Genomic DNA, 137,784 nt, shown 5'->3' with positions numbered 1-137,784 from the left:
TACCTGAGGTGTGAGAAGTGTGTGCATGTGTAAACAAAGTGGCGGTTTTACCTGCTGTGGTCACTAACGTTATTAGACGAGGTGTCGCCTCTCCCAGATTGCAGAGCTGCGTTCCAGGCAGTGAGACGTGGCCCTCGTGTGAGTGTGAGAAGCTCTTGCCCAGACTGAGCACAAAACCAACAGAAAAAGGGCAGCGGAGCAGTTCTGCCTGGTAAAACCATCTTCCTGTGCGCAGGGGAAAATGCCTTTGATCTTGAGTGCCCTGGTGTCCTGCTGAAAGCACCGTGTGCGCTTCAGAAAGTGTAGCTACAGCCCGACCCACTGTTGGTGATGGCTCCTGAAATTGCAGAGGGGAAGACTCGGAGGAATCCTGAGGAAGGCTGAAGTGGTGAGGAGCTGTGTGGCATTCAGAGCAGCTTTCCAACAGGCCGGACTCCTTAACTGTGCTTTCCTGATGTGAAAATAGCAGTTAAATGTAGCCTTGCCTGGACTGCTTCCTACTGTCACTTCACTGGCTCTGTGTCTCTTGGTGTTACTGTCAGGAAAATAGAAAATGTTCCAGCTTTTTTCCATCTGCTGTAAGAGGTTTGAGGGCAGAATTTGGCTTATGTAAAACTCCTGATGACGGGAGAGCTGCTTGTGAAAGAAGAAACATGTGCTATACTTGCTTTTCTTCGATGTTGAGGATGACTTTCATTTAACTATTAAAAAATCAACACTAAAAAGCACTGGGTGCTTACCAGCCAGTGTCAGTGATAGAAACCTCAGCTGGAGGCTCCTGCTGATATTAATATTTAGAATAGGTCCTCCAATGCAGAATTGGACAGGAGTCTTTTCTGCTGACTACCCTGTTAATTATGGGGAGATTAAAGGCCAAAATTCACGTATAAAAGTGATCTAGTGGTGAGCACACAAACAGGTAACTAGGAAAATAAATTAATTGGCTGGACTACTTCATTCAAACTTCTTCCTACTGAGCCAGCTGCTTACAGAGCAGGTGAGTTAAAGTCTGGGATCTCTCCTGGGAGTTTGTAGCCTGCACAGGACAAGAAAATTGCGTTCATAGGCAAGTTTTAAAGCCCTGTACTTGTATAAATGTAAAAATCCTGTTTACAAGTGACTGCTTGCTATTTTGTCAAAAGGATTTTTGCGTATGTTGGGGAAACCATCAAAATTTGGTAGAGGAAAAGGCGCCGTGGCCCCTTCTTGCCCCTGTGGTTGCTTCTCAGCACTCTGGGCAGGCTGGAAGCAGCAAAAGGCCATGGCACCCCGAGATCCCCCTTTGGGTGCCGTTCTGTTAGATGTCATGTAATGACAACGCAGCGTGTGGCAAGGCCAGTAATGGGGTGTTCTTGTGCAAACAGAGGTCTCTCAGCTGGACATGCCAGGATTGGTCTGTGCCTTTTATCTGAGCAGGTCACTTACCAAAAGCTGCTTGCAAAAATGTACAGGAGATATTTTTGCTTCCCAGATTCCTGCGTGCTGTACTGAGCCAGAGGTTGGGGACGTCATCTGTTAGTGGGTGAGTCTTACCTGGGCTTGGTGACGGTTTCCCTTCCAAGCATGAAGAACTTGCTTAGAGGTTCTGGACTGTAGAATAAAAAAGACCCTAATCAGCAACTGAGTTACTTCATTAAAAAAAAAAAAAAAAACTAGGAAAAGCTATTAAAGGTGGGGGGCTGAATTTCAAATAAGAAGAATCAGGCAATTAGAGGTGAGGATGAACTGTCCTTTAAGTAAAATACAGTGAGTCAGGGCTGAGGTTGGGTTCTCTTGACTGCCAGACTCTACTGAGAGTCTTAATACAGTTTGAATGGTGATTAATGGAATGTTTCCACAAAATTAATATCTCCAGGGCTGCACCATTTCAGTGAAGAGCTCATTTTAACCTGGTCGGATAATGCACGGTAGTGTTTTATATCAGGCTTTGTAGGCTATAAATAGCAGTGGACCTTTATGCAACCCATTCCTTTTATTTACTTTTATCCCTCGTTCCTGTGTTCAGTTAAGTGCAATTCACTTTGTAAATATACACATCACTTGATTTTTGTGCATGGTTGATGTATTGTGGATATAAAGACTGCCAAATCAGCCCGTGTGTGCAAAGTTCTGTTCCAAATGAACTGTACAGTAAGGTGGGAACATCATTTCGGGGCCCGGGGGCCGCTCGCTCGGGGCTGCGCCGGGAGTTAATGAGGTTAATTACCCTCAGCACCCCCGCCCGCGGGAGCAGGTGCTCTGAGGGGCCTTCCCCTCGCTCCAGGACAGTCGTCGTTCTCTGGAGGGCTCCCGGTCCCTGCTCCTCCACGGGGGCCGGTCGGGTGTTCGCTGCCTCCGGCTCCGTGAACAACCGCCCGAGCCAGGCGGGCGTGAGGCGCCGGGACCTGAGGCCCGAGGCGGCTCCACCCTGCTGGGGGGAGCCCTTCCGGCTGCGGCCCGAGGGCAGGAGGCGCCGCCGGGTCACCGCGCGGGCCCGCTCGCTCCCTCCGGCCGCCCGAGGCCTCGGGCGCGGCCGCCGCCGGGCAGACCCTGAGGGGACGGGGCGGCGGGGCGGGGCCGCCGGGAGGGGGCGGGGCGGGGCCGCCTTGCCGGGCCGCTATTGGCCAGCGGCTGTTGCCAGCGGGGTCGCGTTGCGACGCCGGCCGCGTTCCGCGCAGCCTATTGGGTGGGCCGGCGCTGGCGTCAGCGCAGTGCGGCACGGCGATTGGCGGGCGGCCGCGGCTCCACGGCGAGGGCGGGCGGCCGCGGGGGGGCGGTGCCTGGCGCCGCAGGAGCCGGCGATGGGGCGGCGCGCGCCGCGCTGAGGGGCCGCGGGGACCGCAGGTACCGGGCGGGGCGGGCGGCACCGGCGGCACCGGGCCCGGCCCAGCGCCCCGCTCCCGGCTGGGGGGTCGCGGCCTGCCCGCCGCTGCTGGGGCCGGGTCGGGCCTCCCTCCGGCGCGGGGCTGCGGCGGCGGCGTCGTCCTGGGCAGGCCGAGGCGGCTGGGCCGCGCTCTGGCTTCCCGGGGGTGGGGGCCCGAGCCCCTGACAGCGCTCCCGGCCCCGCTGCCCCGCTCGGGCGGGCGGTCCCCGCCGCGGGGGTGTCCTCCGCGCCCCGCTGTCCGGCGGCGTCCGGCCGTGCCCGGGTAGCTGGAGCCGGGGCTCGGGCCGGCCGGGTCTCCGCAGCCGCTTCCCGGGCAGCGCGGCCTCTCCCGCAGCCGCCGCCGGGTCCGGGCGGCCCCGAGCCGGCTGCCCCCGAGCTCCGGGCGGCCTCCCGGAGCGGGGCGGGCACCGGGCCCTGCGCTGCCCCCGGCGGCTGCTGCGGGCGGAGCCGCGGCCGGTCCCGGCGGGCCGGGCAGCGCTGCCACCCGGCCCTGCCCGCAACAGCTGGGCTGCGAGCAGAAACTCAACCCCGGGGAAGAATGTTGTAGGCCTGGGGGTTTGGAGCAGCGATTTTTTTGTATCTGTTCGTCAGGCTTTATTGCCACGGGTATAAGTAGTCATTAGGAAAAGATTTCTTTGCAGATGGACTCTTCTACCTGTTTTTTTCTCCTCTTTTGAGTGTTACTGGCTTTTGTTCTACAGCGTATGTTTGACCTGCTGAGCACTGTGTAGCACGACAGGGAATGCACTGTCTTGGAGAGCTTGTTATGGAGGTTTCCCAAGAGAATGGGTTCAGTGTCACAGCAAAGCTGCAGCACTTGGTACAGTTGTGTGCTGCAGCACCAGCTGCTTCCACAGCTTAGAGTTTGTGATTGACTGTTCTTAAACTGGGGCCTATAAATCTCTCTATCTCGCTTCAACCAGTTTTCTTGAGACAACTTAACCGAGGCTAAAACTGCTCATTTGTGGGATTTGTCAGAGGGATGAGCCCGTGGCTCATGTGCAGGAAGATGATTGTGACTTTGGAGGTGCTTTTCTCACTGTCTCAAACATTTGCTCGTGTCATATGAAATGGGGAGACCAAGTTTAAAAACTGAAAAGCCGCGGGATGGCCTTTGAGTGAGACTTCTCGCCCATCTCTGCAATGCCTGCGCGGTCAGTACCCACGGAACGGTGCTCACCTCACCGTGGGGTGACGCATCTGCCGCGATGCTGGGAGTCCAGGCCCTCGTGTGACTTGTCATCTTGGAGGAAGCTGCACAGAGCTCGAATTTTACAGGCGGACAGGTGGGGCGTCCCTTAAGTTGATGCTGATGACGATGAACTGGAACGCCAGGGCATTTGGTCAGGCTGGTTTGTTTTCAGCACGCCGGCCCTGCAGTGTCTGCAGACGAGGCTGCCCTGCCCCAGTGTGTGGTGAAGATCTGTCAGTGGGGATGTGCCGCTCATCCCACCCTGTGCCCTTTATCTGCTCGTGCTCAGGGGGCTGTTTGTGTTCCCCTCTCAACCTTTTGAGAAAGGTTCTCCTGCCCCTCTACTCTGCCCTGGTGAGACCTCATCTGGAATATTGTGTCCAGTTCTGGGCCCCTCAGTTCTAGAAGGACAGGGAACTGCTGGAGAGAGTCCAGCGCAGCCACGAAGATGCTGAAGGGAGTGGAGCATCTCCCGTGTGAGGAAAGGCTGAAGAGCTGGGGCTCTTTAGCTTGGAGAAGAGGAGACTGAGAGGTGACCTCATTCATGGTGATCAATATGGAAAGGGGGAGTGCCAGGAGGATGGAGCCAGGCTCTTCTCGGTGACAGCCAGTGATAGGGCAAGGGGCAATGGGAGCAAACTGGAACACAGGAGGTTCCACTTAAATTTGAGAAGAAACTTCTTCATGATGAGGGTGCCAGAGCCTGGCCCAGGCTGCCCAGGGAGGTTGTGGAGTCTCCTTCTCTGCAGACATTCCAACCCGCCTGGACACCTTCCTGTGTAACCTCATCTGGGTGTTCCTGCTCCGGTGGGGGAATTGGGCTGCAAGATCTTTTGAGGTCCCTTCCAGTCCCTGATATTCTGTGATTCTGTGATTCCCTGTTGCCAGCCCTCATTTTTATTGGGACTTTCATTCTCTTGCTCTAGTCTTCCTCTAGCAAGCATCTATCTCCATGTCTTTCCCATCTTGCACAGTTTCTAGCACTTCCTTGAACCTTTTTCCAGGTTCTTGTGGAGGATGCCTGTGATGCTGCTGCGGTAGGTCAGCTCCGCTGGCCGCAGCCAGTCCCCTTGATCCACCCCACTCACGAGGACGTACGACCCTGCTCGGCTGCCAAGCTTGCACATGCACAGAGTAATCCTTTTAACAGCTGGATGTTAACCTTGTCTTTCCAAGGCTTAAGAATTGGAATGTTTTTTTGCATCTCCCAAGGATTATGGAGACAGCTGCGGGGGGGGTGTTTGGAGGTCTGGCAGAGCCCTGGTTTTCCAGGTGCATTTGAAGCTGCGATGGTTTGTCACCCACCGGAAACAGAGCCTTGAGGGGAAAGGAGCCGGGACTGGAAAAATCCCTTTGTAACCATGAACTTAATAACTCTGGTTGAGGATGCAAGGTCTAACTACCCCCAAGCGTGCGCTGTGGAGTGTCCGGGCAGCCTCTGTCCATCAGGAAGTCTGAACTCTGCCAGGAGTGGCCCAGGTGATGCAGGAAACAGCCAAGTGTGAGCTGAATGTGCGAGCTCGATGCGTGTGCCCCGGCCGTTAAACACCAGCTGTGAATCCTGGGCTGGCTGTGTGGGGTTGGCTCATCACCACGGCTGGCAGGCTGCAAGTGGAAACAGAAAGAAAGCGTTGGAATTAACGGCTTCTTGTTTCTGATGGGGTTGAGTGCCCTTTCTTTGCTGTGGAGTCGCTCTGAGGCGGCAGTGAGGTCACCCCGCGCTGGATGCCAAGGAGACAGTGCAGATGAGCAGTGTTACAAAAGTGCTAATTGTAAACGGCTTCCGACGGACTTCTGGTCTTTAGAGATGCTGGAAGAGGGGTTTACCCACTGCTGGCCCCGATCAGGCAAGGGCAGGACACGATGTTTCCCTGGGAGGAAGTTGGCATAGATTATTGAAACAGCATCACGAAAATCAACCCCAAACGCATCCAGCACAAGCCGGGGAAGTTGAGGTTGGATACGGGCTCTGAGATTCTGTGAGTCCTGAAGGACTGCGGCAGGTCCTCAGGATGTGACCTTGTAGTAGTTCTGCAGGCAGAGATAAAAGTAAAATGTGCATTTAGGGGCTTTTTTCACTATTGTTTAAAACTTCTTGGCTTTTTACACTAAAAATGGCAGAACCTTTTCTTAGAAGATGAAGAGAGGAATCGGGCGTCCTGAACTGTAAACTACAAGATGAGTTTATTTTTCCCCCACTTGACTTTGACTCAGTTTTGGATGTTTGGAGATTTCAGAGTTTCTTCCATTTTCTAAACTGTTGTGATTTCTTTTTTTCCCTTCCAGATTAAAGTTCATAACTGGTGTGTCCTTACTGTCCTCCAGTCTTATTTACTCCAGTTAACTTATGCTTCTGTGTGCTTTTAGCTCAAACCCTTCCCATGAGAGAGAAATGGTCTTCGTTTACTTACATTTGTCCCCTTGGAAGTACACGAACCACTTCTAATTTAGTAAGAAATACAGTCCCTATGATGTAAAAGACAAGCCATCCGAAAAATAAAGCTATGGATCACTTTTCTGTGAAGGAAATGAGCACAGCACCGAATCAGCCCGAAGGGCAGGCAAACGGTTTCCATGAAGTGCGTGTAATCTTTCTCTAGTGCTAAAATATGGATTAATCTGTGCTGAGGCACCGTTTGTGGCTTGTTGAGGCAGTTAACGTTGTGCACAGGAATAGCAGGTTCTCCCGGTCTGGTCTCATTCTCTTCCCGGCTCTAGCAGTGCCGTTTGCCGGGGAGATGCTGTCACGCTGGCTCTGCCATCGCTCTGCCGTGTTTGCCGTAGTTAGGTCAGCTCTAGCCCATCAGCATCGCAGCACCAGATGCAACTCTGCTGGGAGAGGTGGTTGCCCATGTGCTGGGTGTTTGGGAGGACACTTGGCTGTTTATCCTGCTATGTAAAAGCGGGAAAGTAGCTATGGGGCTTCTTACAGTTTTGGCCGCCTTTCCTGGTGGTGGGATATGTCTTGCTGTAGCTTTGATGGTTACAGGTTTTGAGAGCTCTAAGCACACATGGGAAAAATGCAGAATGGCAAAATCCTGAAGGCATGGACTGGAAAAGCATGTCGGAGAAGGGACTGGACCCTTTGTGTCCTCGAGGAAGAGGATACAGAGCTGGCCAAGATGGTTGATGGTACCTGGGGTGCATGAGGAGTGTGAGCAGCAGGTCAGGGAGGTTCATCCTCCCCCCCTGCTCTGCCCTGGGGAGGCCCCATCTGCAGAACTGGGTCCAGTTCTGGGCTCCCCAGTTTAAGAAGGACAAGAAATGACTGGAGGGAGTCGGGCAGAGAGTGACAAAGATGCTGAGGGGTCTGGAGCATCTTTGTGCTGAGGAGAGACTGAGAGAGCTGGGGCTGTTGAGCTGGAGAAGAGAAGCTGAGAGGGATCTGATCAATGGGATCAATATCTCAGGGTGGGTGTCAGAGGACGGACCAGACTCTGTTCAGTGGTGCCCAACGCCAGGGTGAGGGGCAGCGGGCACAGACTGAAACACAGGAGGGTCCATGTGAACAGGAGGAGAAACTTCTTTGCTGGGAGGTGCCAGAGCCTGGACCAGGCTGCCCAGAGCGGGTGTGGAGTCTCCTTCTCTGAGACATTCAAACCCGCCTGGCCCGACCTGTGTGATCTGCTCTGGTGACCCTGTGTGAGCAGCGCTGGGCTGGGGGATCTACAGAGGTCCTGCAACCCAACCAGCCTGGGGTGCTGTGAGGAACATGAACAGCTCGACGGGAGCTGGACTGACCGGCAGCTCTTCCTTCTGTCAGCCGTGCAAGTACATTCCCTACCCCAGACCTCCCTGGGACGAGCAGTGTTACAGTTTGAAATCTGATTTCTCCCCATTTTCAATCGAAGTAGGTATCTGTAAGTTTTCTTCCAGATTTTACATAGCAATTCTAACAAAACTTTTCAATTCCTGGTATAACAAGCTGATGATGTGTGGTTAACCTCAAGGGCAGGCGTGCTGCAACTGCTTTTGCAGTTTTAATCAGTTATCATAAAGTCAGTGATAGACTGAAGGAAACATTCTCCTGCTGTTCCCAAAAAGATGGAACGAGGGGGCAAGGAGCAGAAGTGGCTTGACAAATAGAAGTGCAAACAAATCCAACTTCGCTTCTAAAGCATTTCTCTGCAAATAGGGGAATGCAGGAAGCTCTCGTAGTCTCGGCTTTAACACCTATTTCTTTCTTTGAAGCTTTGAGAGCTTTAGTTGTGCTTCAGCCGAAAGCTCCTTTGGGTTTAGATTTGAGAGGGGTGGGAGGGAAAAGCTAAACTACAATTCTGGACTGTTTTCAGCTTTTATTTCCTTCCAGTTTTTCTTGTACTTCCCTGTAGACAAATTAGCTACGGCCTGTGTCTCCAGGACAACTAGAAGTGCAGCCAGAACAAAACATTGTCAGCTTATTTGGGAGAGAGAGGGACAGTGGGATTTTGCAGCGCTGATATAAATTGCGAAGTTGCACTTCTGGATTGAGGAGGGAATTTGCAGCGGTAAGGAGTGGGCAGAAGGGAGATGTTGGTGAAATCAGCTGGATCCGCTAATCCTCTGTTTTGGCAAACGGTGGAGGAAGAGGATGCTCTGGGTTGGTGCCACCTTTGGAGCTCGTTGGATGTCGCTGGGTGGGGGGGTCGAAGGCTGTGGTGGTGCCTCTGCTGGAAAGCTCTTGGAAAACTGAGTGTACTAAAGGGATCTGTACGGTGAAATAGCGAGGTTGAAAAATATAAATAGGCAAGTTAGATTCCAGATGGAATATCTGTTGGCAGACCCGCGCTGCCCGCTGTTGAGTGGGGCTGCCGGCAGGCGGGTTATTCCAGCTCCAGTTTGTCTCCAAGCAGAGCGTTATTATTTGTATAACAGAGTAAATGGTGCTTTATAAATCGAGGAGATTGCAAGTTCTTCTTGGCATAGGATTCCCGGTGCTGAAATAATATTTTGCATCCTTGTGACTCATGCCCTTTGACGGCCTGCCTGGTTCAACGTTGTGTGGGCGCTTCTGTGTTGATCTGCTGCATGCATTACTGCTCCACTAATTCCTTTTTTTAATGTATTACCCACAGCTGGACAATCCATTTATTCTGAATAAACTGAAACCGCCTGGCAAGTGGCTGCGTAGGACGGGGGAGCCCTCAAACTTTGGCATTGCTGGCCGTGCCGCCTCTCTTCAAAGGGGAGCTCTGAAGCGATTGGGCTCAGAAACAGCAATATTATTGCGTTGTTGCTGCTGTTATTAATATTTCGCTAGAGGACACGGGTGCAAAGAGCAATGAGGTGCATCAGGCCCAGTCAACATAGGTTTATGAAAGGCAGGTTCTGTTTGACTGACCTGATCTCCTTCTACGACAAGGTGACCCAACTAATAGATGAAGGAAAGGCTGTGGATGTTGTTTACTTAGACTTCAGTAAGGCCTTAGACACTGTCTCCCACAGCATTCTCCTGGAGAAGCTGCAGCTCGTGGCCTGGATGGTGTATCTGTGATGGGTAAAGAACTGGCTGGGGGGCTGGGCCCAAAGGGTTGTGGTGAACGGAGCCAAATCCAGTTGGTGGCCGGTCACACATGGTGTCCCCAGGGCTCAGTACTGGGGCCAGTTCTGTTTAATGTCTTTATCAATGATCTGGACGAGGGGATCGAGTGCACCCTCAGTGAGTTCGGAGATGCCACCAAGTTGGGTGGAGTGTTGATCTGCTGGAGGGCAGGAGGCTCTACAGAGGGATCTGGACCGGCTGGATCGATGGGCTGAGGCCAATTGTCTGAGGTTCAACAAGGCCAAGTGCCGGGTCCTGCACTTGGGTCGCAACAGCCCCATGAACGCTGCAGGCTGGGGAAGAGCGGCTGGAAAGTGCCTGGAGGAAAAGGACCTGGGGGTGTTGAACATGAGCCAGCGTGTGCCCAGGTGGCCAAAAAGGCCAACGGCATCCTGGCTTGTATCAGGAACAGCGTGGCCAGGAGGACCGGAGAAGCGATTGTGCCACTGCACTGGGCACTGGGGAGGCCAAACCTCCAACCCTGGGGGCAGTTTTGGGCCCCTCACGCCAAGAAAGGCCTTGGGGGGCTGGAGCGAGTTGAGAGAAGGGAACGGAGCTGGTGAGGGGCTGGAGCACAAGTGTGATGGGAGCGGCTGAGGGAGCTGGGGGTTCAGCTGGAGAACAGGAGCTCAGGGGAGACCTTCTGATCTCTGAACTGCCTGAAAGGAGCTTGGAGCCAGGGGGGGTCGGGCTCTGCTCCCCAGGAACAAGCGCCAGGACCAGAGGAAACGGCCTCAGGTTGCGCCAGGGGAGGTTGAGGTTGGATCAGGGGAACAATTTCTTCCCCAAAGGGCTGTGGGGCATTGGAACAGGCTGCCCAGGGCAGTGCTGGAGTCACCATCCCTGGAGGGGCTGGACAGACGGACATGAGGTTCTCAGGACATGGGGCAGTGCCGGGGGTGGGTTATGGTTGGACTTGATGATCGTGAGGGTCTTTTCCAACCAAAACGATTCTGTGATTCTACGGGAGTCCATGTGGCTCTGGTGTCTTCAGGGGAGCCGGGCAGGGATGTGCTCCCAGGTGATGGGATGGGGTTTTTTTTCCCCACTTCTCCAAGTGTTGCTTCACGGGCATGATAACCACTGCTCTTCACCCTGGTTCATGGTTTCGATAAAACTTCCACATCTTCCTAATGCATCTCTCTTTCCCTGCAGAAGGCGTGTGATAAAACACAGAGGGAGGTGGGCACAGGGTCTGTGTAGTTGCTTTATGGAGTTAATTGTGCTGCTGTTCACCTCCAAAATCTGGTGCCTTTTGAGCACTCAGAGGAGCAGCAGGTGTTTCTCATGACCCAGCTGTTTTTCAGTCATTTCTTTATAAAACTTATTATTAAAATGACTGATTTTTAGTTGGACGTACCCTCTGCAAAGAATTTTCTCCGAGTGTTGCAATTCATTTTTCCAGATGTTGGTCATTAAAGTGCAGCAAACTTTCATACGGTCTTGTGGCAGATAACGAGTCTCAGAAGATGTGAGATAACTGTTCATTTTGGCAGTCGGGCGGTACCGCAGGGCCTGGGCTTTCCCAAGTGCAGCAAGAACAAAATCGTCCTTTAGGCTTCTCATGTTCATCCTGGTCTTTTTCTCAGCATGTAAACTTGAACCTCTTGCTTCTTTTTGAATATTGAGTAACACGTTGTTACATATTAGGCGATGCTTTTCTAAAATAAAGTTTGATTGAAAAACAAAGGGGTGAACAACATGGTAAGAACCTCGAAATCCGGGGTAATGGGGGCCGCGCTGTGTCGCAGCTCTGCTGTGTTCACCCGAGGCCCATCCCCAGAGTTTTCTTTTAAAATTGGGGTTAGATCCTTACGGGAGTGCACTGAGAACCACAGGGTACGCGCCATGCGGGTTCCATCTGTGCCGGTGCTGTGGACGTGGTGATGAAGTGCAGAGCCTGATGGAATATGCTGAAAGTTTTGGAGAGGAGGGACGTGCGTGGATGCAGGTTTGGGGAAGATAGCAGTATCTTGATCACAAAGGCTCACTGCAATATTTTTTTACCAACAGGGAATAGAAGTCAGATCCTGGCAATGTGTCTGTTTGGGGGGAAAAAAGTTAATAAATCCCGTTCTGCGGAAGGCTGTCTCTTCATCTGTGTTTGGAAAACAAAGTCATGGGCCATCAAACCATCATCTAAATAATGAAGACTTTGGAGAACTTCTAGAATACGCCTAAATAGTGGCTTGGTAGAGAGAAGTTTTGATAATTTGTGGCCAGCAGGAGCCTGGTAAGCGAAGGCTGGTGTGACCATTTCCCTGCTGCTGAGCGGGGTTATTGCAGTAGTTGAGAGGCAGCCGAGCGGAGTCCCTGGCAGTGGCAGATCATGGACAAACGTGACGCAACCAGGAGTCCAAACAGGCCGTGTCCTAGAGGTGTCTGACCTCCTCCTGGGTGTCGCGTGGTTAAACTGTGAGGGTCTTACACACATTCTCCATCCGGACCTCGGGACGGGGCAGGTGAGCTCCGCGTGCTGCTGCGCTATCTCAGTCTGCGTGTTGTGCTGTCGAAGGTGTGGGAGGAGGTTGTTCCTGCTGTGAAGCTTTCATAGAAGGTTCACAAGTTCCCAGGATATTGTCCCTTGATTTTTTTTTTTTTTTTTTTTTTTAAATTTTTTCCCCCTTTGGGGTTTGCTTTGCTTTAACCCCGGGGCAGGTCCGTCCCATGACAGCTCTGCTCCCCTGGCACTGTCTGACCAGCCGGTTAATGCCGCAGGTTTTACAGCAGCTCCTTTAACTGCAAGGCAGGAAACTGAATTGCTGCCTGGGCAGTGAAATACTTTCCTGTGCGATACCTATCAAACCTTAAAAAGCTTTAAAAGCTGGTTTGTGGCATCAGGTTTTATATTGAGTGCTGGGTGTGTGGTATAAAACGCTGTGTCACTTTTCTCACTGGGCAGGGCTCCCCGCGCCCCGGTTTGTGGGACCGTTCGTTCAGGTGACACTGAGCACAGGGCTCGTGAGATTTCTGCCCAAGGCCCGCGCGATGCGGGAGGTGTCGCCGAATTCCCTCCTCTGCCCGCGGACGCGTCTCGTGAAGCCTTAGAGCTGCCCCCAGCTGAGGGATCACGTGTGGGCAGAGCCCTTGCTGGCTTTTTGGGTACTTTTCAGGTGTAACTTTTGAGAGTCAGACAGCTGATGCGCAAAATCGTGACCTTTTTTTAAAGAACAAAATAATGCTGCGGTCTTCAACCCTCAGCGGAGAGAGTGTGTTTAAAACAAAACTGAACAACAAAGGCCTGCAGCAGTTTGGGACCAGTGCTTTTGCTTTCCATTAAATCATTTATGTGACCTTTTAACAGTAGCAGGGGGCACTTCAGGCCACTCGTGTGGATCTTTAAAGGGCGGCAGCATCTCGGGGTGCGAGGGTCCGGAGGCCGGAGCTTGGATGTGGTGAAGGAAGCGACTCTTTGGACGTGTCTCCCTCAAGAAGTTTCTGTTCAGATTTGGGAAATCCAGTTTTTGTGGTGCAAAGGAAAGTATTGACGTTTGCAAATGCCCTTTAGTAGCTGAAAACCTTCAGTTCACTGGTGACGTTTGCAGGCTTGTATGTTTAGAAAATGCAGCGTCCGCATACCCAGATTAGCTAAAATGGATCTGGCTGGGTGGCCTTGCTCCTGGGTTAACGTCAGCTTGGGTGATCTGCACACAGTTACAAGCAAAACTAAAAATTAAAAAGAAGGTATTTATGTACGGATGGGTCGGTTATGTTGGCTCAACAAGTTGGCGTTCTCCTGGCGGCACCGCAGTGAGGTGCCAGGTCGGGGTTACGGCAATCGGGGCAACGAGTCGCTCAGCGAGAACGAACTGAGCTGGCAACCGTGCCGGGGGGTGGTTTTGTTGGTGGAGATGTTCCAGGAGAGCTAATCTGTACAGAAGCTGGTGAATATGAGCTGCACCCGGAGAAGGTGGAGCTGGTTCTAGTTCCAGTTTGCTCTGGATCCTGTCAAAACCTCAGAGTGTTTACACCGGCTGAGATATTCATCTGTAGAGAGGCCAGAGGAGCCACAACCTGCACCTCATAATTCCCCTTGATGGCGATCGCTTGGGCTGGGCCTTTCCTCTTGTCGTCTTTCTCATCTTGACTGCAGCTTTTCTCTTTGTGGCTTTGATCGAGGTTCATCTGCCCCGCTGTGGTTTCCCTGTCTGGGAGAAATAACTGATGGAGCTGCAGAGTCTAAATATGCAGAACAGAGCTGGGGGGACCTGTTGGCTCCTTGTCTTCTGTTTTCAAGCCCACGTTGCCCTTTAGATGATATGAACTGGGTCACGTATCTCCTTGCGATGCCTGAAGACTGACAAGGGGGATGTTTTCTGGGGTTTAAGCCGCGTGGTTTGCAGGATCCTGCACCGGGAGCAGCGCAGAAGCACCGACCGCTCCTCGAGGAACCGGCTCATCTGGCGGCACGTGTTGGGCTTTCGGAGTCCTGGTGCACAACTCGCTCTTCTGCGCCAACTTTCCACAAATAGGGTTTGTTTTTCTTCAGTTTGTGTAATCTCTGCAAACTCAGCCCTTTATATCCTGCATCTGCTCTGAAGCTGAGGATACAAAATGTTACTGAGACAAGAGACTTTTCTGATTTATTTGCTCATGCCTAACTGCACCTCGATAATAAACCTAATGTCTTAGAGATTATTTTTTTAAATAAGAACAAAGAATCGCCTCAGAAATGAACAGCTGCCTAGAAAAAAGAATACAGCACGTGGTTTAAACCAGCTGTTTGGGTCTTGATTCCGATTGTGAGGTTTTGGTGGTTTTGCCGTAATATTGGGTTGGGTTCGATGAGCTGCCGACAGTTGTGAGGAGGCTGCGTGGGGATGAGCCGGGTCTTTAGGGAAGGGCCCGGCTTGGCTGGACATTGTGGTTCATGTTCAGCTGGGTACGAACTGGAACCGGAGTGGTTGCAGATGTTGTCTTTGGATTTCAGTTACTTCCTCGCTAACCGTATCCATGAGAATCTTGCTGCTTTTCCTTTGTGTTTGCTGAATGGCATGAGTCAGATATTAAAGCAGCGACTTCAGGTTCCACCCTGGGATGGACCCCGGCGAGGAAACACCACGTAACTTGTACCAGAAAATGCGCGTTTCCTGGGGGGGCAGGGTTGGCGATTCCCCATCAGGTTGGAAGGGCAGGGTGGCGATTCCCCATCACCGACAAGGACACGGTGCTGCCTGGATCTGTGAGATGTGGAGCACAAAGAGCCTCAGTCTCAATCCTCCCAGGAAACAGCGAGTGAGCGCAGTTTGATTCCAACACGCAAAGTGGACCTTTTTCCTCTGGACTTAAAAATAAACAACATTTTGGCTGAACAAATGGAACTGACCTTTTTAATAAAAGCACATATCTTCTCATGCCTGGGTCAGCGAGAGGCTTTTAAAATTGAAAGACCTCCTTAACTTGCAAAACAGCTGACTTAAGTCATTCCAATAGCGTTTATCATCTGACTTTTTGCTCCTTAAAGCTGGCGAGTGTGTGGACTTTAAAAAAGGGAGAGCAATAAGAAAAGCGGCTCCAGCCCTTTGCACAGGTGAGAGAAAGGCTGAGTCAAGGCAATTGTTAAGTTCATTTTTAAGTTGATGGAAAGATTCCCATTTGTTTTGGTGGGGACTGACCTGCCCAGAAGCTCAAGCCCATTCCTGTTCAGATGCTGAGGGTTACAGATCGTTATCAGGAGCAGCTTTAATAATAAAGAGATCCGGACAGGTGAAGCCCTTGGCTGTTTAATTGTTGCTTAATTTCCAAGATGCGGAAGAATACTTGTGCTTACCCAAATCAAATGTTTTCAGGGCTTCAATCATGTTCTCCTGCTGGCTTTTTGTTTTTTTCCTCCGTAGTCTGGCCAAGCCTCCAACCAGGAACAAGCCCTTATTTTCTTTAGCTATTTCGGTTTGATTTAGACTTAGCTGAACCTGCCGAAACTGCAGTTTCATGGGAGTGTTTGACTCCTGTTGCACACAGAGATCTCAAAACGAAAAAAAGCATTTCCTTGGATGGGATGGCAAAGGTTGGTTCTCCTGCTTCTACCTCCAGGAGACAGAGACTGGAGATTTACCCCCCGCGCCCCTTAAATTAAACAAACCTAATTCTTTTCATATTTCTTCTTTGGTAAATTTGGGGGTTATTTTTGTTTGAGGCTTGTTTTTTGCTGTTGTGTATGTCAGGTTTTTTTGGTCTGGGTTTTTGTTGTGGTTTGGCTCCTGTCCTCCCCCGCCCCGACCTTTTATCCTGTTCATTGCTTTAATTTGAATTGCTTTTATGGATTTCTCTCTTGAAATCCAGGATGGGACACGGTTGCAGGTGCGCAGAGACGGCCGTGCCGCTGTACATCACACAGTCGTGTTTGCAGACATGGGGGTTTGGTCTTTACCAGCTTTACGGTGTTGTTGGCTCATGTTCAGCTTCCGACTCGTCGTAACCCCAGCTCGTTATTTCTGCGCAGCCGTCTCTTAGCGACTAAGCTAAAGGAGATTGGAGAAAACGGGATTTTTTGGAATTTGCAGAGCTTGCCTGGTTTTGGGATGGAGAGAACCCCAGGCAGGGAGGAACGCGGCTCATCCAGCTCCTGGTTTGTCATGTTGGACTTTTTCTCTTTATCTTTTCTCCGATTCTTGTGTTTGCTGCTTGTTCCTCGTGCTCTCTTTGCTGGGTAGATCGCAGAGGTGCCAAAACATGCCGCTGTGCTTTGCTGTTTGCACGTGGCTGTTGGAAAAATCCCGATTGGTCTGAACGGTTGAAAGGGAAAGGAGGAAAATAGTCCTGCTGCCCTTTCCGTGCGGCTCTGCGAGGATTTTCAATGCTTTTGGGTGGTTAAAACCTGCGCGTAACACATGGGATGTGTGTGCATTTCTGAAAAGAAATAAAAAATGGAAAATCAAAGATGGTCTAGGGGGAGTTTTTTGAGGCTTTAAAGGGCTCGGAAAGCGCTCGGGCGCAGTGGAGAGAAGGGCTGCCCTGAACTGAGCGGTTCAAGCTCAGTTTAAGTGGTTTAAGCGCCGTGTTCATGCAAAACTTGGCAACTTTGGCAGAGGGTATGAACAGAAGTTTTCAGGATGGCTCTAGCCCGGGTGACACGGGTCGCTGCGGCTTCTGGTCGCCTTCCCCACCTCTGCGTCAGCACGCTCGGCCTGAAACGCTTCATCAGGTTATAGGGTGCGTACCAGGAATTCTCTCTGGGAAAGGCAAATCTGCAATTCTGACGCTAAATTATGTAAGTAGGACACTTGGAGCCTTAATTTTATGGTAAGGCAGCCTCGCGAAGCCGAATAAAGGCAACAGAAGACGAGCAAACCCCGTGGTTGTTGGGGCCCTGTGGGCTGGAGGAGGGTGACGAGGGGGACCCTGCCGGGGGGTCGGGGGGACAGGGGGTTTGGGGAGCGGGCTCTCACCGGTGCCGTTCCCGCAGGTCTCCGTGCCGCCGGTGCCGGTCCCTGGGGCGGAGGGACCCGGAGCTGCCATGACGACGGGCGACTGCTGCCACCTCCCCGGCTCCCTGTGCGACTGCCCGGGCAGCGCCGCCCTCTCCAAGTCGGTGGAGGACTCGGACATGGGCCGCCCGCAGTACGTCACGCAGGTCACCGCCAAGGACGGCCGGCTCCTCTCCACCGTCATCAAGGCGCTGGGCGCCCAGAGGTGAGGCTGCTGCAGGGAAGGGGCTTGGAATGACCGTATTTGGGTTTTGTCCTCTTTTTTTGGTGGCTCTAGAGGGAGGCGTAAAAACCTTATTTGTGAACGAGTTTTCCAGGGCACTAATATTGAGTGCGAATCCTCATTAGCCGGATGCTTCCCAGGCCTGTGCTGTCTTTGCGGGAGCTCACGCCGCATGTGCTGGTGGGCTGGGACTCTTGTGGTCACCAAAACTCTTGGGCCAGCGGCTGCTCCGGTGTCACCCGGCACAGGCGGCTCTTGCCATGAGCTGCCTGGTCCTTGCCGAGCAGGACGGTGGGACGCTGCTCGTGGGGATGGGTTAAGGGCCGAAAGTGGAGCTCAAAATCCTGCTCCAGGATGGCTGTGGCGTAAAGACGTGACATGGATTTGCAGCCCCAAGGAGAGGAGAGTGTTTGTGTTGCAGGAACCGCACTGTCCAGCTATTGCTAGAGGGGACGTGTGGTGGCTTCTCTTGCTCAGACTCCTCGTGATGTGGCTTCTCAACGTGCGTTTGGAGCAGTTTCTAGAGCAGAGGACACTTGGCAGCGTTGTTCAGTCCAGCTAGCGAGACCGGTCACATTTTGTGTTCAATCCTGTCTGAACAGCTGTTATTTTTTTTTTTCAATGAATTTGGGCAAATGTTGATGAGGTGTGAAACTGATGACTGCAAATGTGGGGGAGGAAAGCTGGATGAGAACTGAGGCAAACGTAATTGCTACATCCAGCAAACCTGGAGCAGACCCATAAAAATGCGAGGGGAACCGAGTTTGCTGTCTGACAACAGACAGTCTGGGTGAGAAGTTGTGCGACTCCATAAAACTTGCAGAGGTTTAAAAATCAGCTGGGGAAACTGCCTGGGATTCCAGGTTAACAAAAACCCAAGAGGATTCCTCATGTGAGCATCTTCGTGGGACACCAGTTTGTTCACCGGTGGTGGGTTTCAGTCCCTCCCTTGTCACCAGCACTTGGCAAAGCGAAGCCGGGAGCAGCGTGACTGGACTGCAAAGCTGAATTAGTGATACGGTCTCTCCAGCCTGCAAAACTGTGTTTGAGGGTGGATCGTGTGGGAGTGTGACTGGGCACCCTCCCCCTTCCCACAGGAAGGAAGGAAAATGGGAGTGTGATAAGAATTTCTTTTTTTTTTTCCTCGCACTGTCAGCAATTTTTTTCCTTCTGGGTTGTTTATTGGTAGCCAAGGTTATGTTCATGCGCTGGAAACATGAAACTTCTCAAACAGGAAGAGAACGGATGAAATATCTTACAGATGCTTTTCTTAGGAAATAACAGATGTGTGAGAGCGCTGGAGGTTTAGGGTTTTTTTGGTCTGTCCCTGTCACTAAAGCTGCGAGCGGACTGGAATTTTGTTGTTCTGATACAGCACTGGGCTTTGAGGCAATAGGGTTATGGAATCATCAAACAATTCAGACTGGGAGTTGTGGAGGACGCCTGGTCCAGCCTCCTTTCAGAGCAAGGCCAAGTTCAAAGCTGAATCAGGCTGCTCAGAGCCTCGTCTGATGCAGTTTTTAGTATCTCTGAGGATGGAGTTTCCACCACCGCTGCAGGCTCCTGTTGCAGGGCTTCTCCTGGCTGAAGAAATCCCTGCAATAAAAGGCACACGAAAATGAGAGCTGAAGGCTCAGGGGTTCACCAGAGGTGTTTGGCAGGGAGAAGGGGGTGGTGCAGTGGGTGCACATTGCTTTGCATCCCAAATGGACTTTTAAATCATATTTAGGGCTGAAACCTGCTAAACACTGAAAGTGGAAGAGATCTCCTGTGGGGCACCAGGAGAGGGGTCTTGCTGCTGCGTTAGCGCCTGCTGTGCGCTCTCTTGCTGCCTCCCCTCTTCCCCTTACGTCCCACCAACATTTTTCCCAGTTTGCTCCTTTTTCTTGTGCTGTTTCCACATCTTGCTCTTGCTTTCTGTTTTCTCTGGTTGTGCAAACTGGCAGAAGTAGCGCTGCTGCTTTTGAACATTGCACATTGCTTGTTCTCACTGTTGTGTTGCAATCCCATCAATTTATTTTGCACTCAGGTGTGTTTTGTTTTTTTTTTTTAAAGTCAGAATAGCAGTGGAGTGTGGGAGCTGGGATCAGCGTGGCCTTTGTACTGTCAGCAATATGTGGAGGAAGGTGATAGCTGGTACAGCTCACCTGCATTTCAAGAAAGCATGCAATGGGGTCTTTGAAATAAAGATGTTGCTTTCTTACCCTCTCCTCTATCCTCAAATCTGGGTAACCGAGGATGTAAGAGAATGGTGGTTGTGTGAAGGAAATGGCTGGTTGGAGGTTCTCCTGCCCCTCTACTCTGCCCTGGTGAGGCTGCATCTGGAATATTGTGTCCAGTTCTGGGCCCTTCAATTCCAGCAGGACAGGGAACTGTTGAGAGAGTCCAGCGCAGCCACAAAGATGCTGAAGGGAGTGGAGCATCTCCCGTGTGAGGAAAGGCTGAGGAGCTGGGGCTCTTTATCTTGGAGAAGAGACTGAGGGGTGACTCATTCATGGGGATCAATATGGAAAGGGGGAGTGCCAGGAGGATGGAGCCAGGCTCTTCTGGGTGACAACCAGTGATAGGACAAGGGGCAATGGGTACAAACTGGAACACAGGAGGTTCCACTTAAATTTGAGAAGAAACTTCTTCATGGTGAGGGTGGCAGAGCCTGGCCCAGGCTGCCCAGGGAGGTTGTGGAGTCTCCTTCTCTGGAGACATTCAAAACCCGCCTGGACACCTTCCTGTGTAACCTCATCTGGGTGTTCCTGCTCCGGCGGGGGGGTTGCACTGGATGAGCTTTCGAGGTCCCTTCCAACCCCTGACATTCTGTGAAGGTGGGAAAGAAGTGAGATGCCAGCAAGGGGCATTTTATTCCTAAGTCATCTTGATGAGCAGCAAACACTGCAGAGATGTGCGGAATTGCTGGGAATAATTAACATTTGAGGTTCCCCAGGGAGCCCAAGATGTCCCCGTTATGGGGCTGGCAGATGTGGCACAGCCCTTCTAGGAAACCTGTGCCTTGCATGCCACCTGGGATGTCCTTGGACCTTACACGGCACTAGACACTTGAGTTTAGAGAACTGAACATCAGTGGAAATGGCTGCAAATTAAAATAATGATTGCAGTTCAGTGTGCAGTGATGCAGATGAAGAACAATAGTCTGGGATTTACAAATGTGTTGGAGGAAGGAGGTCTCAGGCATGTGGCAGCGACCAAAAGGCAAATAAGATGCTAAGATTTAGGAAAGGGTTGAAGAAGAGTCGCTGCAAACATCCCTGGTGTGCACACACCTCGACAAGCGTAGCTCTGGTCCCTCCGGCTCTAACAGGATGTTTTAGAAATGCAAGAGTCAGAGGGAGGGGTAGTGAAGGGGATCAGAAAGGTGGGTGTGATTCTGCCTAAGGCGGGACTGAATAGGCCAGGACCAAAGGCGACTGAGCAGGCTATGGGGGGTCTGTAAATCTGGAGGGATGTGGAAACATTGTCCTTTACGAGACAAGAATTAGGGGACAGCACACAAAACATCAAATGAGATGTTTCAAGTGAAAAGGATTTGGTTCTTTGTGCAGCCAGTGAAAGTCCACGCTACAGGAGGGCACCGGGTGTTCTGAGCTTACGTAGGTGCAAAAAAAATTACTGTAGTCTGTGGTGGAAATTTGTCACATGAATATCGACTGAGACACCTGAGCTAACGGTCGCTGGAGCAGGAGCCACAGTCAGCGGCACCAGTTAGAGGTGAAGGGAACATCTTGGGAACAAATGGGTGTTCGAGTGCGATCAGCAGTGGGGAAGGTTGCAGGTGTCTCTGAAGGCGTTTGATACTTCCCTTGATAAACATCTCTGGTTCTGTGAGGTCCCAAGAGAGCAGATCTTGAGCATCATCAAAGAGATTTGATTCCGTAGGTGAAACTTCCAGCCAAGGAGGGGCTGAGAAGTGGTGGTTGTGGAAGCGCCGAGGTGTTTGTGCAGCCAGCGTGGCCCAAGCGCTGCGTTGTCTCTGGGCGGTGCAGATGGGACGCTGAGTTCCTGCACTGCCGGGCAGGGGTTTGTGTGCCGAGAGCTTCGTCTGGCTGACTGCTCGCCCTGAAATGTTGTGTCCTTGGGGACCTGAGCTTCCAGGCTCACTGCAGCCACGTCTGTAGATATCGCTGCTCCTTACGCGGCTCCTGCTAAATCCAGGGAGCAGAGCAGGGATGGGGTGAGAGCGGGTCCGCGATCTGATAATCGTGACTACGACTGCAAACCTCCTGAGCGGCTCCGGGTGGCCGGGGACACGCCGCGCCTGGTGTGGATCATCCAGCTTTGCTTTGGGCTTCTGGATTTGCATTGATGCTTCGGGGCTGGTGGCAGCGTCCCTGCCCGCTGCGTGCGGAGCTGGACACCGGGACACGTGTGCCGCGGTCCCTTCTGTGGCCCTGAGCTGGCCAGGCTGACACGCCAGCTTCTCTTGGGCGAAGTGGTGCCCAGCAACGTGACTTCAGATTTTACTGACCTAAAACCTCCTGGGCACCTCCACGATCCCCCGACAGGGATTCTCTGCCACGCACCGGGGCTTGCTGGGGTCGGACCACGTTCTCCGCTGTGGCTGTATCGTTCTGCCTGCTCTGACCCTGATTTCGTTCTCTTTGTCTGCCTCTCTAGTGACGGTCCCATCTGTCGAATCTGTCACGAAGGTGGAAATGGGGAGGGACTGCTTTCCCCGTGTGACTGCACAGGAACACTGGGCACCGTGCACAAGAGCTGCCTGGAAAAATGGTTATCCTCCTCCAACACAAGTTACTGTGAGCTCTGCCACACAGAATTTGTTGTAGAGAGAAGACCGAGGCCTTTGACAGAGGTACCGCTTTCTTCCTTACTGTTTGACAAAAAATGACTGATTTGCCCTGCTGTCTTGCTGTCTCCTCCTCCTCGCAGGACCTGAGCACTCACAACAGTTTGTTTAGAGAGATCAAGTCTCTTATCAGACCACATGACGTAGTTGCAAAAATGCAGTAGCGATGTCTGGGGCATCTGACCCATGAACCTACCAGCAGTGGGCTGTAGGACTGTGGGAAACATTGCACTTGTCGATAGACTTTAATGAGCATTGAAATCAGAGGTCACCACATGACCGACTGATCTATGAAGCTCTCAGAGCTATTATTTTAGTTTTAATCTTATCTCTCTCTTGCATTAGTGCAGCTCTCTTGCATGTGACCTCTTTGTGTTCTGCTCTGAAAGTGAGACGTGACGATGGCTGATGCTGTTCATAAAAGACCCGTCTTTCCTTGACCGATACTGGTGTGTGCCTCGAAGCCTCTGGGCCTTGCTCCTTTGGGCTCCTTTGCTGCCCTGTGTTCCCCAGTGGAAGGAGGATGCAGGACGTGGCTCAGCTGGTCCTTCTGTTCCTCTTGGCGTTGACCGTAGGGACACCAGGTTCCTGATGGGTCCATCAGCCTGCCAGAGCTGGAAGGTACAATCCAGGCTCTGCTTGGTGGGTTGATTCTCTTTTGTTTTATCATTATGGTCTCTTCATTCCCCTGTTCAGGTGGTTTGCTGTGCTCACATTTCAGACTTCCTTTGGCCCCTGAATTTCACAGGAGCTGCCTGTAATGAAGCCCTTTACTTGTGGGGAACGAGGGCAGCTTGGACCAGGCCATCCACCAGGTTCCACTTAAATTTGAGAAGAAACTTCTTCTCAGTGAGGGTGACGGAACACTGGACCAGGCTGCCCAGGGGGGTTGTGGATTCTCCTTCTCTGCAGACATTCAAAACCCGCCTGGACGCCTTTCTGTGTAACCTCACCTGGGTGTTCCTGCCCTGCCAGGGGGGATTGGACTAGATGATCTTTCAAGGTCCCTTCCAATCCCTAACATTCTGTGATTCTGTGATCTTCTGACCTCAAGTGTTCATCCCCAAAGAGAAATAAGTAAATCAGTGAGTCACAGTACAAAAGGCTGTAATGGCTTGTTTTAGACGATGGTTTAATCTGTGTAAATACACGTGAGCTGTGTTGGCAGGTGAGCGGGCGATGCTGGTCTGGCCGCCGTTTCGGAGGGTGCTGCAGGACCAGGTAGGAGGGTGTTGCTGGCACACCTGAGGTCCAGTCTGCGCGGTCAGAGCCGGGTCCCGTGCGCTCAGAGCCGGGTCCTGCCCTGTGCCCGTTCAGACGCTGTTCACTGCCCGTGACACTGCAGGCAGGCTCTTCCCTGCCTCAGCTTGTCCTGGGTTGCACGTGGGTGTTCATTCAACACAACCTGCAACTGCAGGGGAGCATCAGTCTGCAGGTGGGGATTTACAGTCCACAATTTTGGGAGCCCCCCAGTCCTGCAGTGCCCAGCAATGAGCGCAGTGGGAAAGTGTCATTTGGAGCCGCCTCTGCAAATACTCCACTTCTTTGCACTGTGTCCCTGCAGGGTTTTTCATCGCTTGCTGTGTGTGGACTATGGCACAGAGCTCTGTTTTTTGTTTCAAAAGTTGCTTTTCTGGGAAGCAGGGGTTAATTCTGGTTTGTAACTGTGACTGCTCTTGTCTGCGCTCTCCTTCCCCTTGCTCTATCGGTTAGATTAAACCAAGTTACAACTGGAATGCTGAGTTTCTTTTCCCATCGCTGTTTCCATTCCCATCAATTCTAGAAGTTTCTTTCTTTCCCTTCCCACCTCCCTGTGGAAAGGACACCTGTCCCCCCGCTCCCCACGTCCCATCTCTGGGTGCCCAGTGAGCCTCGGAGGGGTAAAGAGCCCCCAACTGGGGGAGCATCCAAGCTCCAGTTTGCAAAATTGATATTCGGTTTTAATGGTTGTTTAATTTACAACTGTCAGTGACTTGACAGCCCCAAACAGGAGGAGGCTTTAGACTGCAGCGCTAAACCAAACCATATATTTAGCAAAGCGATTTATAAGAGCATTATGTCAGTGGTTCGTGCTGTCTGAATCTTATCGCTTTTCTCCCAGCTGCTACAACATAGAAAATGGCTCTTTGACCAAAACCTCTCAAATGGTTGTTTCAGCGGTTGAAAACCAGTGCTTTAAAACATTTGGGAAGAACTGTATCTTGGCTTCGCAAGCCCAGAACAGTGAGCTTGTGAGGGCTCATGCAGGCCAAAATCTCGAGTGCGCGTTTCAGATGTTTTAGCTTAAGAGCCAGTAAAGTACTCATGCCCAGAAACAAACATGTGAAGTGCGTTTAGCTGTAGTTCACAGATGCTGTAGCACCTCGTAACAAGTACAGGCTTAGAAAACGGCACACTTGAATAAAAGCTCCAAGATGGGGTATATTGGAGGAGTTTCTGCTGTGACACTGGTGTCCGTCCCTCCCGCGGGAAATGGAGCTCACGGGGCCGGCGCGATGGGGCGGCCGTGGATCCTCTGCGCCGCCTTGTTCGTGCTCCCAGGTGGATGAGTGAGCAGCCTGGGACAAGCAAGTTTTAATTCCTCGTGAAATCTGTGATGAGCGTCTCTGAACTGGTGCCTGTAAGGGTGTGGTGACCAACGGCCAAACCGTGAGGGCTGAGGGTGACGGGTGGCAGATTTAATGAGCCTCAAACGCAAGAGAAGTGCCGCTGTGTTTCCAGAGAGGAATAGACCCCTCAAGCTGTCAAAGGCTCTGGGGTGTGAATTATTTGTTACTCGTTGTGTCTGTGAGCCCAGCGAAGGGGTGATGTGCCCCGTTCTGGTGTCTCCTGTGTCTGCCAGGGGAGCAGATTGTGTGAAGTGCCGTTAGTGCCCTGGGAGTTTGGGAGGCCGGTCGGCACCCGATGCAAAGTCACCATTGAGCAGGTGAGTGGTCCCGGCGTGGAGCAGAGCCTGGCGCGCAGCTCGTCGGCATCGCACAGCCTGGAGCAGTTCCCTTGCCTGCAGTTCTGTGGCAGCAAGCTTTTCCCTGGCTCGAGGAGCAGCCTGGAGTCTGGTTTAATTAAAAAGCAGGTAACAACCTACTCTCGCGCTTCCCTGGGACCAGCAGCACTTCCCCCCCTGCAATGGAGAGCTGTGAGCTCGGTACCAGCTGCAGTCTGGCGAACACATCCTGGAGTTCGGGTTCTCATTTTCCTTGGGAGTTGTTACAACAGCTCTGGGTTTCTGCACTGCTGAAACCTGTGCTCATCAGGAGTGGTGACAACGAGCGTGCTTCGCCAGGTGACATTTGCTTGGGCTTTTTGCTCACTTAGAGGCCAACTTAGAGAACTTGGCCACTCTCAGCAGTGTGTCTGCCATTAGTAGAGCCTCTGCCCGCAGTGCAGAGCCCTTCTGAAAGAGCTGAGAGCCGTTTCGCCACCACCGGCACGTTCCATTAATACCCTCGGACTGTAGGCTGGTGTAATCTCGTCCCCACACCAGATTGGGCCGAAACTCTTCACTCTTTTGGGAAGTGTCGTCTCCAAGTTGTTCATGCGTTTCTGAGAAGAGGCTGCTTAGTCATTTAAAAATGACACGGTTCCCTCAGCCTTCTTATCTGAGAAATTCTCTGCTCCTTTGTTGCAGGGAGGGGTGGGGAGAGTTTTGAAACGCTGGGGGAAGTGATGCTCGTGTGTGAGTGCTGTGTTCAGTAGCTTCTGTTCACCAAGTAAAATTGGGAAGTCACAACAGAAATTAGTGGGAATAAATTGGATGGAGGCTAGGACTGGGAACGATGTGGGAGCGCGTTTTATGGCGTTGGTGAAAGGGTGTGCAAGGCCATCCAGGTGTCCTCACCACTCTCTTCTGCTGTCGTGTGGCCACCATGAGACCCACAGGAGGATGAGGTGACACCCTGCTGCTGTTTGTCCTCGCAGGAGGACACAACTTGCTCTTTCTGTTTGCTGCGTCCTGCCTTTCCAGCCTGGGGACGCTCCGAGCTGCTGTGGTGGCTGCAGGGGACACTGGTGGGCCATCAGCCGTGGAAAACTGTCTGCATCTCGGAGGAGCATTCGGGAGAGCGGCTGAGAGCCGACCGTGGGCTGGAGGAGCCGTCCAGGCCAGCGCTGAGGGGAAGCAACACGCTCAAGTCGAAATGGTTCTGCGGAAGCTGCAGGAAGTTCTTGGAAGTCAGGAAATACAGTTACAGTGCGGTCTCTGCGTGGTCACAGGCTGTGTTTTCCAGGATTGGTGATGAGTGAAAGGTGCCCACTGGTGAATATTGTTCGTCCTGGTGTGTTGGGTGACTCTGCGCACTTGTGTCCTGCTCACAGACAAAATTATTTGTTTCCCCGTGGGCTCCTCTGCTGTATTTCTGGCTGCGATATCTGAGCACTTACAAACAGTAATTTAATTTTGCAGCTTCCTTTAGGGAGAGAATTTTTTGATAGAATTAGATTTTTGTTTTCTTTAAGCAGCCATTTATTGAGGTTGTGGTCTGTTCAATGCAAAAATAGCAACAGCGTTCGTTGCCAGACGTGGCTGATCTCTGAACCGGGACTGGGGACTGTCTGAGCCCGGAGGCGGCTCCGGCAGCCACGGGCTGGCCCGGCATGCAGGGCAGACACCTCCTGCACGTCAGCCTGGTTCGGTTATTTTTTAACTAAGAAGTTGGTTGAAAGCTGAAAAAAAACCCAAACCAAACACAAAAGGCTTTTGTTAACTGTAAAGCTGTGAGATTGATGGGCTGAGCGTGTTTTTGGGGCATGTTTTGAAGCACAGCAGGTGAGGATGGGGAGTTGAGCTGCGGTCCCAGTGCCGGGAGGGTCTGTAGCTGAGGTGCAGGTGCTGGGAAAGGACAGAACGGCTTCTGCTCTGCTTTCTGAAAGGGTCTCCAGCACAGGAGGGTTGTGGGCTGGGGCTCTGGAGTGAGGAGTGTGTCCCCAGCAGGGAACGAGGTGGCCAAACCTTGGACGGGGATGGTTTTCCAGTCCTTGACTTTCCTACATCAGTTAATGTGCTTCTGTATGTGATCTGAATCCATGAGACACTAACCAGCATGGCTGGCATGCTCAAAACATGCAAAATACATTCCTATGTTACCTGGAAGACTTCAGCAGTAGGTATTTAGATGAAATGTTTGAACCCCAAGGTGCAGTGCACACAGCTTTCCTGGAACAGGCAGCGGCTTCTTTGTTCCAATAACGTTAAGCACAGAAAATGCACAGTTACTGCCCAGGATCCATCTTCATAGAATCACAACATGTCCTGAGCTGGAAGGACCCACCAGGATCATGGAGTCCAGCTCCTGTCCCTGCACAGGACACCCCACGGGTCACACCGTGTGTCTGAGGACGTTGTCCAGTCTCTTCTTCAACACTGTCAGGTTGGGGCCGTGACACCTCCCTGGGGAGCCTGTTCCAGTGTCCAGCACCTCTGGGTGAAGAACCTTTTCCTCATGTCCAACTGCCCCTCCGCTGGCACATCTTCCTGCCATTCCCTGGGTTCTGTCGTTGGAAACATCTGTATTTTTCCTGTCCAGATCATTGCAGAAGGAGCACAGGCCTGTGGAAATGACGCGCTGCTTCGCTCTGACCGACTCTTTCTCCCAGGCAATGGGGTGGTCACACAGTTCCCTGGCATGGTTGCGTTTATTTGCCTGAACTTTTCACACCTTAAATTCACCTCAGCCAAAGCTTGTTCTTTAGAGTCCTGTGGGGTGAAGGAAATGCCTCTTGTGATCAATTAATTCGTGCTTCCTTAGACTCCTGGGTTAGATGGGTCAGCTTGTCCGGAGGTCCTTGCCTTTTTCTGGCTCTGGGAGAACCGAGGTAAGTGCTGTTACAGGCACCTCATTGTATGAGTCTAAATATCCCCTGTTAGTGTTCTCCCTTCCATGTAAACACCTTTCTTTGCTCTACAGCTAAATCCATCACAAACCTCTTGCTCTCTTTGCTGAAGACGCTTTGTCCTCTAGGGTTTTGGGCAGAAGTGGATGGATCGAGACCTTTGGTACTGTGTTGGATGTGTCGTGTATTTCTGGAAGGCGTTAGGAAGGGTGACACTGTGGCTTCTGTCTGCAGCCACGGGCAGGTTCAGCCCCTCTGCTCGGCTCCTGCCCACGAACAAGGCGGGCACGCAGGTCGGTCCGTATTTCGTATACCCGAGCCCACTCCTGCCCGCTTGCCCTTTTTGCTTTCCCACCAAAAGTATCTCCACCACCGCCTTGTTTTGTGTATTTTGCTGTGGCCCTCACCTTCATTTCCCTTTTCAATTCATTAACCCCTTGTAAAGTGTTTTAACTTGGACCTGTTGTTAATTTTGTTCCCCCTGAGTGTTTCTGAAGAGAAATAGCACCTTAGAGACCCCCATTTCAGACCCTCTGCCCATGCTGCGACTCAGTTTCCCATCTCCTTTGGCCGGTTCTGTGCCGAGCAGCCGAGGTCTCTACGGGGAAAGGTCCCAGTCAGCTGTTTAATCCCAGGAAAATGTCAGCCCGTGGTAAAGAGGAAGGATGTATCTTTGTCCACACTTCATGTAAATCCCAGGGAGAGGAACCTCAGGGTTACAGGACTCGACTCAGGGTGGGTGTGAATTTCTGGTGCTGAGGCCAAGGCTCCGGCTTTGCTAAAATTACCAGGACATCGAAAGCCGACACATCCTGGTGGTAAAAGCTAATGAGTGTTATGCATGTCTTGTTCCTAATGCTTCTCTAAGCATTTAATACCTTCACTAAAGCAAAACTCACTCGAGACAACTCATCATTCCAAACCAGCTTTCTCAGGTGAATCGGTCACCACTGGAGCGGTTTGGCCACGCTGTTTGGTCCCTTATTTCTGTCCTTGCAAGCGGGTCTCATGATGGAGCCCCAAGAAAATTCTGCTTCCATGTCTTCAGTGCTGGTGCTTTTCTGCAGTATGCATGTTAACATTCTTTGTTTAAAAGTGACAGCTTTAATAGTGTCTGTGTGTCCCTATGCCTCTGCAAAACAGCTCTTTCCAAGGGCTGTATGCAGGACAGGACACTGCCAGGTTTTTGCTCCTATTGTTTTCATTGTCTTTTATTATGCAATTTTGATTAAAAGATGCTTATTTGTCACTGTCTGCTAATACTTTCTGTTCACTGAAACTGGATATTTTATCTAGGTCAATGGAATTTTTTTTTTTTGTCTCATAAGGAAAGTACAACTTTTAAACGTGACTGTCGCCTGCAGCAAAGCGTTTGAAATTCTCAGATGTTTGCTTGGCTGTTTGGGTCACGCTGGAGTACGGGACGCGTCCCGTGGGTCTGCCACGTGCAGTCCTTGCTCCGTCTCACCCATCTCCGGCACCTCCGTGCAAGTAAAGCGATGTTTGCAGGGAGCAATACCGATATTCTTATTATTCCTGCTTGTGTTATTAGGCAAAGAAATTTTGCCTCTGGATGCAGAGCCCGGTGCAGCGATCGCTGCCCCCTCTCCGGTTCAGAGAACTGAGATGTGACACCAACTCTCCCCACCCTTCCTCCAGCCTTATCTTCCTCGCTTTCCTCGAACTCCTCTGCTGCACTCACTGCACCGTTCTGTTTCTCATCTGTGCTCCTCCCCTCCCCAGCTCGTCTCTCTTCTTTCTCAGTGCAAGACTCCTCTTTCGAGTGAAAAACAAATCACTTTTGGCCCCAGCTGAGTCCAGTTCCTTTCTCTCTTTGCATTTGCTCTTCTCAGATCTCAGCCTAGATCATCTTGGTATTTCTCTGTGCAGTCCCTGGCCCTGCTCTGCAAACCTGGAATGGCCTCTTTGGGGCCGAAACTGGAAATACTCCCTCCCTGCGCTCTTGGCACTTCCCAGCACTGGTCTCTTCCCTACACGTCCATCTTCACCGCTTCGTGCAGCCGTTTCTGCGCCCTGAGGATCTAGAGCATCTTGTACCAGTGGGGTTTCTCTGGGGTGCAGCTGCTGCTGATGCCGTTATCTCATATTTGCAGCATTTCCCGTGGTAACACCAACCACAGAGGCACCTGCTGCTGTGCAGGAGAATGTCCTGGTGACCTGCAGGGCTGCCTGGGTCAGTTCCTCTCCTGTCCCCCATTTCTAGCGCTCTTGCAGCTCTTGTTCTCCTCGGATCAGCCCGGTGCCCTGTGCGTCCCCATGGCTGGAGCTGGGCTGGGCACATCGGGAAGGTTCTTGTGCCCCTGCCAGGTGAGATTCAGGGCCACAAAGCTGGTGAAAGGGGTTGGAGGGGAAGCCGTACGAGGAGCAGCTGAAGTCCCTGGGTTTGTTCAGCCTGGAGGAGACTGAGGGCAGAGCTCATGGGGCTGCAGCTTCAGCAGGGGAGCAGGAGGGGCAGGGCTGAGCTCTTCTCTCTGGGACAGTGACAGAACCCAGGGAATGGCAGAAGATGTGCCAGGGGAGGGTCAGTTGGACATGAGGAAAAGGTTCTTCACCCAGAGGTGCTGGACACTGGAACAGGCTCCCAGGGAGGTGTCACAGCCCCAACCTGACAGTGTTCAAGAAGAGACTGGACAACGTCCTCAGACACACGGTGTGACCTGTGGGGTGTCCTGTGCAGGGACAGGAGTTGGACTCCACGATCCTGGTGGGTCCTTCCAACTCAGGACATTCTGTGATTCTACGATTCAGGTTGTTGAGGTTTGTGGAACATGACAGGCAGTTGCACAGTGGGGAAAGGAGGATGAGGAGGGGCAGCTTTGCTCTTTGGCGTTTAACTGTCTGCTTGCAGGGTGAGGGCTGTTTCTGGATCTTGGCTCCCCAAACTCTGGGTGCTCTGTTGGAAAACATCCCCCCCCCACCTTGGTAATAGAAACGGGACCATCCTGCTGGGGCTGCCCCTGGGGCTCAGTGGCCTGCAAGGAGGTTTGGGTGGCTGCCCAGAGAAGGGATGTGATGGTTCCTCTTCTGAAGCTGCGTTTTTTGATTCGACACATTCCTCGGGGCAGGGACAGTGCTGATCGTGCTGCCGTGAATCCAGGTCATGTTTTCCTTCCTGGCTGACATAGCCAGGCCCCAGTCAACAGCAAATGGAAAATCTACAGGCGCCTGAGCAGCCACAGGGTAACGATTTGGTGGCCAGAAAGGACACGGGATGTTTTGTAACTCGGCTGGCTTTGCACAGCTGAAAACTCCTGTTGTTACTGTGCCTTGCGTCACACCATAGCTGTGAAACACATGGGAACGCTGTGACAGGGTCAGAGACTGGCAGGTCACACTGGTCCTGAACGGGGCTCACCAGAGAGAATGGTCGGGTGGGAGAGACTGAGCACGTGCTGGCCAGAGATGCTGGTGCCACCGGTGCCGGTACCGCACGGTGCTGGTCCCGCTTGGCACGGGGCTGCTGCTGGCCGCACGTGAACGCTGTGTGCGGTGTGGTTCATGAAACAGGCTGGTAGCTCACAGCCACGTGCATTTTGCAACACAAGGTAGGGGAGCTGCAAAAAAATCAATGAAAGCTTATTCTAAAACACCCATTGGAGGACTGGGCAGAGAAGAACCTGATGAAGTTCTACAAGGGCAAGTGTAGGGTCCTGCAGCTGGGGAGGAACAACCCCAGGCACCAGTACCGGTTGGGGTTGAGCTGCTGGAAAGCAGCTCTGCAGAGGAGGACGTGGGAGTTCTGGGGGACAACAGGGTGACCATGAGCCACCAATGTGCCCTGTGGCCAAGAGGCCAATGGGACCTGGGGGGCATTAGGAAAAGTGTGAGCAGCAGGTCAGGGAGGTTCATCCTCCCCCCCTGCTCTGCCCTGGGGAGGCCCCATCTGCAGAACTGGGTCCAGTTCTGGGCTTCCCAGTTTAAGAAGGACAAGGAATGACTGGAGGGAGTCGGGCAGAGAGTGACAAAGATGCTGAGGGGTCTGGAGCATCTTTGTGCTGAGGAGAGACTGAGAGAGCTGGGGCTGTTGAGCTGGAGAAGAGAAGCTGAGAGGGATCTGATCAATGGGATCAATATCTCAGGGGGGGTGTCAGAGGACGGACCAGACTCTGTTCAGTGGTGCCCAGCGCCGGGGCGAGGGGCAACGGGCACAGACTGAAACACAGGAGGGTCCATGTGAACAGGAGGAGAAACTTCTTTGCTGGGAGGTGCCAGAGCCTGGCGCAGGCTGCCCAGAGCGGGTGTGGAGTCTCCTCCTCTGAGACATTCAAACCCGCCTGGCCCGACCTGTGTGATCTGCTCTGGTGACCCTGCGTGAGCAGCGCTGGGCTGGGGGATCTACAGAGGTCCCTTCAACCCCAACCAGGCTGGGATGCTGTGATTTGTAACCCCCCAGCAGGACCGCACGGTGCCGAGCGCTGCTGGGACTGTCCCTCATTGGTCCCTTCCCCTTGGTCCAAGCAGCAGAATACAGCCCAGCGCCGAGATGTGGAGCAGCAGGTGCTGGGATGGACCGTCTGGAGACTCCTCTGTTGTACTCAGAGCTCTGCTCTTGTCTTCCAGAGGAGCTGATGATGTCCTGGTGTCTTTTTCTGCACATCCTCCTCCTGCTTTCCATCACATGGGGCTCACCCTGGTTTCATGGGCCCTGCAACACCCAAAAATCAGATTCTCATCATCCCATAGCCCTGCCATGGGTCTCAGAAATGAGCTCCCTTCCTCAACCCCGCTGATCCCAGTAAAAAGAACATCTGGGAAAGCCTCAGGATCGTGCTGGAGGACAGAGAAATATGGCCGTACCCAGAAAAAGTTCTTGTTGCACAAGCAGAGGTTGTTCCCAGCAGGGCAGGCAGTGAGCAGCCAGTTCTGCCCCTTCCCTTTAGTCTCGCACACAAATACAGCATGGAAGCAATTGCTTTGGACTTGGCCTGGAAGAAGACCAAGCTGTGCTTTTGTTGCTTTCCCATGTTTACTTGCTAATTTTCCCTACAAAAATTGTTTAATCTGACTGTCCACTTTCTTGGATTGTTTGCAAGGTGAAGTTTAAGTCCCAGATGCACTAATGTGCTGCTGCGCCAGAAACCCTGTGCCCTTAGGGTGCCTTATTGTATCCTTTTTTTACTGTGTCAGTGCCTATTGGCAAAATAAATCAACTACTTCAAAATGAAATTAATTTGCTTCCTGCCTCTACATGTTTGGCTCCCATTTTAGTGAGGAAGAAGGAGTTTCAAAGGTCACAAGGAATATAAATAGAATAAGATGCAGTAAAATACCTATCTGCCTTCAGCCCCCCAGATTTTTATTTTCCGATGGTCGCAAGTGACCCAAGATGTTTTCATATAGGGGATGGGGGGCTCTGGGCTTGCTGCCGGAGGGATGTTGGTCCAGTGGGGTCGTACGGCATTCCCGGGGGGCTGTGCAGCCGGGGCGGCCTGTGCTGGTGGCACTGGGAAAGCCGGGGCTTCGAGCGACGCAGCTGCCGATTCGCTGTTTGTAGGAGCAGCTTGACCGCGCCGATGTGTCGCCGTCCGCCCTTGCTCCCTCTCGGGGCTGCTCAAACTGTGTGTGGTCCTTATCTTCCCCACGCAGCTCATCACTAATCTCCTCTGCGGAGCCGCACAAGGGCTGACTTGCAGGTCTGCCTCCCTTCTCCCAGCTCCTCCTGTCCAAACCACACTTGGGACTGCTCTGGTTTCCTTTTGGCTGTCTGGCCATCACAGTGTGTTCAGAATGGCTTCAAAAATGCTTCTCACTTGTCCTCTGTTATTGCAGGAGCTTTACTCAGTCCCCAGATCTGTCTGTGCTCTTCAGTTCCCATCTTGCTCTCTGGCTTCGCTTGTTCTTGTGCTCTCTGGACCTCTCAGGTGCTTCAGGTCACATCTCTCAAATATTTTGCCCATCGGCCCTCCCAGCTGAAATTCCTGGCCAGGCTCTTACCCGTTGCTGCAGCATCGTCTCCTCCGTGCTGGGCCAGCTCCGTGTCCCACCGCGGTGTCTGCAGAGCTGCTCCCGTGGCTCTGACCGCTCCAGCCACGTTGCTGTTCATCGCTTGGATTTGCCATCTCCCCCTTCTCTTTCCCATTTCAACAACACTTGTCTGCACTCCTCATCATGTCCTCACCCCTCTGCTGTACATCCCTGGCGTTACATTCTCTCTGTAGTTAAATCTGCACCAACTTGTGTGCGCCCTTCCACGCTCCCCTTCTGGGCCAACGCTTTCTGCTTGACTTTCTGGCCAGCGGCATCCTCAGGTTACCTGTGCTCTGTTTTGACCGGCGTGGTCTCAATAATTTTCTCCATACCTGCCACCACCCCTTCTGTATTGCTATTTAAACTGTGGCTTCCCCTCCAGGGAAGCAGCTTTGTTTGCAGAGTCCCCAGACGGGTCCCTTTTTGTGCTGCCTGTTCCCCGTGCTCCCAGTCTGGCCATAGGACGTGCCCGCCTGGCCCTGGCTGCCTTGGGGACATTCCCTCCCCTGTGCCAACTGTGCCTTTTTAATCATGTTCTCCAACCTTTTGAGGAAAAAAAAAAAATCCTAAATGAGACCAGTCATCCTCGTACAGGAAAGAAGGAAGAATCCATCAGCTCAAAATATAGAACTCCCATTAAAAATGTGCTGTAAGAGCTCTGGGTATTGGTAGGAACCACAGCCACTTGCTATTCTAAAAAAGGAAAGGAAAGGCTGAAAATAGCATAATCCCAGGAAAACTAGAACAATTGCTGTTGTCAAAGTCAAGTATCTAAAATGAACCCACACTGGAAGCAAGTCGGAACTCCTAAAATGAGTGAATGTTTGGAGACGGCCGGTTGAGGGAAACCTGCATGCAGCGAGTTGGGTTTGGAGCTGTGGGAGGGAAGCGCTTGCAAAGGGTTTACACAGAGCACGGTGCAGCCACCGCCGCTGCGGTGGAGGCAGGAAAGCAAACCTGAAGCTGGGGAGGAGCACGGCAGAGCGGGCTCTGTCCTGGCCCTGGCAGGTCCGCGCTGACCGTGCCGTGGCCGGTGGATGGTCACCCGCGGCGGGAAGGACTTTGGGACATTGCAGTCAGGAGGGGGCAGTTCCCAGCACCTGTGTCTGTGATTGTGCCTCATCCCTTCGTGGTCACTTGTGATCCACTGAGATCTGGGGGAAAGCAGCGGGGGATCTTCCTCTGTGTCCCTGCTCACTTTCTTCTTTCTCTTTGGAAATCGTCCAAGTCTTTCTCCGTGAGAAAGGTGCAGATTCGGGCACAGGTTGTTCTGTAAAAGAAAATGGGTTTGTGTTACTGTCCTCTGCCAGGGCCACCAAACACGGGGATCCCTTGGCAGCTCTCCTGCTTTGTCTGCTCAGGTGCAAAACTTTCTGCTAGTTACTCTCTTTCCTTTTTGATTTCCTTTTTTTTCTTTTTCTCTCCAGTCTTGGTTTCTTAGTTGCTGAAGCGATATGTTTTCTCCTCTCTGCCATCATCTCAGTGAACGCACAGGGTGTGTGGGTGTTGCGTTCCCCACCGATGGCCCAGGTTGGGTGCCGGGCTCGCTCCAGCCCCCAGGGCTCAGTACCGGGGCCAGTTCTGTTTAATGTCTTTATCAATGATCTGGACGAGGGGATCGAGTGCACTCTCAGTGAGTTCGGAGATGCCACCAAGTTGGGTGGAGTGTTGATCTGCTGGAGGGCAGGAGGCTCTACAGAGGGATCTGGACCGGCTGGATCGATGGGCTGGGGCCAATTGTCTGAGGTTCAACAAGGCCAAGTGCCGGGTCCTGCACTTGGGGCGCAACAGCCCCATGAACGCTGCAGGCTGGGGAAGAGCGGCTGGAAAGTGCCTGGAGGAAAAGGACCTGGGGGTGTTGAACATGAGCCAGCGTGTGCCCAGGTGGCCAAAAAGGCCAACGGCATCCTGGCTTGTATCAGGAACAGCGTGGCCAGGAGGACCGGAGAAGCGATTGTGCCACTGTACTGGGCACTGGTGAGGCCAAACCTTGAATATTGTGTTCAGTTTTGGGCCCCTCATCATAAGAAGGACATTGAGGGACTAGAGAGAGTGAAGAGGAGGGAACGGAGCTGGTGAGGGGCTGGAGCACAAGTGTGATGGGAGCGGCTGAGGGAGCTGGGGGTTCAGCTGGAGAACAGGAGCTGAGGGGAGACCTTCTGATCTCTGACCTGCCTGAAAGGAGCTTGGAGCCAGGGGGGGTCGGGCTCTGCTCCCCAGGAACAAGCGCCAGGACCAGAGGAAACGGCCTCAGGTTGCGCCAGGGGAGGTTGAGGTTGGATCTGGGGAACAATTTCTTCCCCGAAGGACTGTGGGGCATTGGAACAGGCTGCCCAGGGCAGTGCTGGAGTCACCACCCTGGAGGGGTTTAAAAGGCATTTAGACAAGGTTCTCGGGGACATGGGTTATTGGTAGAGTTAGGTTATGGTTGGACTCGATGATCCTGTCTCTTCCAACTGGAATGATTCTATGATTCTATTCTATGATTCTATGAAGCACCAGACCCTTGAGAGTGCTCCCTCTGCAGAGCTGTCCTGTGCAGTCTCTCAGGTGCACCAGGGCTTCTCAGATTCGATTTAAATCAGGAGTAAAATTCTAAAATGCCACAATTCTCCAAAAGGAACCAGAGGGCTGGATTTGGGACAGCTGCCGACCCGATGCTCTGGTTTCCCGCAGCCCTTGCACCAGCTGCAGAGTCCTGGGTCTGTTTCTGTTGAAGCTCAATCCAAGACCTGTCAGATCTCTACTAAGCCAGGCTTTACTGAACTGACGGCTGCTGCCTGCTCCTCGCTACTCCGGTGAAGAGCCCAGGCAGCTCCTGTGTTTCCTACTGCCTTCCCCTGCACATATTCCTCAGTTGTCTCTTCCCTTGCCCTCGTCGATTGTTAAAAATATACTTGACATGCTCTAGCTCTGCTTTTGTGATGGTTTATGTGAGTTAAATGTATGCACCAGGTACATACAGACTGCAGAGAGCGCACGAGAGCTTCCCAGCACCGCAGTCCCGTTTTGCCTGCGCGCTGTGTGCTCCGTGTGCCTCTGACTGATGTTATTTCTCCCTCCCTTCCTTCCCGCAGTGGCTGAAGGATCCCGGTCCCCGCAATGAGAAGAGGACCCTTTTCTGCGACATGGTGTGTTTCCTGTTCATCACCCCTCTGGCGGCGATCTCAGGCTGGCTGTGCCTGCGCGGAGCCCAGGATCACCTGCAGTTCAACAGCCGGCTGGAGGCCATCGGACTCATAGCACTAACTATAGCACTTTTCACAATCTACGTCCTTTGGACGCTGGTAAGTGTCTGCTGGCGAGGGCCCCGTTTCTGTTCAAAAGGGAGATCGAAGTCCTGGCTCGCACCGCTTCCCTGCAGCCAGGGAAGGTTCAGATTGGATCTTGGGAACAATTTCTTCATGGAAAGGGTTGTGAAGCACTGGAACAGGCTGCCAAGGGCAGTGGTGGAGTCACAATCCCTGGAGGTGTTTAAAAGACGTGTAGATGAGGCTCTTAGGGACATGGTTTAGAGCTAGATTTATGTTATGGTTGGACTCGGTGATCTTAAGGGTCTCTTCCAACCAAAATGATTCTATGATTCTGACTCCCATTGTGAGAAAACCTTGGGCTCTTTCTCTTGACCATCCATTTAATGATGTTCAAATGGGAGCTGCTAAAGGTGTTGCTGAGAATGAGAAACCACTTCTGATCATCTGCTTTCCAGACCGACATGGGAGCTGTGTTCCCCAGGGTGTCGTGTACCCGACAGACGTCCCCGAGCATGCCTGGTGCTGGGGACAGGCAGTGGCCCGGCTGTTGTTCCTGCTCCTCTGTTCAAGAAGAAACACAAACTTGGTACCTGGGTCATTTAGGGAAAAAACCAAACAACTCTGGAAGATGTTTGACCTGTCAATAATCTGCCATTATGTCCCTCCCTACTTTGTGCTGCTCAGTGCAGGTGTAGACTGGCCATTGGGGTTCTCTGTGGCCCACAATTAGACCAGTTCCTACACAATATTTTTCAGACGTCAGTAGCACAGAAGGGTGGGTGCAAGGAACGCTCCGGCCCTGGGGAGACCTCTGACTTTTCTCTCATACTGAACTTTGGGATGGAAGCCTTGGTTCCAGCCTGCCCTGGCCCGCGGCTGTGGGGCCGGGGGGCTCTGGGGAGCAGTGGGAACGCGCACTGGGTGTTGAATAGATCCATGCTGGGAGAGATCTTCTGCAGATGCCTCGCTCTGCGTCTTTTTGGACATGCTGAATTAGGCAGCCAGGAGCTTGCAGCATGGGGCGAGTCCAGAAGAGCCGGAAAGCAAATGTGGATTTGCTGTGTAGCACATCTGGAGCACATCTGGGAGCCTCAGGAGTAGCTCCCTGCCCGTCCGCTCCCCAAGCCCACGAGGCTCCCAGGCCAGGGGCCTCCCTCTGTTTCCTCGTCGGTTCTTTGGGGTTCTGTTGCCAAGAGGGACCCATGTCCTGGTGCATCCAGCACAGCAGGGCCACCCGGGCAGAGAGGGGATTGTCCCACTCTGCTCTGCGCTGGGGCAGCCTCACCTGGAGCATTCACTGTGTGCAGGGCTGGGGACACACAGTAAAAGGAGATAAAGCTGCTGGAGAGTGTCCAGAGGAGGGACACGAAGTTGGTGAAGGGGTTGTGGGGGAAGCCGTGTGAGGAGCGGCTGAAGTCCCTGGGTTTGTTCAGCTGGAGCAGAGGAGACTGAGGGCAGAGCTCATGGGGCTGCAGCTTCAGCAGGGGAGCAGGAGGGGCAGGGCTGAGCTCTTCTCTCTGGGACAGTGACAGAACCCAGGGAATGGCAGAAGATGTGCCAGGGGAGGGGCAGCTGGACATGACGAAAAGGTTCTTCACCCAGAGGTGCTGGACACTGGAACAGGCTCCCCAGGGAGGTGTCACGGCCTCAACCTGAGAGTGTTCAAGAAGAGACGGGACAACGTCCTCAGACACACGGTGTGACCCATGGGGTGTCCTGTGCAGGGACAGGAGTTGGACTCCATGATCCTGGTGGGTCCTTCCAGCTCAGGACATTCTATGTTACTAGGTGGGTTTCTTGGTCTGGATTTTCATTTTGGCTTTTCTCTTCAAATCCCTATGTGTGCTCATGTCCTGTCTTTACCCTTTTCCTGCTGCTTGCTGGGAAGCACCATTTTGGAAAGGGAAGGAGAGCACTTGCTGGAGGAGAAAGAGTGAGACCCCCAAAAGCTGGCAGTTCAGAAATGCCACAGCCCATTTCTCTGCCATCTCGTACTCCAGTTTCTCGGAGCAGCAGCATTCCCTGGGGTTTTAGGACATTCCTTGTAAAGACTGAAATGCCAGGGGGGTGAATTGGTGCTGCAGCCTTTGCTCTGGGGGTGCCAGATCGGTGCTGCTGCCAAAACATGCAGCGATCGCAGCGCACAGGGAGCTGTTGAGGAAGGTCCCGCTGCTGCCGGTACGTGCTGTGTAAGCTTCATTGCTGTAGAAAGCCAAGCTAAAACTGGAAACTTTAAGAGGAAATGATTCCATTGTCTCTGCCTTGGAGGAGCTGGAAATGTAGAGGAAACAGAAAAATGTTTTGGCTTTTGTTTTTTTGGGGTTTTTTTTGATGAAATAACAAGTCCTGGCTAAAATGACTGTAGTTCTGCTGTGCTTCGTGTTTCCTTGAACAGAGAAATACGTTAAGCGAAGCCCCTTTGTCCACATTTTCTGTATTCGGCTGAAACTCTTGGGTGCTGCCGCGGGCCGCGCAGCACGAAGGGCGGGCAGGTGGGTGGCGGGGGCCGCAATCAGGGCGAGGATTGCGAGAGAGGCCGCGGCCAAGGCTGCGACTCCTTCCCGTGGAGCACGAGCTTTATTCAAGGTTTGCACCATGAGCTCCCATTCTCTGGAGACTGCGAGATGTATTTGCTTCTTATCAGCCAACAACCTTATTCCTACAGTTGTCCCTCTACAAAAGGAAAAAGGGGAGTGCACAGATCAATAAGCTGGATCACGTCGATGCCGTGGCATGGCTCTGTTTCTCGTAGCAGATGTCTGAGACCCAGCCAAAAGTAATAGGAATACTGGCTTTTCCTTGTCAGATGTACTTCTGGTACTTGCTGCTTGCCAGCTGAATGTTTCCTGTACTTGGTTTTGATGAGTGGCTGGCTGGACTTAATATTGCATTGTCTTCCTCACAATTTCTAAGAAAATAAGTAGGAGGGAAATACATGCTGGTTTCATTCCTTCCTCAAGAAATTCTAGAAAAGTTTAATTTCAGAGCACAGGAATTGGCAGGAGCTGTGAGAAAATCTGTAGCAGTGGTAACGGTTGCGAAAGGACACAGCGAGGAGCCCAGCCCGGTGGGGAGTCACAGCTCAAAGCTCAGCCTTGCAGGGCCAGCTCGGGTCCCCTCCAGCCTTTGCGTGCTCTCCTGTCCCCTTTGGGTGGACAACCCTCCCAGGCCACAGCGTTGTCACAAAAAATGAGTCCAACCCATGTCCTGTTGTTGCAGCCCAAGGAGAGGAGGCTCTTGCAAAGGGTGAAGATCCACCAGGATCTGGGAGGTGGGCGGAGGCTGGTTGGGTTCAGGTCCTGCCAAGATCCCCTCGTGTGGCCCAGACAAGGTGCTCGATGAAGGGCCGACTTGTGGTTCCTCCTCGGCACATCTCACCAGCCTGGTACCAAGCCCAACTGGGAAACTCTGTCCTGGTGCTGCCCAGAAAGCCCCTGTGCCGCACTCAGCCTGGCTTTACCAGGAGCTAATTGATTCCTCGTCAAAGGCTTGGGACGTGGAGTGCCCCAGGCTGTTTTGGGGTCGGTGCTGCCTCCCTTGGGGTGCTGGTGGGTTCAGAGGGCGGGGGGTGGCCCTGGCACCACTGGTGGGGTCCGGTAACCAGACCCCTGCGTTATCTCCCGCCAGGTTTCGTTCCGCTACCACTGCCAGCTGTACTCGGAGTGGCGAAGGACCAACCAAAAAGTCCGCTTGATGATCCCAGCCTCGCGGAACCCTCACCCTGTGCCCCACTCCCTCCTCTCCGCCAAGCTGATGAAGAAGACGGCGGATGAAACCACCGTGTGAGCCGGGCGGCAGCTCCGGGGGGCTGGCGGGAGCAGAGGGGTCGGTGTCCCCGCGCGCAGGAGCCGCGGAGGCACTGGGGAGCATCATCCCACCCACGGGACCTTGCGGTCAGCACGTACTTTATACTGCGGCAAACAGACAGATAATCAACGTCTGCTGTGCGAAACGGCCCAAAAGAGCCAGATGGCAGAATGTGCCAGTCTGCAGGGATGCTTTCCTATAACTAAATACCATATGTGGAAAATATCTCCCTCTATATATATATATATATATCTCTATATATAATATTATTTTTTAATGGCCATGCATATTGTGTTCCAGTCCTTTTGTGTTGATGTTCTAAGCTTCAGTATAGAAGCTGGCAGCCTGATCTCATTCAGAGGTTAAATCTATGCCTTTTCTCCAAATGAGCATATAAAGAACACTTTTCATTGACCGTTCCTTCTCCTTTGCACTAAATTGGTTTTGATAATACTGCAGCAGCCTTTCCCGTTACTCTTTGGTCTCTTTCGTGGTGTTTCTGTCCTTTCTAGAAAGTTGTGTGTTTTTAATAATTATTATAATCCCAGAAGGAGTAAAATGACATAATACTGAATGGAGACATTTTGTTTTGTAAAGTACTGTAATTTTGAGAATTTCAAAATAAGTTTCAAAATGAGAAGATCTTTTCCTGTGCAGACATGATCTCACAAAACGCTTTCCTTGCAGATCCTGGCTCATCCCCAGGACTCGGGTGCACTCAGCTCTTGGTGTGTCTGGCACAGGTAGATGGAGGATCTGAGGGTGGGAGGTGATGGCTCCAGCTAACTAAACCCACCATTGCCTTTTGCTTTTGAAAGATTCAGAAAGGAGCTTTCCTGACCCCAAAAGGTGGGAGCTGGAGTCTCTGTTTGCTCACGTCCTTTCCCCATCGTGAGGCTGGACCTCTCGTGTTCTCAGTGACACACGTGCTGGATGGGACAGGCTGTGTTCCGCAGGTGTTCTGCGCTGTCTCCACACGCTTTATTTGCACATTCCTTGGCAGCAGCCAGAGCTGCTGTGATGTGGTTCATCCCCACAAGCGCTGCCTCTTACATGTCCTCTAGCAAAACACCCCAGGTTTGCTGGTTCCCAGAGAACAGGCTCTGGGTCCCTCTCCTGCGGGGCCAGTGTTCATCCTCCTCCTTCATCCACCTGCGTTTCCAGCACATCCAGCTAATGAAGCCCAGTTTTGGGGCGCCCACTCTGCCAAGGGTCTTTAGTGTGGAGCGTCTCTCCCTGAGTTTGGCTTCAGTCCTCGCTTCCCCACTGCCTCCCGACCCGCCAGGCGATGCCGGTGCCTGGTGTGGGTGGTGAGGACGGGGCGCTGGCGCTGCCGTGCGTGGTGCTCCAGGTGTGCACGGTGCACCAGGTGTGCGCGGTGCTCCAGGTGTGCGTGGTGCTCCAGGTGTGCGTGGTCCTCCGTCAGTGTGGTGCTCCAGGTGTGCGCGGTGCTCCAGGTGTGCGGTGCACCAGGTATGTGCAGTGCCCAGGTGTGCGTGGTGCTCCAGGTGTGCGTGGTCCTCCGTGAGTGTGGTGCTCCAGGTGTGCACGGTGCACCAGGTGTGCACGGTGCACCAGGTGTGCGCGGTGCTCCCTCCAGGTGTGCGTGGTGCTCCGTGAGTGTGGTGCTCCAGGTGTGCGCGGTGCTCCAGGTGTGCGGTGCTCCAGGTGCGCGGTGCTCCAGGTATGTGCAGTGCCCAGGTGTGCACGGTGCTCCAGGTGTGCACGGTGCTCCGTGAGTGTGGTGCTCCAGGTGTGTGCGGTGCTCCAGGTGTGTGGTGCTCCAGGTGTGCACAGTGCTCCAGGTGTGCGGTGCTCTGTGTGCACGGTGCTCCAGGTGTGCGGTGCTCCAGGTGTGCACAGTGCTCCAGGTGTGCGGTTCTCCAGGTGTGTGCGGTGCTCCAGGTGTGTGCGGTGCTCCGTGTGTGCGGTGCTCCAGGTGTGCGGTGCTCCAGGTGTGCACGGTGCTCCAGGTGTGCGGTGCTCTGTGTGCACGGTGCTCCAGGTGTGCGGTGCTCCAGGTGTGCGGTGCTCCAGGTGTGCACAGTGCTTCAGGTGTGCGGTGCTCTGTGTGCACGGTGCTCCAGGTGTGCGGTGCTCCAGGTGTGCACAGTGCTCCAGGTGTGCGGTGCTCCAGGTGTGCGGTGCTCTGTGTGTGCGGTGCTCCAGGTGTGCACGGTGCTCCAGGTGTGCGGTGCTCTGTGTGTGCGGTGCTCCAGGTGTGCACGGTGCTCCAGGTGTGCGGTGCTCCGTGTGTGCGGCTGCTCGGCCCCAGCTCGGCTCTTCCTCCTGCCCTGGGGAGGGGACGGGCTCCAAGGTGCCCGTGTCCTTGCAGTGGTGGTCACACTCTGTCCCTCTGCTCCTTTGCATCAGTGTGATGCCCTGCTAGATTGAGACCTCTAATTGCTTGAATTCAAAGCACCACATGCTGTTCCGTCTTCTCTCTAGCTGCAGAGCAGGATGTTTTCCCTTACGTGTCCCCTGTTCCCTGACCCTGGAGTCGGTGATGGCACGAGCAGCAGTGCTGTCTCTCTCAGTAGCCTTCGCCCCAGCCCTGAGCCGGGGCCGTGGCTGCTCTGTCCCGGGGTTCTTGTGCAGCTCAGTGACATCCCAGCCTCTCCCTGCCCGGCTCTGGGCTGCTCCGAGCTGCTCTGTTCTGAGCATGAGGGTCTCGTTTGATGATGGGGTGAATGTTTCCTGCCACGGCCAGGCCGTGCGTCTCTGCTCCCCTCACTCTGTCGGCCTCCCTGCCCGCCTCTCCCCTTCTGCCACGTTCCCGTGGGCACCTTCCCTTTTTCCCGTCACACAGGGGTGGCTCAGCCCCCGCTGCTCCTGGAGGTTTGTAGCGTAGAGGCCTCTTCATGGTCCTTGCACAGCAGCAGGATCCTCCTTCCCACGGTGCAGGGAGCTCCCCGGGCGCTGCCCCCCTGCTCTGTGCCTTGTCCTGGGTCCCCTCCCTCCAGCCGCGCCCCAGCAAACCCCGTGTCGCCAGGACATTCCCAGTGAAGAAAAAATTGGGGCTTTAGTTTAACCTTCCCAGCCCTGGCTGCCTCCCAGGAGCTCGGTCTTGCGACGTGTCTGGTTCTGGCGGGTGACGCAGGATTTGCACCCCCACACCACATCCCCCTAGTACAGACTTAACAGAGCCAGTGTTTCAGTTCAGAAACCCACTGTTGATCTGAATATGCAACTGTGAAAGCCAGAAGTCCCTGGCTGGGGCGGCTGGGGCCCGGCCCTGTGCTGCTGCGCGGCCGCGGCTTCGCTCTCAGCTTCGTTGTCCTGATCGTAGTTGCCAATAAATCGGAGTTGTTGCATGTGCCCCTGCAAAACCCAATAGTGGCTCTTTGGGTCTTCTCCTCCTTCCTGAGGAGATGTTCAGCTCATGGATGTGGGAAATCAGTGTCTGACCCGCCACATTCCAGTGTCATGGCGGGGGGAAACGGGCTGTGCAATTATGTAAATAAAAGTGAAACAAACTTTGAGCTGTTGTGTTGTTGCTGGAGGAGAGGGGAGGGTCTGGAGAGCCCAGGTGTCCCCTGACAGTGAGTCCCATGTGCTGCCTCCCCGGGGTGCTGGGGCAGCTTTCCTGGCCCGCCCCGGGACACCTGGCCGGAGGTCTCAGACTTGACCAAAGCTGGGCAAAACCCAGGGCTTTCTGTGATTTATGGGCAGGTTTTTATTGTCCACACACAGAAACCTCCCTGGTGTGGGCCAAGCAAGGAGGTGACATTTGGGAGCCCTTTTGGCCTCTCCAGAGGGTGGTGTGGGGCTGCACGGAGTGATCCCCAGTGAACTGGATCTTGGGAACAATTTCTTCACGGAAAGGGTTGCGAAGCACTGGAACAGGCTGCCCAGGGCAGTGGTGGAGTCACCATCCCTGGAGGGGTTTAAAAGATGTATAGATGAGGATCTTAGGGATATGGGTTAGGCCCAGGGCTGCGTCTGGCACCTCGGGGACCCAGGCAGCCATCGGTCCCTCTTCCAAGGTGGGATGAGGAGCCCCAACTCCTCCCGCAGTCCCAGGCCTGGCTGCGGGGTGGGCGTCAAACCTGGACTGCAAAGCCTGCTTAGAAAGGCTGCGCCACGTTTAAAGAGGGGGTTGGAAATTGTTCAGCTGCCTATTAAAAGTGCCACTCAAGACGTTGCAAAAACAATGTTTGGGCCTGTTTCCAAGGCCCCGGACAAGGCCTTAGCCTTGGTCAAGACCTTGGACGAGACCCATGTTTCCTGGACAAGCTGGAAAAGCTGGCAGATCAAGAGGGCTCTGGGCTTGTTTATACTGTAAGAAAAAAAGTTTTAAAAGAGAGAGAACCATGTTCCTGGGGAGAAGGCTTGCCCCAGTCCTTTAAAATAAAACAGGCTGCAACACAGCAATCTGCCCAGGATGAGGAGAGGCAGCAGCAGCCAGAACAGTGTAAAACAGCCCAGAAAAAGAGGGCTCCCTGTTAGAAAAAGAGACACATTTTTAAGGTGTGCAGCTTTTTCCTGGGAACGGGGAGGATCGTGGAGGTCTGATCAACACCCTGCTCTGCCAGGACAGGCCCCACCGTGGTGACACGGGGCCGTGGGCTTTGTGTCCAGCCACCGACCCGGGACACATCGGCCACCAGCCCTTTGCTTGGTCGCAGCTGTGACGTGTCCACGTGGGCTCTGGGTACGGGACAGGGTCCTGGCGCAGGGTGTCCCCCTGGAACAGGGCCCTCAGAGGAGCCACGTGAGTCCGGCCTCGCTGTTCAAGCACCTCAGCATTCAATGAAGATTTCCTACCTGCAGCGACACCGGAATGCAGAGACACTTCTTGCACCAGAAGAGCCTGAATGTAAACTCTTGGGAGTCTTCACGGTGCAATCCTACATGAAGGTTAACTGCTGGAGAGAGTCCAGCACAGGGCCACAAAGGTGATTAAGGGAGTGGAGCATCTCCCGTGTGAGGAAAGGCTGAGGGAGCTGGGTCACTTTAGCTTGGAGAAGAGGAGACTGAGGGGTGACCTCATCAATGTTTATAAATATATAAAGGGTGGGTGTCAGGAGGATGGAGCCAGGCTCTTCTGGGTGACAACCAACAGTAAGACAAGGGGTAATGGGTTCAAGCTGGAACACAAGAGGTTCCACTTAAATTTGAGAAGAAACTTCTTCTCAGTCAGGGTGACGGAACACTGGCCCAGGCTGCCCAGGGAGGTTGTGGAGTCGTCTCCTCTGGAGACATTCCAACCCACCTGGACACCTTCCTGTGTAACCTCATCTAGGTGTTCCTGCTCCGGCGGGGGGATTGGACTAGATGATCTTTCGAGGTCCCTTCCAATCCCTGACATTCTGTGATTCTGTGATTCTGTGGTTGTATTTCTCACCAAAAAGCTGCAATTATGCAACTCGGCTGTCAAAGAGTTGATTTTTTAAAAAAACTGGGGCGGGGGTGGGCACAACAGAAAGAGCCATTAAACCTTTTCTCATCCTCCAAAACACCAAATTCCAGTTAGAGGATCCAAGGCACCGATGTGTTGAGAGCAGCTGCCGCTCTTCCCCCCACAACTTTTTTGCCGCTTTAGCAGGCAGTCAGCTTTTTACTTTTTTTTCTTCTCTTCTTTTAATTCCTGCAACTATAAACTTTATATGCAATTTCAATTAGCTGAGCAATAGTTACATCCCTCAGCTCCTACCTTTCGTAATTTCTTACAGATGTCAATAAACAGCATATTAAGCATCAATCCCTTACATTCATTTTAGATCCAAAGCAGTCTATCCACAGAACAACACTAACTGCAATACAGCTAACCCAGAATTTCACATTCAAATCACTTCCCCCCACTAATTTACTCTCGTGTAAAGATGCATCTTAAGGGGGAGCAAGGTGGTACTTCAGTAACGGAACCGGTTCTCATTTTATAATTATCTCCCCAAACAAAATTCTTTTGGTACCAAATATAAATATGCAAACTAAAATACTGAGCTCAGACACGCCAACCAAATACCAAGGTCAAATATGCAAACAGATCACAATTACAATTAATCAAAACGATATCTCAATGTTAGCGTTGCACCTTTGGACAGCTTACTGCTCAGCCAGTCAGAGGTACCCCTGGGTCTCCTTGACAAAACAGGTCAGTGCGCGCTGGAGCCCAATTGGCACCTACCCCCCCGCCGCCTTCAGCAAGCTGGACTGGGCAAGGCTTTTATTAGTGTCTCATCTGGGGTATTACAACGGTGATCCCAAAACGGGATTTATTACCTGGTGTGCACAGAAAAGCTAAATTTAATATGCCGAGATGAGACACAGCCTACCACACACAAAACCTTACATGCACACAGTTAAGAGCTAAATTGCTTATCATACAGATGGTTGGACTCTACAGATTATTACAATAGACATGGAATGCCTGGACACTTATAAAATAACACACGTAATTGCCAAACTACGTATTAATTCAACAGGCACCTCTCTTTCGCTTCGTCCGTCTCCAGCTGGTCTCCTCGCGGAGGACGCAGAACCGCGGATCGGGACTCCACGCTTGCTTCGCAGTCAGACTGCGTCTCAAGCACTCATTCACACAAAGCACGGTACCGGGCACAAAAACTTCTTAGTCATACAACATGTAACTGTCACCATAAGTATTCCAATTACAGTTACAGCAATGTACACTTCAATTCCCATGGGTTAAGATGTTATAAAGTTACAATCGCCGTGGGGACTCGAACCCCCGACAATTGTAGTGGGACTTGAACCCACAACTGGAGACTCTGTTTACCCTTCTCCTGCTTCCATAGAGTCATTAGAGGGTCCATCCTGGCTCCCGAAACTGGGACACAACAGAAGTCTCAGGGTTACTCGATCTACCACCAAGATCGCTAGCAGCCGACCCCCTTTTGGTCAAGTCGGTAACCCCCTTAGGTACCCGTTTACACCAAACCAAACACCAATATGGGGAATCTGGCCACGCGTGGATGTCTCCTACGAGTTACTGGCCCACCGTATTACAGTAAAAACATACCTGATCCACTTAATGCAAATGGTCGCTGTCTGCCCCTGTGGTGACCAGCTGGAGCAGAGCGGAGCCCCTCCGAAACAAAAGGTTCGGGACACATCTAGGAGGTCCGTTTCTCTCAGGCGGTCCACACAGCCAGGCAGAGTTCGTCCCATCTGGGTCGCCAAAAATGACGTGCGGAAACAACTTCACAACCTATGAAGTCATAAAACTTTACAACTTGCAAGGTTATAAAGCAGGCATGTTTTATTCGACGTCGGGCGCGTGAAGGATCACTCCTTTAATCTTGCACGCGCCTTCTAACAATAGGAGGTGTGCTTATATAGAGCAAGGTGTTACATATTCATAGTAAACCCAGGTATGGCTATACATATTCATAACCTTTCCCCAAGAAGGCGGTTCTTATTAAAATGAGTCCCAGGAAATCATTTCCATAGTCCCCTCCTTGACCCCTCCCTGTTGTGCCTGTGCAGTGTCACCTGGTGGTCTTGAGGAGGGGTCTTTGGATGAAGGCTCCTTCAGCTTCATCACTGTGAACTTTTTACCTTTGGTTTGGTATGCTGAATTGACTTAAACCTAAACTGCCAAGTCAGTTGAAACTAGATTGATGCCCTCCTTTCTGCTGTAAATCTTCGTTGTCTCGTCTCCTGGTGCCCTCCTTTCTGCCGTAAATCTTCGTTGTCTCATCTCCTCCAGGTTACATCTGGGTTCTGTAAAACTTCTTATCTTTGCATTCAATGAGGCTCTGTGTCTTAACATAGTACACAAAACTCTAGGCCCTTGCTACGTGGTTAACCCTTTAATTGTTAGTTCCCTGTAACATTTGGAACTGGGAGATTGAATGGTTGTGTCCAGCACCCCAGGAATCACAGCCATGCTCCACACCAGAAAGTGGAAGCTGTGGATGCTTTTAATTGCTGCCTGTCCCTATCCATGGTCCCACCCCCTTGAGAGGATGGTTTTTGCTTGTAAAGGACAAAGCCAAGGTGGAGAGGCAGAAGATTGTGCCTGAATTTAAGCAGCTGCGAGAGTACCTGGAGCAACAAGAGTGCCTTCTGCTGGCTCGGCTGGGAGAGCTAGAGAAGCAGAATGAAACAAGATTGAAACAAAATGCTGCAAAATTCTCCAAGAAGAGTATTTATCTGGATGGGCTGATCCAGGAGAAGGAGCGTGAGCTGTCAGGGCACGAGTCCCTGCAGGTGAGGTCTGCTGGAAACAGCACGTGAGGCACCAGTAAATCAGAAACACATGACGGGTTAATCCTACGTGGATTGTCTTGCTTATTAATTTGACCTTGCTGGCGTGCCCATTCACTGTGTAAAAGGAATGTGAGGAATGCATTTTCAGGGTAAGTAGCACTGAGCTGCTTCTCTCTTTCTCCCATCTAGGATGCTGGTGATGTTTCGAGCAGGTACGTGCTGCTTTTTCTTCCTTACATCACACGAGGTGACCAGGGGCATCAGGGCCGCCACTCATAATAGAAATTGGCAATTAGAGCATCAGTACAGAGTAGTGACCTAGGCAATGAGGCCTGCTGTCTCTGTTCTTATTGATTAAAAAAATATAGAATGGACTTTCTGGAGAATATTGTTTCAGCTGGTAAGTGTCCTCTAGGAACTGTCTGTAACAGGAGACAAAGTTAAAGGAGGAATAGAAATGTTGTGACTTGTACAACTCCAGGTGTGAAAGGGCAAAGCTCCAGCAAAAGGAGTGGATGAGCCACAAGGTGAAGAAGGAGCCGGGGGTCTGCTCAGAAAAGGCTTCCGCGCTACGGGAGACGGCAAGAAAACCCCAAGGTACAAAGAAGGGATCTTGCAGGAGAACAGAGGAGCATCCTGGGGGTGGGAAGAAGAGGGAAGGCAATGTGTTGTAGAGGAGAGGTAAAGCTGAATATCGAGTGTAGCGTGACCTGCCCTGGGGACACACTGGAGAGATGTCACAGCTAAAGTGGGAGAGGTTCCCTTTGCTTTTCTTTTCCTCCAAAGAATAGACAATGTTTGTGTTGATTTGCATCATCAGCTATGGAGCCCACTAACCCGTTGCTGTGCATGTGACCCTGTTTGCATACCCTTTGTGCCTGGCATCGTGCAGAGTAATTTAAGATGGCAAGGACCGGTGGAGGTCATCTAGTCCAGACCTCTGCTCAAAGGCGGTACAACTGGGTGGGATTGTTCTGTGTTTTCTCCAGTTGAATTCTGAATGTCTCTGAAGATGAAGATCTCGCAGCTCCTCAAACCATCTTGATGACCCTGGAGAAGAGAAGGCTCCAGGGAGACCTGATTGTGGCCTTTCTATACTCCCTCCCAAGGAGGGAGATTCAGGCTGGACACGAGGAAGAAATTCTTGGCCCTGAGGGTGGTGAGAGCCTGGCCCAGGTTACCAGAGAGGTGGTGGATGAAGCATCCCTGGAGACATCCCAGGCCAGGCTGGACGGGGCTCTGAGCAACCTGAGCTGGTGCAGATGTCCCTGCTCATGGCAGGGGGTTGGACTAGATGAGCATTGAAGATCCTTCCAACCCAAACCGTTCTGTGATTCTATTTCCCTCTAGATGTGCTGCAGTATGTCAATGTCCGTCTTGTACTAGGTGACCCCAAATTATTTTTTGCTCCTGCTGCTTTAGGTTTCTTCATTCCTGCTTCATGTGGAGAAGCGGGCAAGCACAGGAAGGAGTGTATGTGCTGGGCAGGGAAGGGTGCAGTAGAGGGAAGGGTTATGTTTGGACTCAATGATCTTAAGGGTCTCTTCCAAGCAAAATGATTCTATGATCTCTGCCCACCAGCTCCCTGGAGCTGGTCTCCACAAAGCACCTCCCCATGTTGGTGGTGTCATCCAGATGTCAGAGGTGACCTCTGGGCTTCATCTGTCTTTCAGGTGCTTTGACATCTGCCACAGGGGAGGGAGTGGAGGAATCCCAGGGACCGTACACAAAAGGTGAGTTCTGCTGGGGAGCCTCATCCAGCTAACCCTGGCTGTAAGGGGTGCAACACGTGTGTTGGGGGACAGTGAATCTTCACTTGCCTTGCCTCAGGGCGCAGAGCTGCTCCCCATTTTGAGCTGGACACCTTCTGGAAGAGAAGTATTCCAAGTTTTCCTCCCACACCAGGACCAAAAGAGGGTCAGCATGGGAAAATTCTTCCCAGGGCTGATCTCTCCCCCTCATTCTTTGACCCGTCCTCTCTTGCAGTGACCATGACTCTGGATCCGACACAGCTCAATCCCGGCTCATCTTGTCAGCAGATCATAGAAGTGTGAGGCAGGGAACGACGCAGCAGAGCCAGCCGGACAACCCGGAGCGCTTTGACCCCTGGCCGTGCGTGCTGGGCTGCGGGGAATTCGACTCGGGGAGACCGTGCTGGGAGGTGGAGGTTTGCTGCGGGTCACGCTGGGCTGTGGGGGTGGCCCTGGGGTCGGTGAAGAGGAAGGGCCCGATTGACATGAGCCCGGCAGGGGGGATCTGGGCGGTGGGGCGGTACAAGGAGAAGTTCCAGGCTCTCACTACCCCAGCACCCACCCCCATCCTCCCCAGCAGAGCCCCCCAGAGGGTGCGGGTCTGTCTGGACCATGCAGAGGGACAGGTGATGTTTGTCAATGTGGACAGCGGGGCTGTGATTTTCACTTTCCTGCGAGCCACGTTTGCAGGGCAGCGAATCCGGCCCTGGTTCTGGGTGGGTCGGGGGTCCCTCCTCAAACTGTGTCCTAGGACCTGAGGAGGAGCCTCCCCGTCCTCCTGCATCCCTGTCTGGCCAGTCCTTGGGGACTCCTGTAGCTGACAAATCTTCTGCCATCTCCATCCACAAACCCTCTGCCGTGAGCCTCTGAGGCTGTTCAACTCTCACCTGCCTGCAGAGAGCAGGAATTGCCTCGCTGGGAGCTGAGATCCATGGGCTTCACCAGCCTTGGTTGAACTATGGTGGAAGAGGCCCAGAGGAGGGCTCTGGGTGAAGAATGGCCGTTTCTGGGGACATCCTTAATTTACAGAAGCCATGAGGGGGATCGAGGGGCATAGCAGCAGCACTGGAGTGCCCAGTGATGGTATTTTCACTCAAGGAACCAGGTGGATGGGTGCGGAGGATGGAACCTGGCCATGTTCTGTAGGCCCGAAGGCTGGGCAGCCTCCATGTCTGGTCCCTGAGGTTGGCCTGATTTGATTCTTGTGTTAGCTCAGGAAAACACAAGTAAATGTTCATCTTTTTGGGAGGTGCTACCAGGATTTACATCTCTAAACAGTTTTGTGGGTGGAATTGTAATCACTGCCTTTTAAAAAATTAGTGTACCAAATAATTCTTCAATGTTTGACTATTCAATTTGTTTCCCTGGTTGTGATGAGACTTTTGGAGAGAAAATTTAGAGGTTTAGATCTTCTCCAGCCAAAGAACTACTACCAGGAATTTGCTGAAGTTTAGGAAGAGACTGTAGGAATTGTGGCTTGAGACTTGCTGATTTGCAGAACTGACGGGATTTGTGCCATCGCATGTTAGAAGCGAAAAATATGAATAACCAAAGTTTTATAAATAACCAATAAATAAGTGAAGTTCAAATGCTGTTCAAACAAATGTGAAGATAAATGCCACCCCACAAGACCTTGCTGGCAGATAAGGATTTTGAACACGTTGGCTCCATCTCTGTCCAGACATGTACCCGCTGCCTTCGTGTTCCAGTTGTGGGGTCTCACCATCCTTCCGCTGTGCTCATGGAAATGCAGAGCCGCAGCCCCGACACGGGTAAGGTCTCCCTCCTGCTGCATGGGCACAACGTTGGCTTTGGCAGCAGTAGCTGAGGACATGCTGGCACCAAGATGTGGGTGGCCATTTGGAGACCTCTTAGAATTTCAGAATGGTTTGGGTTGGAAGGGACCTTAAAAATCATCGAGGCCAACCCCTGCCATGGGCAGGGACATCTTCCAGTAGACCAGGTTGCTCAAAGCCCCGTCCAACCTGGCCTTGAACACTGCCAGGGATGGGGCATCCACAGCTTCTCTGGGCAGCCTGTGCCAGGGCCTCACCACCCTCACAGGGAAGAAGGAACCTTGTCCATTCCTAATGGGATTTTCCCCTCCTCGGTGCTCTGCCAGGAGCATGAGTTGCTCCTGCTTTAGGGAATGTCTCCTCGGACGGTCCCCTGGGTTGCTTTGCTGGATTGCTGGTCCCACAGCCGTGCAGATGCCAGGTGCAACAGGATGTCACCTGTCCCCGTACAGTGCCGGAGAGGTTGGTGAGCCCATCGCCTTGTGCCGGGGCAGGGGATCTGTTCCTGACCCAGTGCTGCAACTCTGTCCAGCTACTAGAGTAGATCAGGCAGACCAACGCTGTTGCCTGTGCCCAGCTGCCACCACAAAGGTGACAACTGAAGTGACACCAACAGGTTCCAACCAGCAACATGGCTGGAGAAGAAGAAATCTAGGCTGGACCCAGACAAGGTTCCCCTTTAGCTACATTCCCCTTTTCTTCTCCCAAGAGCAGGAATTAGCAGGAGAGGACAAAGCAAGGTCCCTGGGGGTGGGGACCGCCTCATCTTTTCCAGGTCTGGCATGTCCTTTGAATGTCATTTCCTCAAAATGCCAGTTGTCCAGAGCAGATCCACGGCTGGAAGCCATGTCCTGTGGGGAGCAGCTGGGCACTTTGGGTTTGTTTCCTTTGGAGCAAAGGAGGCTGAGGAGCGACCTCATGGCTCAGCTGCTTCCTGAGGACAGAATGTTGAGAGAGAGGCGCTGAGCTCTGCTTCTGGATCCGGGACAGGACCTTGGGAATGGTGCAAAGCTGCACACGAGAGGGTTCAGACTGGACATTAGAAACCATTTCTTTACCAAGAGGGTGGTCGAGCACTGGAACAGGCTTCCTTGAGAGGTGGTTGATGTCCCAAGGCTGTCAGTGTTTAAGAGGGATTTGGATTAAGAACAAACTTTAACCTTTGTTCCCCCTGTAGTGGTCAGTCAACTGGATTAGGTGATCATTGTAGATCCCTTCCAACTGGACGAGTCTAGTCTAGTCTATGTGAGGAAGAGGAGAGCTTGATGGGGGGAGATCAGAGAATGGAAGATCTGTGGGAATCGCCTCATCTGTGAGATGATCTATGAGGTCATCTATGGGCTTCAGACACTTCTCAGTCTTTTCCTTACCTTCCCTGGCTGTTCCTATGGCTTTTACCAGTGCTCTGCTGTAAGAAATGTGCTCGATGCTCATGTCGGTGAGAACTGGAAATAAGGCAAGGAGAGGCTGTATGTGTGGAGAAGATATGCGTTATCATGAGCTCCAGCTATGTTTGGGTGGTTTTAACCTAATCATTAAGCTTAATTGAAAAAAAAGCCAGGGACGCTACTCCAGCACCTTTTAAGGAGTTTGAACTTGCTGTATTTTTATAGAGCAGCTCTGCGGTGCCCTGGCACTCGATGCCACTTCTCTGCCCTGAGGCCACCTGGCACCAAGCTCCTCCATGTGCCAAATCTCTGTGCTCCCCATTGTCTCTGCAGTCTTGGCTGTGGGGGGAGGGGATGAAGGAGGCTCTTTGGTGGTGTCCATGGGGCACTGGGGGAGCTGGGGAGGACCCGGGCAACTATAGACCGGTCAGCCTCACCTCCATCCCTGGGAAAGTGATGGAACACCTTATCCTTGGTGCCATCTTAAGACATATCAAGGATAAGAGGGTCATCAGGGACAGTCAACATGGCTTCACCAAGGGGAAGTCGTGTTTGACCAACCTCATAGCCTTTTATGAAGACGTAACAAGGTGGATTGACGATGGCAGAGCAGTGGATGTGGTCTACCTTGACTTCAGCAAAGCATTTGACACCGTCTCCCACAGCATCCTCACGGCAAAACTGAGGAAGAGTGGACTGGATGATCGGGTAGTGAGGTGGACTGCAAACTGGCTGAAGGAGAGAAGCCAGAGAGTCGTGGTCAATGGGGCAGAGTCTGGTTGGAGGCCTGTATCTAGTGGAGTGCCTCAAGGGTCAGTTCTGGGACCAATACTGTTCAATATATTCATCAATGACTTGGATGAGGGAATTGAGTGTACTATCAGCAAGTTTGCTGATGACACCAAGCTGGGAGGAGTGGCTGACACGCCAGAGGGCTGTGCTGCCATCCAGCGAGACCTGGACAGGCTAGAGAGTTGGGCGGGGAAAAATTTAATGAAATATAACAAGAGGAAATGTAGAGTCTTGCATCTGGGCAGGAACAACCCCAGGTTCCAGTACAGGTTGGGGAATGACCTATTAGAGAGCAGTGTAGGGGAAAGAGACCTGGGGGTCCTGGTGGACAGCAGGATGACCATGAGCCAGCACTGTGCCCTTGTGGCCAAGAAGGCCAATGGCATCCTGGGGTGTATTAGAAGGGGGGTGGTTAGTAGGTCCAGAGAGGTTCTCCTTCCCCTCTACTCTGCCCTGGTGAGACCTCATCTGGAATATTGTGTCCAGTTCTGGGCCCCTCAGTTCAAGAAGGACAGGGAACTGCTGGAGAGAGTCCAGCGCAGGGCCACAAAGATGATTAAGGGAGTGGAGCATCTCCCTTATGAGGAAAGGCTGAGGGAGCTGGGTCTCTTTAGCTTGGAGAAGAGGAGACTGAGGGGTGACCTCATTAATGTTTATAAATATATAAAGGGTGGGTGTCACGAGGATGGAGCTAGGCTCTTCTCGGTGACAACCAACAGTAAGACAAGGGGTAATGGGTCCAAGCTGGAACACAAGAGGTTCCACTTAAATGTGAGAAGAAACTTCTTCTCAGTGAGGGTGACAGAACACTGGAACAGGCTGCCCAGGGGGGTTGTGGATTCTCCTTCTCTGGAGACATTCAAAACCCGCCTGGACGCCTTCCTGTGTAACCTCACCTAAGTTTTCCTGCTCTGGCAGGGGGATTGGACTAGATGATCTTTTGAGGTCCCTTCCAATCCCTAACATTCTGTGATTCTGTGATTCTGTGATTCGTCTAGTTGCATGTGGGTGATAAGAGCCTGCGGCTCTGCAGTGTGCACAGAGCCCTCCTGGGCCAGCGGCACCATGTGCACCTCCAGCCCGGTGGGATGTCACCTGGGGACTCCAGCCCCAGAGCACTGGCCATGCTCTGGGTGTCCAGGTTGCATACGGTGATGAGGGAAGATATCCAGCTCCTTTCAGCTGCTGCTTGCCCAGATTTGTCAGGCTGCCAGTGGGTTTCAGGGTGGTGTTTGCAGGGCATGTGTTGCCTCGATTGCTTAACGGTTGAATGGGGGACAGCAGGTGCTGGGCTTTGCATCCCCTCCCCAGTCCGCTATCCATTCCTGCCCAGGCTGGGGCAACAGCAGGATGAGGCTGTGATATGATAAGCAGCTGCACTAGCTGCCTGTGAGAGTTGCCAGAAGAGCATTTCCAGAGCAAAAGCATTGCCAAAAAGCTCCAGATCACCCAGTGACTTTCATTTCTGAGCAGAGGCAGCTCAGAAGAAAACAAGTGATAGCCTGGGATGCAGAGTGACGTTTGGGTTTGGTTTTCAGACAGCAGAATGCGCAGCTCAGATGGGGCGAATCCCGGACACTCCAGTGACTGCCGAGGAGCTCCTGCCCCGTGAGAGATCTCGGTTCCTCCAGGTACGTGGCACCTCTTGCAAAGCTGCAGATTGAAATCGCTTTCTGCCATCTGCCAACATTGGTTGTGGTTTTCACTATTTGTTAACAAAGCTGGGACTAAGTCAGTGAGTGATAAGAGAGTTCGGGGGTTCAGAGCAGGGCCAGGTCCCATCCTGGCTGGGTGTTGAATTAATGTTCTGGTTATTTTGCTTTCCCTGGTCTGAGACATCATTGCGGTGGCAGGGGATGTGCGACTGAGTCCTGAATTTGTCCCAGATAAGATTGTGTGGCAACAGCTCCGTGTGCATTGGGTCTGGGTTTCTCCTTCTCATGCTGCACCTTTCCATTTCTTTCTCAAGGCTGGATAAGAAAAGCAAGTGCTCCGTATTAAAACAACTGCCACTTTGTCAGGGAATTAGAGGAGATGTTGCAGCTTGTCCTTTGTTTCCCCATGGGAAATTCCTGCAAATTTTTATACCAGTCAGATACTTTTTGTGTAAACCACCGAGCAAAGTCAGGCTGATGATGGAAAATTGGATTCAACCTTTGGCATCTGATGCTCTTCCCTAGCCATTATAAAAAGGGGCTGCAAGCAGTAAGAAAGCCCCTTAAAAGTGAGTTCTGCCTTTTATTCTATTCCCTTGTTTCTCCTCCCTTTCAGCCCTTCCCTCTCTTTCCGTGTCTCCAGGTTGTGCTCCAGGGAAGATGATGCTCTCCAGTTTCCTCCGGTGCTTGGCTCTGCTGGCTTTTATCGCTTATGGTTTAGTTTTCCAAGTTCACGAGCTGCACTCAGGTAGGCGTCCCTCTGGTTTTTGCTGATCCCTGGGGCGTTGCTTCCAGCCTCAGTATCTTCCCGGCTCCCGATGCAGCTTCTCCCCATGAAGGGCTGAGCACAGTGCAGGCTCAGGGCCTTGGCCATGAATTTTGCCCATGTCTGAGAGCACCAGCATCGCCCTGGATCCTCACTGAGCTCTGGGGGACATCAGATGGTGCCAATGAGTTGATTGTAATTGGTTGCCATTTCCCTCCCTGCTCTCCCTGTTGCCAGCATGGTCCCAGTGTGTCAAAGGATGCAGCACAAGAGTTGTCTTTCCTTTTTTTTTCTTCAACCAGAAACCACATTTTCTGTGAGTTGAGCGGCCAGCTTATTAATAAGACATTTCTTTTTAAATTTCCAATGATGTTTAGAGCACATAAGACATTTTTATTTTCTGTTGTAATAGGTGCAAATAGCTGAGGATATTTGAGGGTTTTTTTGTACCAAAGTTGTCTGCTTTCTCCAACCACTCACCCAAAACCACAGAATCAGAGAATGTCAGGGATTGGAAGGGACCTCAAAAGCTCATCCAGTCCAAACCCACTGCTGGAGCAGGAACACCCAGATGAGGTTACACAGGAAGGTGTCCAGGCGGGTTGGAATGTCTGCAGAGAAGGAGACTCCACAACCTCCCTGGGCAGCCTGGGCCAGGCTCTGGCATCCTCACCAAGAAGAAGTTTCTTCATCACACTAAAGTGGGAACTCCTATGTTCTAGTTTGCACACATTGCTCCTTATTTTTTCATTGGTTGTCACCGAGAAGAGCCTGGCTCCATCCTCCTGATACTCACCCTTTCCCTATCTATGAACATTAATGAGGTCACCCCTCAGTCTCCTCTTCTCCAAGCTAAAGAGCCCCAGCTCCTCAGCCTTTCCTCGTAAGGCAGATGCTCCTCTCCCTTCAGCATCTTCATGGCTCTGTGCTGGACACCTTCAAGTCACTTCTTTCATTCTTTCTTCTGCTTTTTCCCCACCCTGAGCACCACAGGCAGCACTTGACCCTTAAGAACAAACTGTCTTTTGGAGATTCGAAGAACTTTGGTGGTAGCGCAGGTCAGGGAAGCATGTGCTGCACAGCCGGGGTCCCTCTCCCAGTCCCCTAAATGGCTCATCCCCCAGCACAGTGATGCTCCAACACAATGACACAGCACATGGCACACGAACCATCTGGAGCAGCATCCACTGGTTTTCCAAGCTCAGTCGCCACAGCAAACTCACGGTTATTTCTTCTTCCTTTGGGGTTTTCTCCCAGCTCCGCTCAAAGTGATGGGACCCCCTGGCCCCGTCACCGTGGCCATGGGCGAGGACGCGGTGCTGCCCTGCCGCTTCTCCCCCGTGCAGAGCACGCAAGACATGGAGGTGACCTGGTTTCGGGAGCAGCTCTCGCCCTTTGTGCATCGCTACAAGGTGGGCCAGGACCAGAACGGGAATCAGATGCTGCAATATCAAGGGCGCACGGAGCTGTGGAAGGACGGACTCGCCGAGGGCAGCGTGAACTTGAGAATTTTCGACGTCCAACTGTCTGACAGAGGGAATTACACCTGCTTTGTTCTCAATGGCTCGGAGTATGACGAGGCTGTGGTGGAGCTGAAGGTGACAGGTCTGTAGTCCGTGTTCCTTGTGCCTCTGATTTACTTGCTCGTAGTCAGCCTTCTTCTTCCCTGTCCTCCCCAGCAGCAATTTCAGGTGGATGCTTAGGAAATAGATTTTTATTAAGTCACATGGTTGAAAATACCAAGAATGTCTCATAGAAGTAAAATTGCTTACCAAGAAACCGTAAACAGCTTGTGAGATGCACAACCCACTTCAGAGGTGTTCTTAATATTATTTTCTTCATATAAGTGGATGTAAGAAACAATTTGGCATTGAGTAATGTAGTCAGAAAGTCTTGGTTTGTGATATTATAATTTAAAACCCAGGCCTGTTGAGTTCGAGTTATGTGAAAAATACTGCAATAATCATCAAATCATGGAATCAGAGAATCATAGAATCATAGAATCATATGATTTCTAAGTGACCATCAGGATCATTGGGCCCAACCATAATGTAACTCTAGCACTAAACCATGTCCCTAATCATACAATCTTTGAATAGTTTGGGTTGGAAGGGCCCTTCTCAGCTCCCCCAGTGCCCCCCCTGCCATGAGCAGGGACATCTGCACCAGCTTAGGTTGCTCAGAGCCCCATCCAGCCTGGCCCGGGATGTCCTATTGAAACAGGCCCTGCTCAAAAGTCTGTCCCCATCTTTCTTGTCATCCCCTTTTAAGCATGGAAAGGCCGCAATAAGGTCTCCCTGGAGCTTCTCTTCTCCAGCTCAACACCCCAACTCTCTGAGCCTGTCCTCCCAGCAGAGCTGTTCCAGCCTCGGATCATTTCTGGGGCTCCTCTGGCCCCTCTCCAGCAGGTCCATGCCCTGTTGAAATGAAATGTCCTGACCCCAGCTGACACTTGTCTTAAACCAAACCCCGGGACTTGTCTGTGTCCAAGTCCATCCCTTGTCAGGCAGAGGGGCAGCCAGGCCACCCCGTTCCCGCAGGATCACTGGGGTGTCTGTGTCCCCGCAGCCAGCGGCTCTGCCCCGCTCGTCGCGCTGGAGCGGTACCAGGACGGGGGGATCCGGGTGTCCTGCCGCTCGGCCGGCTGGTACCCGCGGCCCCGGGTGCTGTGGGGAGATCCCCACGGGCAGCATCTCCCATCCCTCTCGGAAAGTGTCACCCAGGACCAGAGCAGCCTCTTTGCGGTGGAAAGCAGCATCATCCTCACCAGGGGCATGAAGCAGAACTTCTCCTGCTGGGTCCAACACATCCTGGATGGCCAAGAACACGGATCAGCGTTTTACATCTCAGGTGAGGGGGGTGCGGGGGTATTGCCCCATTATCGCTGCCCATGGAATTGTACTTGAGGTGTGACATTCGCAGAAAATCTTGGGCGCATTTGTCAGGCTGCGTGTTTGCTGCATCCAGTGTTTTCTGCATCCTGCAGCTTGCTTTTTCTCAAAGGAGAAGAAAGCACGGTTTTACTAGAAATAATTCGGCTAGAAATCCATTTTTGCTTTAAAAAATCCCCCACAGTGTACGCAGACAAAAAATCATCAATCACAGACAAGTGCAAAATTGTCCAAATAGAAGGGTTTTTTAAATTTCATATTTTGTCACTTTGTGGAGTACAATCAGGAGGCGATTTTCACCCTTGATGCGATTCAGACCTGGAATGAGCTTGTAAAACACACAAATATTCTATTTCCCCTTGCTGCTTGTGGAGTGACCCAACCCCTTTGGGGATTTTATTTTTCAGATCCCTTCTTCCATAATGCACATCCTTGGATAATCGCCCTGGGCATGGTCCTGGTTGTTGTGGTCGCTGTCCTTATTATCGCTGTTTATCTATTTAGAATTAAAGGTACTGTCCTGGTGTGGTGTTTTGGGGCGGGAGATTGGTCCTGTTTGGCCACCTCTGGTTTTGGTGGACAGGTGAGTTTGGGAAACGCCAAGATAGTCCTGGAGTCTTGTCTCGGTGTCTGGGACACACGTGTGGTGCCAGGGAGCTTAAAGATCCAGAGATTTACTTTCTGGCAAGAAAAGAAAGGTTGTTCTTCCAACAAAAAGTAACACAGAAGGATGTGGATATTCAAGCAGCATGAGCGAAAATCTGCCCCCACCAAGAATGGATTCTGCCCACAGAAATGGAGCAATGATTTGGCAGACCCTGCAAAAAATCCCAAAACCTTGCACTTTTGGGGGTCTGACAGGGCTCCTCCCTTTCCGAAAGACAAATAATACAGAGGAATAAAGGACACTGAAATCCTCTGTTTCTTAGCAGAGGAAGCTGCGTAGGTGGGTCATGAGGCACCGCAGCATTGCAAGACCCCCGGTGGCTGTAACTCCTGCTGTGACTTGACCAGTGCTCTTTGGAAGGGGTGATGTTCTCAATTATTTACATTTCTTTCTTTCATTCATAGGAAAGCATGAGGAACAAATAGGTAAGCTTTACTTTTTATTTCCTAGAAACTGGAGAATTCCTTCAAATGGGAGAATTCATGGAGATATGCGGGAGGGAAATGGTTTGGCTAGCAGCTATAGAAAAATGTGAAATCAGTTTAGGAAATGGTGTCGTAACTGTAAGGAAAATCACTGCCAAACCCAAGAAAGCACAAACAGATGTTGTACCAACAGTGAATTTTGCTTTTCAAAGGGCTCTCAAGGGTCTTCCAAAGCTGGTAGAAGCTTTGGGGTAGCACATTTCATTTTGCAAGGGCCTCAGCTGTGTCTCAGCACCAAGGAAACCCAGGGGCAGGATGGTTCTGTAGCACTGAAGGGGAAGTTTAACCCCGTGCTCCTCCCTGGTCCATGCAAACCTGCCCCTTCACCGCTGCCCTGGAGCTGCAGCCCTGGCTGGACTCTGCCCGAGGCGGCTCTGGGGAGGGTGGCCAAGAGCTCCAAAAGTCTTGAGCAGAAAGATCTTGGGGAGCTCCTGGGCTGCAGCTTTTCCATCATGAGTGATTTCAGCCTCCTCCCCACCCCAACAAGTGTGTCGGTGAAAAAGGAATGGGCTTTGGTGGTGATGCTCTGTTCTGGTTTTGTTTTTCAGCGATGCGAGAGGCAGCACTGCGTAAGTCCCGCTCCCTGTCTTCCCGGTGAAATCCTCTGTGAAAACTTTCAGACTTTGTTCTTCATCCTCTCATTCTGTTCAAATGTTCTTCTTTCAGTAGATACTTTACTTCCCCCTCCCTGACACCCTAATCATGTGAAAATTTACTCCGAAAAGTCATTAGGATGTTTTCTCTGAGTGGCTGTCAATGCTTTTTAACATGCTCATTTATTTTAAGAAGTGAAATAGTATGGAAAACATATTGAGTTTTTTAATTTAGGGAGAGATTACAGAAACCTAGGCTGTTGAGAATTCTCTTCTAAAAACTTAGATTGTTTGCTTACCAAGAAATTTAAAAAAAAAAAAATGAAGAGCACATATTTGTTTGGTTACAGCTCATAGAATTGCCAAGAAAGCTCTTTGGCTATTAAAAGTGAGCTCTTGCTAGATTGCTACCAATACAGGTTGATGTGGAACATCAATACAGGCCCAGCCCACTCAGGAATCAGGAGCATCCTTGCAACCAGAGTGTCAATCAGCACATCTGCCCCCTTTCTCACAGCCTCTGCTCACCTGTGTGGTGGGATCCTGGGGAAGGGGCTGTGTCAAATAGTAACTTGTGTTTCTCTTTGTTGCTCAGGGGACCGTGATGCAGAAATCGGTGAGTTTCCTGTTCCTTACAAAGGATTTTTCACAGAGTCTGTACAGGGGGGTGGGTTTCTGTTTTTCCTTTTCACTGTTAAAGTGCAAAGTCAACCAAAAAGTGGTTGGCAGGAAAAGGAGAAAAAAAAAGAGAGAGTGAATTTGACAATTCAAGGTGATTGAGGATGGTGTGTGGGATTAGGGATGGGTGATCACCACGGTGGCAAGGGCAGGGCGAGTGCCCTGTGCACCCTCACTGCTGGCACCAGGATTTGGTGGAAATGCTGAGTAACAGGTCCCCTTGTAGGTGAGGGACCTCCCAGACAACTTTTCCTGCCCCAGATCTGAGCAGCTCAACCTGCACCAGCACCTGCTGAGCTCCAGGCTGGTGGTGGGAGAGGGTTTTGCATTGCCAAGCGTTGGCAGAACTCCCTCCTGCCCGTGCAGGCAGTTACAGGTGAGGTTATATCCCAATCAATATTCCTCAACCCACTTGTGCTGATTTATCTTCTTTTTCAGAGAAGCAAGCTGAAGAACTTGGTGAGTACCATTCTCCTTCCTACATGGGACACGTTTGCATTGGGCCCTTTTCTCACCTGGGTTTTGCACGTATGTCCTGGTTTAGGTTTTCCTTTTGGGGAAGGAACAGGTAGCAAATACCAAAATCATTTCAGAAACAGTACTTTCCTCTGTTCTCTATGTGTTTTTAAGATATTGCCTGTGATCCTTCCATACTAAGGAGAAAATTCTTTTACTTTTCAAAGGAACTACAAACAGACCATAAATATATGTCTGAGTCATGACAGGCAGAATGATTATATTTGTAAGAAATGGAGGGAGTCCTCTCATGTAGCTATGCACTGAAGTTTTGAAGCTACGTGCTGTGAGATGACTTTCAAAACAGCAACAGTTCTGAAAATTGACAACTGCACTAGTCTATCATTATTTTGAGCTAAGCCAGTACAAGTGGGTTCAAATTACCTCTCAACTGTGATTTTCTTTTTCTTTTTTTTCTTTTTTTTTTTTTTAAAGCATGGAGAAGATATGCAGTGCCTATAGAAGAAGGTAATTAAAGTTTGGTCTTTTGGGGTGCTGAGTGATCTTCCCTGCTTTAATCTCCCTTCCTGGTAGTTCCTCTGCCGCAGCGATGCTGGTGGGACCAGGGATGCTTCTGCCAGGCCTCACTGTCCAGGAGGGCGTGTAACACTCAGACCTCTTGTTTGTTTGGTGCACGTCCCAGTTTCAGGCCCATCTGGAGAGTCCTGGTCCTCAGTGCGCGGTGCTGGCCACGCTTTAGACATGGGGGCTTCTTCAGTCTGGAGTTCTGCGTGTCACCTCTTCCCTTTTTGCTCAATGTCAACTCTCTGCTTCATTTCCTGTTGGAAAAGGATCTGTGGGTGTTGATCAACATCTGGCTGAATATGAAGCAGCAGTGTGCCCAGGTGGCCAAAAAGGCCACCAGCACTAGTGTGGCCAGCAGGACGAGGGCAGTGATCGTTTTGCTGTACTCGATGCTGGCGATGCCAAACATTGAATCCTGTGTTCAGTTTTGGGCCCCTCACTGTAGGAAAGACCTTGAGGTACTAGAGAGAGTGCAGAGGAGGGTGACAAGGCTGGTGAACGGGCTGGAGCACAAGTGTGATGGGAGCAGCTGAGGGAGCTGGGGGTTCAACTGGAGAACAGGAGCTGAGGGGAGACCTTCTGATCTCTGAACTGCCTGAAAGGAGCTTGGAGCCAGGGGGGGTCGGGCTCTGCTCCCCAGGAACAAGCGCCAGGACCAGAGGAAACGGCCTCAGGTTGCACCAGGGGAGGTTGAGGTTGGATCTTGGGAACAATTTCTTCCTGGAAAGGGTTGTCGGGCATTGGAACAGGCTGCCCAGGGCAGTGCTGGAGTCACCATCCCTGGAGGTCTATAAAACACATTTAGATGAGGTTCTTAGGGACACGGTTTAGTGCTAGAGTTAGGTTGTGGTTGGACTTAATGATCATGAGGGTCTCTTCCAACCGGAATGACTCTATGGTTTTCTGCTCCTTGCACTAACATTGTCACCTTGTGCAGCTTCCCATGCCACAGTCTGCCAGCTATCGTTCGCACTTTCTCTTCCATGTGCAACCCCTCCAAAGCTCTTTCCTGGGGTGAGCTCTGCCCTGATGTGTTGACTCCATCTCTCCTGCAGTGAAGGTGGTTCTGGATTCAGACACAGCCCACCGTGGCCTTGTCCTGTCTGATGACTGCAAAAGTGTGAGAAGAGGAGAGAAGCCGCAGGACATCCCTGACATCCCTGAGAGATTTGACTTATGCCGCTGTGTGTTGGGTCGTGAAGGCTTCACCTCAGGGAGATGTTACTGGGAGGTGGAGGTGGAGGACAGAGGAGGATGGACTGTGGGGGTGTGTAGAGAAGATGTGAAAAGGAAGGGCGAGATTGTGTTTAAACCAGAGGAGGGTTTCTGGGCCGTGGGGCCGGGGGTAGGGCACTTCCAAACTCTCACGTCCCCTGATAGCACTTTCCTTTCTGAAATACAAGCTTCCAAGCGGATCCGGGTCTCTCTGGATTATGAAGAGGGGCGGGTGTCATTTTTCAGTGTTGATGAGAACATTCCCATCTTCACATTTCAACTGACATCATTTGAGGGGAAAACAGTCTACCCTTGGTTCTGGGTGGGTTGTGGGACACGGCTCAAAGTGTGGCCTTGATGAAGGGGAGGGAGCAAGAGAAGGTTTTCTAGGGGACCTTGGCAGTTCAGACTCAACGTGGGATTTCTGTTGGAAGGAACTGGTAGAGGTTTCTGTTGCAGCCCCTTCCCCAGCATGGCTACCCTCAAAGTGGCCTGAGGTGTCTTTGAACCTCGCTCAGCTGAATTGTGTAGGATGTCCAAGGGTGGAGATCTCGTTACCTCCCTGGACTCTCTGTCTGGTGCTGCACCTCTCTCAGGGGGAAGAATTAGCCCTTTGCATTTGAACAGAGGTTCCGCAGCTGCAATTCATGACCGTCGCCTTTCATCCCCGCTCTCTACCAGTTGAACAACACTCTCACTGAAGACACTCCTGCAGCAGGGATCGCTTTCTAAATGTACAGAATAAAGTGACTTCAGTGGGATTTGTCTGTGTGTCAGCACCAAATGTCTGTGTCCAAGGTGTTGCCTCCACCTCCTTTTAGCCTGTGAGGAGTGCCAGGGAATTTTGAGAAAATGGTTAGCCACATGCTACAGGAGATAATGAAGGCACATATGTCAGTGGGTCGGTCCATGGCTGTGTGTGTCTCCTGCAGAAGCGCAGGTGACGAGCTCACCTGTGACCTGGAGACAGCTAACAGTGGGAAGTGGATCCCCCCTTACAACTCTGAGTAGCCTGGAGCAGACTCAGAATGTCCTATGTGGGTTGAAATGAAGCTGGAGAACCCCAAATTTCTCATGGAGAAAGGCATCTCGTCAGCATGGGGGTGGCCCCTGCTTCCAGGGCACTGAAGAGACGCTTGTTAGACATTCGTCTCTTTAAAGAAGGTGTGTGGGAAGGTGAAGATACAGACTGTGCTTTCTGCACTGGAGAAGGCGCACTGTGCTCCTCAGGCCAGGGGCCACGTGGTTGCATGTTTCCATGACCCTTGGACACCATCACCTCATGATCCTCTTCCTCTTTTGGAGACAAGATAGATGAGAACAGACAGGGGCTGTTGTAACAGGACAAGGGGTGATGCTTTTAAACTAAAGGAGGGAGATTCAGGCTGAACATGAGGAAGAAATTGTTGCCCCTGAGGGCGGTGAGAGCCTGGCCCAGGTTGGCCAGAGAGGTGGTGGATGAACCATCCCTGGAGACATCCCAGGCCAGGCTGGACGGGGCTCTGAGCAACCTGAGCTGGTGCAGATGTCCCTGCTCATGGCAGGGGGGGCACTGGGGGAGCTGGGAAGGTCCCTTCAACACAAGCTATTCACAAGAAATTCTATGATTTCCTCTCCCCTGCCCAGAGGTGGGAAACCCCCTCGTCCTGGACTGCCCCAGCCTCAGTGCTGCCCTGATCCTGCCCCTGCTCCTCATCCAGGAGCTGCCATGCCATCCCTGGCCAAGGAGACCCCGGTGTCCTGGAGGAGGATCCACCTGAGTGGGTGGGCGCACGTCTGCTCTGCAGACACTTGGACCTGAGCTTGGGTGGCTCTAGTGCTGCATGATTAAAACAGGCAAATCTGGGCACAAACAAGTGCAGACCGCAATGGATGTTGCCCCAAGACCTGTGACCCCAAATTCTTGTTTGTTTCTTTGGACAGTGGTTGGAACAAAGGATGTGTTTTTGGTGTTGGTGGTGGGTCTACAGATAAGCACAAGGAGTTCAGCTGGGGGGGTCACAGCCACCAAGTCTCAACCCCATCGCAAGCCCAGGCTGGGACAAGCCCCAGGTGTTGGGACCTTAAATAGCTGTTCTACAGCAGAAGCAGGATGCATATGCCTCCTCAACAGAGGACAGTTCCACCACCTCTTCCCTTCTGAAAACACCTCTTCCACTCATCTCCCCCACCTCATTGGCCAGGGTCTCCCTCTCTTCTCTCTCCATTCTGGATACCACTGTGTTTGCTGAAAATCCACAGGAGGGGAGGCGGGATTCCCTGCTGAAAGTGGAAATTGCAAGACTCAGAGGCTGCCTGAAGATGATTAAAAAGCAGAAGGAATGATGGCAGAGTCACAGTGTTCAGGCACTTTTCAGACAGCCAGCACTCACCTGTGGGCTGACTGCAGGAAAGGAGGTTTTGGATGGTCTGGAGGTCTCCAGTCTGCTCTCCACTGCCCTCAGCTCATCAGCTCCTGGCTGGACTGGGCTTGCAGAGCATTTCCAGCTTGTTTGAGGGAGCAGATCAAAGCCCAGAGGGGCTGGATGGTCTGGAGAGCACAGCTGGATTCCAGCACCTTCTCCTCTCTGGGACACCACACCATGGGAGCTTCCACCTCCCCTCGTCCTGGTGACTCCCTCCCACACCCTGAAGCTGTCGCGGGTGTGTGACCTCATCTGACACTTGAGTTTGGGAGCTCCCTCCCAACGTTCCTGCAGTGCCCCCATCCTGTTTGCATCAGGGGATCTGCCACATCTCCCCACTTCGTCCAGCTGCCGGTGGGTGATAAGAGCCTGCGGCACCGCTGGGTGCCCAGAGCCCTCCTGGGCCAGCAGCACCATGTGCACCTCCAGCCCGGTGGGATGTCACCTGGGGACTCCAGCCCCAGAGCACTGGCCATGCTCTGGGTGTCCAGGCTGCATACGGTGATGAGGGAAGATGTCTGGCTCCTTTAGCTGCTGCTTGCCCAGATTTGTCAGGCTGCCCGTGGATTTCAGGGTGGTGTTTGCAGGGCATGTGTTGCCTCGATTGCTTAACGGTTGAATGGGGGACAGCAGGTGCTGGGCTTTGCATCCCCTCCCCAGTCCGCTGTCCATCGCTCCCCAGGCTGGGGCAGCCGCCGGACGAGGCTGTGATGTGATAAGCAGCTGCACCGGCTGCCTGTGGGCGTTGCCAGAAGAGCATTTCCAGAGCAAAAGCATTGCCAAAAAACTGCAGATCACCCAGTGACTTTCATTTCTGAGCAGAGGCAGCTCAGAAGAAAACAAGTGATAGCCTGGGATGCAGAGTGACATTTTCGTTTGGTTTTCGGACAGCGGAAGACGCAGCTCAGACGGGGTGAACCCCGGACACTCCGGTGACTGCCGAGCAGCTCCTGCCCCGTGAGAGATCTCGGTTCCTCCAGGTATGTGGCACCTCTTGCAAAGCTGCAGGTTGAAATCGCTTTCTGCTGTCTGCCAAACTTCGTCATGGTTTTCACCACTTTATAACAAAGCTGGGACTAAGTCAGTGGGTGATAAGAGGGTTCAGAGCAGGGCCAGGTCCTCTCCTGGCTGGGTGTTGAATTAATGTTCTGGTTATTTTGCTTTCCCTGGTCTGAGACATCATTGCGGTGGCAGAGGATGTGCGACTGAGTCCTGAATTTGTCCCAGATAAGATTGTGTGGCAACAGCTCAGCGCATTGGGTCTAGGTTTCTCCTTCTCATGCTGCACCTTTCCATTTCTTTCTCAAGGCTGGATAAGAAAAGCAAGTGCTCCGTATTAAAACAATTGCCACTTTGTCAGGGAATTAGAGGAGATGTTGCAGCTTGTCCTTTGTTTCCTCATGGGAAATTCCTGCAACTTTTATTACCAGTCAGATACTTTGTATGTAAAGCACCAAGCAAAGTCAGGCTGATGGTGGAAAATTGGATTCAACCTTTCTCTGAGCATCTGAGGCTCTTCCCTAGCCATTATAAAAAGGGGCTGCAAGCAGTAAGAAAGCCCCTTAAAAGTGAGTTCTGCCTTTTATTCTATTCCCTTGTTTCTCCTCCCTTTCAGCCCTTCCCTCTGTTTCCGTGTCTCCAGGTTGTGCTCCAGGGAAGATGATGCTCTCCAGTTTCCTCCGGTGCTTGGCTCTGCCGGCTTTTATCACTTATGGTTTAGTTTTCCAAGTTCACGAGCTGCACTCAGGTAGGCATCCCTCTGGTTTTTGCTGATCCCTGGGGCGTTGCTTCCAGCCTCAGTATCTTCCCGGCTCCCGATGCAGCTTCTCCCCACGAAGGGCTGAGCACAGTGCAGGCTCAGGGCCTTGGCCATGAATCTTGCCCATGTCTGAGAGCACCAGCATCGCCCTGGATCCTCACTGAGCTCTGGGGGACATTAGATGGTGCCAATGAGTTGACTGTAATTTGCTGCCATTTCCCTCCCCACTCTCCCTGTTTCCAGCATGTGTGTCATTTCCCAGTGTGTCAAAAGTTGCAGCACAAGAGTTTTTTTTGCTTTTGTTTTTCTGTGAGTTGAGTGGCCAGCTTATTAATAAGATATTTCTTTTTAAATTTCCTACGATGTTTAGAGCACATGAGACATTTTTATTTTCTGTTGTAATAGGTGCAAATAGCTGAGGATTTTTGAGGGTTTTTTTGCACCCCAGTTGTCTATTTTTTCTCCAACCACTCACCCAAAACCACGGAATGTCAGGGACTGGAAGGGACCTTGAAAGCTCATCCAGTCCAAACCCACTGTTGGAGCAGGAACACCCAGATGAGGTTACACAGGAAGGTGTCCAGGCGGGTTGGAATGTCTACAGAGAAGGAGACTCCACAACCTCCCTGGGCAGCCTGGGCCAGGCTCTGGCACCCTCACCGGGAAGAAGTTTCTCCTCATATTTAAATGGAACCTCCTGTGTTCCAGTTTGCTCCCATTGCCCCTTGTTTTTTCATTGGTTGTCACCGAGAAGAGCCTGGCTCCATCCTCCTGACGCTCACCCTTTCCCTATTTGTGAACATTAATGAGGTCACCCCTCAGTCTCCTCTTCTCCAAGCTAAAGAGCCCCATCTCCCTCAGCCTTTCCTTGTAAGGCAGATGCTCCACTCCATCATCTTCATGGCTCTGTGCTGGACACCTTCAAGTCACTTCTTTCCTTCTTTATCCTGCTTTCTCCACACCCTCAGCAGCACAGGCAGCACTTGACCCTTGAGAGCAAACTCTTTTAGGGATCTGAAGAACTTTGGTGGTAGCGCAGGACAGGGAAGCATGTGCTGCACAGCCGGGGTCCCTCTCCCAGCTCCCATAATGGCTCATCCCCCAGCACGGTGACGCTCCAGCACAATGACATGGCACATGGCACAGGAACCATCTGCAGCAGTAGTCGCTGGTTTTCCGAGCTCGGTCGCCACAGCAAACTCACAGTTATTTCTTCTTCCTTTGGGGTTTTCTCCCAGCTCCGCTCAAAGTGATGGGACCCCCCGGCCCCGTCACCGTGGCCATGGGCGAGGACGTGGTGCTGCCCTGCCGCTTCTCCCCCGTGCAGAGCACACAAGACATGGAGGTGACCTGGTTTCGGCAGCAGCTCTCGCCCTTTGTGCATCACTACAAGGGGGGCCAGGACCAGTACCGGGACCAGATGCTGCAATATGAAGGGCGCACGGAGCTGTGGAAGGACGGACTCGCCAAGGGCAGCGTGAACTTGAACATTTTTCGTGTCCAACTGTCTGACAGAGGGAATTACACTTGTCTTGTTCTCAATGGCTCGGACTATGACGAGGCTGTGGTGGAGCTGAAGGTGACAGGTCTGTACTCCATGTCCCAGGTGCCTCTGATTTACTTTCTCGTAGTCAGCCTTCTTCTTCCCTGTCCTCCCCAGCAGCAATTACAGGTGGTTGCTTTGGAAATAGGGTTTTGTTAAGTCCCACAGTTGAAAATATCATGAATGTTTCAGAAATGTACAATTGCCCACCAAGCAACCGCAAACAGCTCACAAGATATGCTACCCACTTCAGAGGTGTTCTTGAAATAGTTTTCTTCATATATCTGCACCAGCTCAGGTTGCTCAGAGCCCCGTCCAGCCTGGCCTGGGATGTCTCCAGGGATGGTTCAGCCACCACCTCTCTGGCCAACCTGGGCCAGGCTCTCACCACCCTCAGGGGCAACAATTTCTTCCTCATGTCCAGCCTGAATCTCCCTCCTTTAGTTTAAAACCATCACCCCTTGTCCTATCGCAACAGGCCTTGCTCAAAAGTCCATCCCCATCTTTCTTATTGGCCCATTTTGAGCACGTAAAGGCCACAATAAGGTCTCCCCGGAGCTTCTCTTCTCCAGCTCAACACCCCAACTCTCTCAGCCTGTCCTCCCAGCAGAGCTGTTCCAGACTCGGATCATTTCTGGGGCTCCTCTGGCCCCTCTCCAGCAGGTCCATGCCCTGTTGAAATGAAATGTCCTGACCCCAGCTGACACTTGTCTTAAACCAAACCCCGGGATTTGTCTGTTTCCAAGTCCATCCCTTGTCAGGCAGAGGGGCAGCCAGGCCACCCCGTTCCCGCAGGATCACTGGGGTGTCTGTGTCCCCGCAGCCAGTGGCTCTGCCCCGCTTGTCGCGCTGGAGCGGTACCAGGACGGGGGGATCCGGGTGTCCTGCCGCTCGGCCGGCTGGTACCCGCGGCCCCGGGTGCTGTGGCGAGATCCCCATGGGCAGCATCTCCCATCCCTCTCGGAAAGCGTCACCCAGGACCAGAGCAGCCTCTTTGCAGTGGAAAGCAGCATCATCCTCACCAGGGGCACGAAGCAGAACTTCTCCTGCTGGGTCCGACACATCCTGGACAGCCAAGAACGTGGATCAGCGTTTTACATCTCAGGTGAGGTGGAGACGGGGGTGTCACCCCATTATCGCTGCCCACGTGGTGGCGCTGGGGACACAACACTCACAGAAAATTTGTGGTGCATTTGTCAGGCTGCGTGTTCGGTGCATCCAGTGTTTTCTGCACCGTGCAGCTATCTTTTTCTCAACGGAAATGAAAGCATGATTTAACTAGAAATAATTTGGCTAGAAATTTTTGCTTTAAAATATCCCCCACAGTATATGCAGAGAAAACATCGTGTAGCATAGAAAAGTGCGAAATTGCCGAAACAGGTTTTTTTTTCTTTGATTTTTTGTCACTTTCTGGAGTACAGTCAGGATGTGATTTTCACCCCTGATGGGATTCAGACCTGCGATGAGCTTGTATAACACAGAAATAATCCATTTCCCATTGCTGCTTGCGGAGTGACCCAACCCCTTTGGGGGTTTTATTTTTCAGATCCCTTTTTCCATAATGCCCATCCTTGGATAACTGCCCTGGGCGTGTTCCTGGTTGTTCTGGTCGTTCTCCTTATTATCACTGTTTATCTATTTAGAATTAAAGGTACTGTCCTGGCGCGGTGTTTGGGGTGGGAGATTGGTCCTGTTTGGCCACCTCTGGTTTTGGTGGACAGGTGGGTTTGGGAAACTCCAGGATAGTCCTGGAGTTTTGTCTCGGTGTCTGGGACACACGTGTGGTGCCAGGGGGCTTAAAGATCCAGGGATTTACTTTCTGGCAAGAAAAGAAAGGTTGTTTTTCCAACAAAAAGGTAGCAAAGAAGGACATGGATATTAAAGCAGCGTGAGCCACACTTTCATATGGCCCTGAAAGGGTGGATCCTTCTCACAGAAATGGAGCGATAACTTGCCTGGTCCTGCAAAAAAATCCCCAAAAACTTGCACTATTGAGGGCCTGGCATGTCTTCCTCCCTTTCTGAAAGACAAATAATACAGTGGAATAAAGGACACTGAAATCCTCTACTTCTTGCCAAACCGAGCTGAGCCAGTGGGTTGCACAGGCACCGCAGCACTGCCAGACCTCCGGTGGCTTTAACTCCTGCTGTGGTTTGACCAGGGCTCTTTGGAAGGGATGATGTTCTCAATTATTTACATTGTTTTCTTTCCTTCATAGGAAAGCGTGAGGAACAAATAGGTAAGGTTTACTTTTTATTTCCTAGAAACTGGATAATTCCTTCAAATGGGAGAATTCATGGAGATGTGCGGGAGGGAAATGGTTTGGCTAGCAGCTATAGAAAATTGTTAAATCAGTTTAGGAAATGGTGTTGTAATTGTAAGGAAAATCATTGCCAAACCCAAGAAAGCACAAACAGATGTTGTACCAACAGTGAATTTTGCTTTTCAAAGGGCTCTCAAGGTTCTTCCCAAAGCTGGTAGAAGCTTTGGGGTAGCACATTTCATTTTGCAAGGGCCTCAGCTGTGTCTCAGCACCAAGGAAACCCAGGGGCAGGATGGTTCTGTAGCACTGAACGAGAAGTTTAACCCCGTGCTCCTCCCTGGTCCATGCAAACCTGCCCCGTCACCGCTGCCCTGGAGCTGCAGCCCTGGCTGGACTCTGCCCGAGGCGGCTCTGGGGAGGGTGGCCAAGAGCTCCAAAAGTCTTGAGCAGAAAGATCTTGGGGAGCTCCTGGGCTGCAGCTTTTCCATCATGAGCGATTTCAGCCTCCTCCCCACCCCAACAAGTGTATCAGTGAAAAAGGAATGGGCTTTGGTGGTGATGCTCTGTTCTGGTTTTGTTTTTCAGCGATGCGAGAGGCAGCACTGCGTAAGTCCCACTCCCCGTCTTCCCGGTGAAATCCTCTGTGAAAACTTTCAGACTTTGTTATTCATCCTCTCATTCTGTCTAAATGTTACTTTACTTCTCTCTCCCTGACACCCTGATCATGTGAAAATTTACTCTGAAAGTCATTGGAATTTTTTTCTCTGAGTTGTTGTGAATAGGTTTTAACATGCTCATAGTGAAATAGTATGGAAAACATATTGAGTTTTTTATTTTAGGGAGAGATTATGGAAACGTAGGCTGTTGAGAATTTTCTTCTAAAAGTATAGACTGTTTGCTTACCAAGAAATTAAGAAAACAAAGAAATGAAGACAGCATATTTGTTTGGTTGCAGCTCATAGAATTGCCAAGAAAACTTTCAGACTTTGTTATTCAACCTCTCATTCTGCCCAAATGTTATTCTTTTGGCAGACACTTTACTTCCCCCTCCGCTGACCCCCTAATCATGTGAAAATTTACCCTGAAAAGTCATTAGGGATTTTTCCCTGAGTGACTGTCAATGCTTTTAACATTCACATCTTTTTAACTTAGTGAAATAGAACTGAAAACATGATTGGTTTTTAAGGATTTACAGAAACCTAGACTGATGAGAATTCTCTTTTAAAAACTTAGATTGTTTGCTTACCAAGAAATTTAAAAGAAAAAGAAGAGTGTGTATTTGTTTGGTTGCAGCTCATAGAATTGCCAAGAAAGCTCTTTGGCTATTAAAAGTGAGCTCTTGCTAAATTGCTACCAATACAGGTTGATGGGGAACATCAATACAGGCCCAGCCCACTCAGGAATCAGGAGCATCCTTGCAACCAGAGTGTCAATCAGCACATCTGCCCCCTTTATCACAGCCTGTGCTCACCTGTGTGTGGTGGGATCCTGGGGAAGGGGCTGTGTCAAATAGTAACTTGTGTTTCTCTTTGTTGCTCAGGGGACCGTGATGCAGAAATCGGTGAGTTTCCTGTTCCTTACAAAGGATTTTTCACAGAGTCTGTACAGGGGGGTGGGTTTCTGTTTTTCCTTTTCACTGTTAAAGTGCAAAGTCAACCAAAAAGTGGTTGGTGGGAAAAGGAGAAAAAAAGGGAGTGAATTTGACAATTCAAGGTGATTGAGGATGGTGTGTGGGGTTAGGGATGGGTGACCGCCATGGTGGCACGGGCAGGGCGAGTGCCCTGTGCACCCTCACTGCTGGCACCAGGATTTGGTGGAAATGCTGAGTAACAGGTCCCCTTGTAGGTGAGGGACCTCCCAGAGACCTTTTCCTGCCCCAGATCTGAGCAGCTCAACCTGCACCAGCACCTTCTGAGCTCCAGGCTGGTGGTGGGAGAGGGTTTTGCATTGCCAAGCGTTGGCAGAACTCCCCTCCTGCCCGTGCAGGCAGTTACGAGTGAGGCTATATCCCAATCAATATCCCTCAACCCACTTGTGCTGATTTGTCTTCTTTTTCAGAGAAGCAAGCTGAAGAACTTGGTGAGTACCATTCTCCTTCCTACATGGGACACGTTTGCATTGGGCCATTTTCTCACCTGGGTTTTGCATCTATGTCCTGGTTTAGGTTTTCCTTTTGGGGAAGGAACAGGTAGCAAATACCAAACTCATTTCAGAAACAGTACTTTCCTCTGTTCTCTATGTGTTTTTAAGATATTGCCTGTGATCCTTCCATACTAAGAAGAAAATTCTTTTACTTTTCAAAGAAAGTACAAACAGACCATAAATAGTAAGGACAGCTTTGAAGCTGTGTGCTGTGACATGACTTTCACAAATACATCGACAATTCCGAAAATGTGCAACTGCACTGGTGTATAATTATTTTGAGCTAATCCAGTACAAGTGTGTTCAGATTACCTCTCAACTGTGTTTTTTTTTTTTCCTTTTTGTTTAAAGCATGGAGAAGATATGCAGTACCTATAGAAGAAGGTAAATAAAGTTTGGTCTTTTGGGGTGCTGAATCATCTTCCCTGCTTTAATCTCCCTTCCTGGTAGTTCCTCTGCCACAGCGATGCTGGTGGGACCAGGGATGCTTCTGCCAGGCCTCACTGTCCAGGAGGGCGCGTAACACTCAGACCTCTTGTTTGTTTGGTGCATGTCCCAGTCTCAGGACAGTCTGGAGAGTCCTGGTCCTCAGTGCGCAGTGCTGGCCACACTTTAGACATGGGGGCTTCTTCAGTCTGAGGAGCTGGGTCACTTTAGCTTGGAGAAGAGACTGAGGTGTGACCTCATTCATGGTTATCAATATGTAAAGGGTGAGTGTCAGGAGGATGGAGCCAGGCTCTTCTCGGTGACTATCAGCGACAGGACAAGGAGCAATGGGTATAAACGGGAACACAGGAGGTTCCACTTAAATTTGAGAAGAAACTTCTTCCCGGTGAGGGTGCCAGAGCCTGGCCCAGGCTGCCCAGGGAGGTTGTGGAGTCTCCTTCTCTGCAGACATTCCAAACCGCCCGGACACCTTCCTGTGTAACCTCATCTGGGTGTTCCTGCTCCGGCGGGGGGTTGGACTGGATGAGCTTCCGAGGTCCCTTCCAACCCCTGACATTCTGTGATTCTGTGTGATTCAGTGTGGAGTTCTGCTTGTCTCCTCTTCCCGCTGTGCTCAATGTCATCTTTCCTCTTTTATTTCTGCTCCTTGCACTAACATTGTCACCTTGTGCAGCTTCCCATGCCACAGTCTGCCAGCTATCGTTCGCACTTTCTCTTCCATGTGCAACCCCTCCAAAGCTCTTTCCTGGCGTGAGCTCTGCCCTGATGTGTTGACTCCATCTCTCCTGCAGTGAAGGTGGTTCTGGATTCAGACACAGCCCACAGCGGCCTTGTCCTGTCTGATGACTGCAAAAGTGTGAGAAGAGAAGAGAAGCCGCAGGACATCCCTGACATCCCCAAGAGATTTGACTTATGGCGCTGTGTGTTGGGTTGTGAAGGCTTCACCTCAGGGAGATGTTACTGGGAGGTGGAGGTGGAGGACAGAGGAGGATGGACTGTGGGGGTGTGTAGAGAAGATGTGAAAAGGAAGGGCGAGATTGTGGTTAAACCAGAGGAGGGTTTCTGGGCAGTGGGGCAGTGGGTAGGGTGCTTCCAAGCTCTCACGTCCCCTGATAGCACTTTCCTTTCTGAAATACAAGCTCCCAAGCGGATCCGGGTCTCTCTGGATTATGAAGAGGGGCGGGTGTCATTTTTCAGTGTTGATGGGAACATTCCCATCTTCGCCTTTCCACTGACATCATTTGAGGGGAAAACAGTCTACCCTTGGTTCTGGCTGGGGTCTGGGACACGGCTCAAAGTGTGGCCTTGATGAAGGGGAGGGAGCAAGAGAAGGTTTTCTAGGGGACCTCGGCAGTTCAGACTCACAGCAGGATTTAGGTTGGAAGGAGCTGGTGGAGGTTTCTGTTGCATCCACCTCCTGCCTGCATGGCTACCCTCAAAGTGGCCTGAGGTGTCTTTGAACCTCGTTCAGCTGAATTGTGTAGGACGTCCAAGAGTGGAGATCTCGTTACCTCTCTGGACCTCTGGCTGGTGCTGCACCTCTCTCAAGGGGAAGAATTAGCCCTTTGTGCTTGAACAGAGTTTCCCCAGTTGCAACTCATGACTGTCGCCTTTCATCCCCGCTCTCTACCAGTTGAACAACACTCTCACTGAAGACATTCCTGCAGCAGGGATCGCTTTCTAAATGTACAGAATAAAGTGACTTCAGTGGGATTTGTCTGTGTGTCAGCACCAAATGTCTGTGTCCAAGGTGTTGCCTCCACCTCCTTTTAGTCTGTGAGGAGTGTCATAAGAAAATGGCTCACTGCATTCTACAGGAGACAATGAAGGCACGTATGTCAGTGGGTCGGTCCATGGCTGTGCGTGTCCCCAGCACAAGTTCAGGTGAGGAGCTCACCTGTGATCTGGAGACACCTAACACTGGGAAGTGAATCCCCCCTTACAACTCTGAGTAGCCTGAAGCAGACTCAGAATGTCCTTTGTGTGTTGGAGAAACCCAAATTTCTCATGGAGAAAGGTGCACCGTGCTCCTCAGGCCAGGGGCCACATCGTTGCATGTTTCTATGACCGTCAGATACCATGATCCTCTTCCTATTTTGGATATAAGATGAGGGCAGGGCCTGTTGTGACAGGTCAAGGGGTGATAGCTTTAACAAAAGGAGGGGGATTCAGGCTGGACATGAGGAAGAAATTTTGTCCCCTGAGGGTGGTGAGAGCCTGGCCCAGGTTGGCCAGAGAGGTGGTGGCTGAACCATCCCTGGAGACATCCCAGGCCAGGCTGGACGGGGCTCTGAGCAACGTGAGCTGGTGCAGATGTCCCTGCTCATGGCAGGGGTGGCACTGAGGGAGCTGGGAAGGGCCCTTCCAACCCAAACTGTTCTATGATTCTATGATTTCCTCTCCCCTGCCCAGAGGTGGGAAACCCCCTCGTCCTGGACTGCCCCAGCCTCAGTGCTGCCCTGATCCTGCCCCTGCTCCTCATCCAGGAGCTGCCATGCGATCCCTGGCCAAGGAGACCCCGGTGTCCTGGAGGAGGATCCACCTGAGTGGGTGGGCGCATGTCTGCTCTGCAGACACCTGGACCTGAGCTTGGGTGGCTCTAGTGCTGCATGACTAAAACAGGCAAATCTGGGCACAAACAAGTGTGGACTGCAACGGATGTTACCCCAACACCTGTGACCCCAAATTCCTGTTTCTCAACGGCAGTGGGAGCGAAGGATGGATCATCGGTGTTGGTGGTAAATCTACAGAAGTACAAGGAGTTCAGCTGGGGGGGTCACAGCCACCAAGTCTCAACCCCATTACAAGCCCAGGCTGGGACAAGCCCCAGGTGTTGGGACCTTAAATAGCTGTTCTACAGCAGAAGCAGGATGCTTATGGCTCCTCAACAGAGGACAGTTCCACCACCTCTTCCCTTCTGAAAACTCACCTCTTCTACTCATCTCCCCCACCTCATTGGCCAGGGTCTCCGTCTCTTCTCTCTCCATCCTCTGTGTTAGCTGAGAATCCACAGGAGGGGAGGTGGGATTCCCTGCTGAAAGTGGAAATTGCAAGACTCAGAGGCTGCCTGAAGATGATAAAAAAGCAGAAGGAATGATGGCAGAGTCACAGTGTTCAGGCACTTTTCAGACAGCCAGCACTCACCTGCGGGCTGACTGCAGGAAAGGAGGTTTTGGATGGTCTAGAGACCAGTCCCAGCACCTTCTCCTCTCTGGGATACCACACCATGGGAGCTTCCACCTCCCCTCCTCCTGGCGACTCCCTTCCACACCCTGAAGCTGCCACGGGTGTGTGACCTCCTCTGACACTTGAGTTTGGGAGCTCCCTCCCAATGTTCCTGCAGTACCCCCGTCCTGTTTGCATCATGGGATCTGTCACATCTCCCCGCTTCGTCCAGCTGCAGATGGGTGATAAGAGCCTGCGGCACCGCTGGCTGCTCAGAGCCCTCCTGGGCCAGCGGCATCATGTGCACCTCCAGCCCGGTGGGATGTCACCTGGGGACTCCAGCCCCAGAGCACTGGCCATGCTCTGGGTGTCCAGGTTGCATACGGTGATGAGGGAAGATGTCCAGCTCCTTTCAGCTGCTGCTTGTCCAGATTTGTCAGGCTGCCAGTGGGTTTCAGGCTGATGTTTGCAGGTCATGTGTTGCCTAAATCGCTTAACTGCTGAGTGGGGGACAGCAGGTGCTGGGCTTTGCATCCCACCTCTCTCTTCTCCAGGTAGCTTCTCCTGTGCCCAGGGGTGATGACCTCACCTGTGATCATAGGGAGCTTGGCAGGTGGCACCCGCTCTGCTCTGTCACTTCACTCTGAAAGCCACTGCATGGAGCACAAAATGAATTGGAGTGCAACGGAACCTGCTGCCAGGTGGTTCTGCTGCCTGACGCTGGTGACAGGAGTCTGGGAGTGCAGGACTGGTTTAGTGCTAGAATTAGGTTATGGCTGGAATCGATCTTAAGCCTATCTTTCCAGCCAAAACGATTTTATGATTCTATGACAGGAGACAGACCGGCTCGACAGGAACTGTTCAGTCAGGGACCACCGCATTTGGTGGCATCGCATGGCACGGTGGGGGCTGCTGAACATCCTGTTTGCAGGGTCAACCGGTGACAAAGTTAAACATGTACCCCCTTTTCCCCTAGTCACAGCGTGCAGCTGCACCCACATGTGGGAACCCCCCACCCAATGGCACCAGCAGCCGCATCCCCTGGTCCTGCGGGACTGGCAGAGGCAGGAGGTCACTAGTTCCAGCACACGTGGAACACTCTGGCTTCACATGCACGTTTGCAGATGCCTCAAGCAGTGCCACGGCCCCTATGTCCGCCTGGTACCCCTGCCCGGAACCTGGGCCCTCTGACCCCAGCATGGGTCCCCAACTCCCAGACGGTCCAGCCTGATGCTCGCTGCAAAACCAAAATGTTCACACCCCTATCCACAGGCACCCCACACCCATGGACACCCCTGACCCTCTCCTGCCTGGCCCTGAGGACTCCGACTCTCCAGCCAGCCAAGTGCACTGAACAGCTCTGTTTCACCCGTGACCAGGCCCTTTTATACCCCTTTTTACCCGTCCCCCACCTTGTCCTCCCTGATTCCCTACCCCTGCACATGCCTTTAGCTCTTCTCATACTTCCACTGAGCCCCCAGTATCTGGGACTCCCAGCTTTGCATCCTGATTATTGCAAAAGCCAGGCTGGCCCTCCCTGAAGTGCTGCCCACAGGTTTGTGAGAGCCCAGTGATTAGCATGAGTGATGAGGTTGGTTTATTATCCTTATCTCTGCTACTAGTTGTTGGCCAAATCTGTGTCTCTGAATGCTTCACTTATTGCCTCCCTCTTCCTTGTTGTCCCTTTTAGCAAGGTCCCTGGCCAGGTCCCTTTACCCCAGCAGATGCTCTCACCTCCTGCCTGCCCCACGCTCCCGGCTGGGGACAGGAGGGTGCTGGACCCCCAAGGGCTGAGAACCTGGGGGAGCTGCCTTGGTGACACATCCAGGGCCGCAGCTTTCCCTCATCAAACCATCTGCTATGGCCTCGCCTCTTGGCCAGGGAGAGGGAATTGCATTTAATAAAGCTGGACTTCGATCCCACACCCGCTCTGTCTCTGGGTGCAAATCTCGGTTCCGTCACCTCCCTCAGTCCTGAGTTACCTCCCTCAATTTCAGCTCCGTCACCTCCTTCCCACTGCTGACAGTGGGCTTCTCCCAGGGATGTGAAAACTGCTGCCGATATCCATCCCCTCACCAGTCCAATATCCAGCCCCTCCCCAGTCCAATATCCAGCCCCTCCCCAGTCCAATATCCAGCCCCTCCCCAGCCCATGGAGCCACGGGAGGAGGCTGCCGTACCAGCCGCAGCTGCACCGGGTCCCTGTAGCAGGGACATGCAGGTGGACACTGCCAGAAGAGCTCTTCCAGAGCAAAAGCATTGCCAAAAACCCTTCACATCACTCAGCGACTTTCATTTTTGAGCGGAGGCAGCTCAGAAGGAAATGAGTGAGAGACTGGACATAGTCTTTGTTTAGTTTTTGTTTAGTTTTTAACAGGGAAATGCACAGCTCAGACGGGGTGAATCCCGGACACTCCGGTGACAGCCGAGCAGCTTCTGCCCCGTGAGAGATCTCGGTTCCTCCAGGTACGCGGCATCCCTGGCAAAGCTGCAAATTGAAATTGCTTTCTGCCATCTGCCAAACTTCGTCGTGGTTTTCACCACTCATTAAGAAAGCCGGGACTAAGTCAGTGGGTGATAAGAGGGTTCGGGGGGTTCAGAGCAGGGCCAGGTCCCATCCTGGCTGGGTGTTGAATTAATGTTCTGGTTATTTTGCTTTCCCTGGTCTGAGACGTCATTTCAGTGGCAGGGGATGTGCTACCGAGTCCTGAATTTGTCCGAGAGGACGATTTTGTGGCCACAGCTCCACCTGCATTGGGTCTGGGTTTCTCCTCATCCTCCACAATCCCATCTCTTTCTCAAGGCTGGATAAGAAAAGCAAGGGCTCATATTAAAACAACTGCCACTTTGTCAGGGAGTTAGAGGAGATGTTGCAGCTTGTCCTTTGTTTCCCCATGGGAAATTCCTGCAACTTTTTATACCAGTCAGATACTTTGTATGTAAAGCACCAAGCAAAGTCAGGCTGATGATGGAAAATTGAATTCAACCTTCGGCATCTGAGGCTCTTCCCTAGCCATTATAAAAAGGGGCTGCAAGCAGTAAGAAACCCCTTTAAAAGTGAATTCTGCCTTTTATTCTATTCCCTTGTTTCTCCTCCCTTTCAGCCCTTCCATCTCTTTCCACGTCTCCTGGTTGTGCTCCAGCGAGGAAGATGCTCTCCAGTTTCCTCCAGTGCTTGGCTCTGCCAGCTTTTATCACTTATGGTTTAGTTTTCCAAGTTCACGAGCTGCACTCAGGTAGGCGTCCCTCTGGTTTTTGCTGATCCCTGGGATGTTGCTTCCAATCTTAATGTCTTCCTGGATAACGACGCACAGGAAAAGGCCTTGAACAAAATCTGGTTTAAAAAATATTCTGGGCTCTTTTTCTGTTAGATTGCTGACCTGAAGCCTCCCTGGCAAAAGGCTGCAACACAACAGTTGTCTTGAAAGTTGATTTCCTTTTGTTTTTCTTCAGCAGAAAACACTTTCTCTGCGAGTTGAGTGGCCAGTTTATTAATAAACCTTTTCTTTTTAAATTTCCAAAGATGCTCAGAGCACCTGAAACATTTTAAATTTCTGTTGTACTAGGTGCAAATACCTGAGGATATTGGAATTTCTTTGTACTGAAGTTCTCTCCTTTCTCCAACCACCCACCTAGAAACCTTCCAGTCACTTCTGTCCTTCTTGATCCTGCTTTCTCCCCACCCTCAGCAGCACAGGCAGCACTTGACCCTTAAGAAGAAATAGTCTTTTAGGGATCTGAAGAACTTTGGTGGTAGCGCGGGACAGGGAAGCATGTGCTGCACAGCTGGGGTCCCTCTCTCAGTTCCCCCAATGGCTTGTCCCCCAGCACAGTGACGGTCAAACACAATGACATGGCACATGGCACATGAACTGTCTGGAGCAGCAGCCGCTGGTTTTCCAAGCTCAGTCACCACCGCAAACTCACAGTTATTTCTTCTTCCTTTGGGGTTTTCTCCCAGCTCCGCTCAAAGTGATGGGACCCCCCGGCCCCGTCACCGTGGCCATGGGTGAGGACGCGGTGCTGCCCTGCCGCTTCTCCCCCATGCAGAGCACGCAAGACATGGAGGTGACCTGGTTTCGGCAGCAGCTCTTGCCCTTTGTGCATCACTACAAGGGGGGCCAGGACTGGTACTCGGACCAGATGCTGCAATATCAAGGGCGCACGGAGCTGTGGAAGGACGGACTCGCCGAGGGCAGTGTGAACTTGAGAATTTTCGACGTCCAACTGTCTGACAGAGGGAATTACACTTGCTCTGTTTTCGATGGCTCAGACTATGACGAGGCTGTGGTGGAGCTGAAGGTGACAGGTCTGTAGTCCGTGTCCCTGGTGCCTCTAATTTACTTTCTTGTAGCCAGCTGTCTTCTTCCTAGTCCTCCTCAGCAGAAATTTCAGGTGGTTGCTTAGGAAATATGGTTTAATTAAGTCCCATGTTTGAAAATACCAAGAATGTCTCGTAGAGGTAAAATTTCTTAACAAGTGGCCATCAAGAACTTGAGAGATACTCTGCCCACTTCAGAGTTGTTCTTGAGATAGTTTTCTTCATATAAATGGAAGTAAGAAAAAATTTGGCATTGAGTAATATAGTAAGAATGTCCTGGTTCGTGCTTTTTTATATTACTATCCAGACCTGTAGATTATTTTGATGCAGTAGCAGCCTCTAGAGCAGATCTTTGAGTTATGTGAAAAAGACTGCAAGTATCACAGAATCATAGAGGGTTTTGTGTTGGAAGGGATCTCCACAGCTCCCCCAGTGCCCCCCTGCCATGAGCAGGGACATCTGCACCAGCTCAGGTTGCTCAGAGCCCCGTCCAGCCTGGTCTGGGATGTGTCCAGGGATGGTTCAGCCACCACCTCTCTGGCCAACCTGGGCCAGGCTCTCACCACCCTCAGGGGCAACAATTTCTTCCTCATGTCCAGACTGAATGTCCTTCCTTTAGTTTAAAACCATCACCCCTTGTCCTATGGCAACAGGCCCTGCTCAAAAGTCTATCCCCGTCTTTCTTATTGGCCCCTTTTAAGTAGGGAAAAGCCACCCCAAGGTCTCCCTGGAGCTTCTCTTCTCCAGCTCAACACCCCAACTCTCTCAGCCTGTCCTCCCAGCAGAGCTGTTCCAGACTCGGATCATTTCTGGGGCTTCTCTGGCCCCTCTCCAGCTGGTCCATGCCCTGTTGAAATGAAATGTCCTGACCCCAGCTGACACTTGTCTTAAACCAAACCCTGGGATTGTCTGTGTCCAAGTGCATCCCTTGTCAGGCAGAGGGGCAGCCAGGCCACCCCGTTCCCGCAGGATCACTGGGGTGTCTGTGTCCCCGCAGCCAGCGGCTCTGCCCCGCTCGTCGCGCTGGAGCGGTACCAGGACGGGGGGATCCGGGTGTCCTGCCGCTCGGCTGGCTGGTACCCGCGGCCCCGGGTGCTGTGGCGAGATCCCCATGGGCAGCATCTCCCATCCCTCTCGGAAAGCGTCACCCAGGACCAGAGCAGCCTCTTTGCGGTGGAAAGCAGCATCATCCTCACCAGGGGCATGAAGCAGAACTTCTCCTGCTGGGTCCAACACATCCTGGATGGCCAAGAACGCGGATCAGCGTTTTACATCTCAGGTGAGGGGGGTGTGGGGGTATTGCCCCATTATTGCTGCTCATGGGCCTGCACTTGGGACATGACACTGGCAGAAATTCTCCGTTGCATTTGACAGGCTGTGTGTTTGGTGCATCTCGTGTTTTCTGCACCGTGTAGCTTGCTTTTTCTCAAAGGAGAAGAAAGCATGATTTAACTAGAAAATATTTAGCTAGAAATTTATTCTTGCTTTAATAAATCCCCCACAGGGTATGCAGACAAAACATCGTCAATCACAGACAAGTGTGAAATTGCCAAAATAGGTTTTTTTTTTAAAGTTTTATTTTTTGTTAATTTGTCGAATTTGTCGAGTACACTCAAGCGGTGACTTTCACCTTTGATGAGGTTCAGACCTGGGATGAGCTTGTATAACACAGAAATAATCCATTTCCCATTGCTGCTTGCAGATTGACCAAACCCCTTTGGGGATTTTACTTTTCAGATCCCTTCTTCCATAATGCACATCCTTGGATAATTGCCCTGAGCATGGTCTTGGTTGTTCTGGTCACTCTCCTTATTATCGCTGTTTATCTATTTAAAATTAAAGGTACTGTCCTGGTGCGGTGTTTGGGGAGGGAGATTGGTCCTGTTTGGCCACCTCGTGGGTTTGGGAAATGTTGGGGTGGTTCTTGAGCCTTGTCTCAGTGTCTTGGACACACATGTGGTGCCAGGGAGCTTAAAGATCCTGGGATTTACTTTCTGGCAAGAAAAGAAAGGTTGTTTTTCCAACAAAAACATATCAAAGAAGGATGTGGACATTAAAGCAGCATCAGCTAGACTTTCCTCCGGCCTGGCCAATGTAGGATTCTTCTCACAGAAATGGAGCGATGATTTGCCAGGTCCTGCAAAAAAACCCACAAAACCTTGCACCTTTGGGGCCTGGCAGGGCTCCTCCCTTTCTGAAAGACAAATAATACAGAGGAATAAGGGGAATGGAAATCCTCTATTTCTTACCAAAGGGAGCTGGGCCGGTGGGTCGCACAGGCACCGCAGCACTGCCAGACACCCGGTGGCTGTAACTCCTGCTGTGGTGTGACCAGGGCTCTTTGGAAGGGATGATGTTCTCAATTATTTACATTTCTTTCTTTCCTTCATAGGAAAGCGTGAGGAACAAATAGGTAAGGTTTACATTTGTTTTCCCAGAACCTGGGGAATTCCCTGAAAGGGGAGAATTCATGTGGATGTGGGGGAGGTAAATGGTTTAGCTAGTGGCTATAGAAAATTGTTAACTCTGTCTATGAAACGTTGAAAAGGTGGTAATTGTAAGGCAAATCACTGCCAAACCCAAGAAAGCACAAACAGATGTTGTACCAACAGTGAATTTTGCTTTTCAAAGGGCTCTCAAGGGTCTTCCCAAAGCTGGGAGAAGCTTTGGGGTAGCACATTTCATTTTGCAAGGGTCTCAGCTGTGTCTCAGCACCAAGGAAACCCAGGGGCAGGATGGTTCTGTAGCACTGAAGGGGAAGTTTAACCCCGTGCTCCTCCCTGGTCCATGCAAACCTGCCCCGTCACCGCTGCCCTGGAGCTGCAGCCCTGGCTGGACTCTGCCCGAGGCGGCTCTGGGGAGGGTGGCCAAGAGCTCCAAAAGTCTTGAGCAGAAAGATCTTGGGGAGCTCCTGGGCTGCAGCTTTTCCATCATGAGCGATTTCAGCCTCCTCCCCACCCCAACAAGTGTATCAGTGAAAAAGGAATGGGCTTTGGTGGTGATGCTCTGTTCTGGTTTTGTTTTTCAGCGATGCGAGAGGCAGCACTGCGTAAGTCCCACTCCCCGTCTTCCCGGTGAAATCCTCTGTGAAAACTTTCAGACTTTGTTATTCATCCTCTCATTCTGTCCAAATGTTCTTCTTTCAGTAGATACCTTACTTCTCCCTCCCTGACACCCTAATCATGTGAAAATTTACTCTGAAAAGTCATCAGGATTTTTTCTCTGAGTGGCTGTCAACGCTTTTTAACATGCTCATTTATTTTAAGTAGTGAAATAGTATGGAAAACTTATTGTGTTCTTTAATTTAGGGAGAGATTACAGAAACCTTGGCTGTTGAGAATTCTCTTCTAAAAGCTTAGATTGTTTGCTTACCAAGAAATTTAAAAAAAAATAAAATGAAGAGAGCATATTTGTTTGGTTGCAGCTCATAGAATTGCCAAGAAAGCTCTTTGGCTATGAAAAGTGAGCTCTTGCTAAATTGCTACCAATACAGGTTGATGGGGAACATCAATACAGGCCCAGCCCACTCAGGAATCAGGAGCATCCTTGCAACCAGAGTGTCAATCAGCACATCTGCCCCCTTTATCACAGCCTCTGCTCACCTGTGTGTGGTGGGATCCTGGGGAAGGGGCTGTGTCAGATAGTAACCTGTGCTTCTCTTTGTTGCTCAGGAGACCGTGATGCAGAAATCGGTGAGTTTCCTGTTCCTTACAAAGGATTTTTCACAGAGTCTGTGTAGAGTGGTGTTGTTTTGTTTTTCCTTTTCACTGTTAAAGTGCAAAGTCAACCAAAAAGTGTTTGGGAGGTGGAGGGAAAAGGAGAGAGTGAATCTGAGTTCAGACAATTAATGGTGATTGAGGATGGTTTTGCCAAGCGTTGGCAGACCCCCCCTCCTGCCCGTGCAGGCAGTTACAGGTGAGGTTATATCCCAATCAATACCCCACAACCCATTTGTGCTGATTTATCTTCTTTTTCAGAGAAGCAAGCTGAAGAACTTGGTGAGTACCATTCTCCTTCCTACACAGGACACATTTCCATTGAGCCCTTTTCTCACCTGGGTTTTGCACCTACGTCCTGGTTTTGGTTTTCCTTTTGGGAAAGGAAAAGGTAGCAAATACCAAAGTCATTTCAGAAACATGATTTTCCTTTGTTCTCTATGTGTTTTTAAGATATTCCCTGTGATCCTTCTATCCTAAGAAGAAACTTGTTCCACTTTTCAAAGAAAGTACCAACAGACCATAAATAGTCAGGACAGTTTTGAAGCTGTGTGCTGTGACATGACTTTCACAAATATATCTACAATTCTGAAAATGTGCAACTGCACTGGCATATCATTGTTTTGAGCTAATCCAGTATAAGCGTGTTCAGATTACCTCTCAACTGTGATTTTTTTTCTTTTTTTTTTTTTTTTTTGAAAGCATGGAGAAGATAGGCAGTGCCTATAGAAGAATGTAATTAAAGTTGGGTCTTTTGGGGTGCTGAATCATCTTCCCTGCTTTAATCTCCCTTCCTGGTAGTTCCTCTGCCGCAGCGATGCTGGTGGGACCAGGGATGCTTCTGCCAGGCCTCACTGTCCAGGAGGGCGTGTAACACTCAGACCTCTTGTTTGTTTGGTGCATGTCCCAGTTTCAGGCCCATCTGGAGAGTCCTGGTCCTCAGTGCGCAGTGCTGGCCACACTTCAGACATGGGGGCTTCTTCAGTCTGAGGAGCTGGGTCACTTTAGCTTGGACAAGAGGAGACTGAGGGGTGACCTCATTAATGTTTATAAATATGGAAAGGGTGAGTGTCAGGAGGATGGAGCCAGGCTCTTCTCGATGACAACCAGTAATAGGACAAGGGGCAATGGGTGCACACGGGAACACAGGAGGTTCCACTTAAATTTGAGAAGAGACTTCTTCCCGGTGAGGGTGCCAGAGCCTGGCCCAGGCTGCCCAGGGAGGTTGTGGAGTCTCCTTCTCTGCAGACATTCCAACCCGCCCGGACACCTTCCTGTGTAACCTCATCGGGGTGTTCCTGCTCCGGCGGGGGGATTGGACTGGATGAGCTTACGAGGTCCCTTCCAACCCCTGACATTCTGGGATTCTGTGTGATTCAGTGTGGAGTTCTGCTTGTCTCCTCTTCCCACTCTGCTCAATGTCATCTTTCCTCTTTTATTTCTGCTCCTCGCACTAACATTGTCACCTTGTGCAGCTTCCCATGCCACAGTCTGCCAGGCCCTGCAAAAAAAACCACAAAACCTTGCACTTTTGGTGCCTGGCAGGGCTCCTCCCTTTCTGAAAGACAAATAATACAGAGGAATAAGGGGAATGGAAATCCTCTATTTCCTACCAAAGGGAGCTGGGCCGGTGGGTCGCACAGGTACCGCAGCACTGCCAGACCCCCGGTGGCTGTAACTCCTGCTGTGGTGTGACCAGGGCTCTTTGGAAGGGATGATGTTCTCAATTATTTACATTTCTTTCTTTCCTTCATAGGAAAGCGTGAGGAACAACTAGGTAAGCTTTATATTCGTTTTCCCCGAACCTGGGGAATTCCCTGAAAGGGGAGAATTCATGTGGATGTGGGGGAGGTAAATGGTTTAGCTAGTGGCTATAGAAAATTGTTAACTCTGTCTATGAAACGTTGAAAAGGTGGTAATTGTAAGGCAAATCACTGCCAAACCCAAGAAAGCACAATCAGATGTTGTACCAACAGTGAATTTTGCTTTTCAAAGAGCTCTCAAGGGTCTTCCCAAAGCTGGGAGAAGCTTTGGGGTAGCACATTTCATTTTGCAAGGGTCTCAGCTGTGTCTCAGCACCAAGGAAACCCAGGGGCAGGATGGTTCTGTAGCACTGAAGGGGAAGTTTAACCCCGTGCTCCTCCCTGGTCCATGCAAACCTGCCCCTTCACCGCTGCCCTGGAGCTGCAGCCCTGGCTGGACTCTGCCCGAGGCGGCTCTGGGGAGGGTGGCCAAGAGCCCCAAAAGTCTTGAGCAGAAAGATCTTGGGGAGCTCCTGGGCTGCAGCTTTTCCACCATGAGCGATTTCAGCCTCCTCCCCACCCCAACAAGTGTCTCGGTGAAAAAGGAATGGGCTTTGGTGGTGATGCTCTGTTCTGGTTTTGTTTTTCAGCGATGCGAGAGGCAGCACTGCGTAAGTCCCGCTCCCTGTCTTCCCGGTGAAATCCTCTGTGAAAACTTTCAGTCTTTGTTCTTCATCCTCTCATTCTGTCTAAATGTTCTTCTTTCAGTAGATACCTTACTTCTCCCTCCCTGACACCCTAATCATGTGAAAATTTACTCTGAAAAGTCATTAGGATTTTTTCTCTGAGCGGCTGTCAATGCTTTTTAACATGCTCATTCATTTTAAGTAGTGAAATAGTATGGAAAACTTATTGTGTTCTTTAATTTAGGGAGAGATTACAGAAACCTTGGCTGTTGAGAATTCTCTTCTAAAAGCTTAGATTGTTTGCTTACCAAGAAATTTAAAAAAAAATAAAATGAAGAGACCATATTTGTTTGGTTGCAGCTCATAGAATTGCCAAGAAAGCTCTTTGGCTATGAAAAGTGAGCTCTTGCTAAATTGCTACCAATGCAGGTTGATGGGGAACAACAATACAGGCCCAGCCCACTCAGGAATCAGGAGCATCCTTGCTACCAGAGTGTCAATCAGCACATCTGCCCCCTTTATCACAGCCTGTGCTCACCTGTGTGTGGTGGGATCCTGGGGAAGGGGCTGTGTCAGATAGTAACCTGTGCTTCTCTTTGTTGCTCAGGGGACCGTGGTGCAGAAATCGGTGAGTTTCCTGTTCCTTACAAAGGATTTTTCACAGAGTCTGTGTAGGGTGGTGGGTTTTTGTTTTTCCTTTTCACTGTTAAAGTGCAAAGTCAACCAAAAAGTGGTTGGGGGGTGTAGGGAAAAGGAGAGAGTGAATTTGAGTTCAGACAATTAATGGTGATTGAGGATGGTTTTGCCAAGCGTTGGCAGAACCCCCCTCCTGCCCGTGCAGGCAGTTACAGGTGAGGTTATATCCCAATCAATATCCCACAACCCATTTGTGCTGATTTATCTTCTTTTTCAGAGAAGCAAGCTGAAGAACTTGGTGAGTACCATTCTCCTTCCTACACGGGACACATTTCCATTGAGCCCTTTTCTCACCTGGGTTTTGCACCTACGTCCTAGTTTTGGTTTTCCTTTTGGGAAAGGAAAAAGTAGCAAATACCAAAGTCATTTCAGAAACATGATTTTCCTTTGTTCTCTATGTGTTTTTAAGATATTCCCTGTGATCCTTCTATCCTAAGAAGAAAATTGTTTCGCTTTTCAAAGAAAGTACAAACAGACCATGAATAGTCAGGACAGCTTTGAAGCTGTGTGCTGTGACATGACTTTCACAAATATATCTACAATTCTGAAAATGTGCAACTGCACTGGCATATCATTGTTTTGTGCTAATCCAGTATAAGCGTGTTCAGATTACCTCTCAACTGTGATTTTTGTTTTTTTTATTTTAAAGCATGGAGAAGATATGCAGTGCCTATAGAAGAAGGTAATTAAAGTTGGGTCTTTTGGGGTGCTGAATCATCTTCCCTGCTTTAATCTCCCTTCCTGGTAGTTCCTCTGCCGCAGCGATGCTGGTGGGACCAGGGATGCTTCTGCCAGGCCTCACTGTCCAGGAGGGCGCGTAACACTCAGACCTCTTGTTTGTTTGGTGCATGTCCCAGTTTCAGGCCAGTCTGGAGAGTCCTGGTCCTCAGTGCGCAGTGCTGGCCACGCTTTAGACATGGGGGCTTCTTCAGTCTGAGGAGCTGGGTCACTTTAGCTTGGAGAACAGGAGACTGAGGGGTGACCTCATTAATGTTTATAAATATGGAAAGGGTGAGTGTTACCAGGATGGAGCCAGGCTCTTGTTGGTGACAACCAGTGTTAGGACAAGGGTCAATGAGTGGAACACAGGAGGTTCCATTTAGATTTTAGAAGAGACTTCTTCCTAGTGAGAGTGCCAGAGCCTGGCCCAGGCTGCCCAGGGAGGTTGTGGAGTCTCCTTCTCTGCAGACATTCCAACCCACCTGGACACCTTCCTGTGTAACCTCATCTGGGTGTTCCTGCTCCGGTGGGGGGATTGGACTGGATGATCTTTTGAGGTCCCTTCCAATCCCTGACATTCTCTGATTCTGTGAATCTGTGTGATTCTGTCTGGAGTTCTGCTGTTCTCCTCTTCCTGCTCTGCTCAGTGTCAGCTCTCTGCTTTGTTTTCTGCTCCTCGCACTAACATTGTCACCTTGTGCAGCTTCCCATGCCACAGTCTGCCAGCTATCACTCGCACTCTTTCTCCTCCTTGTGCAACCCCTTCAAAGCTCTTTCCTGGGATGAGCTCTGCCCTGATGTGTTGACTCCATCTCTCCTGCAGTGAAGGTGGTTCTGGATTCAGACACAGCCCACCGTACCCTTGTCCTGTCTGATGACTGCAAAAGTGTGAGAAGACAAGCGGAGACCTTTGAAGTCCCTGACAACCCCAAGAGATTTGATGTAACGTTCTGTGTGCTGGGTTATGAAGGCTTCACCTCAGGGAGATGTTACTGGGAGGTGGAGGTGGAGGATGGAGAAGAATGGACTGTGGGGATCTGTAGAGAAGATGTGAAAAGAAAGGGCACGATTCCGTTTAAACCAGAGGAGGATTTCTGGGCAGTGGGGCAATGGCTAGGGCGCATCCAAGCTCTCATGTCCCCTTGTTGGATTTCCCTTTCTGAAATCCAGACTCCCAAGCGGATCCGGGTCTCTCTGGATTATGAAGAGGGGCGGGTGTCATTTTTCAGTGTTGATGAGAACATGCCCATCTTCACATTTCCACAGACATCATTTGAGGGGAAAACAGTCTACCCTTGGTTCTGGGTGGGTCCTGGGACACGGCTCAAAGTGTGGCCTTGATGAAGGGGAGGGAGCAAGAGAAGGTTTTCTAGGGGACCTTGGCAGTTCAGACTCACAGCAGGATTCAGGTTGAAAGGAACTGGTGGAGGTTTCTGTTGCAGCCACCTACTCTCAGCAGGGCTACCCTCAAAGTGGCCTGAGGTGTCTTTGAACCTCGTTCAGCTGAATTGTGTAGGACGTCCAAGGGTGGAGATCTCATTACCTCTCTGGACCTCTGGCTGGTGCTGCACCTCTCTCAAGGGGAAGAATTAGCCCTTTGTGCTTGAACAGAGTTTCCCCAGTTGCAACTCATGACTGTCGCCTTTCATCCCCGCTCTCTACCAGTAGAACAACACTCTCCCTGAAGACACTCGCGCAGCAGGGATCGCTTTCTAAATGTACAGAATAAAGTGACCTCAGTGGGATTTGTCTGTGTGTCAGCACCAAATGTCTGTGTCCAAGGTGTTGCCTCCACCTCCTTTTAACCTGTAAGGAGTGTCAGGGACTTTTTAGAAAACGGTTCACCACAGCCTACAGGAGACAATGAAGGCACGTACACCACTGGGTCGGTCTGTGGCTGTGCGTGTTCCCAGCAGAAGCGCAGGTGACGAGCTCACCTGTGACCTGCAGACGCCTAACACTGGGAATTCTGAGTAGCCTGGAGCAGACTCAGAATGTCCTATGTGGGCTGAAATGAAGCTGGAGAACCCAAAACTTCTCATGGAGAAAGGCATCTCGTCAGCATGGGGGTGGCCCCTGCTTCCAGGGCACTGAAGAGACACATTAGGGTACCAAATAATTCTTCAATGTTTGACTATTCAATTTGTTTCTCTGGTTGTGATGAGACTTTTGGAGAGAAAATTTAGAGGTTTAGATCTTCTCCAGCCAAAGAACTACTACCAGGAATTTGCTGAAGTTTAGGAAGAGACTGTAGGAATTGTGGCTTGAGACTTGCTGATTTGCAGAACTGATGGGATTTGTGCCATCGCATGTTAGAAGCGAAAAATATGAATAACCAAAGTTTTATAAATAGCCAATAAGTAAGTAAAGTTCAAATGCTGTTCAAACAAATGTGAAGATAAATGCCACCCCACAAGACCTTGCTGGCAGATAAGGATTTTGAACACGTTGGCTCCATCTCTGTCCAGACATGTACCCGCTGCCTTCGTGTTCCAGTTGTGGGGTCTCGCCATCCTTCCGCTGTGCTCATGGAAATGCAGAGCCACAGCCCCGACACGGGTAAGCTCTCCCTCCTGCTGCATGGGCACAACGTTGGCTTTGGCAGCGGTAGCTGAGGACATGCTGGCACCAAGATGTGGGTGGCCATTTGGAGACCTCTTAGAATTTCAGAATGGTTTGGGTTGGAAGGGACCTTAAAAATCATCGAGGCCAACCCCTGCCATGGGCAGGGACATCTTTCAGTAGACCAGGTTGCTCAAAGCCCCGTCCAACCTGGCCTTGAACACTGCCAGGGATGGGGCATCCACAGCTTCTCTGGACAGCCTGTGCCAGGGCCTCACCACCCTCATAGGGAAGAAGGAACCTTGTCCATTCCTAATGGGATTTTCCCCTCCTCGGTGCTCTGCCAGGAGCATGAGTTGCTTCTGCTTTAGGGAATGTCTCCTCGGACGGTCCCCTGGGTTGCTTTGCTGGATTGCTGGTCCCACAGCCGTGCAGATGCCAGGTGCAACAGGATGTCACCTGTCCCCGTACAGTGCCGGAGAGGTTGGTGAGCCCATCGCCTTGTGCCGGGGCAGGGGATCTGTTCCTGACCCAGTGCTGCAACTCTGTCCAGCTACTAGAGTAGATCAGGCAGACCAACGCTGTTGCCTGTGCCCAGCTGCCACCACAAAGGTGACAACTGAAGTGGCACCAAGAGGTTCCAACCAGCAACATGGCTGGAGAAGAAGAAATCTAGGCTGGACCCAGACAAGGTTCCCCTTCAGCTACATTCCCCTTTTCTTCTCCCAAGAGCAGGAATTAGCAGGAGAGGACAAAGCAAGGTCCCTGGGGGTGGGGACCGCCTCATCTTTTCCAGGTCTGGCATGTCCTTTGAATGTCATTTCCTCAAAATGCCAGTTGTCCAGAGCAGATCCACGGCTGGAAGCCATGTCCTGTGGGGAGCAGCTGGGCCCTTTGGGTTTGTTTCCTTTGGAGCAAAGGAGGCTGAGGGGCGACCTCATGGCTCAGCTGCTTCCTGAGGACAGAATGTTGAGAGAGAGGCGCTGAGCTCTTCTTCTGGATCCGGGACAGGACCTTGGGAATGGTGCAAAGCTGCACACGAGAGGGTTCAGACTGGACATTAGAAACCATTTCTTTACCAAGAGGGTGGTCGAGCACTGGAACAGGCTTCCTTGAGAAGTGGTTGATGTCCCAAGGCTGTCAGTGTTTAAGAGGGATTTGGATTAAGAACAAACTTTAACCTTTGTTCCCCCTGTAGTGGTCAGTCAACTGGATTAGATGATCATTGTAGATCCCTTCCAACTGGACGAGTCTAGTCTAGTCTATGTGAGGAAGAGGAGACCTTGATGGGGGGAGATCAGAGAATGGCAGATCTGTGGGAATCGCCTCATCTGTGAGATGATCTATGAGGTCATCTATGGGCTTCAGACACTTCTCAGTCTTTTTCTTACCTTCCCTGGCTGTTCCTATGGCTTTTACCAGTGCTCTGCTGTAAGAAATGTGCTCGATGCGCATGTCGGTGAGAACTGGAAATAAGGCAAGGAGAGGCTGTATGTGTGGAGAAGATATGCGTTATCATGAGCTCCAGCTATGTTTGGGTGGTTTTAACCTAATCATCAAGCTTAATTGAAAAAAAAGCCAGGGACGCTACTCCAGCACCTTTTAAGGAGTTTGAACTTGCTGTATTTTTATAGAGCAGCTCTGCGGTGCCCTGGCACTCGATGCCACTTCTCTGCCCTGAGGCCACCTGGCACCAAGCTCCTCCATGTGCCAAATCTCTGTGCTCCCCATTGTCTCTGCAGTCCTGGCTGTGGGGGGAGGGGATGAAGGAGGCTCTTTGGTGGTGTCCATCTCCAAGACCTGCCAGTCCTCCCACTTCATGTGAGGAGAAGCCATCAGGATGCAGGACCCTCCCAGTTCTCAGCACCAGGACCCAAGAAGATGGTGTTTGCCTTTCCAGTGCCCCCCCAGCCCACATCCCTCCATGTCAGGGGCACAGCTTGAGCCACGAGTCCATCCCCACCCAGAGCCATGGCCGTAGCCTCTCCCCGGGACATGGAGCCAGGCAGAAAGCAAAGATTGGGGCTTCGCTTTCAGCATCAGCAAATGCCACCTGCCTGTCTGTAAGGTCCAGGCAGACCTGGATGGCCCTGGGCAGGCAGGCAAGGCGCAGGGGTGTCCAGTCAGGGTCAGTGAAAGCGTGGTATTGTCCAAACCACTGCCCCACGGCCCAGATCCCCTCCCTGGGGGTAAAACTGAGGACTCCCTTCCTCCTGACAGACTCCTGGGCCACCCCCACAGCCCACCAGTCCCCTGCACTGGCCACCTCCACCTCCCAGCGGTGTCTCCCCGCAGTGAAGCCGGGGCTGCCCAGCACACACGGCTCCGTGTCAAAACGTTTAGGGTTGTCAGGCAGCAAGATCCACTCTTCCCCACGTCGCATGCCATGCTGGTCAAAGCCAGGATGAGGAAGGGGTTACAGTGTCTGGGTCCAGGGTCACATCAGCTGGGGACAGAGGAAGGGAAGCTGATCAGGATGGGCAGCCCCAGGGGACCATTGGAGCTGAATACACCACAGCAGTAGAAGGGACAGGGCGATTTGGGCTGCATCCCCAGCACCATGGGCAGCAGGTTTGGGGTGGATTCTGCCCCTCTTCTATACCCTGGTGAGACCCTCCTGCAGTGCTGTTGCAGCTCTTGGTCCTCAGCACAGGACAGACATGGACGTGCTGGAGAGGGGCCAGAGGAGCCCCAGAAATGATCCGAGTCTGGAACAGCTCTGCTGGGAGGACAGGCTGAGAGAGTTGGGGAGTTGAGCTGGAGAGGAGAAGCTCTGGGGAGACCTTATTGCGGCCTTTCTGTGCTTTAAAGTGGCTGATAAGAGAGACGGGGATGACTTTTAAGCGGGGCATAGTGCAATTGGGCAAGGGGTGATGGTTTAAAACTGAAAAAGCAGAGATTTAGATGAGATATGAGGAAGGAATTGTGGCACTGGGGGAGCTGGGAAGGTCCCTTCCAACCCAAACTGTTCTATGATTCTATGATTTCCTCTCCCCTGCCCAGAGGTGGGAAACCCCCTCGTCCTGGACTGCCCCAGCCTCAGTGCTGCCCTGATCCTGCCCCTGCTCCTCATCCAGGAGCTGCCATGCGATCCCTGGCCAAGGAGACCCCGGTGTCCTGGAGGAAGATTCACCTGAGTGGGTGGGTGCACGTCTGCTCTGCAGACACCTGGACCTGAGCTTGGGTGGCTCTAGTGCCGCATGACTAAAACAGGCACATCTGGGCACAAACAAGTGCGGACCACAATGGATGTTACCCCAAGACCTGTGACCCCAAATTCCTGTTTGTTTCTGTGGACAGTGGTTGGAACAAAGGATGTGTTTTTGTTGTTGGTGGTGGGTCTACAGATAAGCACAAGGAGTTCAGCTGGGGGGGTCACAGCCACCAAGTCTCAACCCCATCACTAGCCCAGGCTGGGACAAGCCCCAGGTGTTGGGACCTTAAATAGTTCTACAGCAGAAGCAGGAGGCTTATGGCTCCTCAACAGAGGACAGTTCCACCACCTCTTCCCTTCTGAAAACTCACCTTTTCCACTCATCTCCACCTCATTGGCCAGGGTCTCCCTCTCTTCTCTCTCCATCCTGGATACCACTGTGTTCGCTGAAAATCCACAGGAGGGGAGGCGGGATTCCCTGCTGAAAGTGGAAATTGCAAGACTCAGAGGCTGCCTGAAGATGATAAAAAAGCAGAAGGAATGATGGCAGAGTCACAGTGTTCAGGCTCTTTTCAGACAGCCAGCACTCATCTGTGGGCTGACTGCAGGAAAGGAGGTTTTGGATGGTCTGGAGGTCTCCAGTCTGCTCTCCACTGCCCTCAGCTCATCAGCTCCTGGCTGGACTGAGCTTGCAGAGCATTTCCAGCTTGTTTGAGGGAGCAGATCAAAGCCCAGAGGGGCTGGATGGTCTGGAGAACACAGCTGGAGTCCAGCACCTTCTCCTCTCTGGGATACCACACCACGGGAGCTTCCACCTCCCCTCCTCCTGGCGACTCCCTCCCACACCCTGAAGCTGTCGCGGGTGTGTGACCTCCTCTGACACTTGAGTTTGGAAGCTCCCTCCCAACGTTCCTGCAGTGCCCCCATCCTGTTTGCATCACAGGATCTGCCACATCTCCCCGCTTCGTCCAGCTGCATGTGGGTGATAAGAGCCTGCGGCTCTGCAGTGTGCACAGAGCCCTCCTGGGTCAGCGGCACCATGTGCACCTCCAGCCCCAGAGCACTGGCCATGCTCTGGGTGTCCAGGTTGCATACGGTGATGAGGGAAGATATCCAGCTCCTTTCAGCTGCTGCTTGCCCAGATTTGTCAGGCTGCCAGTGGGTTTCAGGGTGGTGTTTGCAGGGCATGTGTTGCCTCGATTGCTTAACGGTTGAATGGGGGACAGCAGGTGCTGGGCTTTGCATCCCCTCCCCAGTCCGCTATCCATCCCTGCCCAGGCTGGGGCAGCAGCAGGATGAGGCTGTGATATGATAAGCAGCTGCACTAGCTGCCTGTGAGCGTTGCCAGAAGAGCATTTCCAGAGCAAAAGCATTGCCAAAAAGCTCCAGATCACCCAGTGACTTTCATTTCTGAGCAGAGGCAGCTCAGAAGAAAACAAGTGATAGCCTGGGATGCAGAGTGACATTTTCGTTTGGTTTTCGGACAGCGGAATGCGCAGCTCAGACGGGGTGAACCCCGGACACTCCAGTGACTGCCGAGGAGCTCCTGCCCCGTGAGAGATCTCGGTTCCTCCAGGTACGTGGCACCTCTTGCAAAGCTGCAGATTGAAATCGCTTTCTGCCATCTGCCAACATTGGTTGTGGTTTTCACTATTTGTTAACAAAGCTGGGACTAAGTCAGTGAGTGATAAGAGAGTTCGGGGGTTCAGAGCAGGGCCAGGTCCCATCCTGGCTGGGTGTTGAATTAATGTTCTGGTTATTTTGCTTTCCCTGGTCTGAGACATCATTGCGGTGGCAGGGGATGTGCGACTGAGTCCTGAATTTGTCCCAGATAAGATTGTGTGGCAACAGCTCAGCGCATTGGGTCTGGGTTTCTCCTTCTCATGCTGCACCTTTCCATTTCTTTCTCAAGGCTGGATAAGAAAAGCAAGTGCTCCGTATTAAAACAACTGCCACTTTGTCAGGGAATTAGAGGAGATGTTGCAGCTTGTCCTTTGTTTCCCCATGGGAAATTCCTGCAAATTTTTATACCAGTCAGATACTTTTTGTGTAAACCACCAAGCAAAGTCAGGCTGATGGTGGAAAATTGGATTCAACCTTTGGCATCTAAGGCTCTTCCCTAGCCATTATAAAAAGGGGCTGCAAGCAGTAAGAAAGCCCCTTAAAAGTGAGTTCTGCCTTTTATTCTATTCCCTTGTTTCTCCTCTCTTTCAGCCCTTCCCTCTCTTTCCGTGTCTCCAGGTTGTGCTCCAGGGAAGATGATGCTCTCCAGTTTCCTCCGGTGCTTGGCTCTGCCGGCTTTTATCACTTATGGTTTAGTTTTCCAAGTTCACGAGCTGCACTCAGGTAGGCATCCCTCTGGTTTTTGCTGATCCCTGGGGCGTTGCTTCCAGCCTCAGTATCTTCCCGGCTCCCGATGCAGCTTCTCCCCATGAAGGGCTGAGCACAGTGCAGGCTCAGGGTCTTGGCCATGAATTTTGTCCATGTCTGAGAGCACCAGCATCGCCCTGGATCCTCACTGAGCTCTGGGGGACATCAGATGGTGCCAATGAGTTGATTGTAATTGGTTGCCATTTCCCTCCCTGCTCTCCCTGTTGCCAGCATGGTCCCAGTGTGTCAAAGGATGCAGCACAAGAGTTGTCTTTCCTTTTTTTTTCTTCAACCAGAAACCACATTTTCTGTGAGTTGAGCGGCCAGCTTATAAATAAGACATTTCTTTTTAAATTTCCAATGATGTTTAGAGCACATAAGACATTTTTATTTTCTGTTGTAATAGGTGCAAATAGCTGAGGATATTTGAGGGTTTTTTTGTACCAAAGTTGTCTGCTTTCTCCAACCACTCACCCAAAACCACAGAATCAGAGAATGTCAGGGATTGGAAGGGACCTCAAAAGCTCATCCAGTCCAAACCCACTGCTGGAGCAGGAACACCCAGATGAGGTTACACAGGAAGGTGTCCAGGCGGGTTGGAATGTCTGCAGAGAAGGAGACTCCACAACCTCCCTGGGCAGCCTGGGCCAGGCTCTGGCATCCTCACCAAGAAGAAGTTTCTTCATCACACTAAAGTGGGAACTCCTATGTTCTAGTTTGCACACATTGCTCCTTATTTTTTCATTGGTTGTCACCGAGAAGAGCCTGGCTCCATCCTCCTGACGCTCACCCTTTCCCTATTTATGAACATTAATGAGGTCACCCCTCAGTCTCCTCTTCTCCAAGCTAAAGAGCCCCAGCTCCTCAGCCTTTCCTCGTAAGGCAGATGCTCCTCTCCCTTCAGCATCTTCATGGCTCTGTACTGGACACCTTCAAGTCACTTCTTTCATTCTTTCTTCTGCTTTTTCCCCACCCTGAGCACCACAGGCAGCACTTGACCCTTAAGAACAAACTGTCTTTTGGAGATTCGAAGAACTTTGGTGGTAGCGCAGGTCAGGGAAGCATGTGCTGCACAGCCGGGGTCCCTCTCCCAGTCCCCTAAATGGCTCATCCCCCAGCACAGTGACGCTCCAACACGATGACACAGCACATGGCACACGAACCATCTGGAGCAGCAGCCACTGGTTTTCCAAGCTCAGTCGCCACAGCAAACTCACGGTTATTTCTTCTTCCTTTGGGGTTTTCTCCCAGCTCCGCTCAAAGTGATGGGACCCCCTGGCCCCGTCACCGTGGCCATGGGCGAGGACGCGGTGCTGCCCTGCCGCTTCTCCCCCGTGCAGAGCACGCAAGACATGGAGGTGACCTGGTTTCGGGAGCAGCTCTCGCCCTTTGTGCATCGCTACAAGGTGGGCCAGGACCAGAACGGGAATCAGATGCTGCAATATCAAGGGCGCACGGAGCTGTGGAAGGACGGACTCGCCGAGGGCAGCGTGAACTTGAGAATTTTCGACGTCCAACTGTCTGACAGAGGGAATTACACCTGCTTTGTTCTCAATGGCTCGGAGTATGACGAGGCTGTGGTGGAGCTGAAGGTGACAGGTCTGTAGTCCGTGTCCCTGGTGCCTCTGATTTACTTGCTCGTAGTCAGCCTTCTTCTTCCCTGTCCTCCCCAGCAGCAATTTCAGGTGGGTGCTTAGGAAATAGATTTTTATTAAGTCACATGGTTGAAAATACCAAGAATGTCTCATAGAAGTAAAATTGCTTACCAAGAAACCATAAACAGCTCGTGAGATGCACAACCCACTTCAGAGGTGTTCTTAATATTATTTTCTTCATATAAGTGGATGTAAGAAACAATTTGGCATTGAGTAATGTAGTCAGAAAGTCTTGGTTTGTGATATTATAATTTAAAACCCAGGCCTGTTGAGTTCAAGTTATGTGAAAAATACTGCAATAATCATCAAATCATGGAATCAGAGAATCATAGAATCATAGAATCATATGATTTCTAAGTGACCATCAGGATCATTGGGCGCAACCATAATGTAACTCTAGCACTAAACCATGTCCCTAATCATACAATCTTTGAACAGTTTGGGTTGGAAGGGCCCTTCTCAGCTCCCCCAGTGCCCCCCCCGCCATGAGCAGGGACATCTGCACCAGCTCAGGTTGCTCAGAGCCCCATCCAGCCTGGCCCGGGATGTCCTATTGAAACAGGCCCTGCTCAAAAGTCTGTCCCCATCTTTCTTGTCATCCCCTTTTAAGCATGGAAAGGCCGCAATAAGGTCTCCCTGGAGCTTCTCTTCTCCAGCTCAACACCCCAACTCTCCGAGCCTGTCCTCCCAGCAGAGCTGTTCCAGCCTCGGGTCATTTCTGGGGCTCCTCTGGCCCCTCTCCAGCAGGTCCATGCCCTGTTGAAATGAAATGTCCTGACCCCAGCTGACACTTGTCTTAAACCAAACCCCGGGATTGTCTGTGTCCAAGTCCATCCCTTGTCAGGCAGAGGGGCAGCCAGGCCACCCCGTTCCCGCAGGATCACTGGGGTGTCTGTGTCCCCGCAGCCAGCGGCTCTGCCCCGCTCGTCGCGCTGGAGCGGTACCAGGACGGGGGGATCCGGGTGTCCTGCCGCTCGGCCGGCTGGTACCCGCGGCCCCAGGTGCTGTGGCGAGATCCCCACGGGCAGCATCTCCCATCCCTCTCGGAAAGTGTCACCCAGGACCAGAGCAGCCTCTTTGCGGTGGAAAGCAGCATCATCCTCACCAGGGGCACGAAGCAGAACTTCTCCTGCTGGGTCCAACACATCCTGGATGGTCAAGAACACGGATCAGCGTTTTACATCTCAGGTGAGGGGGAGGCGGGGGTATTGCCCCATTATCGCTGCCCATGGAATTGTACTTGAGGTGTGACATTCGCAGAAAATCTTGGGCGCATTTGTCAGGCTGCGTGTTTGCTGCATCCAGTGTTTTCTGCATCCTGCAGCTTGCTTTTTCTCAAAGGAGAAGAAAGCACGGTTTTACTAGAAATAATTCGGCTAGAAATCCATTTTTGCTTTAAAAAATCCCCCACAGTGTACGCAGACAAAAAATCATCAATCACAGACAAGTGCAAAATTGTCCAAATAGAAGGGTTTTTTAAATTTCATATTTTGTCACTTTGTGGAGTACAGTCAGGAGGCGATTTTCACCCTTGATGCGATTCAGACCTGGAATGTGCTTGTAAAACACACAAATATTCTATTTCCCCTTGCTGCTTGTGGAGTGACCCAACCCCTTTGGGGATTTTATTTTTCAGATCCCTTCTTCCATAATGCACATCCTTGGATAATCGCCCTGGGCATGGTCCTGGTTGTTGTGGTCGCTGTCCTTATTATCGCTGTTTATCTATTTAGAATTAAAGGTACTGTCCTGGTGTGGTGTTTTGGGGCGGGAGATTGGTCCTGTTTGGCCACGTCTGGTTTTGGTGGACAGGTGAGTTTGGAAAATGCCAAGATAGTCCTGGAGTCTTGTCTCGGTGTCTGGGACACACGTGTGGTGCCAGGGAGCTTAAAGATCCAGGGATTTACTTTCTGGCAAGAAAAGAAAGGTTGTTCTTCCAACAAAAAGTAACACAGAAGGATGTGGATATTCAAGCAGCATGAGCGAAAATCTGCCCCCACCAAGGATGGATTCTGCCCACAGAAATGGAGCAATGATTTGGCAGACCCTGCAAAAAATCCCAAAACCTTGCACTTTTGGGGGTCTGACAGGGCTCCTCCCTTTCCGAAAGACAAATAATACAGAGGAATAAAGGACACTGAAATCCTCTGTTTCTTAGCAGAGGAAGCTGCGTAGGTGGGTCATGAGGCACCGCAGCATTGCAAGACCCCCGGTGGCTGTAACTCCTGCTGTGACTTGACCAGTGCTCTTTGGAAGGGATGATGTTCTCAATTATTTACATTTCTTTCTTTCCTTCATAGGAAAGCATGAGGAACAAATAGGTAAGGTTTACTTTTTATTTCCTAGAAACTGGAGAATTCCTTCAAATGGGAGAATTCATGGAGATATGCGGGAGGGAAATGGTTTGGCTAGCAGCTATAGAAAATTGTGAAATCAGTTTAGGAAATGGTGTTGTAATTGTAAGGAAAATCATTGCCACACCCAAGAAAGCACAAACAGATGTTGTACCAACAGTGAATTTTGCTTTTCAAAGGGCTCTCAAGGGTCTTCCAAAGCTGGTAGAAGCTTTGGGGTAGCACATTTCATTTTGCAAGGGCCTCAGCTGTGTCTCAGCACCAAGGAAACCCAGGGGCAGGATGGTTCTGTATCACTGAAGGGGAAGTTTAACCCCGTGCTCCTCCCTGGTCCATGCAAACCTGCCCCTTCACCGCTGCCCTGGAGCTGCAGCCCTGGCTGGACTCTGCCCGAGGCGGCTCTGGGGAGGGTGGCCAAGAGCTCCAAAAGTCTTGAGCAGAAAGATCTTGGGGAGCTCCTGGGCTGCAGCTTTTCCATCATGAGCGATTTCAGCCTCCTCCCCACCCCAAGAAGTGTATCGGTGAAAAAGGAATGGGCTTTGGTGGTGATGCTCTGTTCTGGTTTTGTTTTTCAGCGATGCGAGAGGCAGCACTGCGTAAGTCCCGCTCCCTGTCTTCCCGGTGAAATCCTCTGTGAAAACTTTCAGACTTTGTTCTTCATCCTCTCATTCTGTCTAAATGTTCTTCTTTCACTAGATACTTTACTTCCCCCTCCCTGACACCCTAATCATGTGAAAATTTACTCTGAAAAGTCATTAGGATGTTTTCTCTGAGTGGCTGTCAATGCTTTTTAACATGCTCATTTATTTTAAGAAGTGAAATAGTATGGAAAACATATTGAGTTTTTTAATTTAGGGAGAGATTACAGAAACCTAGGCTGTTGAGAATTCTCTTCTAAAAACTTAGATTGTTTGCTTACCAAGAAATTTAAAAAAAAAAAAATGAAGAGCACATATTTGTTTGGTTACAGCTCATAGAATTGCCAAGAAAGCTCTTTGGCTATGAAAAGTGAGCTCTTGCTAAATTGCTACCAATACAGGTTGATGGGGAACATCAATACAGGCCTGGTCACCCAGGAATCAGGAGCATCCTTGCAACCAGAGTGTCAATCAGCACATCTGCCCCCTTTCTCACAGCCTCTGCTCACGTGTGTGGTGGGATCCTGGGGAAGGGGCTGTGTCAAATAGTAACTTGTGTTTCTCTTTGTTGCTCAGGGGTCCGTGATGCAGAAATCGGTGAGTTTCCTATTCCTTACAAAGGATTTTTCACAGAGTCTGTACAGGGGGGTGGGTTTCTGTTTTTCCTTTTCACTGTTAAAGTGCAAAGTCAACCAAAAAGTGGTTGGCAGGAAAAGGAGAAAAAAAAAAGAGAGAGTGAATTTGACAATTCAAGGTGATTGAGGATGGTGTGTGGGATTAGGGATGTGTGATCACCACGGTGGCAAGGGCAGGGCGAGTGCCCTGTGCACCCTCACTGCTGGCACCAGGATTTGGTGGAAATGCTGAGTAACAGGTCCCCTTGTAGGTGAGGGACCTCCCAGAGACCTTTTCCTGCCCCAGATCTGAGCAGCTCAACCTGCACCAGCACCTGCTGAGCTCCAGGCTGGTGGTGGGAGAGGGTTTTGCATTGCCAAGCGTTGGCAGAACCCCCTCCTGCCCGTGCAGGCAGTTACAGGTGAGGTTATATCCCAATCAATATTCCTCAACCCACTTGTGCTGATTTATCTTCTTTTTCAGAGAAGCAAGCTGAAGAACTTGGTGAGTACCATTCTCCTTCCTACACGGGACACGTTTGCATTGGGCCATTTTCTCACCTGGGTTTTGCATCTATGTCCTGGTTTAGGTTTTCCTTTTGGGGAAGGAACAGGTAGCAAATAGCAAAGTCATTTCAGAAACAGTACTTTCCTCTGTTCTCTATGTGTTTTTAAGATATTGCCTGTGATCCTTCCATACTAAGGAGAAAATTCTTTTACTTTTCAAAGGAACTACAAACAGACCGTAAATATATGTCTGAGTCATGACAGGCAGAATGATTATATTTGTAAGAAATGGAGGGAGTCCTCTCATGTAGCTATGCACTGAAGTTTTGAAGCTACATGCTGTGAGATGACTTCCAAAACAGCAACAGTTCTGAAAATTGACAACTGCACTAGTCTATCATTATTTTGAGCTAAGCCAGTACAAGTGGGTTCAAATTACCTCTCAACTGTGATTTTATTTTTCTTTTTTTTCTTTTTTTTTTTTTAAAGCATGGAGAAGATATGCAGTGCCTATAGAAGAAGGTAATTAAAGTTTGGTCTTTTGGGGTGCTGAGTGATCTTCCCTGCTTTAATCTCCCTTCCTGGTAGTTCCTCTGCTGCAGCGATGCTGGTGGGACCAGGGATGCTTCTGCCAGGCCTCACTGTCCAGGAGGGCGTGTAACACTCAGACCTCTTGTTTGTTTGGTGCACGTCCCAGTTTCAGGCCCATCTGGAGAGTCCTGGTCCTCAGTGCGCAGTGCTGGCCACGCTTTAGACATGGGGGCTTCTTCAGTCTGGAGTTCTGCGTGTCACCTCTTCCCTTTTTGCTCAATGTCAACTCTCTGCTTCATTTCCTGTTGGAAAAGGATCTGTGGGTGTTGATCAACATCTGGCTGAATATGAAGCAGCAGTGTGCCCAGGTGGCCAAAAAGGCCACCAGCACTAGTGTGGCCAGCAGGACGAGGGCAGTGATCGTTTTGCTGTACTCGATGCTGGCGATGCCAAACATTGAATCCTGTGTTCAGTTTTGGGCCCCTCACTGTAGGAAAGACCTTGAGGTACTAGAGAGAGTGCAGAGGAGGGTGACAAGGCTGGTGAACGGGCTGGAGCACAAGTGTGATGGGAGCAGCTGAGGGAGCTGGGGGTTCAACTGGAGAACAGGAGCTGAGGGGAGACCTTCTGATCTCTGAGCTGCCTGAAAGGAGCTTGGAGCCAGGGGGGGTCGGGCTCTGCTCCCCAGGAACAAGCGCCAGGACCAGAGGAAACGGCCTCAGGTTGCACCAGGGGAGACTGAGGTTGGATCTTGGGAACAATTTCTTCCTGGAAAGGGTTGTCGGGCATTGGAACAGTCTGCCCAGGGCAGTGCTGGAGTCACCATCCCTGGAGGTCTATAAAACACATTTAGATGAGGTTCTTAGGGACACGGTTTAGTGCTAGAGTTGGGTTGTGGTTGGACTTAATGATCATGAGGGTCTCTTCCAACCGGAATGACTCTATGGTTTTCTGCTCCTTGCACTAACATTGTCACCTTGTGCAGCTTCCCATGCCACAGTCTGCCAGCTATCACTCGCACTTTCTCTTCCATGTGCAACCCCTCCAAAACTCTTTCCTGGGGTGAGCTCTGCCCTGATGTGTTGACTCCATCTCTCCTGCAGTGAAGGTGGTTCTGGATTCAGACACAGCCCACTGTGGCCTTGTCCTGTCTGATGACTGCAAAAGTGTGAGAAGAGGAGAGAAGCCGCAGGACATCCCTGACATCCCTGAGAGATTTGACTTATGCCGCTGTGTGTTGGGTCGTGAAGGCTTCACCTCAGGGAGATGTTACTGGGAGGTGGAGGTGGAGGACAGAGGAGGATGGACTGTGGGGGTGTGTAGAGAAGATGTGAAAAGGAAGGGCGAGATTGTGTTTAAACCAGAGGAGGGTTTCTGGGCCGTGGGGCCGGGGATAGGGCACTTCCAAACTCTCACGTCCCCTGATAGCACTTTCCTTTCTGAAATACAAGCTTCCAAGCGGATCCGGGTCTCTCTGGATTATGAAGAGGGGCGGGTGTCATTTTTCAGTGTTGATGAGAACATTCCCATCTTCACATTTCAACTGACATCATTTGAGGGGAAAACAGTCTACCCTTGGTTCTGGGTGGGTTGTGGGACACGGCTCAAAGTGTGGCCTTGATGAAGGGGAGGGAGCAAGAGAAGGTTTTCTAGGGGACCTTGGCAGTTCAGACTCAACGTGGGATTTCTGTTGGAAGGAACTGGTGGAGGTTTCTGTTGCAGCCCCTTCCCCAGCATGGCTACCCTCAAAGTGGCCTGACGTGTCTTTGAACCTCGCTCAGCTGAATTGTGTAGGATGTCCAAGGGTGGAGATCTCGTTACCTCCCTGGACTCTCTGTCTGGTGCTGCACCTCTCTCAGGGGGAAGAATTAGCCCTTTGCATTTGAACAGAGTTTCCGCAGCTGCAATTCATGACCGTCACCTTTCATCCCCGCTCTCTACCAGTTGAACAACACTCTCCCTGAAGACACTCCCGCAGCAGGGATCGCTTTCTAAATGTACAGAATAAAGTGACTTCAGTGGGATTTGTCTGTGTGTCAGCACCAAATGTCTGTGTCCAAGGTGTTGCCTCCACCTCCTTTTAGCCTGTGAGGAGTGCCAGGGAATTTTGAGAAAATGGTTAGCCACATGCTACAGGAGATAATGAAGGCACATATGTCAGTGGGTCGGTCCATGGCTGTGTGTGTCTCCTGCAGAAGCGCAGGTGACGAGCTCACCTGTGACCTGGAGACAGCTAACAGTGGGAAGTGGATCCCCCCTTACAACTCTGAGTAGCCTGGAGCAGACTCAGAATGTCCTATGTGGGCTGAAATGAAGCTGGAGAACCCCAAATTTCTCATGGAGAAAGGCATCTCGTCAGCATCGGGGTGGCCCCTGCTTCCAGGGCACTGAAGAGACGCTTGTTAGACATTCGTCTCTTTAAAGAAGGTGTGTGGGAAGGTGAAGATACAGACTGTGCTTTCTGCACTGGAGAAGGCGCACTGTGCTCCTCAGGCCAGGGGCCACGTGGTTGCATGTTTCCATGACCCTTGGACACCATCACCTCATGATCCTCTTCCTCTTTTGGAGACAAGATAGATGAGAACAGACAGGGGCTGTTGTAACAGGACAAGGGGTGATGCTTTTAAACTAAAGGAGGGAGATTCAGGCTGAACATGAGGAAGAAATTGTTGCCCCTGAGGGCGGTGAGAGCCTGGCCCAGGTTGGCCAGAGAGGTGGTGGCTGAACCATCCCTGGAGACATCCCAGGCCAGGCTGGACGGGGCTCTGAGCAACCTGAGCTGGTGCAGATGTCCCTGCTCATGGCAGGGGTGGCACTGGGGGAGCTGGGAAGGTCCCTTCAACACAAGCTATTCACAAGAAATTCTATGATTTCCTCTCTCCTGCCCAGAGGTGGGAAACCCCCTCGTCCTGGACTGCCCCAACCTCAGTGCTGCCCTGATCCTGCCCCTGCGCCTCATCCAGGAGCTGCCATGCCATCCCTGGCCAAGGAGACCCTGGTGTCCTGGAGGAGGATCCACCTGAGTGGGTGGGCGCACGTCTGCTCTGCAGACACTTGGACCTGAGCTTGCGTGGCTCTAGTGCTGCATGATTAAAACAGGCACATCTGGGCACAAACAAGTGCAGACCGCAATGGATGTTGCCCCAAGACCTGTGACCCCAAATTCCTGTTTGTTTCTGTGGACAGTGGTTGGAACAAAGGATGTGTTTTTGGTGTTGGTGGTGGGTCTACAGATAAGCACAAGGAGTTCAGCTGGGGGGGTCACAGCCACCAAGTCTCAACCCCATCGCAAGCCCAGGCTGGGACAAGCCCCAGGTGTTGGGACCTTAAATAGCTGTTCTACAGCAGAAGCAGGATGCATATGCCTCCTCAACAGAGGACAGTTCCACCACCTCTTCCCTTCTGAAAACACCTCTTCCACTCATCTCCCCCACCTCATTGGCCAGGGTCTCCCTCTCTTCTCTCTCCATTCTGGATACCACTGTGTTTGCTGAAAATCCACAGGAGGGGAGGCGGGATTCCCTGCTGAAAGTGGAAATTGCAAGACTCAGAGGCTGCCTGAAGATGATAAAAAAGCAGAAGGAATGATGGCAGAGTCACAGTGTTCAGGCACTTTTCAGACAGCCAGCACTCACCTGTGGGCTGACTGCAGGAAAGGAGGTTTTGGATGGTCTGGAGGTCTCCAGTCTGCTCTCCACTGCCCTCAGCTCATCAGCTCCTGGCTGGACTGAGCTTGCAGAGCATTTCCAGCTTGTTTGAGGGAGCAGATCAAAGCCCAGAGGGGCTGGATGGTCTGGAGAGCACAGCTGGAGTCCAGCACCTTCTCCTCTCTGGGACACCACACCATGGGAGCTTCCACCTCCCCTCCTCCTGGCGACTCCCTTCCACACCCTGAAGCTGTCGCGGGTGTGTGACCTCATCTGACACTTGAGTTTGGGAGCTCCCTCCCAACATTCCTGCAGTGCCCCCATCCTGTTTGCATCAGGGGATCTGCCACATCTCCCCGCTTTGTCCAGCTGCGGGTGGGTGATAAGAGCCTGCGGCTCTGCAGTGTGCACAGAGCCCTCCTGGGCCAGCAGCACCATGTGCACCTCCAGCCCGGTGGGATGTCACCTGGGGACTCCAGCCCCAGAGCACTGGCCATGCTCTGGGTGTCCAGGCTGCATACGGTAATGAGGGAAGATGTCTGGCTCCTTTAGCTGCTGCTTCCCCAGATTTGTCAGGCTGCCCGTGGATTTCAGGGTGGTGTTTGCAGGGCATGTGTTGCCTCGATTGCTTAACGGTTGAATGGGGGACAGCAGGTGCTGGGCTTTGCACCCCCTCCCCAGTCCGCTGTCCATCGCTCCCCAGGCTGGGGCAGCAGCAGGATGAGGCTGTGATGTGATAAGCAGCTGCACCGGCTGCCTGTGGGCGTTGCCAGAAGAGTATTTCCAGAGCAAAAGCATTGCCAAAAAACTGCAGATCACCCAGTGACTTTCATTTCTGAGCAGAGGCAGCTCAGAAGAAAACAAGTGATAGCCTGGGATGCAGAGTGACATTTTCGTTTGGTTTTCGGACAGCGGAATGCGCAGCTCAGACAGGGTGAACCCCGGACACTCCAGTGACTGCCGAGGAGCTCCTGCCCCGTGAGAGATCTCGGTTCCTCCAGGTACGTGGCACCTCTTGCAAAGCTGCAGGTTGAAATCGCTTTCTGCTGTCTGCCAAACTTCGTCATGGTTTTCACCACTTTATAACAAAGCTGGGACTAAGTCAGTGGGTGATAAGAGGGTTCAGAGCAGGGCCAGGTCCTCTCCTGGCTGGGTGTTGAATTAATGTTCTGGTTATTTTGCTTTCCCTGGTCTGAGACATCATTGCGGTGGCAGGGGATGTGCGACCGAGTCCTGAATTTGTCCCAGATAAGATTGTGTGGCAACAGCTCCATGCGCATTGGGTCTGGGTTTCTCCTTCTCATGCTGCACCTTTCCATTTCTTTCTCAAGGCTGGATAAGAAAAGCAAGTGCTCCGTATTAAAACAACTGCCACTTTGTCAGGGAATTAGAGGAGATGTTGCAGCTTGTCCTTTGTTTCCTCATGGGAAATTCCTGCAAATTTTTATACCAGTCAGATACTTTTTGTGTAAACCACCGAGCAAAGTCAGGCTGATGGTGGAAAATTGGATTCAACCTTTCTCTGAGCATCTGAGGCTCTTCCCTAGCCATTATAAAAAGGGGCTGCAAGCAGTAAGAAAGCCCCTTAAAAGTGAGTTCTGCCTTTTATTCTATTCCCTTGTTTCTCCTCCCTTTCAGCCCTTCCCTCTGTTTCCGTGTCTCCAGGTTGTGCTCCAGGGAAGATGATGCTCTCCAGTTTCCTCCGGTGCTTGGCTCTGCCGGCTTTTATTGCTTATGGTTTAGTTTTCCAAGTTCACGAGCTGCACTCAGGTAGGCATCCCTCTGGTTTTTGCTGATCCCTGGGGCGTTGCTTCCAGCCTCAGTATCTTCCCGGCTCCCGATGCAGCTTCTCCCCACGAAGGGCTGAGCACAGTGCAGGCTCAGGGCCTTGGCCATGAATCTTGCCCATGTCTGAGAGCACCAGCATCGCCCTGGATCCTCACTGAGCTCTGGGGGACATTAGATGGTGCCAATGAGTTGACTGTAATTTGCTGCCATTTCCCTCCCCACTCTCCCTGTTTCCAGCATGTGTGTCATTTCCCAGTGTGTCAAAAGTTGCAGCACAAGAGTTGTTTTTGCTTTTGTTTTTCTGTGAGTTGAGTGGCCAGCTTATTAATAAGATATTTCTTTTTAAATTTCCAACGATGTTTAGAGCACATGAGACATTTTTATTTTCTGTTGTAATAGGTGCAAATAGCTGAGGATTTTTGAGGGTTTTTTTGTACCCCAGTTGTCTGTTTTTTCTCCAACCACTCACCCAAAACCACGGAATGTCAGGGACTGGAAGGGACCTTGAAAGCTCATCCAGTCCAAACCCACTGTTGGAGCAGGAACACCCGGATGAGGTTACACAGGAAGGTGTCCAGGCAGGTTGGAATGTCTGCAGAGAAGGAGACTCCACAACCTCCCTGGGCAGCCTGGGCCAGGCTCTGGCACCCTCACCGGGAAGAAGTTTCTCCTCATATTTAAATGGAACCTCCTGTGTTCCAGTTTGCTCCCATTGCCCCTTATTTTTTCATTGGTTGTCACCGAGAAGAGCCTGGCTCCATCCTCCTGACGCTCACCCTTTCCCTATTTGTGAACATTAATGAGGTCACCCCTCAGTCTCCTCTTCTCCAAGCTAAAGAGCCCCAGCTCCTCAGCCTTTCCTCGTAAGGCAGATGCTCCTCTCCCTTCAGCATCTTCATGGCTCTGTGCTGGACACCTTCAAGTCACTTCTTTCATTCTTTCTTCTGCTTTTTCCCCACCCTGAGCACCACAGGCAGCACTTGACCCTTAAGAACAAACTGTCTTTTGGAGATTCAAAGAACTTTGGTGGTAGCGCAGGTCAGGGAAGCATGTGCTGCACAGCCGGGGTCCCTCTCCCAGTCCCCTAAATGGCTCATCCCCCAGCACGGTGACGCTCCAACACAATGACACAGCACATGGCACACGAACCATCTGCAGCAGTAGTCGCTGGTTTTCCGAGCTCGGTCGCCACCGCAAACTCACAGTTATTTCTTCTTCCTTTGGGGTTTTCTCCCAGCTCCGCTCAAAGTGATGGGACCCCCCGGCCCCATCACCGTGGCCATGGGCGAGGACGCGGTGCTGCCCTGCCGCTTCTCCCCCGTGCAGAGCACGCAAGACATGGAGGTGACCTGGTTTCGGGAGCAGCTCTCGCCCTTTGTGCATCACTACAAGGGGGGCCAGGACCAGTACTGGGACCAGATGCTGCAATATGAAGGGCGCACGGAGCTGTGGAAGGACGGACTCGCCAAGGGCAGCGTGAACTTGAACATTTTTCGTGTCCAACTGTCTGACAGAGGGAATTACACTTGTCTTGTTCTCAATGGCTCGGAGTATGACGAGGCTGTGGTGGAGCTGAAGGTGACAGGTCTGTACTCCATGTCCCAGGTGCCTCTGATTTACTTTCTCGTAGTCAGCCTTCTTCTTCCCTGTCCCCCTCAGCAGCAATTTCAGGTGGGTGCTTTGGAAATAGGGTTTTGTTAAGTCCCACAGTTGAAAATATCATGAATGTTTCAGAAATGTACAATTGCCCACCAAGCAACCGCAAACAGCTCATGAGATATGCTACCCACTTCAGAGGTGTTCTTGAAATAGTTTTCTTCATATATCTGCACCAGCTCAGGTTGCTCAGAGCCCCGTCCAGCCTGGCCTGGGATGTCTCCAGGGATGGTTCATCCACCACCTCTCTGGCCAACCTGGGCCAGGCTCTCACCACCCTCAGGCACCAATTTCTTCCTCATGTCCAGCCTGAATCTCCCTCCTTTAGTTTAAAACCATCACCCCTTGTCCTATCGCAACAGGCCTTGCTCAAAAGTCCGTCCCCATCTTTCTTATTGGCCCATTTTGAGCACGTAAAGGCCACAATAAGGTCTCCCCGGAGCTTCTCTTCTCCAGCTCAACACCCCAACTCTCTCAGCCTGTCCTCCCAGCAGACCTGTTCCAGCCTCGGGTCATTTCTGGGGCTCCTCTGGCTGCTCTCCAGCAGGTCCATGCCCTGTTGAAATGAAATGTCCTGACCCCACCTGACACTTGTCTTAAACCAAACCGCAGGACTTGTCAGTGTCCAAGTCCATCCCTTGTCAGGCAGAGGGGCAGCCAGGCCACCCCGTTCCCGCAGGATCACTGGGGTGTCTGTGTCCCCGCAGCCAGCGGCTCTGCCCCACTTGTCGCACTGGAGCGGTACCAGGACGGGGGGATCCGGGTGTCCTGCCGCTCGGCCGGCTGGTACCCGCGGCCCCGGGTGCTGTGGCGAGATCCCCACGGGCATCATCTCCCATCCCTCTCGGAAAGCGTCACCGAGGACCAGAGCAGCCTCTTTGCGGTGGAAAGCAGCATCATCCTCACCAGGGGCACGAAGCAGAACTTCTCCTGCTGGGTCCGACATGTCCTGGACGGCCAAGAACGTGGATCAGCGTTTTACATCTCAGGTGAGGTGGAGACGGGGGTGTCACCCCATTATCGCTGCCCACGTGGTGGCGCTGGGGACACAACACTCACAGAAAATTTGTGGTGCATTTGTCAGGCTGCGTGTTCGGTGCATCCAGTGTTTTCTGCACCGTGCAGCTATCTTTTTCTCAACAGAAATGAAAGCATGATTTAACTAGAAATAATTTGGCTAGAAATTTTTGCTTTAAAATATCCCCCACAGTATATGCAGAGAAAACATCGTGTAGCATAGAAAAGTGCGAAATTGCCGAAACAGGTTTTTTTTTCTTTGATTTTTTGTCACTTTCTGGAGTACAGTCAGGATGTGACTTTCAACCGTGATGGGATTCAGACCTGCGATGAGCTTGTATAACACAGAAATAATCCATTTCCCATTGCTGCTTGCGGAGTGACCCAACCCCTTTGGGGGTTTTATTTTTCAGATCCCTTTTTCCATAATGCCCATCCTTGGATAACTGCCCTGGGCGTGTTCCTGGTTGTTCTGGTCGTTCTCCTTATTATCACTGTTTATCTATTTAGAATTAAAGGTACTGTCCTGGCGCGGTGTTTGGGGTGGGAGATTGGTCCTGTTTGGCCACGTCTGGTTTTGGTGGACAGGTGGGTTTGGGAAACTCCAGGATAGTCCTGGAGTTTTGTCTCGGTGTCTGGGACACACGTGTGGTGCCAGGGAGCTTAAAGATCCAGGGATTTACTTTCTGGCAAGAAAAGAAAGGTTGTTTTTCCAACAAAAAGGTAGCAAAGAAGGACATGGATATTAAAGCAGCGTGAGCCACACTTTCATATGGCCCTGAAAGGGTGGATTCTTCTCGCAGAAATGGAGTGATAACTTGCCTGGTCCTGCAAAAAAATCCCCAAAAACTTGCACTATTGAGGGCCTGGCATGTCTTCCTCCCTTTCTGAAAGACAAATAATACAGTGGAATAAAGGACACTGAAATCCTTTACTTCTTGCCAAACCGAGCTGAGCCGGTGGGTCGCACAGGCACCGCAGCACTGCCAGACCTCCGGTGGCTTTAACTCCTGCTGTGGTTTGACCAGGGCTCTTTGGAAGGGATGATGTTCTCAATTATTTACATTGTTTTCTTTCCTTCATAGGAAAGCGTGAGGAACAAATAGGTAAGGTTTACTTTTTATTTCCTAGAAACTGGAGAATTCCTTCAAATGGGAGAATTCATGGAGATATGTGGGAGGGAAATGGTTTGGCTAGCAGCTATAGAAAATTGTGAAATCAGTTTAGGAAATGGTGTTGTAATTGTAAGGAAAATCATTGCCACACCCAAGAAAGCACAAACAGATGTTGTACCAACAGTGAATTTTGCTTTTCAAAGGGCTCTCAAGGTTCTTCCCAAAGCTGGGAGAAGCTTTGGGGTAGCACATTTCATTTTGCAAGGGCCTCAGCTGTGTCTCAGCACCAAGGAAACCCAGGGGCAGGATGGTTCTGTAGCACTGAAGGGGAAGTTTAACCCCGTGCTCCTCCCTGGTCCATGCAAACCTGCCCCGTCACCGCTGCCCTGGAGCTGCAGCCCTGGCTGGACTCTGCCCGAGGCGGCTCTGGGGAGGGTGGCCAAGAGCTCCAAAAGTCTTGAGCAGAAAGATCTTGGGGAGCTCCTGGGCTGCAGCTTTTCCATCATGAGCGATTTCAGCCTCCTCCCCACCCCAACAAGTGTATCAGTGAAAAAGGAATGGGCTTTGGTGGTGATGCTCTGTTCTGGTTTTGTTTTTCAGCGATGCAAGAGGCAGCACTGCGTAAGTCCCGCTCCCTGTCTTCCCAGTGAAATCCTCTGTGAAAACTTTCAGACTTTGTTATTCATCCTCTCATTCTGTCTAAATGTTACTTTACTTCTCTCTCCCTGACACCCTGATCATGGGAAAATTTACTCTGAAAGTCATTGGAATTTTTTTCTCTGAGTTGTTGTGAATAGGTTTTAACATGCTCATAGTGAAAAAGTATGGAAAACATATTGAGTTTTTTATTTTAGGGAGAGATTATGGAAACGTAGGATGTTTTGAATTTTCTTCTAAAAGTATAGACTGTTTGCTTACCAAGAAATTAAGAAAACAAAGAAATAAAGACAGCATATTTGTTTGGTTGCAGCTCATAGAATTGCCAAGAAAACTTTCAGACTTTGTTATTCAACCTCTCATTCTGCCCAAATGTTATTCTTTTGGCAGACACTTTACTTCCCCCTCCCCTGACCCTCTAATCATGTGAAAATTTACCCTGAAAAGTCATTAGGGATTTTTCCCTGAGTGGCTGTCAATGCTTTTAACATTCACATCTTTTTAACTTAGTGAAATAGAACTGAAAACATGATTGGTTTTTAAGGATTTACAGAAACCTAGACTGATGAGAATTCTCTTTTAAAAACTTAGATTGTTTGCTTACCAAGAAATTTAAAAGAAAAAGAAGAGTGCATATTTGTTTGGTTGCAGCTCATAGAATTGCCAAGAAAGCTCTTTGGCTATTAAAAGTGAGCTCTTGCTAAATTGCTACCAATACAGGTTGATGGGGAACATCAATACAGGCCCAGCCCACTCAGGAATCAGGAGCATCCTTGCAACCAGAGTGTCAATCAGCACATCTGCCCCCTTTCTCACAGCCTCTGCTCACGTGTGTGGTGGGATCCTGGGGAAGGGGCTGTGTCAAATAGTAACTTGTGTTTCTCTTTGTTGCTCAGGGGTCCGTGATGCAGAAATCGGTGAGTTTCCTGTTCCTTACAAAGGATTTTTCACAGAGTCTGTATAGGGTGGTGGGTTTTTGTTTTTCCTTTTCACTGTTAAAGTGCAAAGTCAACCAAAAAGTGGTTGGTGGGAAAAGGAGAAAAAAAGGGAGTGAATTTGACAATTCAAGGTGATTGAGGGTGGTGTGTGGGGTTGGGGATGGGTGACTGCCACGGTGGCACGGGCAGGGCGAGTGCCCTGTGCACCCTCACTGCTGGCACCAGGATTTGGTGGAAATGCTGAGTAACAGGTCCCCTTGTAGGTGAGGGACCTCCCAGAGACCTTTTCCTGCCCCAGATCTGAGCAGCTCAACCTGCACCAGCACCTGCTGAGCTCCAGGCTGGTGGTGGGAGAGGGTTTTGCATTGCCAAGCGTTGGCAGAACCCCCTCCTGCCCGTGCAGGCAGTTACAGGTGAGGTTATATCCCAATCAATATTCCTCAACCCACTTGTGCTGATTTATCTTCTTTTTCAGAGAAGCAAGCTGAAGAACTTGGTGAGTACCATTCTCCTTCCTACATGGGACACGTTTGCATTGGGCCATTTTCTCTCCTGGGTTTTGCATCTATGTCCTGGTTTAGGTTTTCCTTTTGGGGAAGGAACAGGTAGCAAATACCAAAGTCATTTCAGAAACATTACTTTTCTCTGTTCTCTATGTGTTTTTAAGATATTGCCTGTGATCCTTCCATACTAAGAAGAAAATTCTTTTACTTTTCAAAGAAAGTACAAACAGACCATAAATAGTAAGGACAGCTTTGAAGCTGTGTGCTGTGACATGACTTTCAAAAATACATCGACAATTCCGAAAATGTGCAACTGCACTGGCATATCATTGTTTTGAGCAATCCAGTACAAGTGTGTTCAGATTACCTCTCAACTGTGGTTTTTTTTTTTCCTTTTTGTTTAAAGCATGGAGAAGATATGCAGTACCTATAGAAGAAGGTAAATAAAGTTTGGTCTTTTGGGGTGCTGAATCATCCTCCCTGCTTTAATCTCCCTTCCTGGTAGTTCCTCTGCCGCAGCGATGCTGGTGGGACCAGGGATGCTTCTGCCAGGCCTCGCTGTCCAGGAGGGCGTGTAACACTCAGACCTCTTGTTTGTTTGGTGCATGTCCCAGTTTCAGGCCCCTCTGGAGAGTCCTGGTCCTCAGTGCGCAGTGCTGGCCACGCTTTAGACATGGGGGCTTCTTCAGTCTGAGGAGCTGGGTCTCTTTAGCTTCGAGAAGAGACTGAGGTGTGACCTCATTCATGGTTATCAATATGTAAAGGGTGAGTGTCAGGAGGATGGAGCCAGGCTCTTCTCGGTGACTATCAGCGACAGGACAAGGAGCAATGGGTATAAACTGGAACACAGGAGGTTCCACTTAAATTTGAGAAGAAACTTCTTCCCAGTGAGGGTGCCAGAGCCTGGCCCAGGCTGCCCAGGGAGGTTGTGGAGTCTCCTTCTCTGCAGACATTCCAACCCGCCTGGACACCTTCCTGTGTAACCTCATCTGGGTGTTCCTGCTCCGGCGGGGGGGTTGGACTGGATGAGCTTCTGAGGTCCCTTCCAGTCCCTGACATTCTGTGATTCTGTGTGATTCAGTGTGGAGTTCTGCTTGTCTCCTCTTCCCGCTGTGCTCAATGTCATCTTTCCTCTTTTATTTCTGCTCCTTGCACTAACATTGTCACCTTGTGCAGCTTCCCATGCCACAGTCTGCCAGCTATCGTTCGCACTTTCTCTTCCATGTGCAACCCCTCCAAAGCTCTTTCCTGGGGTGAGCTCTGCCCTGATGTGTTGACTCCATCTCTCCTGCAGTGAAGGTGGTTCTGGATTCAGACACAGCCCACAGCGGCCTTGTCCTGTCTGATGACTGCAAAAGTGTGAGAAGAGAAGAGAAGCCACAGGACATCCCTGACATCCCCAAGAGATTTGACTTATGGCGCTGTGTGTTGGGTCGTGAAGGCTTCACCTCAGGGAGATGTTACTGGGAGGTGGAGGTGGAGGACAGAGGAGGATGGACTGTGGGGGTGTGTAGAGAAGATGTGAAAAGGAAGGGCGAGATTGTGTTTAAACCAGAGGAAGGTTTCTGGGCAGTGGGGCAGTGGGTAGGGTGCTTCCAAGCTCTCACGTCCCCTGATAGCACTTTCCTTTCTGAAATACAAGCTCCCAAGCGGATCCGGGTCTCTCTGGATTATGAAGAGGGGTGGGTGTCATTTTTCAGTGTTGATGGGAACATTCCCATCTTCACATTTCAACTGACATCATTTGAGGAGAAAACAGTCTACCCTTTCTTCTGGCTGGGGTCTGGGACACGGCTCAAAGTGTGGCCTTGATGAAGGGGAGGGAGCAAGAGAAGGTTTTCTAGGGGACCTTGGCAGTTCAGACTCACAGCAGGATTTAGGTTGGAAGGAGCTGGTGAAGGTTTCTGTTGCAGCCACCTCCTGCCTGCATGGCTACCCTCAAAGTGGCCTGAGGTGTCTTTGAACCTCGTTCAGCTGAATTGTGTAGGACGTCCAAGGGTGGAGATCTCGTTACCTCTCTGGACCTCTGGCTGGTGCTGCACCTCTCTCAAGGGGAAGAATTAGCCCTTTGCATTTGAACAGAGTTTCCGCAGTTGCAACTCATGACTGTCGCCTTTCATCCCCGCTCTCTACCAGTTGAACAACACTCTCCCTGAACACATTCCCGCAGCAGGGATCGCTTTCTAAATGTACAGAATAAAGTGACTTCAGTGGGATTTGTCTGTGTGTCAGCACCAAATGTCTGTGTCCAAGGTGTTGCCTCCACCTCCTTTTAGTCTGTGAGGAGTGTCATAAGAAAATGGTTCACTGCATTCTACAGGAGACAATGAAGGCACGTATGTCAGTGGGTCGGTCCATGGCTGTGCGTGTCCCCAGCACAAGTTCAGGTGAGGAGCTCACCTGTGATCTGGAGACACCTAACACTGGGAAGTGAATCCCCCCTTACAACTCTGAGTAGCCTGAAGCAGACTCAGAATGTCCTTTGTGGGTTGGAGAAACCCAAATTTCTCATGGAGAAAGGTGCACCGTGCTCCTCAGGCCAGGGGCCACATCGTTGCATGTTTCTATGACCGTCAGACACCATGATCCTCTTCCTATTTTGGATATAAGATGAGGGCAGGGCCTGTTGTGACAGGTCAAGGGGTGATAGCTTTAACAAAAGGAGGGGGATTCAGGCTGGACATGAGGAAGAAATTGGTGCCTGAGGGTGGTGAGAGCCTGGCCCAGGTTGGCCAGAGAGGTGGTGGATGAACCATCCCTGGAGACATCCCAGGCCAGGCTGGACGGGGCTCTGAGCAACCTGAGCTGGTGCAGATGTCCCTGCTCATGGCAGGGGGGGCACTGGGGGAGCTGGGAAGGTCCCTTCCAACCCAAACTGTTCTATGATTCTATGATTTCCTCTCCCCTGCCCAGAGGTGGGAAACCCCCTCGTCCTGGACTGCCCCAGCCTCAGTGCTGCCCTGATCCTGCCCCTGCTCCTCATCCAGGAGCTGCCATGCCATCCCTGGCCAAGGAGACCCCAGTGTCCTGGAGGAGGATCCACCTGAGTGGGTGGGTGCACGTCTGCTCTGCAGGCACCTGGACCTGAGCTTGGGTGGCTCTAGTGCTGCATGACTAAAACAGGCACATCTGGGCACAAACAAGTGTGGACTGCAATGGATGTTACCCCAACACCTGTGACCCCAAATTCCTGTTTCTCAACGGCAGTGGGAGCCAAGGATGGATCATTGGTGTTGGTGGTAAATCTACAGAAGTACAAGGAGTTCAGCTGGGGGGGTCACAGCCACCAAGTCTCAACCCCATCGCAAGCCCAGGCTGGGACAAGCCCCAGGTGTTGGGACCTTAAATAACTGTTCTACAGCAGAAGCAGGATGCTTATGGCTCCTCAACAGAGGACAGTTCCACCACCTCTTCCCTTCTGAAAACTCACCTCTTCCACTCATCTCCCCCACCTCATTGGCCAGGGTCTCCCTCTCTTCTCTCTCCATCCTCTGTGTTAGCTGAGAATCCACAGGAGGGGAGGCGGGATTCCCTGCTGAAAGTGGAAATTGCAAGACTCAGAGGCTGCCTGAAGATGATTAAAAAGCAGAAGGAATGATGAAAGAGTCACAGTGTTCAGGCACTTTTCAGACAGCCAGCACTCACCTGCGGGCTGACTGCAGGAAAGGAGGTTTTGGATGGTCTGGAGACCAGTCCCAGCACCTTCTCCTCTCTGGGATACCACACCATGGGAGCTTCTGCCTCCCCTCGTCCTGGCGACTCCCTCCCACACCCTGAAGCTGTCGCGGGTGTGTGACCTCATCTGACACTTGAGTTTGGGAGCTCCCTCCCAACGTTCCTGCAGTGCCCCCATCCTGTTTGCATCACAGGATCTGCCACACCTCCCCGCTTTGTCCAGCTGCAGATGGGTGATAAGAGCCTGCGGCACCGCTGCCTGCTCAGAGTCTTCCTGGGCCAGCAGCACCATGTGCACCTCCAGCCCGGTGGGATGTCACCTGGGGACTCCAGCCCCAGAGCACTGGCCATGCTCTGGGTGTCCAGGTTGCATACGGTGATGAGGGAAGATATCCGGCTCCTTTCAGCTGCTGCTTGCCCAGATTTGTCAGGCTGCCAGTGGGTTTCAGGCTGATGTTTGCAGGGCATGTGTTGCCTAAATCGCTTAACTGCTTAGTGGGGGAGAGCAGGTGCTGGGCTTTGCATCCCACCTCTCTCTTCTCCAGTTAGCTTCTCCTGTGCCCAGGGGTGATGACCTCACCTGTGATCATAGGGAGCTTGGCAGGTGGCACCCGCTCTGCTCTGTCACTTCACTCTGAAAGCCACTGCATGGAGCACAAAATGAATTGGAGTGCAAGGGAACCTGCTGTCAGGTGGTTCTGCTGCCTGACACTGGTGACAGGAGTCTGGGAGTGCAGGACTGGTTTAGTGCTAGAATTAGGTTATGGCTGGAATTGATCTTAAGCCTATCTTTCCAGCCAAAATGATTTTATGATTCTATGACAGGAGACAGACCGGCTCGGCAGGAACTGTTCAGTCAGGGACCACCGCATTTGGTGGCATCGCATGGCACGGTGGGGGCTGCTGAACATCCTGTTTGCAGGGTCAACCGGTGACAAAGTTAAACATGTACCCCCTTTTCCCCTAGTCACAGCGTGCAGCTGCACCCACATGTAGGAACCCCCCACCCACTGGCACCAGCAGCCGCATCCCCTGGTCCTGCGGGACTGGCAGAGGCGGGAGGTCACTAGTTCCAGCACACGTGGAACACTCTGGCTTCACATGCACATTTGCAGATGCCTCAAGCAGTGCCACGGCCCCTGTGTCCGCCTGGTACCCCTGCCCGGAACCCGGGCCCTCTGACCCCGGCATGGGTCCCCAACTCCCAGACGGTCCAGCCTGATGCTCGCTGCAAAAACAAAATGTTCACACCCCTATCCACAGGCACCCCACACCCATGGACACCCCAGACCCTCTCCTGCCTGGCCCTGAGGACTCCGACTCTCCAGCCAGCCAACTGCACTGAACAGCTCTGTTTCACCCATGACCAGGCCCTTTTATACCCCTTTTTACCCGTCCCCCACCTTGTCCTCCCTGATTCCCTACCCCTGCACATGCCTTTAGCTCTTCTCATACTTCCACTGACCCCCCAGTATACGGGACCCGCAGCTTTGCATCCTGATTATGGCAAAAGCCCGGCTGGCCCTCCCTGAAGTGCTGCCCACAGGTTTGTGAGAGCCCAGTGATTAGCATGAGTGATGAGGCTGGTTTATCATCCTTATCTCTGCTACTAGTTGTTGGCCAAATCTGTGTCTCTGAATGCTTCACTTATTGCCTCCCTCTTCCTTGTCGTCCCTTTTAGCAAGGTCCCTGGCCAGGTCCCTTTACCCCAGCAGATGCTCTCACCTCCTGCCTGCCCCACGCTCCCGGCTGGGGACAGGAGGGTGCTGCACCCCCAAGGGCTGAGAACCTGGGGGAGCTGCCTTGGTGACACATCCCAGGGCAGCAGCTTTCCCTCATCAAACCATCTGCCATGGCCTCGCCTCTTGGCCGGGGAGAGGGAATTGCTTTTAATTAAGCTGGACTTCGATCCCACACCCGCTCTGTCTCTGGGTGCAAATCTTGGTTCTGTCACCTCCCTCAGTCCTGAGTTACCTCCCTCAATTTCAGCTCTGTCACCTCCTTCCCACTGCTGAGCGTGGGCTTCTCCCAGGATTGTGCAAACTGCTGCTGACATTCATCCCCTCCCCAGTCCAATATCCATCCACTTCCCAGCCTGATATCCATCCCCTCCCCAGCCTGATATCCATCCCCTCCCCAGTCCAATATCCATCCCCTCCCTAGTCCAATATCCATCCCCTCCCCAGTCCAATATCCAACCCCTTCCCAGTCCTATATCCATCCTCTCCCCGGCCTGATATCCATCCCCTCACCAGTCCAATATCCATCCCCTCACCAGTCCAACATCCATCCCCTCCCCAGTCCAATATCCAACCCCTCCCCAGTCCAATATCCAGCCCCTCCCCAGCTCATGGAGCCACGGGAGGAGGCTGCCGTACCAGCCGCAGCTGCACCGGGTCCCTGTGGCAGGGACGTGCAGGTGGACGCTGCCAGAAGAGCTCTTCTAGAGCAAAAGCATTGCCAAAAACCCTTCACATCACTCAGCAACTTTCATTTTTGAGCGGAGGCAGCTCAGAAGGAAACGAGTGAGAGACTGGACATAGAGTGACATTTTTGTTTAGTTTTTAACAGGGAAATGCACAACTCAGACGGGGTGAAACCCGGACACTCCGGTGACAGCCGAGCAGCTCCTGCCCTGTGAGAGATCTCGGTTCCTCCAGGTACGTGGCATCTCTTGCAAAGCTGCAGATTGAAATCGCTTTCTGCCATCTGCCAAACTTCGTCGTGGTTTTCACCACTCATTAAAAAAACCGGGACTAAGTCAGTGGGTGATAAGAGGGTTCGGGGGGTTCAGAGCAGGGCCAGGTCCCATCCTGGCTGAGTGTTGAATTAATGTTCTGGTTATTTTGCTTTCCCTGGTCTGAGACGTCATTGCAGTGGCAGGGGATGTGCTACCGAGTCCTGAATTTATCCAAGAGGATGATTTTGTGGCCACAGCTCCACCTGCATTGGGTCTGGGTTTCTCCTCATCCTCCACAATCCCATCTCTTTCTCAAGGCTGGATAAGAAAAGCAAGGGCTCATATTAAAACAACTGCCACTTTGTCAGGGAATTAGAGGAGATGTTGCAGCTTGTCCTTTGTTTCCCCATGGGAAATTCCTGCAACTTTTTATACCAGTCAGATACTTTGTATAAAGCACCAAGCAAAGTGAGGCTGATGATGGAAAATTGAATTCAACCTTTGGCATGTGAAGCTCTTCCCTAGCCATTATAAAAAGGGGCTGCAAGCAGTAAGAAACCCCTTTAAAAGTGAATTCTGCCTTTTATTCTATTCCCTTGTTTCTCCTCCCTTTCAGCCCTTCCATCTCTTCCCACGTCTCCAGGTTGTGCTCCAGCGAATAAGATGCTCTCCAGTTTCCTCCGGTGCTTGGTTCTGCCGGCTTTTATCACTTATGGTTTAGTTTTCCAAGTTCACAAGCTGCACTCAGGTAGGCGTCCCTCTGGTTTTTGCTGACCCCTGGGGCGTTGCTTCCAGCCTCAGTTGTCTTCCTGGCTAACGACGCACAGGAAAAGGCCTTGAACAAAATCTCATTTAAAAAATATTCTGGGCTCTTTTTCTGTTAGATTGCTGACCTGAAGCCACCCTGGCAAAAGGCTCCAACACAATAGTTGTCTTGAAAGTTGATTTCCTTTTGTTTTTCTTCAACCAGAAACCACTTTCTCTGTGAGTTGAGTAGCCAGTTTATTAATAAGCCTTTTCTTTTTAAATTTCCAAAGATGCTCAGAGCACCTGAAACATTTTAAATTTCTGTCGTACTAGGTGCAAATAGCTGAGGATATTTGAGTTTTATTTGTACTCAAGTTCTCTCCTTTCTCCAGCCACCCACCCAGAAACCTTCCAGTCACTTCTGTCCTTCTTGATCCTGGTTTCTCCCCACCCTCAGCAGCACAGGCAGCACTTGACCCTTAAGAACAAATTGTCCTTTAGTGATCTGAAGAGCTTTGGTGGTAGCGCAGGACAGGGAAGCATGTGCTGCACAGCCGGGGTCCCTCTCCCAGCCCCCGCAATAGCTCGTCCCCCCAGCACGGTGACGCTCCAACACAATGACATGGCACATCGCACACAAACCGTCTGAGCAGCAGCCTCTGGTTTTCCAAGCTCATTTGCCACAGCAAACTCACAGTTATTTCTTCTTCCTTTGGGGTTTTCTCCCAGCTCCGCTCAAAGTGATGGGACCCCCTGGCCCCATCACCGTGGCCATGGGTGAGGACGCGGTGCTGCCCTGCCGCTTCTCCCCCGTGCAGAGCACACAAGACATGGAGGTGACCTGGTTTCGGGAGCAGCTCTCGCCCTTTGTGCATCACTACAAGGGGGGCCAGGACCAGAACGGGAATCAGATGCTGCAATATGAAGGGCGCACGGAGCTGTGGAAGGATGGACTCGCCGAGGGCAGCGTGAACTTGAAAATTTTCAGTGTCCGACTGTCTGACAGAGGGAATTACACCTGCTCGGTTTTCGATGGCTCTGACTATGACGAGGCTGTGGTGGAGCTGAAGGTGACAGGTCTGTAGTCTCTGTCCCTGGTGCCTCTAATTTCCTTGCTCATAGCCAGTGTTCTTCTTCCCTGTCCTCCACAGCAGCAATTTCAGGTGGGTGCTTAGGAAATAGAGTTTAATTAAGTATGTTTGAAAATACCAAGAATGTCTCATAGAAGGAAAATTGCTTACCAAGTGGCCATCAAGAACTTGAGAGATACTCTGCCTATTTCAGAGGTGTTCTTGAGATTGTTTTCTTCATATAAATGGAAATAAGAAAAAATTTGGCATTGAGTAATATAGTAAGAATGTCCTGGTTTGTGCTTTTTTGTATTAATATCCAGACCTGTAGATTATTTTGATGCAGTAGCAGCTTCCAGAGCAGATCATTGAGTTATGTGAAAAAGACTGCAAGAATCATAGAAAGTTTTGTGTTGGCAGGGATCTCCACAGCTCCCCCAGTGCCCCCCCTGCCATGAGCAGGGACATCTGCACCAGCTCAGGGTGCTCAGACCCCCGTCCAGCCTGGCCTGGGATGTCTCCAGGGATGGTTCATCCACCACCTCTCTGGCCAACCTGGGCCAGGCTCTCACCACCCTCAGGGGCAACAATTTCTTCCTCATGTCCAGCCTGAATCTCCCTCCTTTAGTTTAAAACCATCACCCCTTGTCCTGTCACAACAGCCCCTGCTCAAAAGTCTGTCCTCATCTTTCTTATGGGCCCTTTTAAGTACAGGAAGGCCACACCAAGGTCTCCCTGGAGCTTCTCTTCTCCAGCTCAACACCCCAACTCTCTCAGCCTGTCCTCCCAGCAGAGCTGTTCCAGACTCGGATCATTTCTGGGGCTCCTCTGGCCCCTCTCCAGCAGGTCCATGCCCTGTTGAAATGAAATGTCCTGACCCCAGCTGACACTTGTCTTAAACCAAACCCCGGGATTTGTCAGTGTCCAAGTCCATCCCTTGTCAGGCAGCGGGACAGCCAGGCCACCCCGTTCCCGCAGGATCACTGGGGTGTCTGTGTCCCCGCAGCCAGCGGCTCTGCCCCGCTCGTCGCACTGGAGCGGTACCAGGACGGGGGGATCCGGGTGTCCTGCCGCTCGGCCGGCTGGTACCCACGGCCCCGGGTGCTGTGGCGAGATCCCCACGGGCAGCATCTCCCATCCCTCTCGGAAAGCGTCACCCAGGACCAGAGCAGCCTCTTTGCGGTGGAAAGCAGCATCATCCTCACCAGGGGCACGAAGCAGAACTTCTCCTGCTGGGTCCAACACGTCCTGGACGGCCAAGAATGCGGAGCAGTGTTTTACATCTCAGGTAGGGGGAGACAGGGGTACTGCCCCGTTATTGCTGCCCATGGGGCTGCACTCGGGACATGACACTGGCAGAAAATCTTGGGTGCATTTGTTCAGGCTGCGTGTTCGGTGCATCCAGTGTTTTCTGCACCCTGCAGCTTGCTTTCTCTCAAAGGAGAAGAAAGCATGATTTAACTAGAAATAATTTGACTAGAAATTTATTTTCCTTTAAAAAATCCCATACAGAGTATGCAGACAAAACATCGTCAATCACAGACAAGTGCAAATAGGTTTTTTCTTCTTATTTTATTTTTTGTCACTTGGTGGATTACACTCAAGAGGTAACACCTTTGATGAGATTCAGACCTGCGATGAGCTTGTACAACACAGAAATAATCCATTTCCCATTGCTGCTTGCAGATTGACCAAACCACTTTGGGGATTTTATTTTTCAGATCCCTTCTTCTATAACGCACATCCTTGGATAATTGCCCTGAGCATGGTCTTGGTTGTTCTGGTCACTCTCCTTCTTGTTGCTGTTTATCTTTTTAAAATTAAAGGTACTGTCCTGGCGTGGTGTTTGGGGAGGGAGATTGGTCCTGTTTGGCCACCTCTGGTTTTGGTGGACGGGTGGGTTTGGGAAATGTCGGGATGGTCCTGGAGTCTTGTCTGGGTGTCTGGGACACACATGTGGTGCCAGGGAGCCTAAAGATCCGGAGATTTACTTTCTGGCAAGAAAAGAAAGGTTGTTTCTCCAACAAAAAGGTAGCAAAGAAGGATATGGACATTAAAGCAGCATCAGCCAGGCTTTCCTCTGGCCCTGAAATGGTGGATTCTTCTCGCAGAAATGGAGCGATGAATTGCCAGGCCCTGCAAAAAAACCCCAAACCCTTGCAAAGTACAAACAGACCATAAATAGTCAGGACAGCTTTGAAGCTATGTGCTGTGACATGACTTTAACCAATATAGGAACAATTCTGAAAATGTGCAACTGCACTGGCATATCATTGTTTTGAGCCAATCCAGTACAAGCGTGTTCACATTACCTCTCAACTGTGATTTTTTTATACTTTTTTTGTTTTATAAAGCATGGAGAAGATATGGAGTGCCTATGGAAGAAGGTAATTAAAGTTTGGTCTTTTGGGGTGCTGAATCATCTTCCCTGCTTTAATTTCCCTTCTTGGTAGTTCCTCCGCCGCAGCGATGCTGGTGGGACCAGAGATGCTTCTGCCAGGCCTCACTGTCCAGGAGGGCGCGTAACACTCAGACCTCTTGTTTGTTTGGTGCACGTCCCAGTCTCAGGCCCTTCTGGAGAGTCCTGGTCCTCAGTGCGCAGTGCTGGCCACAATTTAGACATGGGGGCTTCTTCAGTCAGGGGAGCTGGGTCACTTTAGCTTGGACAAGAGGAGACTAAGGGGCGACCTCATTAATGGTTATCAATATGTAAAGGGTGAGTGTCAGGAGGATGGAGCCAGGCTCTTCTCGATGGCAACCAGTGATAGGGCAAGGGGCAATGGGAGCAAACTGGAACACAGGAGGTTCCACTTAAATATGAGGAGAATCTTCTTCCCGGTGAGGGTGCCAGAGCCTGGCCCAGGCTGCCCAGGGAGGTTGTGGAGTCTCCTTCTCTGCAGACATTCCAACCCGCCTGGACACCTTCCTGTGTAACCTCATCTGGGTGTTCCTGCTCCAGCGGGGGGTTGGACTGGATGAGCTTTCGAGGTCCCTTCCAGTCCCTGACATCCTGGGATTCTGTGTGATTCAGTGTGGAGTTCTGCTTGTCTCCTCTTCCCGCTCTGTTCAATGTCAGCTCTCTGCTTTATTTTCTGCTCCTTGCAGTAACATTGTCACCTTGTGCAGCTTCCCATGCCACAGTCTGACAGGCCCTGCAAAAAAAACCCCAAACCTTGCCCTTTTTGGGCCTGGCAGGGCTCCTCCCTTTCTGAAAGACAAATAATACAGAGGAAGAAGGGGAATGGAAATCCTCTATTTCTTACCAAAGGGAGCTGGGCTGGTGAGTCGCACAGGCACCGCAGCACTGCCAGACCCCTGGTGGCTGTAACTCCTGCTGTGGTTTGACCAGGGCTCTTTGGAAGGGATGATGCTCTCAATTATCTACATTTCTTTCTTTCCTTCATAGGAAAGTGTGAGGAACAACTAGGTAAGCTTTACATTTGTTTTCCCAGAAACTGGGGAATTCCCTGAAATGGGAAAATTCATGTGGATGTGGGGGAGGTAAATGGTTTGGCTAGTGGCTCTAGAAAATTGCTAAATCTGTCTATGAAATGTTGAAAAGGTGGAAATTGTAAGGAAAATCAGTGCCAAACCCAGGAAAGCATGAACAGATGTTGTACCAACAGTGAATTTTGCTTTTCAAAGAGCTCTCAAGGGTCTTCCCAAAGCTGGTAGAAGCTTTGGGGCAGCACATTTCATTTTGCAAAGGCCTCAGCTGTGTCTCAGCACTAAGAAAACCCAGGGGCAGGATGGTTCTGTAGCACTGAACGAGAAGTTTAACCCCGTGCTCCTCCCTGGTCCATGCAAACCTGCCCCTTCACCGCTGCCCTGGAGCTGCAGCCCTGGCTGGACTCTGCCCGAGGCGGCCCTGGGGAGGGTGGCCAAGAGCTCCAAAAGTCTTGAGCAGAAAGATCTTGGGGAGCTCCTGGGCTGCAGCTTTTCCATCATGAGCGATTTCAGCCTCCTCCCCACTCCAACAAGTGTCTCGCTGAAAAAGGAATGGGCTTTGGTGGTGATGCTCTGTTCTGGTTTTGTTTTTCAGCGATGCGAGAGGCAGCACTGCGTAAGTCCCGCTCCCCGTCTTCCCGGTGAAATCCTCTGTGAAAACTTTCAGACTTTGTTCTTCATCCTCTCATTCTGTCTAAATGTTCTTCTTTCAGTAGATACTTTACTTCCCCCTCCCTGACACCCTAATCATGTGAAAATTTACTCTGAAAAGTCATTAGGATTTTTTCTCTGAGTGTCTGTCAATGCTTTTTAACATGCTCATTCATTTTGAGTAGTGAAATAGTATGGAAAATTTATTGTGTTTTTTATTTTAGGGAGAGATTACAGAAAGCTAGGCTGTTGAGAATTCTCTTCTAAAAACTTAGATTGTTTGCTTACCAAGAAATTTAAAAAAATAGCATTGAAGAGAGCATATTTGTTTGGTTGCAGCTCATAGAATTGCCAAGAAAGCTCTTTGGCTATTAAAAGTGAGCTCTTGCTAAATTGCTACCAATACAGGTTGATGGGGAACATCAATACAGGCCTGGTCACCCAGGAATCAGGAGCATCCTTGCAACCAGAGTGTCAATCAGCACATCTGCCCCCTTTCTCACAGCCTCTGCTCACGTGTCTGGTGGGATCCTGGGGAAGGGGCTGTGTCAAATAGTAACTTGTGTTTCTCTTTGTTGCTCAGGGGACCATGATGCAGAAATCGGTGAGTTTCCTGTTCCTTACAAAGGATTTTTCACAGAGTCTGTAGAGGGTGGTGGGTTTTTTTATTTCCTTTTCACTGTTAAAGTGCAAAGTGAACCAAAAAGTGGTTGGGGGGTGGAGGGAAAAGGAGAGAGTGAATTTGATTCAGACAATTCAAGGTGATTGAAGATGGTTTGGCCAAGCTTTGGCAGAACCCCTCTCCTGCCCGTGCAGGTGATAACGGGTGAGGTTAAATCCCTATCAATATCCCACAACCCATTTGTGCTGATTTATCTTCTTTTTCAGAGAAACAAGCTGAAGAACTTGGTGAGTACCATTCTCCTTCCCACACGGGACACTTTTCCATTGAGCCGTTTTCTCACCTGGGTTTTGCTTCTATGTCCTGGTTTTGGTTTTCCCTTTGGGAAAGGAAAAAGTAGCAAATACCAAACTCATTTCAGAAACATGATTTTCCTTTGTTCTCTATGTGTCTTGAAGATATTGCCTGTGATCCTTCTATCCTAAGAAGAAAATTGTTTCACTTTTCAAAGAAAGTACCATCAGACCATAAATAGTCAGGACAGCTTTGAAGCTATGTGCTGTGACATGACTTTCACAAATATAGGAACAATTCTGAAAATGTGCAACTGCACTGGCATATCATTGTTTTGAGCCAATCCAGTACAAGCGTGTTGAGATGACCTCTCAACTGTGATTTTTTTTTCTTTTTTTTTTTTTGAAAGCATGGAGAAGATATGCAGTGCCTATAGAAGAATGTCATTAAAGTTTGGTCTTTTGGGGTGCTGAATCATCTTCCCTACTTTAATTTCCCTTCTTGGTAGTTCCTCCGCCGCAGCGATGCTGGTGGGACCAGAGATGCTTCTGCCAGGCCTCACTGTCCAGGAGGGCGCGTAACACTCAGACCTCTTGTTTGTTTGGTGCATGTCCCAGTCTCAGGCCCTTCTGGAGAGTCCTGGTCCTCAGTGCGCAGTGCTGGCCACGCTTTAGACATGGGGGCTTCTTCAGTCTGAGGAGCTGGGTCACTTTAGCTTGGAGAAGAGGAGACTGAGGGGTGACCTCATTAATGTTTATAAATATATAAAGGGGGAGTGTCAGGAGGATGGAGCCAGGCTCTTCTCGATGGCAACCAGTGATAGGGCAAGGGGCAATGGGAGCAAACTGGAACACAGGAGGTTCCACTTAAATATGAGGAGAATCTTCTTCCCGGTGAGGGTGCCAGAGCCTGGCCCAGGCTGCCCAGGGAGGTTGTGGAGTCTCCTTCTCTGCAGACATTCCAACCCGCCTGGACACCTTCCTGTGTAACCTCATCTGGGTGTTCCTGCTCTGGCAGGGGGATTGGACTGGATGAGCTTTCGAGGTCCCTTCCAACCCCTGACATCCTGGGATTCTGTGTGATTCAGTGTGGAGTTCTGCTTGTCTCCTCTTCCCGCTCTGTTCAATGTCAGCTCTCTGCTTTGTTTTCTGCTCCTTGCAGTAACATTGTCACCTTGTGCAGCTTCCCATGCCACAGTCTGACAGGCCCTGCAAAAAAAAACCCCAAACCTTGCCCTTTTTGGGCCTGGCAGGGCTACTCCCTTTCTCAAAGACAAATAATACAGAGGAAGAAGGGGAATGGAAATCCTCTATTTCTTACCAAAGGGAGCTGGGCCGGTGGGTCGCACAGGCACCGCAGCACTGCCAGACCCCCGGTGGCTGTAACTCCTGCTGTGGTTTGACCAGGGCTCTTTGGAAGGGATGATGCTCTCAATTATCTACATTTCTTTCTTTCCTTCATAGGAAAGCATGAGGAACAACTAGGTAAGCTTTACATTTGTTTTCCCAGAAACTGGGGAATTCCCTGAAATGGGAAAATTCATGTGGATGTGGGGGAGGTAAATGGTTTGGCTAGTGGCTCTAGAAAATTGCTAAATCTGTCTATGAAATGTTGAAAAGGTGGAAATTGTAAGGAAAATCAGTGCCAAACCCAGGAAAGCATGAACAGATGTTGTACCAACAGTGAATTTTGCTTTTCAAAGAGCTCTCAAGGGTCTTCCCAAAGCTGGTAGAAGCTTTGGGGCAGCACATTTCATTTTGCAAAGGCCTCAGCTGTGTCTCAGCACTAAGAAAACCCAGGGGCAGGATGGTTCTGTAGCACTGAACGAGAAGTTTAACCCCGTGCTCCTCCCTGGTCCATGCAAACCTGCCCCTTCACCGCTGCCCTGGAGCTGCAGCCCTGGCTGGACTCTGCCCGAGGCGGCCCTGGGGAGGGTGGCCAAGAGCTCCAAAAGTCTTGAGCAGAAAGATCTTGGGGAGCTCCTGGGCTGCAGCTTTTCCATCATGAGCGATTTCAGCCTCCTCCCCACTCCAACAAGTGTCTCGCTGAAAAAGGAATGGGCTTTGGTGGTGATGCTCTGTTCTGGTTTTGTTTTTCAGCGATGCGAGAGGCAGCACTGCGTAAGTCCCGCTCCCCGTCTTCCCGGTGAAATCCTCTGTGAAAACTTTCAGACTTTGTTCTTCATCCTCTCATTCTGTCTAAATGTTCTTCTTTCAGTAGATACTTTGCTTCCCCCTCCCTGACACCCTAATCATGTGAAAATTTACTCTGAAAAGTCATTAGGATTTTTTCTCTGAGTGTCTGTCAATGCTTTTTAACATGCTCATTCATTTTGAGTAGTGAAATAGTATGGAAAATTTATTGTGTTTTTTATTTTAGGGAGAGATTACAGAAAGCTAGGCTGTTGAGAATTCTCTTCTAAAAACTTAGATTGTTTGCTTACCAAGAAATTTAAAAAAATAGCATTGAAGAGAGCATATTTGTTTGGTTGCAGCTCACAGAATTGCCAAGAAAGCTCTTTGGCTATTAAAAGTGAGCTCTTGCTAAATTGCTACCAATACAGGTTGATGGGGAACATCAATACAGGCCTGGTCACCCAGGAATCAGGAGCATCCTTGCAACCAGAGTGTCAATCAGCACATCTGCCCCCTTTCTCACAGCCTCTGCTCACGTGTGTGGTGGGATCCTGGGGAAGGGGCTGTGTCAAATAGTAACTTGTGTTTCTCTTTGTTGCTCAGGGGACCGTGATGCAGAAATCGGTGAGTTTCCTGTTCCTTACAAAGGATTTTTCACAGAGTCTGTAGAGGGTGGTGGGTTTTTTTATTTCCTTTTCACTGTTAAAGTGCAAAGTGAACCAAAAAGTGGTTGGGGGGTGGAGGGAAAAGGAGAGAGTGAATTTGATTCAGACAATTCAAGGTGATTGAAGATGGTTTGGCCAAGCTTTGGCAGAACCCCTCTCCTGCCCGTGCAGGTGATAACGGGTGAGGTTAAATCCCTATCAATATCCCACAACCCATTTGTGCTGATTTATCTTCTTTTTCAGAGAAACAAGCTGAAGAACTTGGTGAGTACCATTCTCCTTCCCACACGGGACACTTTTCCATTGAGCCGTTTTCTCACCTGGGTTTTGCTTCTATGTCCTGGTTTTGGTTTTCCCTTTGGGAAAGGAAAAAGTAGCAAATACCAAACTCATTTCAGAAACATGATTGTCCTTTGTTCTCTATGTGTCTTGAAGATATTGCCTGTGATCCTTCTATCCTAAGAAGAAAATTGTTTCACTTTTCAAAGAAAGTACCATCAGACCATAAATAGTCAGGACAGGTTTGAAGCTATGTGCTGTGACATGACTTTCACAAATATAGGAACAATTCTGAAAATGTGCAACTGCACTGGCATATCATTGTTTTGAGCCAATCCAGTACAAGCGTGTTGAGATGACCTCTCAACTGTGATTTTTTTTTCTTTTTTTTTTTTTGAAAGCATGGAGAAGATATGCAGTGCCTATAGAAGAATGTCATTAAAGTTTGGTCTTTTGGGGTGCTGAATCATCTTCCCTACTTTAATTTCCCTTCTTGGTAGTTCCTCCGCCGCAGCGATGCTGGTGGGACCAGAGATGCTTCTGCCAGGCCTCACTGTCCAGGAGGGCGCGTAACACTCAGACCTCTTGTTTGTTTGGTGCACGTCCCAGTCTCAGGCCCTTCTGGAGAGTCCTGGTCCTCAGTGCGCAGTGCTGGCCACGCTTTAGACATGGGGGCTTCTTCAGTCTGAGGAGCTGGGTCACTTTAGCTTGGAGAAGAGGAGACTGAGGGGCAACCTCATTAATGTTTATAAATATATAAAGGGGGAGTGTCAGGAGGATGGAGCCAGGCTCTTCTCGATGGCAACCAGTGATAGGGCAAGGGGCAATGGGAGCAAACTGGAACACAGGAGGTTCCACTTAAATATGAGGAGAATCTTCTTCCCGGTGAGGGTGCCAGAGCCTGGCCCAGGCTGCCCAGGGAGGTTGTGGAGTCTCCTTCTCTGCAGACATTCCAACCCGCCTGGACACCTTCCTGTGTAACCTCATCTGGGTGTTCCTGCTCTGGCAGGGGGATTGGACTGGATGAGCTTTCGAGGTCCCTTCCAACCCCTGACATCCTGGGATTCTGTGTGATTCAGTGTGGAGTTCTGCTTGTCTCCTCTTCCCGCTCTGTTCAATGTCAGCTCTCTGCTTTGTTTTCTGCTCCTTGCAGTAACATTGTCACCTTGTGCAGCTTCCCATGCCACAGTCTGACAGGCCCTGCAAAAAAAAACCCCAAACCTTGCCCTTTTTGGGCCTGGCAGGGCTACTCCCTTTCTCAAAGACAAATAATACAGAGGAAGAAGGGGAATGGAAATCCTCTATTTCTTACCAAAGGGAGCTGGGCCGGTGGGTCGCACAGGCACCGCAGCACTGCCAGACCCCCGGTGGCTGTAACTCCTGCTGTGGTTTGACCAGGGCTCTTTGGAAGGGATGATGCTCTCAATTATCTACATTTCTTTCTTTCCTTCATAGGAAAGCATGAGGAACAACTAGGTAAGCTTTACATTTGTTTTCCCAGAAACTGGGGAATTCCCTGAAATGGGAAAATTCATGTGGATGTGGGGGAGGTAAATGGTTTGGCTAGTGGCTCTAGAAAATTGCTAAATCTGTCTATGAAATGTTGAAAAGGTGGAAATTGTAAGGAAAATCAGTGCCAAACCCAGGAAAGCATGAACAGATGTTGTACCAACAGTGAATTTTGCTTTTCAAAGAGCTCTCAAGGGTCTTCCCAAAGCTGGTAGAAGCTTTGGGGCAGCACATTTCATTTTGCAAAGGCCTCAGCTGTGTCTCAGCACTAAGAAAACCCAGGGGCAGGATGGTTCTGTAGCACTGAACGAGAAGTTTAACCCCGTGCTCCTCCCTGGTCCATGCAAACCTGCCCCTTCACCGCTGCCCTGGAGCTGCAGCCCTGGCTGGACTCTGCCCGAGGCGGCTCTGGGGAGGGTGGCCAAGAGCTCCAAAAGTCTTGAGCAGAAAGATCTTGGGGAGCTCCTGGGCTGCAGCTTTTCCATCATGAGCGATTTCAGCCTCCTCCCCACTCCAACAAGTGTCTCGCTGAAAAAGGAATGGGCTTTGGTGGTGATGCTCTGTTCTGGTTTTGTTTTTCAGCGATGCGAGAGGCAGCACTGCGTAAGTCCCGCTCCCTGTCTTCCCGGTGAAATCCTCTGTGAAAACTTTCAGACTTTGTTCTTCATCCTCTCGTTCTGTCTAAATGTTCTTCTTTCAGTAGATACTTTACTTCCCCCTCCCTGACACCCTAATCATGTGAAAATTTACTCTGAAAAGTCATTAGGATTTTTTGTCTGAGTGGCTGTCAATGCTTTTTAACATGCTCATTCATTTTGAGTAGTGAAATAGTATGGAAAATTTATTGTGTTTTTTATTTTAGGGAGAGATTACAGAAAGCTAGGCTGTTGAGAATTGTCTTTTAAAAACTTAGATTGTTTGCTTACCAAGAAATTTAAAAAAATAGCATTGAAGAGAGCATATTTGTTTGGTTGCAGCTCACAGAATTGCCAAGAAAGCTCTTTGGCTATGAAAAGTGAGCTCTTGCTAAATAGCTACCAATGCAGGTTGATGGGGAACATCAATACAGGCCTGGTCACCCAGGAATCAGGAGCATCCTTGCAACCAGAGTGTCAATCAGCACATCTACCCCCTTTCTCACAGCCTCTGCTCACGTGTGTGGTGGGATCCTGGGGAAGGGGCTGTGTCAAATAGTAACTTGTGTTTCTCTTTGTTGCTCAGGGGACCATGATGCAGAAATCGGTGAGTTTCCTGTTCCTTACAAAGGATTTTTCACAGAGTCTGTAGAGGGTGGTGGGTTTTTTTATTTCCTTTTCACTGTTAAAGTGCAAAGTCAACCAGAAAGTGGTTGGGGGGTGGAGGGAAAAGGAGAGAGTGAATTTGATTCAGACAATTCAAGGTGATTGAAGGTGGTTTGGCCAAGCTTTGGCAGAACCCCTCTCCTGCCAGTGCAGGTGATAACGGGTGAGGTTAAATCCCTATCAATATCCCACAACCCATTTGTGCTGATTTATCTTCTTTTTCAGAGAAGCAAGCTGAAGAACTTGGTGAGTACCATTCTCCTTCCCACACGGGACACTTTTCCATTGAGTCATTTTCTCACCTCGGTTTTGCCCCACGTCCTGGTTTTGGTTTTCCTTTTGGGAAAGGAAAAAGTAGCAAATACCAAACTCATTTCAGAAACATGATTGTCCTTTGTTCTCTATGTGTTTTTAAGATATTGCCTGTGATCCTTCTATCCTAAGAAAATCGTTTCACTTTTCAAAGAAAGTACCAACAGACCATAAATAGTCAGGACAGGTTTGAAGCTATGTGCTGTGACATGACTTTCACAAATATAGGAACAATTCCGAAGATGTTCAACTGCACTGGGATATTATTAATCTCAGCTAATCCAGTACAAGTGTGTTCAGTTTACCTCTCAACTGTGATTTTTTTTCTTTTTTTTTTCTCTTTTTTTTTTTTTCAATAAAGCATGGAGAAGATATGCAATGCCTATAGAAGAAGGTAATTAAAGTTTGGTCTTTCGGAGTGCTGAATCATCTTCCCTGCTTTAATCTCCCTTCCTGGTAGTTCCTCTGCCGCAGCGATGCTGGTGGGAACAGGGATGCTTCTGCCAGGCCTCACTGTCCGGGAGGGTGCGTAACACTCAGACCTCTTGTATGTTTGGTGCATGTCCCAGTTTCAGGCCCATCTGGAGAGTCCTGGTCCTCAGTGCGCAGTGCTGGCCACACTTTAGACATGGGGGCTTCTTCAGTCTGAGGAGCTGGGTCACTTTAGCTTGGAGAAGAGGAGACTGAGGGGCAACCTCATTAATGTTTATAAATATGGAAAGGGTGAGTGTCAGGAGGATGAAGCCAGGCTCTTCTCAGTGACAACCAGTGATAGGACAAGGAGCAATGGGAGCAAACTTGAACACAGGAGGATCCGTTTAAATATGAGAAGAAACTTCTTCATGATGAGAGTGCCAGAGCCTGGCCCAGGCTGCCCAGGGAGGTTGTGGAGTCTCCTTCTCTGCAGACATTCCAACCCGCCTGGACACCTTCCTGTGTAACCTCATCTGGGTGTTCCTGGTCCAGCGGGGGGATTGGACTGGATGAGCTTTCGAGGTCCCTTCCAGTCCCTGACATTCTCTGATTCTGTGATTCTGTGTGATTCAGTCTGGAGTTCTCCTGGTCTTCTCTCTCTGCTCTGCTCAATGTCACCTCTCTGGTTCGTTTTCTGCTCCTTGCAATAACATTGTCGCCTTGTGCAGATTCCCATGCCACAGTCTGCCAGCTATCGCTTGCACTCTTTCTCTTCCTTGTGCAGTCCCAGCAAAGCTCTCTCCTGGGGTGAGCTCTGCCCTGATGTGTTGACTCCATCTCTCCTGCAGTGAAGGTGGTTCTGGATTCAGACACAGCCCACAGCAGCCTTGTCTTGTCTGATGACTGCAAAAGTGCGAGACGAGAAGAGAAGGAAAGAGAAGACATGGGAAGAGAAGAGAAGGAAATAGAAGACAAGGGAAGAGAAGAGAAAAGAAGGAAAGAGGAGAGAAGGGAAGTGAAGAGAAGGGATGAGGAGAGAAGGGAAGAGAAAAGAAAGGAAGAGAAGAGAAGCAAAGAGAAGAGAAGACAAGACAAGAGAATAGAAGACAAGAGAAAAGAAGTGGAGAAGAGAAGAGAAGAGAAGCCGCGGGTCGTCCCTGACGTCCCCAAGAGATTTGACTTATGGCGCTGTGTGTTGGGTCATGAAGGCTTCACCTCAGGGAGATGTTACTGGGAGGTGGAGATGGAGGACAGAGGAGGATGGACTGTGGGGGTGTGTAGGGAAGATGTGAAAAGGACGGGCAAGATTGTATTTAAACCAGACGAGGGTTTCTGGGCAGTGGGGCAGTGGGAAGGGCGCTTCCAAGCTCTCACGTCCCCTGCTCGCACTTTCCTTTCTGAAATCCAAGCTCCCAAGCGGATCCGGGTCTCTCTGGATTATGAAGCAGGGCGAGTGACATTTTTCAGTGTTGATGAGAACATTCCCATCTTCACGTTTACACAGACATCATTTGAGGGGAAAAAAGTCTACCCTTGGTTCTGGCTGGGTTGTGGGACACGGCTCAAAGTGTGGCCTTGATGGGGGGGGGGAGCAAGAGAAGGTTTTCTAGGGGACCTTGGCAGTTCAGACTCACAGCAGGATTTAGGTTGGAAGGAACTGGTAGAGATTTCTGTTGCAGCCACCTACTCTCAGCAAGGCTACCCTCCAAGTAGCCTAAGGTGTCTTTGAACCTCGCTCAGCTGAATTGTGTAGCACGTCCAAGAGTGGAGATCTCGTTACGTCTCTGACTTCTGGCTGGTGCTGCACCTCTCTCAAGGGGAAGAATTAGCCCTTTGCATTTGAACAGAGTTTCCGCA

The 137,784-nt window shown here is 51.1% G+C and overlaps 7 protein-coding genes across 8 annotated transcripts; all 7 read left to right on the top strand.

The window, feature by feature from the left end:
- Positions 1–2,761: 2,761 nt before the first annotated feature.
- Positions 2,762–44,365, top strand: MARCHF2 (membrane associated ring-CH-type finger 2). Its single transcript, XM_065652818.1, has 5 exons — positions 2,762–2,823; positions 16,982–17,208; positions 21,853–22,048; positions 36,937–37,146; positions 40,741–44,365. The coding sequence occupies exons 2-5, from the start codon at positions 17,033–17,035 to the stop codon at positions 40,897–40,899; spliced, it is 741 nt and encodes a 246-aa protein (XP_065508890.1). The 5' UTR covers positions 2,762–2,823; positions 16,982–17,032; the 3' UTR covers positions 40,900–44,365.
- On the top strand, positions 42,209–51,607 carry LOC135998987 (zinc finger protein RFP-like). Its single transcript, XM_065652336.1, is given in 9 exon segments — positions 42,209–42,393; positions 42,521–42,604; positions 47,806–47,986; positions 48,874–49,098; positions 49,288–49,310; positions 49,580–49,695; positions 50,772–50,831; positions 51,085–51,102; positions 51,105–51,607. Coding segments are annotated over 9 exon segments (1,395 nt in total).
- A 4,742-nt stretch (positions 51,608–56,349) lies between these two features.
- LOC135999251 (butyrophilin subfamily 1 member A1-like) lies at positions 56,350–65,577 on the top strand. The gene is made up of 11 exons (XM_065652821.1): positions 56,350–56,456; positions 57,124–57,228; positions 58,504–58,851; positions 59,815–60,096; positions 60,545–60,649; positions 61,209–61,229; positions 61,838–61,858; positions 62,478–62,498; positions 62,999–63,019; positions 63,512–63,544; positions 64,657–65,577. The coding sequence occupies exons 2-11, from the start codon at positions 57,141–57,143 to the stop codon at positions 65,172–65,174; spliced, it is 1,458 nt and encodes a 485-aa protein (XP_065508893.1). The 5' UTR covers positions 56,350–56,456; positions 57,124–57,140; the 3' UTR covers positions 65,175–65,577.
- Positions 65,578–68,050: 2,473 nt separating this feature from the next.
- On the top strand, positions 68,051–77,045 carry LOC135999246 (butyrophilin subfamily 1 member A1-like). The gene is made up of 11 exons (XM_065652816.1): positions 68,051–68,201; positions 68,864–68,968; positions 70,219–70,566; positions 71,347–71,628; positions 72,070–72,174; positions 72,742–72,762; positions 73,372–73,392; positions 74,327–74,347; positions 74,845–74,865; positions 75,280–75,312; positions 76,167–77,045. Exons 2-11 carry the CDS (start codon positions 68,881–68,883, stop codon positions 76,682–76,684), a joined length of 1,458 nt encoding a protein of 485 aa, XP_065508888.1. The 5' UTR covers positions 68,051–68,201; positions 68,864–68,880; the 3' UTR covers positions 76,685–77,045.
- Positions 77,046–81,690: 4,645 nt separating this feature from the next.
- On the top strand, positions 81,691–91,824 carry LOC135999247 (butyrophilin subfamily 1 member A1-like). The gene is made up of 10 exons (XM_065652817.1): positions 81,691–81,775; positions 82,501–82,848; positions 83,858–84,139; positions 84,598–84,702; positions 85,253–85,273; positions 85,889–85,909; positions 86,532–86,552; positions 86,838–86,858; positions 90,350–90,382; positions 91,244–91,824. Exons 1-10 carry the CDS (start codon positions 81,691–81,693, stop codon positions 91,759–91,761), a joined length of 1,455 nt encoding a protein of 484 aa, XP_065508889.1. The 3' UTR covers positions 91,762–91,824.
- Positions 91,825–97,555: 5,731 nt separating this feature from the next.
- Positions 97,556–106,796, top strand: LOC135999245 (butyrophilin subfamily 1 member A1-like). 2 transcript variants are annotated; one of them, XM_065652814.1, is made up of 11 exons: positions 97,556–97,712; positions 98,378–98,482; positions 99,758–100,105; positions 101,068–101,349; positions 101,798–101,902; positions 102,462–102,482; positions 103,091–103,111; positions 103,730–103,750; positions 104,252–104,272; positions 104,764–104,796; positions 105,909–106,796. In XM_065652814.1, the coding sequence occupies exons 2-11, from the start codon at positions 98,395–98,397 to the stop codon at positions 106,424–106,426; spliced, it is 1,458 nt and encodes a 485-aa protein (XP_065508886.1). In that variant the 5' UTR covers positions 97,556–97,712; positions 98,378–98,394; the 3' UTR covers positions 106,427–106,796. The 2 variants fall into 2 exon arrangements, with proteins under 2 accessions (XP_065508886.1, XP_065508887.1); XM_065652815.1 differs by having other exon boundaries at positions 98,351–98,482.
- Positions 106,797–109,284: 2,488 nt separating this feature from the next.
- On the top strand, positions 109,285–137,506 carry LOC135998986 (uncharacterized). The gene is made up of 22 exons (XM_065652335.1): positions 109,285–109,453; positions 110,118–110,222; positions 111,478–111,825; positions 112,604–112,885; positions 113,327–113,431; positions 113,999–114,019; positions 114,629–114,649; positions 115,582–115,602; positions 116,099–116,119; positions 116,533–116,565; positions 117,421–117,926; positions 120,025–120,109; positions 123,958–124,305; positions 125,305–125,586; positions 126,020–126,124; positions 127,705–127,725; positions 129,285–129,305; positions 132,051–132,071; positions 132,356–132,376; positions 132,793–132,825; positions 136,776–136,840; positions 137,054–137,506. Exons 2-22 carry the CDS (start codon positions 110,135–110,137, stop codon positions 137,504–137,506), a joined length of 2,901 nt encoding a protein of 966 aa, XP_065508407.1. The 5' UTR covers positions 109,285–109,453; positions 110,118–110,134.
- The last annotated feature ends 278 nt before the right edge of the window (positions 137,507–137,784 follow it).

Source organism: Caloenas nicobarica, chromosome 27, assembly GCF_036013445.1.
Source record: "Caloenas nicobarica isolate bCalNic1 chromosome 27, bCalNic1.hap1, whole genome shotgun sequence".
Taxonomy (NCBI): Eukaryota; Metazoa; Chordata; class Aves; order Columbiformes; family Columbidae; genus Caloenas; species Caloenas nicobarica.
Note: the sequence above shows the minus strand (reverse complement) of the source record. Positions and strands in the feature narration are given on the sequence as shown.

Coding starts and splice junctions, on each gene's coding strand:
- MARCHF2 (XM_065652818.1), top strand. CDS start 17,033: ATGACGACGGGCGACTGCTGCCACCTCCCCGGCTCCCTGTGCGACTGC. Junction 17,209..21,852: donor AAGGCGCTGGGCGCCCAGAG/GTGAGGCTGCTG, acceptor CTGCCTCTCTAG/TGACGGTCCCATCTGTCGAA. Junction 22,049..36,936: donor GACCGAGGCCTTTGACAGAG/GTACCGCTTTCT, acceptor TCCTTCCCGCAG/TGGCTGAAGGATCCCGGTCC.
- LOC135999251 (XM_065652821.1), top strand. CDS start 57,141: ATGATGCTCTCCAGTTTCCTCCGGTGCTTGGCTCTGCTGGCTTTTATC. Junction 58,852..59,814: donor GGTGGAGCTGAAGGTGACAG/GTCTGTAGTCCG, acceptor GTGTCCCCGCAG/CCAGCGGCTCTGCCCCGCTC. Junction 61,859..62,477: donor GATGCGAGAGGCAGCACTGC/GTAAGTCCCGCT, acceptor TTTGTTGCTCAG/GGGACCGTGATGCAGAAATC.
- LOC135999246 (XM_065652816.1), top strand. CDS start 68,881: ATGATGCTCTCCAGTTTCCTCCGGTGCTTGGCTCTGCCGGCTTTTATC. Junction 70,567..71,346: donor GGTGGAGCTGAAGGTGACAG/GTCTGTACTCCA, acceptor GTGTCCCCGCAG/CCAGTGGCTCTGCCCCGCTT. Junction 72,175..72,741: donor TTATCTATTTAGAATTAAAG/GTACTGTCCTGG, acceptor TTTCCTTCATAG/GAAAGCGTGAGGAACAAATA.
- LOC135999247 (XM_065652817.1), top strand. CDS start 81,691: ATGCTCTCCAGTTTCCTCCAGTGCTTGGCTCTGCCAGCTTTTATCACT. Junction 81,776..82,500: donor AGTTCACGAGCTGCACTCAG/GTAGGCGTCCCT, acceptor GTTTTCTCCCAG/CTCCGCTCAAAGTGATGGGA. Junction 86,553..86,837: donor AGACCGTGATGCAGAAATCG/GTGAGTTTCCTG, acceptor CTTCTTTTTCAG/AGAAGCAAGCTGAAGAACTT.
- LOC135999245 (XM_065652814.1), top strand. CDS start 98,395: ATGATGCTCTCCAGTTTCCTCCGGTGCTTGGCTCTGCCGGCTTTTATC. Junction 101,350..101,797: donor ATCAGCGTTTTACATCTCAG/GTGAGGGGGAGG, acceptor TTTATTTTTCAG/ATCCCTTCTTCCATAATGCA. Junction 103,112..103,729: donor GATGCGAGAGGCAGCACTGC/GTAAGTCCCGCT, acceptor TTTGTTGCTCAG/GGGTCCGTGATGCAGAAATC.
- LOC135998986 (XM_065652335.1), top strand. CDS start 110,135: ATGATGCTCTCCAGTTTCCTCCGGTGCTTGGCTCTGCCGGCTTTTATT. Junction 117,927..120,024: donor GGTCTGGGACACGGCTCAAA/GTGTGGCCTTGA, acceptor CGCTTTGTCCAG/CTGCAGATGGGTGATAAGAG. Junction 127,726..129,284: donor AAAGTGTGAGGAACAACTAG/GTAAGCTTTACA, acceptor CTTCTTTTTCAG/AGAAACAAGCTGAAGAACTT.